Source organism: Schistocerca cancellata, chromosome 8 (assembly GCF_023864275.1).
Source record: "Schistocerca cancellata isolate TAMUIC-IGC-003103 chromosome 8, iqSchCanc2.1, whole genome shotgun sequence".
NCBI classification, from domain to species: Eukaryota; Metazoa; Arthropoda; class Insecta; order Orthoptera; family Acrididae; genus Schistocerca; species Schistocerca cancellata.
Window position 1 is genome coordinate 68775406 of NC_064633.1, and position 111896 is coordinate 68887301.

Consider the following 111896-nt stretch of genomic DNA (forward strand, 5'->3'; position numbering starts at 1 on the left):
AAATACGTTGTGGAACGCACTGATAAAAACTACCGGTTGTAATGTGACAAGGTACCGTCTAGTGAATGGCAGGCATAGTCAAGGCGCAACAGTAGAGAAAGTGGACCTTTATGCCATCTTTGAGCCATAATCGAAGGCAAAGCAGAAGTGCTTCCGCCTGGTGGCAGCTAAATTAAAGAACGCTATGTGAGAGACAGTGTTTCGCTTGTGCTGCTCTCTGACAGCGAAATAACGAAAGAATTATACTAAATAATATTGTTATGTGTAGTAAAAATATAAATGTAATATTACTTTAATATATGAAAATGACTGTAATTGAAAATTGTAATGCTATAGTATGTTTAATTGTAAATAGAGAACTTGGCTTAATGTAAAATAATGTTTAGGTGTGGGGGGAATCCCCGAGAATGAGCACAGTGTATAGGTTGGCGCGTAATATTGGCGGTAGAAGTAAGTTGGCGTAGCTCTGAGGCAGAACAAGTGTCAAGTGGCGTAAAAGTGACTCCGGTGTGTGCTACGGTAACGTTGCTAACAGACCATTTAGAAGTGAGCTGAAAACAGATATGGACTTCGTTTATCGTATGGCTACAAGCTAATTGGACACTAAGGCTTGTAAGACGCGGTATTTCGACGGAAATGGGCTGTGAGCGCGGTTTAAGGCGCTGCAGTCATGGACTGCGCGGCTGGTCCCGGCGGAGGTTCGAGTCCTCCCTCGGGCATGGGTGTGTGTGTTTGTTCTTAGGATAATTTAGATTAAGTAGTGTGTAAGCTTAGGGACTGATGACCTTAGCAGTTAAGTCCCATAAGATTTCACACATATTTGAACATTTTTTGGCTGTGAGCGGCAAAATAGTAAGGTTTCCCGCTCTGAGGTACATGGCACTGCATGGTGCAATGCCGTGTTAATTGCGACGAGTTGCTTGTGCCAACGGCGAAGTGTGAAAGGACCAGTAGCCGCATCCAACGGCGTATTGTGATCTCAATAACTGATGAGGTCCATTGGTAAGCTCACTTCGGTAGCAACGAACTAGAAGTTATCTTATAAATTATTATGAACAGTGGTTGTTATACCGACGCCATTACCAGTACATTTATATTTTGTGAATCAGTTTGTGTAATAGTCAAACCAAGTTCTCTGCAGTGTGTTAAGTTTGGAGGCAATAATAATTTTGTGGTTTAAATTGCATTCCCCGAGGGTAATCAATTATTTAAAGGAAATTATTACCCCATATCCAGTGATTTCTATGTGCTGCAACATCAGTGAAGAGTTAGGGTGCGTGAGTATCAGCGTAGCTATATTACAAGAGAAAATAGTCGGAATTAACGCCGAAATTGCCAGCAGACGCCGCTTCATGCAACGGATGGAAGTTACTGTGCCACCTTAATTACTATCCAGCTCGATGTGGTGGCTTTTCAATACATTGCCATAGTCAAAAATTACTCGGTTCCGTCCGAGAAATGTGATTCTCAATTAGTGTTTTCAGTAACTATATTGACAAGCAGATCTATATTGCTCTTTAATTAAGCGTTCAAGGAAATTGCTGCTACCACAGTACACATTGTGCCTTCAGCACAACGCAAGCTCAATAACATTTAATTCAGTAATTACAATTTGTGTGGTTTACATTAACCTAAAAGAAGTTCAAGTATTTATCATGTGTGTTTATGTATTGTGAAACGTTTTCAGGCTGTGGTATTTTTTTAAATGAATAATGTCCTCCTGCTAGGCAATATCAAACATACAGAATTAAGTGCTCCCTGTTCAGTCACTTCAAAGAGATTATCGGTCCTCCTAATAATCAAATATAGACGTAAAAATAAGTTTGTTACACACCATTATCATTATTTATTCCAAAAATCCCGTGTAGTAGTTGGATCACCATAGGGTGTTTATTCAAACCTATTACAAGCGAGAGCCGCTTTCCTGAAGTCCGATGCCGCATGGTCTAATAATAATACAGTAAATTCGGGTAGCCGTGCGGGAGTAGCTGAGCGGTCTGAGACGCTTCAGTCATGGACTGTGCGGCTGGTCCCAGCGGAAGTTCGAGTCCTCCCTAGGGCATGGGTGTCTGTGTGTTTTTCCTTAGGATAATTTAGGTTAAGTAGTGTGTAAGCTTAGGGACTGATGACCTTAGCAGTTAAGTCCCATAAGATTTCACACACATTTGAACATTTTTTAAATTCAGGTAGTAGCATCGTACAGTTCATCCGCTTTCCATTTGTCGAATACAACCGCCTATGTCTAAGCAACCCTTCGTCAGGGAAGATGGAGGTTAAACATACGGCATTATCTGACAACGGCGTGTTGTTACAAGTGTGTGGAGCACTGTGTGGCATTTGCACATAGATTGTAGGTACTGCTGAAGGTGAATTACGAATTTTACAGTCTTCACTTTCGGTCGCTATCGGGCTTGTGACAAGATGTGGATAACTAATACACGCATCCGACTTAGGTACAGGTAGTTGAATATTAGCAGCCTGACCTACTTCATTTCATGATTCGGCTTCCCTTTTCTTCATGGCATCTTCTACCATGTCCACAAGTTCTTTGCATTCAGATACTACTTTCTGCGCTAATATACTACTTTGATCTAAGGTACCTGCCTCCGCTCTTTTGGTTATATCTTCTAAATTTTTCCTTACCTGTGTTCTTTCTCTTTTGGCATATTCAGACTCTAGTTCCAAGCTTTCTACTCTTATTGTTAGCTCCTCTAATGCCAATGGTAAACCATCATAGTTCTTGTGTAGCTTGTTGACAGTAGTGATCACTTTTTTTTATAGTATTACACATTTGGTTTTGATTTGCTCTTATACTATTATTCGTGTCCGTGATTTTCTTTAATTCACTTTCTACAAGTTCTTGATTGCCAATAAGTGAACTTACCTTTTCGTTCAAAACATCAATACTTTCTCTAACGTCAGAAATGACCTCCTTTTCCTGTTTTTTTTCATTTATTTTAAATTTCCAAATATCTCTGTGGGTCGATTTTCTGTCAGATCATTGAATTTCCGTGCGACACTGTTTTGAATACCTTCTAACACCTGTTTTTCTTCTGTTTTGAAATTTGAAAAACCTTGTGATAAGTCGTTACAATTTGTGTTCTAATTACTAAACTGTTGTGTAACTGTGTTGAATTTCGTGTTCGTATCATGGAATTTCGCGTTCACTGATGTCAGTAATTGCTATAACACCGCATTGGTGGTACTGTTATCGTTGTTATAACCTATACGTTGCCTGTTAATATTCGGATTACCGATAATCGGTGTCCGTCCTATGTTGTCAAAATACCCTGCTGCTTCACGTTCCTCTCTTTCGGTTATCAGCGATTTATCGCTTCAGGAGATGCGTGAAACAGTCTCATGATATCGTCATCATGGTATCGTCATAGTTTGTCTGTGTATCTGTGCTGTCGTTTGTTATATCTATGATACCTATCTCTGACGTATGTCGGCTTTCTGCTAGCTGCGCGGTTGGTGCAATGCACCGCCATCTTGGTTGATTGCTCCTTCTGTATTACGACCAATTAATGGGCAACTTTTGGTCAGCCATTTTGATCATGCTAGCAATTACCAAAAAATTTAATAAAAATCAGTAGAAAAATGTTTATGCAAATAAATCTTATACCTGAAACATGCAATTTCCTATGAAATCGTGTTTCTATAAAGTCCTGTCAATTTTCGTAATAATTTACACTACACTGATGAGTCAAAGTTTGGTATCATTTTTCAGTACTTTCGATTAATAAATTTTCTACTACGGAAATGGTGAAGAAAAAGGAAAGAATGCTAAATACGACAAGAGAGGCTACTAAGCGTAATCATGCAAGCTATTGCGCAAAGTTCCTACTTCTTCGTAGTCAAGCAGCTCACTTACGTCTCCTGTTTGTAATAAATTGGTCTTTTTAATTCTCTGCTCCTCGTTTTTTATATCATGCTCATTTTCATATCATATGGATTTCGTTACGCTCGTATTCATGCAATAAGAAAATTGACAAAAATTAGTTTTTCTTGTACACATTAATGCCAATTTTTTTCTTATGTTCATTTAACATTCGCTAGAAAAAGTCTGTTCATATTTAGCTATTACTTGGTCCTGGAAAATCGGTCGCTAGTTGTGTTGCTCTTGTTGGTTGATTTTGGAATTACCGTGCTTGGAGGCAAGCTAACAGCTAGCACAAAGTGTATGAATCGGCATGAAATTTACGTAATGAGAAATAATTAATATTTGCAGTACTGGAAATCAAACATGAATTCTTGCTGAAACTAAATTTGGTGCCATGAACAGTCTTCCTCGCAATGTAATAAAAATACAATATAACGTACCTTGGTCACGCAAACGGTATTTTGCAGCAACTTGGTGCTTAGCAAAAAGTAAATTATTCTGGTTATTACACACACATATATATATTTAATAGAAGTCACTAGTAAGTTACGTTGATGTTATCTGTAATGTTCTGTGGTTCCCCATCATCCTGATGATTAGCATACGTTTGGGCAGTTGGGAGAAATTACTGCCTCTTCTTAGAATTGCTGGTTAAATTGGTAAGTAAAAATAAAAACACAGGAGGGAAAATTACACGTCCTTCTTGTGTGCCATCTAAAACATAAGTTCTCTCAAGCTAGACTGAAACAAAAGTTGTTAAAAAAATTGAATGTTCTCTTGACATTTCTTTTTTGTTACAAAGATTATTTTAAATTCCCATCTTTGCCGTCTTCTGTGGCGATATACCAATTTCTTATTACTAATGAGGAAAAGAAAACATTCATATAAATTGACATTGCGAGAAAAATAAAAAGGCATTACACAAACCGAATCCATACCTATTTTATAGGAATAATTTTTAAATATATATTCTAAGTTATGGACGATTTGTTTGTGCAGGTTATATTAGCTTATTTTAAACGCTTACCAAAGTTGAGAGCCCTTACATTACTTTTGTTGAAAACAGTAGCAAATACCACTCAAACAATTTTATGGACTAACGGAACCAAGAGCTATAGAAACTGTTCAAAATGCATTTTGATACAAGACATACATTGGAATAATGTTATATACACATTGTAAAATTGACAGGAATGTTATGAGAATTCTATTTAAACATGGATTTTACGTGATGTCCTTGTCAGACTATAACTGGTTTACTTTAAAAGATTACAAAAGCTTGAGCCACGTCCTTAGACTGGTAGAAGCAAGTGCTAGTGATGGTGACAGAGCAACCATCATGACAATTATTTTGATGTAATAGAAACCAAAATGCAAACAGATTGCTTGACACATTTTGTAGCACATGCGTTAGAAAGAAATAATTGGACATACACTTTCAAAAATTGTTAGGTACATTATGCGAATGCTATTTCAAAGCATGAACTGATGTATAATCATTTTTCTGTCTCATTTACTGCTGTAAATTAATATTTATTAGGATAAATTTGATTAATTATAAATAGTAGCATCTTAATCTTCAGTAGATTTACACACAGAACAAGAACAAAACTCATCTGCTGCTTCAATTATCTCATCTAATTCCATCAGCGTCATCTAATTTTTACTACAGTCCATTATCCTCATTCTGCTTTTGTTGATGTTCATCTTATGTCTTCCTTTCGAGATATTGTCCAGTCCATTCAACTGCTCTTCCAAATCCTTTGCTTTCTCTGACAGAATTACAATGTCACCGGAAAACCTCAGAGGTTTTATTTCTTCTGCCTGGACTTTAATTCCAACTCATTTTTCTTTTGGTGCCTTTATTGCTCGGTCAATAAACAGATTGAATAACATCGAGGATAGGCTACTGTAAGGTTGCAACGGTCATGCCCATTACGTGAGTCGCCGGCCGGAGGGCCGCGTGGTTCTAAGGCGCTGCAGTCTGGAGCCGAGCGACCGCTACGGTCGCAGGTTCGAATCCTGCCTCGGGCATGGATGTGTGTGATGTCCTTAGGTTTGTTAGGTTTAATTAGTTCTAAGTTCTAGGCAACTGATGACTTCCGAAGTTAAGTCGCATAGTGCTCAGAGCCATTTGAACCATTCTGAACCATTACGTGAGTCTATTTACCGTGACTATAATCACTTTTCGAGGTCTTTAGGTCAATAAAAACGACTGACAGAGGCGCAATCGCTTCGTAGATAATTAGTTGTTGTTTGTTGGAGTAATACTCTCGATTATGGTGTATGAAATGTCTGTGGACACGCATCGGCACGCTGGCTATGTAATACAGCGAGAATTGCGAGATTTTGTTAGTATCAGATTTTGCGTCAATGCATTACATGCGAGGCACCGGGGACAGTGCTCGGCCAGCAGCTTGACAACGTGTCTCCAGGTGTGCAACCTGAAGTGTTTACAAAACAGAGCAGTGGCTTGCTGGGCGTGGTCTCGCCCACGTTCCACTAATTTTACGCCCTCGAGTAATTGAAGTGGGACAGTCCAGTGGTTTTCTGGGCATGCTCTCGTCTACATTCCACTAATTTTACGCCTTCGAGTAATTGAAGTCGGGCAGGCCAGGAGTCACTTAGGAAGGAAAAATTGTTGTTGCCCACAGCTGTGGATCTTTTCAGGTGGCTTGCGCGGAGTTTACTCGTGAAATTTGGTAGAAAGGGAAGAATTGTGGAAAATAGTTCGATTCCTAGGGCGTACATTGCTCGGCACTGTGAGACTGGCTATTTTGAGCGTTTCTAGGGATGTGATTTGCTCAGTAAAATTTTGGTGGGGAAAACAGAGGCGAAGACTGATCTCGCTCGAATCTCTGTCGAGGCCTTCCGCCTTGGGCTTTCGTTCTGAGAGGACGAGAGCCGTGTCAGCTCTTTGCTGATAGGAAGATTGTCGCAATTTGAGAAGTTTACGGGCAGCAGTGTGTTGTCCAAGTACTGTAGGAGTGTTATTTCCGAGGCGACGCAACGCGGACTCCACGGCCGCGCGGTCGCCCGCCGGAGAACGCAGCCACAGCAGCGGCAGTACGGTGAGGTCCCTCCCGCTTCGGCCTGCGCTAGGGGTAGCGTTAAATTGCTGGATGACGTGGAACCGTTGTTTTCACTGAGGTTTCACTATATTTTGGGGTGTAGTGATTCTTCTTATTTTTCGTTTTGTGTCGATGTCAGTCGGTCAGCCAATTCATAAGGGATAGAGTTTTGTACCGATTTTGGCACAGTTCACTGCCAATCCCAGCCAGAAGGGTAATTTGAAAATGGTTCATTTGTGATTTTATCCAGCATTGGTCTAAAGTAAATAATAAATTTATTTATTTAGTAGAGCTTTTACTTTCAGTAATTTGATTCTCAATTCACCCTCTGCTTTATTTTATTTCTGTGTAATTGTCTGATATCATTGAGCCCTCTAAGTGTTCATATGGTTAATGTTTGGAATTAAAAATAGGTGTGACTTATCCTCAACACTACCACCGCAGATTAACTAGCGGTGACAGGGCGACATTTAAATCTAGAGTTATCCATTCTTCCATACATTTCCACTCTCAATTTCTCTGTAAGTTGTTTGACAGGGGTGAACACGCGCAAAATCCAGACAAGCAACAGGTGGGGTCTTACACTACAACCCCATCTCACTCCCATCTCAACCACTGCTTCTCTTTGGTGCCCCTCAACTCTTATAACTGCCATCTGGTTTCTGTACAAATTGTAAACAGCCTTTCGCTCCCTATTTTACTCCTGCTATCTTTAGAATTTGAAAGAGTATTCCTGTCGACATTGTCAAAAGCTTTCTCTAAGTCTACAAATGTTACAAACGTAGGTTTGCCTTTCCTTAACCTATCTTCTATGAGAAATCGTAGGATCAGTGTTACCTCGCGTGTTCCTACATTTCTCCGGAACCCAAACTAATATTTTCCGAGGTCTGCTTCTACCAGTTTTTCCATTCTTTTGTAATGGATTCGTGTTAGTATTTTGCAGCCACGACTTATTAAATTGATAGTTCGGTAATTTTCACACCTGTCAGCACCTGCTTTCTTTGAGATTGGAATTATTATATTGTTCTCGAAGTTTGAGGGTATTTCATCTGTCTCACACATCTTGCTCACACAGATCGAAGAGTTCTGTCATAGCTGGCTATCCCAAGGCTATCAGTAGCTCCAACGGAATGTTGTCTACTCCTGGGATCTTATTTTGACTTAAGCCTTTCAGTGCTTTCTCAAATTCTTCACGCAGTATCATATATCCTCATCTTCCTCTACGTCCTATTTGCCTTCCATAATATTGTCCTCAAGTGCATCTCCCTTGTGTAGACCCTCTTCATACCCCTTCCACCTCCTTACATCAAGTGTTAGCGATGATTAAATTATGCTCTGTGCAAAATTCTACCAGGCAGCTTCCTCTTTCATTCTTTTCTCCACAGTCCATATTCACCTACCATTTTTTCCTCTCTTCTTTTTCCTACTATTGAATTACAGTTCCTCACGACTATTAAATTTTCGTCTCCCTTAAGTATCTGAATAATATCTTTTATCTCATCATACATTTTTCCAATCTCCTCCTCATCTGCGGAGCTAGGTGGCATATAAAATTGTACTACTGTGTGTGGTCTATCTTGGCTACAATAATGCGTTCACCATGCTGTTCATTGTAGCTCATCGACGGTCCTATTTTTTACTCATTATTAAACCTACTCCTGCATTACCCCTATTTGATTCACCTGTTCCTTCTGCCACCGAACATCACTAATTCCCACTATATCTAACTTTAACCTATCCATTTCCCTTTTTAAAGTTTCTATCCTAATTCCCACTATATCTAACTTTAACCTATCCATTTCCCTTTTTAAAGTTTTTATCCTATCTGCAGGATTAAGGGATTTGACATTCCACACTCCGATTACCAGTTAGGTTGAAAATTTCTATTAATCTAAGGTCATGCCACTGTGATTTAAAACAAACCAGTCATTGTAGTTTGTAATGGACTGATGAGTAGGTGACAAGTGTATAACAGTAACTGCGAATTTGTTCCACAGAATGTCTGTGAATACAATGACGCAAGCATTTGACATTTGCTGAGAAAGTACTGAAATTCTTTGTGTGTTGTTTTGGAAAGCTGTATACATATATTAGCCTAAGAGATGATTCAGATGCTGGGATGTCTGTCAACTACACATTCCTGTGCTCTCGGACCTGTGAGTAGAAAGATATATGTACATTGCAGTGGAAAAGAAAATTTTGGATGCTACATTTTGCTGTGGCATTGCAGACGTATTGTTTCTTACGGATGTCTTTGAATTGTTTTCCGATTATGTACAACTTGGTGAGTAAGGGGAGGAGAGCATCATCAAGATTTTTATTCTGGTTTTTGTTTAAGACTGTCATAAGAGACATGCAATGGTGACTGACCAGATATGACACACGGCATCGCCGAATGATGCAGACTGGCTGGAAGGAACGCCATTGCTGGTATCTGAACTATTCGGTACTTATCTATAAGGTTCTAAGACTTCTGAGCAAGGCGTTGGGACGATTTGATGAGTGAAAGACACAATAAATGGTTTCAATGTAAGTGTAGTGAGGATCAGATCAGAGTAGAGTGCAAAAGGATCACTCAATAGCAGCAGGACAAGGAGACAAACCATGGTGAATCATGGAACACAAAAGTGTTATTTTAACAATCCAGTATTGGCTTTTGGAACAGTAAAACTTTATTTAATGATTCCCATTTTCTAAAACTGGACTGAGGGCAGGCGGTAAAAATGTGAACCAAAATTCGTATCAAAGTTTATTACTGTTCTCTTAGCTTGGTGATCCTTTGAGCTACTGATTTACTTTTTTCTTCATCTGATAACTAACAAGGAATCTCTTGAGTGCGAGGTCGCAAAAGGCCAATGATGTTTACGGCATTCGACGCCCCACATATTCTATACGATGCAATCACAATATTGGCTACTAATGGTGACAAGGGGCGGGACTGAAGGTATCCAATGATAAGCACAGTATGAGGCTACGGAGCGTAGTTGGACTGGTTAGTCGACAAGTAACTGACAATAGTGTCACACTCCTACTGGTGTTGGCACAAAGCAGAGCAATGGCGACGATAAACAAAACAAACATTGCGTTATATCTACAAAAATAGTTGCCGAAGTAGACGTTTCATAGGAAAGGAACCCTAGGATTTTCACAGAGTGAAAAAGAAGTGCAGATGAAATATTAGCGTTTCCGCAGAATAAGTCAGTGGTACGTGCGGTGTCGTATACGCTCGACTGTGTGGACAATGTACATGAGGAGTACAATGATTACGATAAGTGCTTAACAAGTGAAAGTGATACTGAAACAGGTTTCGAGCCATGTAATTCATCTTCCTTGTCGTACAGGGATCCATAAATCCCGTCTCCAGAGAAATGTTAGGAGTTACTTGCTAACGTAATCTAATTCTAAACAGAACAGTGTCCTAACAATCTGTACCAATGTCAAGAGGTTAGATGGTAAGCTAGCAAAAATCAAATAAGGGAAGGATAAAAGATGGAAGGAAGATGTAAAATGTCTAAACAATGAAAAGGAACTTGAAGACAGTATTACAGAAAGCAGACGTTGACGAAGCGAGATATGACACTGCAAGAGTGCGGAACCGCGCTGCTGCTACAGCCGCAGGTTCGAGTCCTGCCTCGGGCATGGATGTGTGATGTCCTTAGGTTAGTTAGGTTTAACTAGTTCTAAGTTTAGGGGACTGATGACCTCAGATGTTAAGTCCCATAGTGCTTGGAGCCATTTGAATTTTGATACTGCAAGAAGAATCTGACAGACCACAGGAAGTCCTAAGTCGAATGAAACCTCTGGATGGTGCGCATGATATATGAGAGAGACGGAATATCCCCATAGTTCAGGAAGAATGTAATAATTCATAACTGTCTTCTTAGTAATTGGAATATTACCAAGCCATCAGTTAATAAGTCATGGTTGCAAATTACTGATACGAATTGTTTGTGTATGAATGATAAGACTAGTAGAAATCGACCTTGAGTAGGTGAGTTTGCCGTTGTAAGAGTGGAAGGATATGAAAGGGAAGCAGCAGTTGAAAAAGGAGTGAGTTGAGGTGGTTACGTGTCCACAACGTTGTTTAATCGGTGCATTGAAGAACAGCCTGTGAAGGACACCAAGGAGAAATTTGGAAAGGGAACGAATTCAGCTCTGAAATTTTGGAAATTTGTGGTAAGGTCTTATGGGACCAAACTGCTGAGGTCATCCGTCCCCAAGCCTACACACTACTTAAGCTAACTTACGCTACGGACAACATACAGACTCATGCCCGAGGGAGGACTGGAACCTCCGTCGTGGGGAGCGGCACTGACCGCGAAAGGCGCCCCAGACCTAGCGGCTATCCCGCGCGGCTCTGAGATTTGCCGATGACACTGCAGTTCTGCGAAAGACATGGAACAACATCGAAAGGAACGGATATGGTCTTGAAAAGAAATTATACGATGAACATTACGAAAGTAAAACAAAGACAATGGGGTGAACTCGGATTAAATCAGGCAATGATGAGTGGAATTACATTAACAAGTAGGACAGAAGACTAGCAAGTGAGTTTTCTAAGGGGTACACGATGTGCAAAGTAAGTAGGATATAATATGTAGACCTCGAATAGCAAGAAAAGTGTTTCGGAAAAAGAGAAAACTGTTAACATCGAATATAAATTTAAGTGTTATGAAGTCTTTTCCGAAGAGTGAAAAAGAAATAGAAGCTTTTTAAATGAGATTTTACTGGAGAATGCTGAAGAGTTGATGGGTGGATCGGATAACTGAAAAGGACCCATTGAAGATTTAACATTTTAATGTTCGGATAATAAGTTTCCGTCTCTTTAATCTAAGAATAGATGATCAATGCAGCTAGCCGCTATCTCTGTGTAATGTCTTGTCTGTATAGACGTGTATCTGCTGTCTTTAAGATCCCTTCGCCTTCACACATAAGTCTATACAGTAAAGTAAGGCCCTCCCAGTTCTTGGCTGATCCGTGATAAGACAGGCGAAAAATTAGACTAATGGAGGATTATTAGTATTATCTCTATTTTCATTCGCTCTCTCTCTTTCTCTCCTTTATCTATGTATAGTTTTTAATATAAGATTTCATTACGTGATATAGTGATAAAAGGAATCAGCCAAATAGAATCTTTGGTGGAGTCCTTCGTCTTGGTAATCAGCGGCTGGCTTGCTGTAAGAGATCTTTACATTTATTATTACTGTTAAACATTGCAGTCAGTCGGGAGAATCAATCGTTTGGACAATTTGTTCCTTTTGGACGATTTAACACAGATTCAGTGACTGCAGGCTCTCTTCGACACAGCTGAAACTTCCCCACTAATTACAGGGCCAACGTGATCAACAAATGAAAACTCATTCGTTAATTCACTCCAGAACAAAAAAGTCACAAACATGATTTATGGAGGAAATCGTGTATTAAATCCATCTCCATTACATGTCAAGATCTTCGGTGATTCCACGCCTTAATTATTTTCCTTTTACAATCTCTTTCTCTTCAAAACAAACCGCTAGCGGCACAAAATGTTAATTGGCTCGCTTTAACGAGAAGAAAAGCAGAATATGTATCTCTCAGAAACACATCAATCCTTCAACCGATACTCCAGAAGCTGTCCTAGTTACCACTCTAACAACCATGGAGAATGCATATATGCATCTCTGTTATTTCAAAGAATAAATGCACTAGAAAATACTTTGGCGTCGACGAGCTGTCGCCGCATATACTACGAGAAAATCAGATCAGATAACTTTTCCAAAGTGAATGAATGTGGATGGTTTGATTGAAAATGATTAATTGGTGCGTGGTAGAGGGTATTTGCTGTGGGGACATTACAAAGAGAACTGGAAAGAAATGGAGATGCATGGGACAACTCGACTAAAAGAAGGCATCGTCTGATAGGACACATATTTATACCTCAAGGAAAAGTGAGTTTGCTAATGGAGGGCAGTGCTGAGGTGTGAGGGGGGAGGGGTGGAGTGGGGGAGAACAATTATTTACTACAGTAAGCAGGTTAAAGTGGACGTAGGTCACAGTAGTTGTGCAGAGATGAAGAGGGTGATTTGACGCAGCCCTTCATGACAGGATATTCTGTGTCGTTCTTCAGAGTGAAGACTACAACATCAGGACACTTGTTTAAAGAACCCTTGCAGAATTCAGTGTGGAAGTGCTGATATTGCTTGTCGGTACGGTTAATTGATGTATATGTTTATAGACTTATTAGGGAATTGGGAGATTTTCGAAACAGTAAATTAAGTGCAAGGAACGTAAATTAGAATGCGAATGTTTGCTGATGACGTGAATAGTATCTTTTTGTGAATGCTAGAGTGTCAGAGATGAAGAAATTCTGTATGTAATGAAATTAAATTACATAATAAATAACTGTTTGGACATCAATTGGAAGAGACGAAGGAAAATTTCGGAGACATGTATCAAATATTGACGGAACTTTTACGAAAAGGATGTTAGAGTTTTTCTCGATCACAGCCCTGTGTGGACACAAAACGCGTGAAGTACGGAGATGTAGGAACTGGAAACGAAATGAACGTGGCGGTTGGATGTTGAAAATTAAATTGAGAGATAAGGCTGGCTAAGTGTTTAAATTGTACTTACTTAATACGTAAGAAATTTGAAAGTCCTCATAACTCCAGTCAACAGTAGTAATGCCACTCTGGACTAGAGAACATATACGTTCAGGTGCGTACGTTGTTATGGTCAGTTGTGGAACAGAAAAATGTATATCACTCTCATTCATCAGTTATGAAGGAATATATGAACACCGTTCTGAGGAGTACTGTGGCAACTGAGTTGTGTGTACCATTTTCTTGACGCAGTATGACAGCTCTAAGACCTTCTTACGCTGCATTAATTATATACATTGTGGAGTCAGTTATTTCAATATACATATCTGCGTGACAGTGTAACAATGACTGAAGTGTCTTTAATAACAAGGATAGAAATAAAGCATTTATGTTTCTTCTAATTAGTTTATTTATGCTGCTTTTATGTAAAAAAATTACCTCAGTCTTTCAACAGAATCTAGAATCAAATTTCGCTTACAACTTATTTCACTCTTTCACCAATCCATGAGCACTTTCTACCAAATGTACTGTTCTGGAAGCTGCCCGCTTCCGTAGACTTCTGCTATAAAGGCGGCCGAATCCTTGGGGGTTCTCGTTCTGTTTGGACTGCTGAAATCCACCTCGTACACTCCGAGCTTTACCCTGTGTAAAAATATTACAGTATTATGCGGCATGCGCTTTTAATACGTGATACACACACACACACAGAGAAATAAACCATATGTACAGTAAGACTGTCAACACACATGTCTATTATTAGCCTTATTTTATCTTCATAAACTCTTCAGCCGCCCGGGGTAGCCGTGCGGTCTTGGGCACCTTGCACGGTCCGCGCGGCTCCCCCCGTTGGAGAGCCGAGTCCTCCCTCGGGCATGGGTGTGTGTGTGTGTTGTCCTTATCGTAAGTTAGATTAAGTGTGTGTAAGCCTAGGGACCGATGAACTCGGCAGTTTGGTCCCATAGAACTTACCACAAATTTCCTATTTTGTACAAACTCCAAAACTATGACAATAGCTGAAAAGCTTGTGGGACAAATGTTGCATGGTACAACTGGGGCCATAATATGACGTTGGTTTTTTGTTACTAGGTGGGGTCGCGTCAGAGGTATAAAGGTCAACCTTGTTTTTTTAAGTGGAATGCTATAGTTGGGTACTAATTTTCTGACAGCGGCTGTCGAGACGAATCCAGTGATGTGTAACAGTGAGGTCTTTGAGGGACAACGAACGTCAAAAAGGTGACATGAACGTCCAATTGCAGAAGGTGTTCAGAATGATGACCTTTGGTATCAGTGCAGTGCTGCAATCTTCTTATCATGGATTGAGTGGTATTCCTTTTCAATTAGGCACTTATCGAACTACATGCTCTGACAATTCTCTGTCGTATATCGTGCAAATAGGAAATATTCGCCGAATACGGCGTATCCATCTAACGTGTCATTGGCATGTAAGCACCATTCGACGGTTTCGCAATACAACACTGATAGGAACGGTGAGACTAGTATCGTAGAATCAAGTGAATGTGAATGATGTATTCCATCAAAGAACAAGCCGATATACTTCTCATTTACGGAGAATGCCAACGAAATTTAATGAGAGCTAGAGAGATATCCTGAAAGATGTCCTCAACGTACTCACCCTACATCTCGTACATTTAAATATGTGTATGATGAATTGAGAACAACTGGAACTTTAACGCAGCGGAAACATATCCGGCAAAGGAAGTTACTGACAGGAAACGGAAATTTGTACTCTTGCCACTGTGGTTTGAGATCCTTGTGTTACTTCAAGTCAAATCGCAAGGGAATGTGGCATGAGCCAGAGTAGTGTTGTTCAAATTCTGCATCGCCATAAATATCATCCTTCCCTTATCAGTCTCCACCAAGAATTAACTTGTACGGATTGTATGCGTCGCATTGAATTCTGTCGATGGGCTCAACTTCAGATTCAGAGGGATGACACATTTATTAATTCGATTTTATTTACTGACGAGGCTACATTCACGAACCATGGAAATGTTAATTTGCATAACATGCATTATTGGGCAACTGAAAATCCATGTTGGCTGCGGCAAGTTGCACACCAAAAACCGTGGTCGGTGAATGTATGGTGTGGGATTCTGGAGGACAGAATTATAGGCCCCTATTTCATCGAAGGAAATCTTACTGGTAGGCAGTACACTACATTCCTGCAAGAAACGTAAGGTCTGTTATTGGAAGAAATACCTTTAGGAACAAGGAACAGAATGTGGTATCAACACGATGGGTGCCGGCCGGAGTGGCCGAGCGGTTCTAGGCGTTGCAGTTTGGAATCGCGCGACCGCTAAGGTCGCAGGTTCGAATCCTGCATCGGGCATGGATGTGTGTGATGTCCTTATGTTACTTAGGTTTAAGTAATTCTAAGTTCTAGGGGACTGATGACCTCAGAAGTTAAGTCGCATAGTGCACAAAGCCATTTGAACCATTTTTGAACACGATGGGTGTCTGGCACGCTTTTCGCTGATGGCTAGAATTGAGTTACCGAGACAATTCCCAAATCGTTGGATTGGATGCGGAGGAGATTTGTCGTGGTCGGCTCGTTCACCAGACTTGGCGCCTCTGGATTTTTTACTGTGGAAATTCGTATTAGACATTGTTTACAAAGACGTTCCAACTACACCTGAAGATAAGCGAGAGGGAATTGACAGAGCATGTGCTTCGATAAGTGTTGATTTGATAAGAAATACCACTCAATCCATGATAAGAAGATTGCAGCACTGCACTGAAACCAGCTTCAAACACCTGTAAATTGACGTTCATGCAACCTTTGTGACCTTCGTTCAACTTCAAAGACCTTACTGTTACAGATCATTGGATTCGTCTCGATAGTCGCTATCAGAAAATAAGTACCAAACTATAGCAACCCATTTAAAAAAAAACAAAGTTGACCTTCATATCTCTGAAGCAACCCCACCTAGCAACAAGAAACCAACGTCATATTATGGTCCCCGTTGTACAATGCAACTTTTGTCCCACAAACTTTTCAGCTCCTATCATACTTTCGGAGTTATTCTTGGTGGCAATAGTCAGTGACTAACCCTTTATGTATATATACGAGTGAGATTTTTTTGCCACCTGTCTCCATTTCTGTTTGACTCACCTACGCAAACGTTTATGTACCATTCCTATTGCCATTCTTTATACACGCTCTGATACATGTACCCGATATGAATCCCGCTCTCCTGAGCAGTATGCAGGGTTATTCACGAGTGCCTCCGGGGTTTCAGAAGACGACTGTGCGAAAACTGCAAGACGTACAGAAAATAAACACATATCAGCGCACCCCTCCCAGTTTTGAACTCACATTACAGTTGCTCGATATGAGCACCGGTTGCGCCGTGGAGAAAGTCAATACGTGACTGCAGGTCATTGAAGTTGCTGACACGGATAGCCCAAGAAGGCACAACAGCAGTCTGAATTTGAAATCTGTCGCTGCGACAGTACGCGACGTAAACTCCGTCCACAGGACGCAATGGGCCGATCTGTACCGAGCGCTCGCTGTCTGAACCTCCCTCGGCCAATGGCGTCGCTGGATGTGGTGCGGAGGCCCGTGGGCTCAGCACATCGGTTTCCGGACGTTGTCAGTTTCCGTAACCTGGAGCCGCCGCTAGTCGACCAAGCAGCTCCTCGAATGGCTTCACAAGGCGATTTATTCCGTTCCAGCCTTCCCCACGAAGGAAACATCCATGCCAGTAGCACGAGTCAAACCCGAGTCCTCCACATGGCGGTAGGCTGCACTTAAACGAAGTTAAATAAAATTGGGATAACATTTTATTTCAATTTTTGCTTTCAAATTTTCGTTTTGTATTTGCTTACTTTTACTTTGTGCTAAGAGTTCGTTTTGATTGTATTCTGGATGCTTAAATTTATGTCTTGCATTTTATCATCCTCTGAGTTTTATTACGAGAGTCCTCTAAACCTGAATGAGATTTTCACTCTGCGGTGGAGTGTGCGCTAATATGAAACTTCCTGGCAGATTAAAACTGTGTGCCCGACCGAGACTCGAACTCGGGAGCTTTGCCTTTCGCGGGCAAGTGCTCTACCAACTGAGCTACCGAAGCACGACTCACGCCCGGTACTCACAGCTTTATTTGTGCCAGTACCTCGTCTCCTACCTTCCAAACTTTACAGAAGCTCTCCTCTAAACCTGTTTGGTTGGGTCCTTAGTTTGCTACCATCAGCGTCAGTAGGCGGAGGCGGAGGCGGGGGTGGCTGCTGCCTTAGCCGGGGACTGGCCGCGGGCGCAGGCTGGCCGCCGCCTCCCCTCAGCTGGGCATCGCGGGGGCGGGATGACTTTTCTGAGGGCCGTCTCCAGGCATATCCGTAGGGCTCGCTACATCTTTCCTGTAACGTCTGGAAAACGTGGCCTTTCTACGCTCCTCCCATAGGTACGAGAGGTATTCTGTTTTACCTGTGTGTGACAGCTCCATTACCGACTGTGCAGTTTGCCGCAGAAAAGGTTTTCTATCTCACTGTTTATGTTCTCTGGGGCGGTTCTGTTGTGGATTGGCAAGACAGCCAACCCACTATAAGGAAGCTGAAAGGCACGCGTTTAAACTCACGCGGGCTGGCGTGAGGTCTGGAACAGGACAAGGAATTGAGACTAGCAAAAAACGTACGTAGCTTCTGGAATACTTAACTTTAATCCATAATTGGTGAACATCGCTCTTGACGGTACATGTTTTACAGCATCAATAGTAACTGGTAATGGCGCCTTGCTAGGTCGTAGCAAATGACGTAGCTGAAGGCTATGCTAACTATCGTCTCGGCAAATGAGAGCGTAATTTGTCAGTGAACCATCGCTAGCAAAGTCGGCTTTACAACTGGGGCGAGTGCTAGGAAGTCTCTCTAGACCTGCCGTGTGGCGGCGCTCGGTCTGCGATCACTGATAGTGGCGACACGCGGGTCCGACGTATACTAGCGGACCGCGGCCGATTTAAAGGCTACCACCTAGCAAGTGTGGTGTCTGGCGGCGACACCACAGGTTCTGTTTGCCACTGCTACTATTTCTCAGCATTTTTTCCACGTCGTCGCCGCGTCTCCGCCCTGGAATCGGTGCTCTGTTGTGTCGGCTGTGTCGCGGGTGTGACATTTTTCCGAACGGCCTCTGTTTTTCGGATGAAGTTTGGCATTTGGTCGGCACTATGTTGTTGATGACGTTGTACCATTTCGATTCCACCTGTTTAGTGAGGGCGCATTCCTTCAGGTTGCTTCCATTCTCCATCTGGTTTCTTCGCTTCTATTACAACGTGACCCGCTTCTCTTCTTAATTCTGTGTAGAGCATCTTCGTCCCCCTTGTACGTCGGTTGGTGGCCGTCTCTAAGACGTAGCCTTTTTTAAGGAAATAGTCCGTTAGATTCCTCAATTTGTACAAGATATTCGCTACGTTTACAGGCGCTACTTGAGATTCTGGTGCGTACACGTTTAGGTTGCCGTCTATTGTGATGATACTGGGATTCCCCTCCGCCGTGGCACTCAGACGGCGAATCAACAGCGCAGCACACTTCCGCTATTCTCTCGAAGAGTCTCACTCCTCCTTCGTGTAAGCCTAGGGCGCACGTCGGGTGTTGCCCATTGAAGATTTTCGTGCCGGCATTGAAGGTACCGGACCGCCTCTTCTATGGCTCTCAGAATATCTTTTGGCGAGCTACATATTTGTACTAGAAACTATACTTTTGACAGCAACCGTTCATTTATTAGCTTTGCCTTCTGGAACAAATCCAATTCTCTGTTCGCTTCTTCTGTTTAGGTCTGCCTTTTCTCGTATAAAGAAGCCCATGTCGTCTGCAGTTTTGCCCAGCAGCTTGATTCCGTTGCTGTTGCAGTGGATGTGATGCAGAATTGAGTCCAGTGCTATGGTGTACAGTGACATAGAAAGCGAGCAGTCTTGTGTCACTGATCTCCGGATCGGTATCGTCTTTGTACTTTCACCATTTATCGTCGCCTTGGACGTGGCGCTTGGTGGGATAGTCGTTATAGCTCGCAGGAAACGTTCCCTGAGTCCGAAGTTTTTTCGAGAACTTTGTACACGAATTTGTGGCTTACACGGTCGCCCCGCTTCTGGAAGTCAATCGACACGGTTGCCGGTTTACTCTTGTTTTTGCCGGCCGTAGTGGCCGTGCGGTTCTAGGCGCTACAGTCTGGAACCGAGCGACCGCTACGGTCGCAGGTTCGAATCCTGCCTCGGGCATGGATGTGTGCGATGTCCTTAGGTTAGTTAGGTTTAATTAGTTGTAAGTTCTAGGCGAAGTCGAATAGTGCTCAGAGTCGTTTTTTTACTCTTGTTTACTGCTGTAAGACAGGTCACTTCTCTGTACTCGGCTGTGGCCTCGAAGATGATCCTGGTGGGTGGGGCTCAGATTTGGTGTGGACTTATCGGTTTAATTTTGCCGGCAACGCATAGCGCTGCTATTTTGTAATCAATGATTAATAGCGTGATCGGTTTCTATTGTTCTACTTGTCGCAGCGTGGCTTTCTTCCTTGGGATGAGAATTATATCCCTCTGTGGGTGCCCTATAGCGCCGATCACATCATTGACGACATCCTTGACGGTGTCGCCGATGACATCGTAATATGTGCAGTGAAATTCGGAGGGGAGACCATCTGTTCTGGCAAGTTTCCAGCTGCGCCTGATTTGACGATATTGCAGGCATCATCATTCTCCGTTTTCAGCTACGGAGTCTACTTCAAACCACTTCCAACTGTTGAGCCTCGATCATTTTGGCAAAATGGTGGATCGTGTTTTACTTTTCGTGAAGTCCAGAACTTAATGTCAAGCGTTAGCCACTACTTTTTGCACCTCGGTGTAATAATATCCAACTACATCTAACAAAATATGTAATTTTTTGTTAGCACTTTCTCATAGGCAACATCATCATCTACAAAATATCAGAGCTTGCATTTTAATTTTTTTACTAAGACAAAGTTAAACGTATCCTGTCACATACGAAAAACTACTCCTGTGTCTTTGGATAAGCGCACAGTAAACTTACTATGTTCTGTGTGTCCATTAGTAGCAAATCTTCCTAGAGATCAGGGACAGTTTGAGGCACAGGCATCGGCTTGGGGCGCCCAGCTGAGGGGGACGCCAGCCTGACAGGGGAGGTCATAGTCAGTAGCGAAACCTCGGATTATAGGATAACAGAAGTAAAAACTTTCCCCAAACATTTCTTGGGAATAACTGATATAAATTGTTGAACGTATCATGTTTTAAACATTCGTGGCAAAATACAGAAGTCCTAACTGAATATGAACTGTGGAAAATAGCCTTCCCAACAGCGAAGTTCCAAAGCTTTTTGCTCCATTTTTAAAATTTTCTTAGCTTACAGAATATCTCGTACGTCATTAACGAGAACGTAGAAATGTCGTCATATGTGCCGCCTTTTCCGTTACTGCTAGCAAGCAGCTATTTTACGGGTAGGGGCTTGTGTTCCTTTAGATATAATAATAATAGATAATAATAATAGTTGATAATAATAATAATAGTTGAACATGGAGAAATAAATGTAACTGTTATTTCCCAAATAAGCGAACGACACACTTGACAAAAATTTATATCTATTTTTACAAGAGATTTTCTTTGGATTCAGACAATACGCCAAGGGGAGATTATTGAATCAGCTGGAACAGACAGTGCCCAATGGTCAAAGTTATTCGGTGCATTTAAGTATAAGGATTACGTACGTGAATCCTAAATTCCATTCCAGGTTGTCCATGAGAGACCACGTCGTGTACCCGATCACTGGAACTCCGTCCGTGTTCACAGCTTCCAGGAGGGCTCCCAAGAAACCCTGTAAAGAGAAAAAAGCAACTAATATGAGTTTGCGGATGGTAAAATCTAACAATAAGTTGGTCTACGGCTCAGGGCAGTGAGTGTTACGTACGATATAGTAATCGATCCTGTCAGTGTCATTGCGTCCTCCTTCATCCTTCCATCCATTCTCAGTTATAATTATCGGGTATCCAGGGTATTCGTTAGCAATCCAGTTCAATAAACTTCGGAATGCCGAGGGCGATGCCTGAAAGAAAATGATGTTTCATGTATCAGTTCTCAATATACAAGTCACATTATCTGCTAATTTTGTCCTATGGATCAGAGAGCTAGACAAACAAAGATCTACGCAGAGTACAAGCAACACAGATGCGCTTTCTACGACTGATCCTGGGTAAGACGAGAACGGACAGAATAAGGAATGAAACAATACGAAACATCCTGCAGATCAAGCCCCTGAGAGAAACTATGGAGAGAATCGGCATATTGAAGGGGGGGGGGGAGGTAGGGGGGTAGGGCGTCAAACGGGCTGACTTGGAGCAGGAGAAGCATCACAGAACATTTCCACTATCTATACTTTTACAAATAAATTCACAAAACTTTGTCAGCATGACCAGGAAGGATTCAGGATTCACACTCATAGCAGTGCAAGTTCAAAAACATAACAAAATAAATTTTTTAATCTGAAATTTCATCATTTTTTCACTTAGCGATTCTTCGATGAATTTTGTACCGCGTACAAACCATAATTACAGGCGTACGAAATTCTAGAACTTATTTAATTTATGAAAACATGAATGAGCTTTTACATTTTAAACTTCATGTTTAGAAAAAACTCAAATTTTATAGTTAATTACCTCAATTTTTATCGTAGTTTTTAATAGATTTGGAAAATTCTAGAGTTTCATATGTCGGTTGATCCACAGGTCAGAGCATTATCATTGAAAACAATTACGTGTCCCCCATCATACTGTCAGTTGCGGAAAGCCTCGGTTCGATATCTGGAAACTTTCTGGAAATATACACAGGGTGATTCTTATTAACGTTAAAAAACCTCGAAGCGACGTAGATGACGCTGAGACAAGTAATTTAATATAAGACGCAAGGGGCCGCAAATGTCGGGACATACCACAAAAGTGGGTCACAGATGTCGAACATCTGACCTCACCATTTGACGTACTTCGCTGCATGTGCGGGTAGAGGCGCCTTGATAATGACTGCGCGGCCCCACCCGCCGGAGGTTCGGGTCCTCCCTCGGGGATGGGTGTGTGTGTTCTGTTCGTAACATGAGTTGGTTTAAGTAGTGTGTAAGTCTAGGGACCGATGACCTCAGCAGTTTGGTTCCATAGTAATTCACACACATTTGGACACGCAATACGGTTGGTTTTTGTTGTACTGTACTTTGAAATAATACATCGGAGACCGTGAGACTGGTAAATAAAAGATTACCTCAGAGTAAACACGTAATTGTCTATGCAATGCAAAAAAAAAAAAAAATGCTGCCTGCCAGACGCAAAAGTCGAATGCTGAGCCCCACGCGATGAAGTCCCACACGTTGGCCCAGAGCCACAGCGATGTGATCACTTGAGTTGCGTTGGGAGGACCAGGTGGAAGAGATCATTAGGTTCAACCGCTGCACTTGCGCCGAAGTGCGTCATCCGGTGACGTCACATGTTCAGCATCCACGTCTGAGGCATTTCCCGACACCTGTGGCCCAATTTGTCTTGTATTAAATTACTTGCCTCGGCGACATCCAGGTCGCTTCAGGGGTTTTTAAACTTTAATAAGGATCATCGTATGCGAGCTCTTGACTATCAGTCCATTCTGCGAAAATCGCACATCAACAGCACATCCGCAAATATTGCGGAAATTGAAAGCACTATTGATGTGTTATTTTCACATAATGGACTGACAGTCAGCAGCTCGTATTATTAACCAATAAACAGATTGTAAAAATACTTAGAAAGTGTATTATTTGTGCAAACATACACTTTTAAACGGAACTATGTCTGTTGACATTAACAGAATAAAACAAGGGTAAATTAGAATGTCAGAGGTGTGTGATGCAGGATTCTAGTGCGAGTAGTTTACGAAATATCGTATTTTGAAAAGTTTCCACTCCGACACTTGTTTCTGCCTCTGAACCTGCGTGGCTGCTAGGTACGATGTTGTTATGTTTGTCTACGGTGTGCTTGTGTGTAACTCGAGTACAGTGCGACTTGCTACTTAGTTAGCGTGTGACAGTCCAGGCAGTAGGTCGCGTGTGGACGATTAGACTTACCAATGCAGAAAAAGCCGTCAAGCTTATCGTGTATGGAGAGTATAGAAAGCCGGCCGAATTGGCCGTGCGGTTCTAGGCGCTGCAGTGTGGAACCGCGAGACTGCTACGGTCGCAGGTTCGAATCCTGCCTCGGGCATGGATGTGTGTGATGTCCTTAGGTTAGTTAGGTTTAAGTAGTTCTAAGTTCTAGGGGACTAATGACCTCAGAAGTTGAGTCCCATAGTTCTCAGAGCCATTTGAACCATTTGAAGAGTGTAGAAAGAATCAAGTTGGTTCTTGTACGATGTATGCGGATAGGTATTCCAATAGGCGTCAACCATCTCGGCAATTATTTATCAACCTCTTTAACCAGTTGCGTGAAAGTGGTAGTGTAACGTCCTATCCATGGTAATAGAAGAGAACAATTGACGATGGAACAGGAGGAAATAAATGTTCTTGCTACTGTTGCAGCTGATCCGCACCTTAGCTCCCGCGCAATCGCACGTGGAAGTGGCATGAGTCAGGCAAGAATCCTACGCATTCTCCATCGACGTAGGTTATATTCCTATCATATCTCTCTCCAACAGCAGCTGCGAGGAAACGATTAGAAGAATCCTCTTAACTTCTGTACATGGCCATTAAGAGAGGATTCTCTAGATGTATCATGTATCTTGTTTAGCGATGAAGTCACATTTACCAGTCACAGCCAGGTAAACAGCCGTAACGTGCAGTATTGGTCTGTTGACAATCCCCGTTGGCTCTGTCAGGTGTAACGTCAGCGTCCATGGAGTGCAAACGTGTGATGTGGCATAGTGAACCATCAGGTGATCGGCCCATGTTTCGTAAACAGGACACTGAACATGCACAAGTATCGCACGGATGGTACAAAACGTTCCTCTTCAGACTAGGAGAAGCCTGTGGTATCAACATGATGGCTGTCCAGCCCGTAGGGCACGAAGTACTGCAGCATGTCTTCACGAATTGTATGCAAATCGTTAATTTGATGCAGAGGACATGTACCTTGATCGCCCAGTTCCCCGGATTTGGGGAGTAGAGTTATTTCTGTGGGTAAAGCTGAAAGACGCTGTCTACATCTACATCCGATGATATGCAACGACGTACTACTGCAGCCTGCTCGGACATGTCCGCTGAAAAGCGTGTACTACCGCTGCCGGTGGTCATTTTGAACACAACCTGTGAAGGTCAACTGTCTCGTTACCGGTCAGAATCCACATAACTAATGTATGCACTTGTGTTGTTCTTTATGTGTGCTACAACAGGCCTTGTACAAGCGTCGGTGTAGGAACTTTTCAAAATACGACATCTTGTAAACGACTCGCACTAGAATCCTGAAAAAAAACACCACTGACATTCTAATACACCCTACTTTTAGTTTCTTAATGTCAATAGGCAATGTTCCATTTAAAAAAGTGTATGTTTTCACAAAAAATATGCTTTCAAAGTATTATTGCAATTCGTTGATTGGCTAGCAGTACAGGCCACTGACTACCAACCCATTCTGTGAAAACCGCATATCAATATCACCTTCTATTTCCGCAATATCTGCAGTGCAAGTTTTAGGTGATTCACTCTCTATATGTAAAATGTTTGGTGTATGAGACACTGCTAGGCATTCCAGAAGAGCTGACTGCGAATTTGGCCGAAGCTACAGCCATTATTCGCGAAACACACGATTATTTTGAGCGTGTTAGAGAAATAATTAGCACACAGATGCCAGTTATGCAATAATGTAAACAGGCGACAGTTTCAGCAACATCTATAAAACAAAAGTTAAAGTCTTCTGTGGTGCCGGCCGCGGTGGTCTCGCAGTTCTAGGCGCGCAGTCCGGAACCGCGCGACTGCTACGGTCGCAGGTTCGAATCCTGCCTCGGGCATGGATGTGTGTGATGTCCTTAGGTTAGTTAGGTTTAAGTAGTTCTAAGTTCTAGGGGACTGATGACCACAGCTGTTAAGTCCCATAGTGCTCAGAGCCATTTGAACCATTTTTCTTCTCGGTGTTAAGCCGCGTCATATTTCCTCTAAAATAATCGACGTTTCGACCGCTCTGCTGGGATTTTCTTCAGGATGTTCCGGTGTCGACTATTGCTAGAACACCGTCAGAGACCAGTGGCGCGTTCTCTTATAAAGAGGAGTTTTCCCGCGTTTGTGCTGGAGACGTAGCAGTACTGGTTAAAATTCTTGTGGCTACCATATTCTCGCACTGATGCAGAAGGGCCGTTATTGGCTAAACGTGTGGGTACTATTGGTGGCCCATCGTCGTTGGATAGAATGGAACAATTCCACACTTACGCTGGACAAGGGTTATTGGTTGAAATTCCTCCTACTGCTTTTGTTTGGCCGTCATCATTGGCTAGATTCGAAACGGATAGAGCAAGAGAGGCGGAATGTTTACCCAAAACATCATTGTCCGCTGAGGTGACTTGCAGCGCGTTGTTTGTATACCTCGCACACCGCGGCCGCATATTCACTTCCTTGATGGCGAGGAGCCACGATGTCGGAAGCCTATAACCGTCCTCTCTATTGAAATTACTTGCAATCTTGGAAATTTCAACCACTTCTCGGACCTTTCTTCTATAAATGTTGGTTTCCTTAGCCAGCACATGTAGCTTATTAAAATCGATGACAGAGCCACAGTTCTCATGATGTTCCGCTGCTCTCGATTGTACACTTTCTTTTAACCGCATGTGCCGTTCGTGTTCCTTAATGCGTTCTTTAACAGTGCTTTCCATTTCGCCTATATACAATTTGCCGCAGCCACAGGTCATTTGATAGACGCCTGCATTATGGAGGCAATCAGGTGCATCCGTTTCTCCTCGCAAAAAAATCTTTTATCTATAAGTCTTTTATCTATAACGTCAGTTAGAACTCTGTCTCTGAACGACTCAAGCTTCAGCTGCTTCCTGGAACCATATCGCGGAAATTGTGGTCCTGTGACATTATTGTCAGGTAAAAAAGGTTTTTTTTATCTTCTCCAAGTACTTTCAAATATTTTATACGTTTTCTGAACGGCGTATGCACGCAGTACTCCGTTTATCTCGACTACCCCAAATATCTTTTTAACCAGTGTCAAGCAAATGTTGGTTAGCTAGAAGGGACATTAAGCAGCACTGTAGCCGGCCGCGGTGGCCGTGCGGTTCTAGGCACTGCAGTCCGGAACCGCGGGACTGCTACGGTCGCAGTTCCGAATCCTCTCTCGGGCATGGATGTGTGTGATGTCCCTAGGTTAGTTAGGTTTAAGTAGTTCTAAGTTCTAGGGGCCTGATGACCTCAGATGTTAAGTCCCATAGTGCTCAGAGTCATTTTGAGCCGCTCGGCCACAGCTGCCGGTCAGAATAAGGGAAGTAACCTGTCGACGGACCCGAGATCCATAGGGACTTTAGAAAATCTTCCACTACGGAAGTAAATGTACATTAACTTATTTCTAATGATACAGATGAGGCCATTATAGGGAATTATGTAGCGGCATTACAGAAGAAAAACGCTCGAATAGAAAACATGTGCGTCGAATTACAGGATCTATTAAAGATGCACTTGTGTCTCCTGAGATTAATCGAATACTGGGCAAAATATTTTCACCCAATCAAATCAGAAGTTTGTTACGGGAGTCAATACGGGTTCTGTGGATCACAAACGATATTATTTTGGAAGTCAGATTTCTTTGCGCAGTACTACACAGAAAAATTACCTCTTCACGGGGAAAAATTCGGATATCCTCTACCTGCAGTATCAGCCTTGCGTTCTTGGATAAAAGGCAGTTTCTACTGCCACCAAATTTTCTGAGGGATGTTCTCAAGCCAGATTACCTTATTCAGATACTTTCTACAAATAACGCACTTGTATAATTTCTTCAGTGAAAACAATGTCTACCTGTTAGTCAGAGGTCCTTTAAACTTGCGATACATACAAAATGAAAATGAGCGTTACGTAGATGTTAAAACTGTTCTCATAGCCAACTGAGAAAACTGGAAGCTCGTTTCGAACATTTATTTTGTCAGAAAACTCCAAACGACAGACCGCACTTTGCGCTGCTTTTGATTCGATAGATACATGAACTTTTTTAAAATCAGCAGTGTCTGTTTAAATCTGGTTATGTTACTGGATGTAGAGGTGATATTCTATCAATGTCAGAATTGCAGTCTACATTTCATTAGTTCGGTAGAAACTAAAATGTTGCACAAATACATCGCATAAGTACGTGGCGCACGTGTCATAGCGCTGTTCAGACGCTGTTCCTTAGACACGTGACAGCGTCAGCCAATAGCAACAAAGAACGCCTGCTGCCCAATCTTATTTTTCTAAGGACCTTGGTTCCGTGGCAGCCTTCTGCTTACGGACGCAGCATCGCTTCGGAGCGCACACAGACTTCACCTCCAGCGAGCATCGCTGTGAGTCTATTCCGGCAAAATCGAAGGGACTTTGAAATTATACCTGTTTGTGGGGATCTTAAGTTTCATTCTGTTCAGACTTACGCCTCCCAGAGGCAGCGCGGACTTTGAGATTTCCGACCGTTCAGTCAAGTGGGAGGAAGGACAGTATCATATCATAAAGAATATTTTTTGGGTGTTCCAGTTACAGAAGGATTATATTATCACGCATTAAGTGGGTTTTCCATTTAGCCTAAAAAAAATTCAGGTTATTGACATTTTTGCAATTTTTGTGTTGAACTGCTATGTCATTTTCGCCACAGTTTCCTCCTCAAAAAGGAAAAGTCCATAAACTATGCGAACGGAAATGGCACAAAACACGTCCGGTTTCAAGGAGTCTCTTTTATGTTCAGCGACGACGCCAGGATCTTGAGACACCCAAATTCTTACATTATGTCGGTTTACTTTACACGATAGATGAAGCGTGGATTCGTCCGAAAAGACGAGTCGGTCCGGAAAAAGTGTCTTCTGCCGTATCCCGGAGGACTGAAATGAGAAATTTGTACCATTTTCTCTGGTCACGGGGACGCAGTTGGTGCAGTAACTGCAACTTTTAAGGCTTCATACGCAAATCTCGTTTCAGAACACACCACGCCGTTGTCTGAGACCGTTGGCCTGCCCGTCTTGTAGACTTCCGAGACATCTCGGATACGCTCGACATTATCACCAGGCGTGCGTGGCCTGCGAGCGCTCTTTCCTGTGCGTATGAACCAACTTCCAAGAATTTTACGTGCCATTCATACAGGGTGACAGTTATTGAACTATATGAAAGGAAACGCAAGCTAGTTACAAACTACGGCGCGCACACACTTCATTCAACATGTAAACGTCACTACAGATATTCAGATTTAGGTTGTGACATGTTGAATATGCCTGCCATCATTGACGATGATATGGCGCAGACGAATAGCGGAATTATGCACGACCCGCTGAAGCGTCGGAACATCGATGTTGTCGATGACCTCCCGAATGACTGTTTTCAACTCAGTAATTCTTTTGGGGTTATTGCTGTACACCTTATGTTTAATGTAACCCCACAAAAACGAGTCGCATGGACTTAGGTCCGGAGGATATGGCTCCCAATCGAGGCCCATGCCCGTGGCGGATACTCCCCAAAGCACTCCTCCAGGACATCAGACACTCTCCTGCTTCGATGGGGTCGAGTTTCGTCTTGCGTGAACAACTGCTTGTCGAAATCAGGGTCACTTTGGGTAACAGGGATAGAATCGTCTTCCAAAGATTGCACGTACCATTCGGAAGTCACCGTGCCATCAAGAAATATCGCACCGATTATTCCGTGACTGGACATTGCACACCACACAGTCGACCGTGAAGTGCGAATTCGCATTTCCCAAATGCGCCAATATTGCTCATTGACGGACCCATTTCAGGTGCAAATTGCCGACAGCAAAATGGTTCAAATGGCTCTGAGCACTATGAGATGAACATCGGAGGTCATCAGTCCCCTAGAATTTAGAACTACTTAAACCTAACTAACCTAAGGACATCACACACATCCATGCCCGAGGCAGGTTTCGAACCTGCCACATTAGCAGTCGCGCGGTTCCAGACTCAAGCGCCTAGAACCGCTCTTCCACAGCGGCCGGCTGCCGACAGCAACAAGGCTCGTGCGCATGCGCATACTAATTCCTATTATGCCTCGCGGCCAACAGTGCAATTCGAACGTCATAGCGGAAAACTTTCCGAAGTTATGACGATTTTATTTTATATAGTTCAATAGTTGTCACCGTGTAAATCTGCTTGTGCAGAGGCGGCTTTCTGCAGAATCTACGGCAGAATGCACGTTACACGTAAACAATGAACTGACTTCGCCCAAATTTTAACACACGAAATGATTTCTCTTGTGTTGTAGTTATCTTGTTGCTACAAACAAAACAACAGCGGAGCTGTGTCAAAACATTGAACCTTCCTCTATTCAGTGTTTCTATCTTTTATAGTTTGTCTCTAATGGAGAACAGTAATTTGTTGTTTCTTTTTGAATCACCCTATTTATATGTTCTTTCCTAATGTAATTTATCTGTAACAAACGAAAGAAAATAACTAACGTACTTTTCTTTTTGCAAACTTTTATCTTCAGACCTGTTATTAACTATGTCATTTAACGATTTAAGTATTTTTCCTTGTGATACTGTACTGTGCAATTGAGTGTGGTGTCACAACACAAGTTTACAGGTGCTAAATTTCGCTGCATCTCTGTTAAATTCTGTCACACAAAACAAACGCTAACGACTGTTTTAAATTCAGAATGATGTTCCAATGATAGTAGAATTAATCTTTAGATTATTTCTTCTGCTTAAGTGCACTTCTCCAAAACAGTTCTATAAATCTGTTGAAGGAAGACTGCTTGACGCTTACGTCGCAGTCGACATGGAAGACTTCAGGCAGCATCAGCTTGTGTAGGCAAGTGTGGCGAAAGAGCGGTCCTTGGCGTTGCTGAAGGCGGCACCCCCACACTTTAGGAGCCAAATGATGCTCGACTGATTCTGAACAATACTTATTTTTTCTGGTTGTGTGTCACATTTGATGAACTGTCTTGGTTTCGAGCTGTCAAGTAACTCGACTGCCGGCGACTGCAGCAGCTTACCTCGTTACGCGAGGTGACGACGCCGGTGTCGCGGCTTTTAGACGGCGATATGCCTTTCTCACCCGACGTCACGAAGTCTGTGCTGTAGTGGTTCAGTCCGATAAAGTCTGCCGAGCCTGCAACACAGTCGTTCGCCGCAGCTCCTTCACATACATACAAACTACTTTATAATACAGCACAAAGAGTTTACAGTACAGTGTACAACTACTTCAGGTTACCTAACTAATGATCTTCCCTACAAAATATGCTATCGCCGAAAAGATATTTTTGACAAATATTCGTACAGTAACTTTTTACTGAACAGAATAATAAAATTATCCTGTGCCAACTACTATAATTTATTTGCGGAACTGGACGTGATTGTTGGTTTCGTCACTACTTTCTTGCACATGAATCCAATACGTAACAGGGAAAGCTATCCAAATGAAAATATAAACATGATAAGGATTGAATACCGCAAAAAAGAATGAGATTTCCTGTGAACAGACTTGCATAAGAGGAAAGTGGTACGAAATTGAAGGTAACTAAAACAGAGGTATTAATAAAGGAAAAAAAAATGTGACTGCCAGTTTTTTAATAACAATGCTGAGCGACAATACCGGAAATACAAAGAACAAAGAAAATGCTGGATATTTGTTGTTTCTGTCGTGTTACATAGATCAAAACTAGATCACTAGAATGTTGGTGATTGATACAGACAAATACATTTACATCTCTGATTTGAAATAGTGCTGACATCTGTAATCCGAGTTCCTGCAAACTCATAAACTGTCTGTTGGCTGCTGTCTCGGGTTCGTCGGCCGATGTTTGTTTGATGATTTTTCTGAAGTTTCGCCAGCCCGAGTGGCTGGCATTGTCAAAGCTTCACACTCCATTGCTGGTGGTGTACTAGAGTCGAGCTCACGACCGCAGATACACACTCCAAAAGAAGTTTTGCATCATCCCAGTTCCCAGAACTCCTGAAGACAAGACGTTGACAGTGTGACTATGGATATTGTATCACAGACACAGTCCCTTTGACTGTTCATACATGTCACCAAACCCGCCCAAAGATGTAAACAACCATGCATGAGCAGCGCCTATTACACGGAGGTGGTCCGACAGCCGATCAGCTCCAGTCATTCCACCAGGAACGAAGTACACGGCTCGTTTTATCTGTAGTTCAACCATGCCTAGACGGTCAATACCGCGGTTCGATCGAGTCCACATTGCTACTTTGTGCCAGGAAGGGCTCTTATCAAGGGAAGTGTCCAGGCATTTCGGAGTGAACCAAAGCGATGTTGTTCGGACATGGAGGAGATACATAGAGACAGGAACTAAGGGCTACTACTGCAGTGGACGACCGCTACCTACGGATTATGGCTCGGAGGAAACCTGACAGCAACGCCACCATGTTGAATAATGCTTTTCGTGCAACCACAAGACGTCGTGTTTCGACTCTGTGCGCAATATGCTGCGTGATGCGCTAGTTCACTCATGACGTCCATGGCGTGGTCCATCTTTGCAACCACGGCACCATGCAGCGCAGTACACATGGGCGCAACAACACGCACAATGGACCGCTCAGGATTGGCATCACGTTGTCTTCACCGATGAGTGTCGTATTTGTCTTCAACCAGACAATCGTCAGAGACGTGTTTTCAGGCTACCCGGTCAGGCTGAACGCCTCAGACACACCGTTCAGCGAGTGCAGCAAGGTGGAGGTTCCCTGTTGGGGTCGCATTGTGTAGAGTCGACGTACTACGCTGGTAGTCATGGAAGGCGCCATAACGGCTGTACGATACGTGAATGCCATCCTCCAACCGTTAGTGCAACCAAATCGGCAGCATATTGGCGAGGCATTTGTCTTCATGGACGACAATTCGCGCCCCCATCGTGTACATCTTCTGAATGACTTCCTTCAGGGCAGCGACATCGCTCGACTAGAGTGGCCAGCATGTTCTCCAGAACCGTATCGAACATGCCTCCTTCGATAGATTGAAAAGAGCTGTTTGTGGACGATGTGACCACCTACCACTCTGAGGGATCTACGCCGAATCGCCATTGAGGAGTGGGACAATCTGGACCAACAGTGCCTTGATGAACTTGTGGATAGTATACCACGACGAATACAGGCATGGACCAATGCAAGAGGACGTGTTACTGGGTATTGGAGGTACCGATGCGTACAGCAATCTGGACCACCACCTCTGGTCCCGCTGTATGGTGGTACAACACGCAATGTGTGGTTTTCATGAGCAATAAAAAGGGCGGAAATGATGTTTATGTTGATCTCTATTCCAATTTCCTGTACAGATTCCGGAACTCTCGAAACCGGGGTGATGCAAAACTGTTTTGGATGTGTGTAGTATATACCTGGCGCTCCAGCGCCCAAGTGCTTTCCCGAAGTCATTTCTGTTGCGGTTCTCCCCTTGCTACCCGCAACGGTCGTTCGCAGCAACACGGGAATTGATGATCCGTCCATCTTGAACCTTTCTTCTTTCTTGTTGAAGCTACTGTCATTTTCGTGCATTTCTATACCTTCTCTGAACAAACGGGTGTGATAGTTCTTCTTTACAGCAAGAACTGAGGTGTCGGCGAATTCTGCTATGTGATCGGTCTCACACAGCGCGTGCTACGCTACGGCCGATTTCTCCACTTGCGCCAACCTGCAATGCTGCTTATGTTCATTGAGCCTGGTGTTGACTGGTCGTCCTATCATTCCATCATATACTTTTTTGCATGTATGTGGTATGCAGTATATTCCTGACATTGCAAGTGGGTCCCGTTTCTCCTTTGCCGATCTGAGACACTCCTTGATTTTCTTTGTGGTTTTATAAATAGTCTTTAGGCCGTGTTTGCGCAATATACGGCCAGTTCTGTGCGTTGCTCTGGAAATGTATTGCCGAAAGCTCGTGCCCGACGTGTCGCTTTGCCAAGTGTTTTGCTCTGTAACACTTCTCTTATGTAACTGAATAGTGCAGTCTTGCCATGCACGATATACTGTAATCGCGGCGGTGCACTAACAGTTTACAGACGTAGCCGTATAGGAAATGCTTCCGCCCTTGACCCGAAAGCCAATGATCATACCTTTCGAACGTCAAATATATCTCTGTCTATCCACATAACGGCAACCACTGCAGTGTTTTCCTCGACCTCCCCGACCCGCTTTGTGTTGTCCACCAGCCCTCTGTGAGTGGATGTTGCACGTTGCCGCCGAAAGCATTCGACGGTAACGTTAATGTGACTGGACCTTGTCAGTTCATACAGACCACAGATCTGCTTCCTCTGAGGATCTGAGACAATATGGTGGGAGTCAGAACAATGGATTTAGAAACACAGATTGGTATACTATCGGTGACAATTTTTCAATAACGTTCATCAAAAATTAAAAGCTTGTTGGGCATGTATTTGTAGGAATCTGTAAATGGATCAGTTACCTGCAGTTTGCAGACATGTGCCATATTCTTAATATCTTGTGGAATTCTGGGCTGCGACGTGCAGCAGTGGTCATTTCATACGCATTGATGGAAGTCGTAGATTTAGTCCACACTCCTATAATTTCGAAATTGACAAGGCTGCACCGTTGCGAGGAGCTGGTATGAAATTCGAACGTGCAAAAACTATGTTGCCGGTTAGAGGGATGCAGTTTCAAATCTTCAATAATGAAGAATGGCTTCCGCTGTCTAGCACATTGGGAGTATGTTTATTTAGTCCTGTTGGTCCTACGACGCGCGGGTGAGCTGTTTGTAAGAAAGTGAAGCTTGGCATAGTTTCGTCTATTTCACTAACGGAAGTAACTTTCTTCTGCGCTCCGGAGATCTTACATGTAATTTCGATGCATATCGAATTTTAAACGGTTTTTTGTATTTAGCACAAAACGTCCAGCCCACATTCCCGCAATATTATATATTATGTCCTCCATTTGGGCATTTCGGGTTCGTTGGCGCTAACCATCTCTGTTTAATACTGTTGAGTCAGACAGCTATATGGAGCGTCAGACGCTGAAATAATATTGGAAGTGGATGAGTTGTGTTTAACGAACTTTAAATACCCTAACTCTGAGTAGCGCTAAGCCCTTCCGCAGCAGCCGTTATGAGCCAAAACATTATGGCCAGTGCCCACCACGAGGTTGAATGCCTACTGCTGCTGTTGCGGGCACGTGACGCAGTAAACAAAGAATGTAGGCGGAAGGCGAATCGGCAGTCATTATAGCGAAGATATGCGGAAGTGCACAGATATAACCGGCTTTCACTAAAGGTACGTTGTCCAAGACGCGACGCACACTAGCGACTGCGACGGGTCGCTACGTGACGTCAGAAGTTGCCTGTTGGCGCATGCGCAGTTCGAGTTTGGGATGCGACGCGCGACTGTTGCGGCAGCTGCCGCAGCACTGCACCAGTGAGCAGTGTTGCGACGGAAGTCGGACGACACAAAGACGTACGGCTGCCAGAAAGATGTCGAGCCAGTCAAGGAAAACTGAAATGCATAACAATGTTTGCTGAAATAATTTCATTCATACCAATTCAATCGGTTTTGTGGTGCACCATAAAAATTAGCTTAGGTCATATGAACGAAGGTAAAGATTGTGATGCTCCTTGTAGATTCATCTGTCTCATGTATGATATAGATGACATGTGCGATAAGTAAAAGAGTATTGTTTTCCATATTCCCTGGAATACGGTTTATGACCGAATCTGATGAATTTACCTAAATGTAAATATTATAGGACACATTCTCGTGCATTTCCTTACAACTTTTGTTGATACATTTAACGAGCTATTAGAAGAGAGACTTTGTTGTAGATATGTCTGCAATATTTTGCCCTCTCAGTTGAATGAAGTGATAGAAATACGGTTTCCATCACTGGGACTGATTTCAAAGACAATACGAAAGTTGAATCCATAGAAATAAATCTGATAAAAGCCTGATGAAAGAAATACAAGCTGCATCAAAAGTTTCAGATGAACAAACAATTGTTCTCATCCCAGCGCCGCAAATGTACATAAGATAATAAAACTACACGTACCTTAGCGCCACTGCGAGTTTTTCAGCTGCACTGATAGGTTTCTTGACCCGGTTGCACGATTTTCTCTGTATGTCACTTTCTATAAGTTCCAAAACATGAGCAAACTGGCTGACACTTAATCTGAAATAATGTCTGAATTTCGTATCGTCATTTAAAAGGTGCCTGTTAATCAAAATGTTGTAACAGCCTTCATCGCCACGTGTCGCAAAAAGACAATGAACCTTCTTCTTTTTCCTTTTGTTGTGGAGCCACAACAACGTAACTGTGTCATCGTCTTCTTCTTGCTGTAAAATATCTCTAAGTACTTTAAAGTGAAATCGAATGTGGCTCTACTTCTCTCCATCATGTCAATGACAGACCGCAGCTTGGGAAACACGCGCCGCTACTGACAAGTGAAGGTCAAATACAGCTGAGCGACACATGGCATTCCCATCCGTACTTCTCGCATGATGTACTGTGAAGCGACAATGCGATACTCACGGGAAGTAATACTCAAACCCAGTGTCGCTATGATTTACCTACCACATCATATAAAAAATATAATTGATGGCAAGGCGATATTAAACTAATTTGGAAGTTTTTTCGCTCTGTTGAAAAACGTAAATTTTTGACATTTGTTGGTTTTGTTAGGACGTCTACTTCTACTTGAGTATCCTCGTCCAGGTTCAGTAGAAAATACTAGATGTGAGTAATTTATCCTCTTCCCAAGAATGAGAAGAAAATATATTGAAGGCAGCATATCTTTACTTTTAAGAAACCTACATTTCGTGGCATTTTAAATGAAATTGTCAAGAGCATATGGAGAAATATTAGTAACTCATACCGGGGAAATATATGACATAAAATGGTTTCATTAGGTCCAAATGTGTCAGCGAAACAAAACAAATGCATTCTCTATCGTGTGATGACCACACGATTCACGTTGCGCGTCAACAGAACTGGCGACTAGTCGCGACGCTCCCGAAGATACATGAGCCCAAATCTCGGAAACGGAGATCGATATCATTCTGATCTCAACTTTAAAAATAATTTCGATATGTTAGCTTCTTTTCATCGGCAACGATGTATGACCTAACGTGAACCATACATAAAGTAGCCAGCGACCACATTTTTCACTGTACACAATTCAAATTTTATGCAGTAGGTTACTTGTAAATTAAGTATCGGAATAACTGTGACGAATATCGGAAAAATAGACACCTTATTATCAAGCTGTGATGTGAAACTGTAAGATACGCAAAAATCAATTTTTTGTGCCTTTTACTTTCTTCACAATTGATAGAGAAGTAATATACAGCGAAAAAAACACGCAAAACCGGAAGAGATACTTATCAATTTTTTAAAGTAAAAGGAGAATCTGTATCGAAAAACTAACTCTGGGAGCCGATGTAACTTTGTTGCATTAACATAGAGTATTTTTTACAGCAAGAAAATCGGAATTCTTATTTTTCTTATGTATTTGAATCCGCCGCCGCCGACCGGAGCTTGGGAAACAGCGACGACTCCTGTCGCGTTGCGGCCGTGTCGCCGTCTGCCAGGGTGGTGAAAGAGGAGGGGGCAGCGTCGCAGTCGCAGCCAACTGTCGCGTCTTGCACAACGTAACTTAAGGACACGTCGTGGCGCTGCGGCAGGAAACGAGAATATGGTCGCCTGTTGGCCATCTGCTGTCGTGAGGGGCTGTGGAAAGGGACTGAAGGACGGTGATGGGCGACCACGTCTCATCACAAAACGTAGAAGTCGAAGGATCCCCCAGCGTGCAATCCGGGACAGGCAGCGGTCTGTGGCAGGTCTGAGGAAAGAGCACATTGCTGGTGCAGACACGAGTGTTTCGCAGCAAACCGTTCAGAGGCCATTGTTGAACATGGAGATCCACATCACAGGACCGCTACGTGTTCCTGTTTTGGCCCAACGTAATCGTCAGTTATGATTGCAGTTGGCACAGCATCACTGAGTTTTCACCGTGATTCAATATAATCGTGCCGCCTGTCGAATGAATAGCATTTATCGTTACACCGGAACGACAGTTGGGTCGTCACACGCCGTAATTCACGCGAATGGATGCCAGAAACATACACTGCGCCATAGATGCAGGCCAGTGAGGGCAGAATTACGCTGTGGGGTGCATTGAGTTCGGCTTCCATGGGATCTGTCGTGGTAATCAAAGGCATCATGACATCAGAGAAGTACGTGAGCGTTACTGCGGACCAACTGCATCGCTTCGCTTTTGAAGTGTCCTCCTACGCCGATGACATCTTCCAGCAGGATAACTGCCCGTTTTTCAAGGTCAGAATCGTGCTACAGTGGTTTGAGGGGCGTTACACTGAACTCACATCGATGTCTTGGCCAGCAAATGTGTCTGATATGTACCCACTGGACCACATATCCAGGCTCTAGCTGCATGTCCGTGAACTACCATCTCCTAATTTGTGGAAGCTGCTCGGCCTGGTGTCACATACTTCTGGAATCCTGTCGAGGACTTGTAGGAACCTCACCAAGCAGAGTCGATGCTGCATTGTTCGCATAGTGGACCAACACGCTATTAAACGGGGGGTCGTACTGTTTTGGCTCATCGGTGTATATCTGCCAGCCATTACATGCTGGTGATGTGCTTAGACGCTCACCCCTGATGTACTCGACCTCTTCCTGTGTGAAGGACGGCAGCCTGGACCGCGGTCTCCCCTCTGCTGCGCTGTTGGCGTCCACCCTCTGCCTCACCACAGACGGGTAGTCCCCTTCTGCACTGAAGATAGGGTGAGCGAAGATGCCCATCTGAAATACAGGACAGACCAATGTCGTCCTCTGTCAAACACTACGACCTATTAAACTTGTAAGAAATGGTTTTCCTACAGTTCTACCATGTTGCCCGTACTACAGTTTGGTAGTATTGTACTTGTCTACACCAACAGGGATACATTTCTTTGTGCCGTTGGACGCGATTACAACTTCAGCAGCATAACTAGTGCATGTCAGAGCCTATTGTACTCACCTGGAACTGGCGGGCTCTGTCGCTAGCTTCTGCATCCTCTGTTGAATTAGTAGCCGGCTCGAGACCATTAATATTAAGTGTGATTCCCACGCTACCTGAAACAGATTCGCGAACAAAAGTCTTACTTCCTATTTCATTAAAATTACATATATTTACTGAAACGTAAAGCATCTAACAAAATGAGGCAAGAGGTGCTGACTCAACAGTAATGTCATTCTAAATCCACTCGAGAGACGTATTACAAATAAAAGTGTAGATTTCAATTATACTGACACGCTGGCGTTATGTATCCTCTACTGTGATAAAATAGACTGACTGTTACATATAATTCCTGACCACGTTTGAGACGAGAGTTCAGAGGAATAAGTTTGCAATTCGGATATCATCTGCGGACAGTTGTTTTATTTGCTTTTGACTTTGACTGATAATTGGCTCTGCTATGGATTCATGATTCGCGCTGTTTGAGGGTGAATACGGCGGAATTTACGAAGATTAGTCAGAAATTACATCAAGGAATCATTACGTTACTATTATAGGGAATAGTGGGGATGAAAAATCGTAGGGGGAGACCAAGAGATGAGCACAGCAAGGAAGTTCAAGTGGATTTAGTCGCAGTAATTATTCAGAGATGAAGAGACTTGAGTGGGCAGCCCGGCCAGTGAATGGTTAACACGTGGTCAGGCCACGTGAGAAGGTAAAATTTAAAAAGAGGGACGAGAGGCAGGTGCATTGAGTCAGTAAGTCTGTTGTGGTCAGACGTGGGCAGTCCACGTTAATGCCGTGCACGTTACTTTGTGTTAGTCGGCGCAGGGCAGTTTTTAGTGTGGAGTGCCTGTTAGTGAGTTTGTGCCGGCATGCAGCGCTTAGCCGGAAGAGGACATTCGAAAGTTCCCGGGTTCGATTCCCGGCGGGGTCAGGGATTTTCTCTGCCTCGTGATGGCTGGGTGTTGTGTGCTGTCCTTAGGTTAGTTAGGTTTAAGTAGTTCTAAGTTCTAGGGGACTGATGACCTCAGATGTTAAGTCCCATAGTGCTCAGAGCCATTTGAACCATTTGACATTCGAAAGTTGTTTGTCCCAGACAAGCCATTTTAAGGCAACTTTTTGTAGTACTAGTGTGGAGAACCTCAGACGTTCCATTGGTCAGCGTCAGTAGCACTTCTCGAACCTGACTGCCAGTTACATAGCATTTCTCGTTACAGGAGTTTGGAGCCATGCGTTTAACGTACAGTGCGGCAGGGTGCAGTTCCCGAAAAGCTGAGTACATGACCAGGTGAAGTTTCGTAGCATGTAACTGGGAGAAATTTACGGACTTGCATAGAAACTCGAGAGGAAACTGGGCCGTTCCAAACAGAGACCTAACTGACCCAAAGTCTCCAGAAAGAATCATTCACACAGTAGAATATAAACGAAGATTCAGCAGTTAGCTCCAGTGAAATCGCACAGTGCCGTAGTAAGGTGTGCAAGGAATGGAGCCAATAGATTATGCTGTGTGCTTGATTTGGTGCTGGGAGTCCTCATTTTGGCCGGCCGCGGTGGTCTAGCGGTTCTGGCGCTGCAGTCCGGAACCGCGGGACTGCTACGGTCGCAGGTTCGAATCCTGCCTCGGGCATGGGTGTGTGTGATGTCCTTAGGTTAGTTAGGTTTAAGTAGTTCTAAGTTCTAGGGGACTTATGACCTAAGATGTTGAGTCCCATAGTGCTCAGAGCCATTTGAACCATTTATAGTCCTCATTTTGAACGATTCTTACGTGTTTGGTGCCGGAACGTGTTATTAATTTACGTCGATAAATAAATAATATTCATTTCGTAACATTAGCTCCTTATCTTAAACTACTGTCATCTGTCGTCTGGCAGATGTGTAATTTTGCCCCTAAAGAATTAGAACACTGTGATAGACTTGAGAAGATTAAGACTATAGTGCGATTTAAATTAGTAGGCGTCCGTGACGTTCAAAGTCCAAAGTTACAACGTTGTTTCGACAACTAATATCTGCCAGCAGCCACCGCAGCTCTCTGTGGAGGCAGAGAATTAAAAAGGTTGCCTATCTTCTACAGGATCACGTAAAAAGTGCACAGATAGTCGAGGGATCAGGATTTGGGAGGGGCGTTCACGTTGTTGTTAAATGAGAACAGGAAATTAGGTCAAGTGAAGAGCATGTATTTCAATATACGGAATATATGGGGTGCTCCTAGGCGAAACTTACCAGGTGTATGCCAGTCTAGGAGATCGAACAAACTAAAGAAGTTCATGTTAAATTCCACTGGAGGCCGGTCATGGAAAGTAGAACTAGAGACTCTGTCCCCCAGGAAACACATCTGCTCTAGTTGAGGCCTGGACCACAAGAACGTGAAGCGACCGTGTCCTGCTCTCCAGAACGCTCCAGTGTCCACACACGCGACCCGCCCCCATCGCTATTGGCTAAAGCAGTGGTGTGAATTCGCCAGCAACTTCACTGGAGGGCTGGAGGCGTCTCTTGTCAGCAGCTTTAATCCGACAGAACTCCGTCATTTCTGAAAGGCAGGCAGCCTCGATCACTTAGCGCGGCCGAAGTCCCCCTCAGAGAAAAATTGTAAAGACTTGACTAGAGCCTTTGAAATAAATTTTCTTAAATCAATTCCGTGAAATATTTCTAGTACGAAGATCTGAAATTCACGTGCAGTGTAGATCTATACACTGATAAGCCAGAACATTATGACCACCTATCTGATAGCGGCACGTCCACCTTTGGCACAGATAACAACGGCGACGCGTCATGGCATGGAGGGAAGGAGGCCTTGTTAGGTCTCTGGAGAGAGTTGGAACCACATCTGCGTACACAAGTCATCTAATTCCTCTAAATTCCGGGGAGCGGGGCGCTGAACTCTGACGCCACGTTCTATCACATCCCAGATGTATTTGATTGGCTTCAGATCTGGCGAGTTGAGGGTCAGAACGTTAATTAAAACTCGCCACTGTGTTCCTCGAATCACTCCCTCACACTCCTGGCTTTGCGACATGGCGCATTATCTTGTTGAAACATGCCACTGCCACCGGCCGAAGTGGCCGTGCGGTTAAAGGCGCTGGAGTCTGGAGCCGCAAGACCGCTACGGTCGCAGGTTCGAATCCTGCCTCGGGCATGGATGTTTGTGATGTCCTTAGGTTAGTCAGGTTTAACTAGTTCTAAGTTCTAGGGGACTAATGACCTCAGCAGTTGAGTCCCATAGTGCTCAGGGCCATGCCACTGCCACCCGAAAACACGATCGTCATGAAAGTGTGTACGTGGTCTGCAACCATTGTAAGAGACTCCTTTGCCGTCATGGTGCCTTGCACGAGCCCCACCGGACCAATGGATGTTCCCCAGAGCATAAAGGAGACGCCACCAGCTTGTCTCCGAACTGCGCTACAAGTGGCAAGCAGCTGTTCCCCTGGAAGACGGGAGATTTACGCCCTCCCTTCGGTATGACAAAGAAGGTATTGGGGTTCATCAGACAGTGCAGCGCTCTGCCACTGCGCCAACGTCCAATGCCGATGGTCACGAGCCCTTTGTCGTTGTAGTTGCCGATGTCACGACGTTAACCTTGACACATGCATAGGTCGTCGGCTGCGGAGGCCCATCATTAGGAGTATTCGGGGTACTGTGTGTTCAGACACAGCTTTAAAATCTGATGTTACACTCCTGGAAATGGAAAAAAGAACACATTGACACCGGTGTGTCAGACCCACCATACTTGCTCCGGACACTGCGAGAGGGCTGTACAAGCAATGATCACACGCACGGCACAGCGGACACACCAGGAACCGCGGTGTTGGCCGTCGAATGGCGCCAGCTGCGCAGCATTTGTGCACCGCCGCCGTCAGTGTCAGCCAGTTTGCCGTGGCATACGGAGCTCCATCGCAGCCTTTAACACTGGTAGCATGCCGCGACAGCGTGGACGTGAACCGTATGTGCAGTTGACGGACTTTGAGCGAGGGCGTATAGTGGGCATGCGGGAGGCCGGGTGGACGTACCGCCGAATTGCTCAACACGTGGGGCGTGAGGTCTCCACAGTACATCGATGTTGTCGCCAGTGGTCGGCGGAAGGTGCACGTGCCCGTCGACCTGGGACCGGACCGCAGCGACGCACGGATGCACGCCAAGACCGTAGGATCCTACGCAGTGCCGTAGGGGACCGCACCGCCACTTCCCAGCAAATTAGGGACACTGTTGCTCCTGGGGTATCGGCGAGGACCATTCGCAACCGTCTCCATGAAGCTGGGCTACGGTCCCGCACACCGTTAGGCCGTCTTCCGCTCACGCCCCAACATCGTGCAGCCCGCCTCCAGTGGTGTCGCGACAGGCGTGAATGGAGGGACGAATGGAGATGTGTCGTCTTCAGCGATGAGAGTCGCTTCTGCCTTGGTGCCAATGATGGTCGTATGCGTGTTTGGCGCCGTGCAGGTGAGCGCCACAATCAGGACTGCATACGACCGAGGCACACAGGGCCAACACCCGGCATCATGGTGTGGGGAGCGATCTCCTACACTGGCCGTACACCACTGGTGATCGTCGAGGGGACACTGAATGGTGCACGGTACATCCAAACCGTCATCGAACCCATCGTTCTACCATTCCTAGACCGGCAAGGGAACTTGCTGTTCCAACAGGACAATGCACGTCCGCATGTATCGCGTGCCACCCAACGTGCTCTAGAAGGTGTAAGTCAACTACCCTGGCCAGCAAGATCTCCGGATCTGTCCCCCATTGAGCATGTTTGGGACTGGATGAAGCGTCGTCTCACGCGGTCTGCACGTCCAGCACGAACGCTGGTCCAACTGAGGCGCCAGGTGGAAATGGCATGGCAAGCCGTTCCACAGGACTACATCCAGCATCTCTACGATCGTCTCCATGGGAGAATAGCAGCCTGCATTGCTGCGAAAGGTGGATATACACTGTACTAGTGCCGACATTGTGCATGCTCTGTTGCCTGTGTCTATGTGCCTGTGGTTCTGTCAGTGTGATCATGTGATGTATCTGACCCCAGGAATGTGTCAATAAAGTTTCCCCTTCCTGGGACAATGAATTCACGGTGTTCTTATTTCAATTTCCAGGAGTGTATGTAATGAGGGGTAACCGTCCAACCCCACGACGTCTGGACACGGTTTCACCTTGTTTTCGTCGATTGTACACCACTCCTTGAACACCCGACGAGTCGTGCAGTTTCCAAAAAGCTGGTGCTCACAGTCTGGCCTCGGCCAAACTCAGGTAGACAGCGCGCCTTCCCCATTCTACACACAGACAGCATGTTCACTGCTACTACGTGCACTATCCGTATGTCTGACTGGCTGTCATTCCACGCCAGGTGACGCTGTTATCGCCTCACCGGGTTAATATCGATAGTTGGTTGGTGGTCATAATGTTCTGGCTGATCAGTATATACTGCCTCCAAGCACGTCAAAAATATATTCTGGATTTCAATTAGGGCCAGACTTTTTTTTTTAATGAGTAAAATTTTGACGTCCGGGAAACAGCTTCAGGCTTGTCACGTGATATCTCGGAAACTTTATAACTCACTGAAATACTTGTTTGTTATTTGATTTCCAAAATACCTCGTTCGGTAACTGATCTTTGCAAAGTTTTGTAACGCTTTGTGTTTTATACGCATAAATTTTCGAAAATGGCTTTTTTTGCAATTTTGTCAACATTTAATTCATACCAATTATGAACTTTAAAGCAAACAAAAGAAAAATTCGGAGTAGGTATTAAATTCCATGGAGAAGAAATAAAAACTTATGAGTTTCGCCGATGACATTATAATTCTGTCGGAGACAGCAAAGGACTTGCAAGAGCAGTTGAACGGAATGGACAGTGTCTTGAAAGGAGGATATAAGATGAACATCAACAAAAGCAAAACGAGGATAATGGAATGTAGTCGAATTCAGTCGAGTGATGCTGAGGGAATTAGATTAGGAAATGAGACACTTAAAGTAGTAAAGGAGTTTTGCTATTTGGGTAGCAAAATAACTGATGATGGTCGAAGTAGAGAGTATATAAAATGTAGACTGGCAATGGCAAGGAAAGCGTTTCTGAAAGAGAGAAATTTGTTAACATTGAGTATAGATTTAAGTGTCAGGAAGTCGTTTCTGAAAGTATTTGTATGGAGTGTAGCCATGTATGAAAGTGAAACATGGACGATAAATAGTATTGACAAGAAGAGAATAGAAGCTTTCGAAATGTGGTGCTACAGAAGAATGCTGAAGATTATTTAGGTAGATCACATAACTAATGAGGAGGTATTGAATAGAACTGGGGAGAAGAGGAGTTTGTGGCACATCTTGACAAGAAGAAGGGACAGGTTGGTAGGACATGTTGTGAGGCATCAAGGGATCACCAATTTAGCATTGGAGGGCAGCGTGGTGGGTAAAAGTCGTAGAGGTAGACCAAGAGATGAATACACTAAGCTGATTCAAAAAGATGTAGGTTGCAGTAGGTACTGGGAGATGAAGAAGCTTGCACAGGATAGAGTAGCATGGAGAGCTGCATCAAACCAGGCTCAGGACTAAAGACAACAACAACAACAACAACAACAAAGATTCCTTAGCCATGTCACTGAAAGAACGTCTTCGACACTTCACACACGTGAAAACATATTGTATGGAGGGGACAGAATACCGAGACATGGAATTCGTAAACGTTGTTATAATGATGGCGTAGCGTGGCCACACTTGCAACTCGAGGTCACATGTGTTACTCTACTGCGTATGTGGCTGCAAAGCGTTTGTCGTATCCTGGTCGTTTGTCACGGGTCACGGACTACTGATTCAGTTGGTGTTAACGGTGCAGTGAAAAGTGTTGTATCACTAATTTCAGATATATCTGTGAAAGTAATGTCTCTTCCTCAAGCCACAGGAAAAGAGGTAGTGGTCCCACCTTAAAAAGTGAATCTCGTGAGATCGTGTATAATGTGCGCGGGTGTATTGAAAAGCAATGCAACCAATTTTTTGTGAAAACTCTAAGAAATGTTATTAACATTCTACATCTTTATTCTTCATGTCGACATATCTGTAGCCCTCTGCCGCTAGAGGGCTCCAAATTGTAGCATATAACACAGCGGTGTGTAACGTAATTACATTCCTGGAAATTGAAATAAGAACACCGTGAAATCATTGTCCCAGGAAGGGGAAACTTTATTGACACATTCCTGGGGTCAGATACATCACATGATCACACTGACAGAACCACAGGCACATAGACACAGGCAACAGAGCATGCACAATGTCGGCACTAGTACAGTGTATATCCACCTTTCGCAGCAATGCAGGCTGCTATTCTCCCATGGAGACGATCGTAGAGATGCTGGATGTAGTCCTGTGGAATGGCTTGCCATGCCATTTCCACCTGGCGCCTCAGTTGGACCAGCGTTCGTGCTGGACGTGCAGACCGCGTGAGACGACGCTTCATCCAGTCCCAAACATGCTCAATGGGGGACAGATCCGGAGATCTTGCTGGCCAGGGTAGTTGACTTACACCTTCTAGAGCACGTTGGGTGGCACGGGATACATGCGGACGTGCATTGTCCTGTTGGAACAGCAAGTTCCCTTGCCGTTCTAGGAATGCTAGAACGATGGGTTCGATGACGGTTTGGATGTACCGTGCACTATTCAGTGTCCCCTCGACGATCACCAGTGGTGTACGGCCAGTGTAGGAGATCGCTCCCCTCACCATGATGCCGGGTGTTGGCCCTGTGTGCCTCGGTCGTATGCAGTCCTGATTGTGGCGCTCACCTGCACGGCGCCAGACACGCATACGACCATCATTGGCATCAAGGCAGAAGCGACTCTCATCGCTGAAGACGACACGTCTCCATTCGTCCCTCCATTCACGCCTGTCGCGACACCACTGGAGGCGGGCTGCACGATGTTGGGGCGTGAGCGGAAGACGGCCTAACGGTGTGCGGGACCGTAGCCCAGCTTCATGGAGACGGTTGCGAATGGTCCTCGCCGATACCCCAGGAGCAACAGTGTCCCTAATTTGCTGGGAAGTGGCGGTGCGGTCCCCTACGGCACTGCGTAGGATCCTACGGTCTTGGCGTGCATCCGTGCGTCGCTGCGGTCCGGTCCCAGGTCGACGGGCACGTGCACCTTCCGCCGACCACTGGCGACAACATCGATGTACTGTGGAGACCTCACGCCCCACGTGTTGAGCAATTCGGCGGTACGTCCACCCGGCCTCCCGCATGCCCACTATACGCCCTCGCTCAAAGTCCGTCAACTGCACATACGGTTCACGTCCACGCTGTCGCGGCATGCTACCAGTGTTAAAGACTGCGATGGAGCTCCGTATGCCACGGCAAACTGGCTGACACTGACGGCGGCGGTGCACAAATGCTGCGCAGCTGGCGCCATTCGACGGCCAACACCGCGGTTCCTGGTGTGTCCGCTGTGCCGTGCGTGTGATCATTGCTTGTACAGCCCTCTCGCAGTGTCCGGAGCAAGTATGGTGGGTCTGACACACCGGTGTCAATGTGTTTCTTTTTTCCATTTCCAGGAGTGTATGTACTTGCATGAGGAACAGCGTGCTGTTATCGAATGTCGAAGAGTTTGTCCGCACACGAAGCGCGCCCCCCTTCAACGAGAAAACGCCAGACCACACACGAGCCCCGCGACATCTGCAACAATCAGACGCCCTGGAGTCACTGTCACCGGTCATCCTCCGTACAGTCCCGACTTGGCACCGTTCCGATTTTCAACTGTATCCGAAACTTAAAAACACTTTCGAGGACTTCACTTTGATAGTGTTGATGTGGCGTAAGCAGAGGTGAGGCTCTGGCTCCGTCAACAAAGTCAAAGATTCTACAGTGACGGTATCAACAAACTGGTCTCTCGTTGGGAGAATTGTGTTCGTCGCCAGGGTGACTCTGTTGAGAAATAAACACGTAGACACGAAGAATAAAGATGCTGAACGTTAATAAAATTCGTTTTATATATAAATGTTCAAGAATTTTGGCATAAAAAATTTGGGGCATTACTTTCTAGCATGCCCTCGTACTTTGAGGAGGGAAGGGGTAACGGCGTCTCACTCATACCTCTGTCGAATGTCGACGAACGAGTAGCTGCAGCTCTGAAAACTGGTACGACCTCTGTGAAGAGAATAGCGAGGTAGAAGTGTGCTGGACGTCTACAGGAACAAGCTGCTGCTCTTTCGACTCCAGGAAAAACCAAACTGCGTGCTGTAACGACGGATCTCAATTATTTCCAATTGGATGCAATTGAGCGACATATATATGACTATTACGCACGGAAAGAATATCCCACCTTGAGCAAGCTGCTTCTCTCATTCCGAGGTAGTGAGTTGTTTTCGGAGGGAAACAACCCTTCAGTAATAGGATAGAAGATGTGATTGCGATGGAGTCGTGCCTAGAAATGTGGTTTTCTGAGGAAATACGTAAGTGCAAAGCTCACGAAATCGTTTGGTTGGACAAAACTTATTTGAATACTGGTTATTCCAGACTGACTGCCTGCAATGATCCCACTGCACGAGGAACAATGAATCTCTAGTAGGGGAAGACAGTCGGCCCACGCTTTTAGGTGCCGAAACAGTCTGGGAGGGGTTGTTCCAAATGCTTTGTTGTTGTTTACAGCGAGGAAATCTGGTGACAGCAACGAAATCTAAAGAGCTGTTCCTACGCCCCTTGCTTCCAAACACAGAAAAGAACTCTACTAAAACAATCGATAACGCACCATCTCACTGCGTTCAGTGAAGCAAAACTGTCATAGTGCAAGCCCTACAGAAAAATGACGTAGATTCGTTTGACAGGGAAATGAAAAAGTCAGAACTGAAGAAAACTCTAAAATAGCAAAAATCATGAAATACCATTCACGACGTAGGCCAAATTGCAGGAGAAGACTGTCAGTGTGTTGTGCCTTCCATACAATTCAATGTCATTTCCATACAATACGACTACTACGGAATCGAGAGAAATAATATGTTGCTGACAGAAATAAAATTTTTAAGTTAAAACACATCCACTTTGGAGTGCATGACACACTGTGCAATATCGCTCCCACAAAATGGAACAATATTGCCCAACAAATGTGGCACATCTTGGTACAGACATAGCGTCGAGAAGCTGCACTGGAAGTGTGGAAGAGTCAATAATTAGATTAGAGGATGAGAGCAGCAGCAGTGGACATAGTGACAAGTGAAATAGGAGATGTTGATGTAGATGATGATGACATTATCTTCGAAGACAATGAAGTCTACGCTCATCCATAAGATGCAGGTAAGAGACGCATCTATGAATTAAAATACCTGTTAAAGTACTGAAATATCTTAATCTCTGGGCTGTCGTCGCCACCTTCGTCGACTACAGCCGGCGCACCGCTACGTGGGAGAAACACGGCACCTTTGTATCTCTTGCCGGCGCGAAGCGCGCTCCCATCCTTCCCTTTCTCCATGCAGACACGCCTCTAGAGGATGCAAATCCACTTGACTTATGAACAGTAGTATGGAAGACTGCAGTGAGGAACATTACATCGAAGTAGCAAGATGCTATTAAGTACCATTAATATTCAGGGACTTATATACACACTTAAACATTTAAGACTATTTGTTACGATCAAGAACATTACTATAATTTGTATATAACACAGCTTCACAGAAGTGCCTACGGCGTACTGATCTATGTGTAACTCAAGTACTTAAGCGCGCGTAGTGTAAATAATCGCGTTGATCTGTAACCCTCTGGCCGACCGCGGTGGTCTAGCGGTTCTAGGCGCTCAGTCCAGAACCGCGCGACTGCTACGGTCACAAGTTCGAATCCTGCCTCGGGCATGGATGTGTGTGATGTCCTTAGGTTAGTTAGGTTTAAGTAGTTCTAAGTTCTAGGGGACTGATGCCCACAGATGTTTAGTCCCATAGTGCTCAGAGCCATTTTTTTGTAACGCTCTGGGATGTCTACTTGTATTTACTGGCCAATCTGGTCAATACAACAATCTTTCCTTTACCTCGACATGTATTTCCAAACGTTTTCTTCTTAATTACGAAGAGAGTGTGATTCGATCCCGCGAGTTTATTAGCACTTTCTCACACTTCCGTGGTGCTGCAAGGCAACGGCTCTTCAGTTTTCTGGTGAGATATTCGTTGCCGGGCGACTGACATCGCGTAACAACAAAGAGCCATGTAATGATATTGGCAACATAGCCATCAACTGTCACAGGCTTTCTTTTAGCTCCATGACTATAATGTACAAAAATAACGTAAAATTTCTTAAATTCGTGAACGGTATTTATCTATATCGTGTGTCGCTAATGCCATTACTTCGACAACTGCCATCGCTCATGGTAAAGCAGGCGAAACTAAAGGCTACATCCGTCCTCTACTGCCTCGGCTCACTGAGAAGACACAGGTACGACGCTTTGCACAGTGGAAGAGGCTACGCAGGGGGACCCACCAGTGCCCGCACGACTCCCACTGGTGTACAGGTGGAGGGAGCAGACCAGCTCGCTAGCTGACGAATGACAGCTTGTGCGAATCGGACTATGCATACAGCGAACCACTTAGGATCGATTGACCCTAGGCTGTACCTTGAACGAACCCTTCCACAGAAAACTTGCTGACAATGAATCCACAGAAATTATTTTTTGAGCAACATTTGAATTAGCAGCAGATAGCATTTAACGTTTATTATTTAATAATGTAAAATACTACTATAAATATTCCGATTTAATGAATTGATTCTCCTTTTTATCGATATTAACTTGTATTTTGTTGTGATTCATAATACTTTACCATACCTTTAAATACATATAAAAAAACTCTTATTACTGTAACAGTTATACTTTGCTTCTACGTTGTCGCACTTCACCTACAACAACCACCACAGCAGTTCTCTATACAATATTGCGGTATGATAGCATGTACAAACGACGCGTTGGAGTTGTTTTCCATTGGTAGCGGCATAGTTAATATGACAAAGAAAACTATTTTTAGAAAAATACATATTTACGTTCTTAAATACATCTGTTAATTTAACTTTTGAATTTCTGGTATGACTTCACGAGTCATTAAGCTTTGGGTCGGATGATACGGGTCTTAAGACCTTGTAGTGTCAATTGCCCAACTACCCTAACAGTACATATTTAATATTTTCTTACCCAGTTCCTACTAAGAAAATACAAATCGATCTTTTATCTGTGTTAATCCAGAGTGTCTTCTCTACGTTAATGAAACTTTTGCATCTTTCAACTTTTCTTTTCTCATCAGCGGCTGTTTGTTTTTAACTTCAGCTAGACAATAGTCTATAATACATCTCTCTCTCTCTGTCTTGGTAGCGTTGCTTCAAGTTATATTTATGGTCGAAATGATTTGCTCTCATTGTTGTAATATTTACATTAATAGAGTAAAGCAGCTATTTGTCACCGTTGTTACTGCACAATCGATACGATGTGAAATTATTGTTATTGTATATAAGTCAATTTATGTTTGGATAAAATTAGGTAAACTGCCGACTTCCTGTTTTCATTTGGAATCATAGAACCGTCATTGATCACACTACTAATGTCTTTCAATAAAATAAATTCTGGCATCCCATGCAAATGGGGAGCACTTGCAGCGAGTAAGTCTGATATGGTCCACCAACACTAAGAAAATATACAACAGTCATACAATTAAATCCTAACTGATATATTTAAAAATTTATATCTTTCCCATTTATTTTGAATAAAAAATACTTTTAATTACGAAATATTAGAGTGGCAACCAATGTTCATGACATTGTTGCAGTTACAAATGAATTAGGCACAAACAGCGATATAAAAATATTTTTCTACAAGTATCGTATTTTTATTTCAAGTAGAGGTAGAAACGAGTGTTATACAAATACTAGCTTTCAATGGAAACGGCAAGCCAAGAGTAATGTTAAAATTAAGACATGCTGGATGTGAGCAGAAATGACGTTTCTCGCAGGACACTAAAACAAGTCGGAGATTTTGTCTTTTCCCTCAGTACGTTGGTTTCTGCACGGAGCTGATTAGTTTCAGTTAATTCCTTTCCAAATTTATCCACATTCAGTAACTAGTTGCATTTATGAGGCAAAATTTCAATTAAGCAGCAATGATTTTATTAAAGCATCTAATGGCGGACGAAATGCGTATCAAGCTCTTCAAAGCAGAGTGCTGTTAAACAGTTTTTATTCATGCAAGCAGCCATCAGAGTTAAAGCCAAAATGGCTTAGTGTTCTTGAAATTAACTGTTTAACCTATTCCAGTATTTTAATTATTTTTGTGTGAATTTTTGACGTAGTAACTGAACGTAACTGACACTCACCAGTCAGAATTTACTGCTGTTGATCATGTCAAAGAAATATTTTCCAAATTAGAGACTTTAATTTTTGCTATGTCGATGGTATCGAACTGCATAAATCAGATTTCGAATGTGCGATAACGATTAACAACTTCTCAAGCCTATACTGATGCTGAGCTTGCAACTAAAATGGAAAATATTGCCAGAGACGAGGAAACAACAACTCAACACCATCAAAAACTAGAAGACGAGATGGCATAGTAGTCTGAACAAATTATCAACATCGTGAAGGGGAAATTTACGTAGTCCATGGAGGAGACTGACAAATGTCTTGGTAAAATAATTGACAGAAGATAAACCAACATTGAAAAGGACCTGGATGCCAAAATGGGCAACCAGAATGAGAAGATAGTTGAAGTAAAAAATTCCGTCACGTCAGAAACCAAAGAGGGGTGGGATTTAACAGACTGAGAGATTACAATGGTAACGTAACACATTACCAAAATTATGCAGGAAACCGAAACAGGGAGCTCATATGCAAGCTGCAAATTAAATAATATGTACTACAACCAGGATCTAGCTCACAGTCAAGCCACAGCCTTGTGTGGTGTGGCCGCTGTTCCTGTGCTGGCCAACACATTTATGGAGGAAAACTTTATCGTACATAGACAATTTGGTCTATTTATATTTGATAAGAAAACTGCCCACCCTCTCACGTTTATCTGCTCCTACACTGGAATACTGCTTCACTCTTGGAGCAACGTGCAAAAAAATTAGATTTGTCAGCGGATTTATGCAAGGTGTCCCATAAAGGCAGCTGAACTATGTGCAACATATGAGGAATTTGAAGTCTTTCCTCACAAATATTGGTTGCAGAATTCCTCCGCAAAGAGGTATTTGAGGGAAGACGCTACAATGCAGACATGTCCGAAGAACAGATTTCGTACGTATAAAAAATATATGCGCCTCTACAGCAAACAATGATACCTTTAGTGTTTGACCTCTTGCGAGATTCAGGTGAGGCAGCGAGCAATGAGGATAATGGACAGGGCACACTATGTATGTAGTGTATGACATACGGGAATTAGGATTGGATAGGAAGTGTTCTGTGGTTTTCTAAGTGGTTAATGCAACCGCTCACGATAACCGGGGAATCCAGGTTCCAGTCCCGGTCCGGCACAAATTTCCACCAATGGATTCCGATTGCAGCTGATGGAATTCCTCGTTCGTCGAGTGGCAGGGCAGTCTAAGAAAATACTTCGAAAAATACGTGAACAAAACCAAGTATTGGGTTGAATCAGTAACAAACTGAGACATAATTCACTCATTGAAAGCTAAATTGCTTATGTATGTGCCAAATAAACTGATAAACAGGTTAAATTGTGCCTTGAACTAGTACCGCCTATCACAATTTATGTCAAATCAGATATTATTCAGCATAGCATTCTCTCACATGCTTAAAAAACATGCCCTATGGCACTGGTCCAAGAGGTGCCAAAGATACTTTGATAAAATTAAGCAAGGGTACTTTGATGCAAAGCTTTTATATTAGCCTGACGTGAGTGAGGATTTTTATTATTCAGTAGATGGGTCAAGCACTGACTTAGGAGTACGTCTGTTTCAAATCCAGAAGATAGATGAAAGACTGTTTGTACTATTGGCTTCGCAAGCAGGTTTTTCACTAACTCTGAGCGATCTTTGCTGCAGAGCTTGAAGCCCTGACTGTTGTGCATATATTCATACACTTTCCTTGTTACTTGTTTGAAAACCACATGAATGTTTACCAGACATCTAGCTCTTGGTGAACTGCAGCAATTTGTTACATGCCAGGGTAGCGAGATGGTAGTTAGTATTGCAAAACTATGGCTTCAAAATAATGTTGTGGCCAATGCCTTGTCACACCTACAAGAAGACTTAGATTTGATTTTTATGTATCATTACCAATAAGGTGACACCAATGTAGGTTTCATGAAAAACGACTTAAATCGCATATACTTTTTGAGCTTATGTAGGAACATAGGTACAATGCAAAACACTGATGTATGGTGACAAAAAATCAAAGAAGAGCTAGTGCAGAATCCCACCAAACAGTTATTGGAGACGCCCAGAATTAGATTCAGACGAAGTCGGATACACGTTAATTTGGTGCTCACATCATACATTGGTGGGGGAGGATGCACCAAAAATCTTGGCAAGTAGGTTCTGTAATTTCACAAACATGTACAAGAAACTACAAAAACTACCAGAGATCTGGGACCTCCATCATGTCAGGTTAGAGGAGGACGTTGAAGAAATTCCGAGGCGGACCGCTAGATTTGTTACCGGTAGACTCAATCAACAAGAAAGTATTACGGAGGTTTCGGTAATTCAAATGGGAAACTCTGGAAGGAAGGTGACGTTGTTTTCGAGGAACACTATTGAGAGCATCTAGGGAACTGGCATTTGAAGCTAACTGCAGAACGCTTTTACTGCCGCCAATGTACATTTCGCGTATCACAATCTCAACATAAGAGAAGTTGGGGTTAGTAGGAAGGCATAGAGAACTCGTTTTTCACTCGCTCTGTAAGGGAGTGGAATAGGAAAGGAAATGACCAGTGGTGATGTAGGGTACCGTCCGCCAGGCACAAGACGGTGACGTACTAAGTACGTACATGCAGATGCAGATGCAGATGTAGATTTGGAACAAGGGTACTAAGCCGATAAAAATGAATAAAGCGTCCAAAGATGTAAAAAAAATTATGTGCAAAGAAAACACAACTAACCAAAATCCTAATAGTGAGGATACATACCAATACAATCAATGAAGAACCTGAGCACATAATATTTCAAACGTTTTGTTGATTCCGAGAGCAATGTAACGGTAGCAATGCACGAACTAGTTAGATATCTGTATGTATAAGTATACATGTTTACACTATAAGTACGTGAAGTGTCTTTCCGAAGAATCACCAGCCCGACTGCACATATTTGAAATTTTGTTTTTACAGTGTGTACGTGGAGTCAGCGGAAACTATTACCGCTGGAACGAATTTCACGTGACGCCGAATGTCAACAGAGACGCCGGTTTGCTTCCCATTACAAACAAAAGTTTTTAAATCGGAATTTTGCGTGCCCATTCTATAGAGTGCTCCCAAATTAGTTTTGTCTGATATTTGTTTTATCGATATGCGTTAACAGGGACAGTAAAACGAGAAGAATAACAAGTGCCCCAGCAGCTACTCAAGTAGCGCTGCATGACTGACGGTAGCTGTCAGCGCGGCCAGGTCAGAACTCGTTTGTTCTTCGTGTGACCTGTCGTACAGCCCCTGTTAACGCATATCGGTTAAACGAGTATGGCAGTAGACTAATCTCGGACCGCTGTATCGACTGGGCACGTAAAATTTCGCTACAAAAAGTTTTGTTTGTAACGGCAAACAAACCGACGTTTTCCGCCGACTTTGGGCATCGCATAAAGACGTGATGAGCACAATTTGTTTGAGCTGACTCCAGACTGACAACGCAAAAGCGAAATTGCGTATATCGGGTGAAACGGTAGAGAAAATTCGCTTGACAGCCTCTTAGGAGAGAACTTTTAACTTTGCAGCGCGTCAGGAGAGACGCTCTTTACCTGTCTAACCTGACATTCAGTAAGGTTCACCGTAATTATAGCACATACCACAGTGAGCACTGGTTGTGTAAACTCGTAACCTTGCTTGTAGGAAATCTGGTGTGAAATTACACGAATTTAATGTGGGTGCCAGTGACCTCTTATCCTTGACTTTATTTCGTTTTTTGTAAAGTGATGTTCAATGAATGCGACGTATTACCTGATTGCTAGCTAGTGTGATTAAGCGAATGCTGTTTGAACACAGTTCTTTACTTTTACGCCGGAACTATTTGTTGGATATGTGAATTCAAGACTGGAAGATTGAATTTTTATTATAGTTAGATTATGAGTGTATGAACAACATGAGAAAATTATCCATCAGATGATTTCTATCGTTACTGGGGGAGCAATGTAGTGTCAAGCGCCTAACTGCCCAGACAGTTGAGTTTAAACAATTTTTATGTAATGTATGCTAAAAACACGAATCGATTCTTAATCTCTGATAATGCAGAATATCCTCTCTACATTAATGAACCTTTTACGTCGCTAACCTGTTATTTCATCATCAGTGTTAGTTTGGTATCTTAGACTAGACTGACTCTACATCTCTCTCTCTCTCTCTTCTTGTTACTGTTGCTTGAAGTTAGGTGTAGTGATGGGGAGCTCGTGAATGAGTCGTTCAAATGAACGCTTCACTCCAGTGAAGTGTGAACTAACCACTCAATTTCAATGAACTGGTACTTCAAACTCTTGGAGATAGCACACTCCACACTTTTTGCTAGTTCACTCACTCTCTTCCCCTCTCCCTCTCCCACTACATCGGCGCTACGTCACACATTCTCCCTTCTCTTCAGTCCTCCCTCTACTGCCTGTCGACGAATCGCGCGATGTTTGTGGAGAACGATAGGTTTAGGAGGGGTTTTGGCGTTGAGGGGCGAGGGGAAGGCAGCGTCAGCTGCTTCTTGCAGTGCTGGCATCATTACCCGTGACCATTTGTGCAGCTATACTTCGCGTTTACGGGTAGCCTACCGTTGGCAGCACTTGCAGACAAATGAATATTAAATAAAGATACAAACGAAGAGGCTCGCTGTATGAGCACACACAGCTAACATGAAAATAAAACGTTTGCTAATAACACTCAAAGAGGGATTTTACTTGAAATCGTACCAATGACTACATGTGACAGTTTACGTTTTTAACGTGGAGGGTTATTATTCTCAACAAAAATAAAATCTACAGGAAAACTTATGAATAATTACTTAACGTAGGTGTATAGACTTTGTGACAGTGGTAAACATACTCATTCTATTTTGGATTAAATTTTAAAAGGAACATAAAATTGGACTGCATTTCGTTGGTAGCCCTAGTTTTCAGTCCATGAATACAACAAATAATGTTTCACTTGGCAGATAAAGACTTTTTCGGACGCTTCATGAAAAAATGTCAAGCAAGACACGCTTCTCTGTTTATCTTTCCTTTGTCCGCTTGTGGTTGAGGCACAGTTTCTCGCGCCGCGCGTCGCGCGTGCCTCGCTAGCACCGTGGGAAATTTGAGGCGGGGAGCGAAAAATAGCCGGGCCATATGCTCACACCGGAACGGCGGATACGAGCATTGGTAGTATTGCCCACGATACGGTCGCAGGTTCGAATCCTGCCTCGGGCATGGATCTGTGTGATGTCCTTAGGTTAGTTAGGTTTAAGTAGTTCTAAGTTCTAGGGAACTGATGACCTGAGATGTTAAGTACCATAGTACTCAGAGCCATTTTTTGAAGTATTGCCCATACGATAAATTTTGCTTCACTGTGTACTAAATTTAATTGCCTTTGGGTAGTTTTCGTTTTTCGACATTTAAACCCTCCGGCTTTCTTCGTTAGTACGTTATACATTTCTGTATAGTTATGTTTTGGTTTTCTTCTGTCAAGAAAAATGCATACTTCAGTAACTGATGAGCCATTGGCCGCTGGAATTGTATCATATGTCTCCGCGATGTTTTCAGATCGCAAGAAGGGACAGAGCGTAGTGAATAATGAAGCTAGGAATATTATAAAATCATGTGTTTAAGAATCAAGGCAGGAAAGTAAAACAAGGTTATCTTCTCACTGCCTAGTATGCTGACGTATCTGTACAATCCGTTACAAAAATTTAGAAAGGGATAATCTCCACAGGTGTGATCCCTTTGTGCTCCTGGTAAAAAAGTCCAAGATCTGAAGTATAGAAGTCTCACTGTGACTACTCTGATATGTATGTAATCATGTAATACGACACACTGTACTACATGCATGTGAACATCACATTTCCACTGCAAGCCAGAAACAGTGGAAAAGCAGTCACAAATAACAATGTTTTAATTGGTTCCCCGTGATGAGAAAAAGCATTTCAATTGTTTCATGCACATTATCAGCATTAATAAACCAATTATACAACAGGCTACACAAATGAAGAAAATGGTCGGTATTATTACGAAAGCAGGAATGTAATGATTAGATATATTTAATTTGTTGAAATGTACTGCTGACAAAGGCAGACCTACTTTCATGACAATGTTTTTCGAACTCCAACTTACAAGGCACACATGGCTAGTTTGTGCATTCCTGTCGCGCGCATTATCCTCCGCTGCTGACAAACCACTGACCATTGTGTTGTGCGACAGATCAATTGTGTATTTTTCTCAATAACAACTATTTTATTCGCGATCAGACATTGTCAGTTTGGCAAGCCGCAGGTGAGTAACCAGTATCTGGCATGTGCCTATCATTCCGCCTGAAGGAACGCTCTTCATTATTTTAATACTGCTCAGATCAAGAGAAGGAATAAAATCCTTTGGTAAGTTTCCATTCCAGTCGCTCAGTGTTAAAAATGCGATGGGTTACGGGGATTCCACCAAAATTCCAACAGAATTGGCAATCTACTTTTGTGAGAGTTGTTGACCTTTTCTCATTCGAAGAAGCATCACCGTTTGTGAGTAACGGCCACATTTCTCTTGGTGACTGGTTTAATTGTACTTCCTTTGTCACAGTGTAATTTGTCAAACTCATCTCACAGCAGCTATTGAGATAGAATTCCGAAACGGGTACCTCATTAAACAAGTAATTGGCAATCACAGAGCTCAAAGCTTACGTGCAACCTCATAGTGTCGGTTTGCAGTAACATAAAAGAAGAAATTTCATGTTTATTTTCTTACTAGGAAGCTCTTGTTTCGCTAGTTCTCGATAACTCTTAAAAAATTAGTCACTGGAGTGAAATAAATAGAAAGGGAAGTATAAGTACTCATATATCGCCATAGATAAGAAAGTTCCGTGTCTTTAAGAGTTGGCAAAACACTCTCCTCCTTCACCAAACTTTCGTTTCGGTGTCTCGAGCGGTTTAGGAGATATGAGAGATGCGATTATTTCATTCTCGCGGCCGTGAGATCGGAAGTGAGCGCGCTACATCGAATCCATTTTCTCGAGATCGGAGGTAGATAGAGACCTCCTCCCAAGTCTAAACAAAAATTCAGAATGTTAGCTAAATTTCATACGCAGCAACATATGGTGTAATAAGCATCAAACGCAAAATCATAGCAACCCCTAATTTCCGTTGCAAACTTTTTGAGTTTTACGTAGTGTCTTTCTAAAATGTGTACATCACAATAAGAATGGTCATTAGCGAGGTGATGGGCACTTCGCCAGGAAGATGACATACAACGCTACAAGTAAGGCAAAAATCATATATTTTCGGCCAATAGTTTCTGTAAAATCGTTTGTGAAAGATAACAGTTTGCTCGCGCTTCGGTTCTGTCAGCGCGGAGCGTCGCCAGTCGGCGCGTGCGAAGTGTGGTGTACGCGTCGCAATTTATGCGCTGCACCCGCGCGACCCGTGCGGCACGTGCGTGTCGCGCTGTAGTGTCGTGTCACGTCACACGTGCTATACGCGTCTTAATTTGCGCCTAGCCTAAGAGTGTAAAACGTTGCGTGCACGTTACTGCATAGTTCGGCCATCTGTTGGTAAAACTATGAAGTATTACGAAGCTTTATTGTACGAGCGAGGCGAAGCGAGCGTAGCCGCGGCTGAGCGGCGAACTAGGCAACTTCGCCAGACTTCCTTACTTCATGAATGAACTCCTTCATTTGAACGCTTGACGGCAAAGAGTGAAACGAATGAAGTAGTTCATGGGAATGAACGGGTTCGACCCATCTCTAGTTAGGTGTATGATTGAACTGATTTGCTCCCATTGTTATAATACTTATTGTTGTGTATTGAGCAAGAGGCAGACGACAAACACAGCGAGGGGCCTCCACCAACCACTAGCAAGTTGCCACTCAGTCTCCAGATGGCTCTCACAAACAAGGCCTCTTCCTGCTTCTGCGACTCTTCCTCTGGCGCGTCGTATACCTCCGCCGATATAGTGTGGACAGGAACCATATAGAGCGCTGTCTAATGAAGGCTACATTGTTTCGACCTCGTACTGCTGGACATGGAAATCCTTCCACTAACAGTCACATACACTCAGTTATGAACCAACATTTAGACAGTTCAGTTCAGTGTGTTCAGTTTGCCCTCTACAGTACCCTGAAGATCATCTGTTTACGGAGCTATTTATGGAGAAGAAGGACTATTAACAGAGCCAACACAATCTGACTATCTCATAGACTGCCAAGAAACAGCAAAGTTACTTAGATATCATTGTATTATGTATAGGACATAAAGCGCTACGCGTTACACTGTACCAGTTAACAATCACGTTATAACATGCTTTTAATAAAAGGCATTGTTTATTTCTTACTGCGTTGCTACTTCTCTGTTAAGAGTGCCATCCTGTCACACAAGTGTTTAATTAGCAAGCAACAGTCGCCCACCTTTAAGGTACTATAGTAAGGAAACACTTTTCTGCAATCATGGATGTTTGGGCTGATAATTCAGCAGCATTCAGTTACTACATTCACAGCAACAGGCGAAAGCAGCACCACTATCATCCGACTTGTGGAACCGATATGATGTGAAAATATCATTATTGCACTCAAGTTATTTCACATATAAACAAAATAAGGTAAATTACTGATTTCCTGTTCTCATTTTTAGTCATTGAACCAGCTATTGATGACACTACATGGATGTTAATAAAATATATTCTAGTATGCCATACAAACGGAGGGAGCTTGCAGGGAGCAATAAGCCTGATACGATCCACCAACAGTAAGCAAAAAGCACAAAAGTCATAGCATTACATCAACTAACTCAAATACGTGAGTTGGAACTTTAATAGTGGCAACTATTTAATTACAGCTCGTACAAAACAAATACGTGTTTCAAAGTTTTACTGACCTTCAAAGTACTCACCAGCATTGTGTATAACCTGAGAACGAAGTCTTTCGCGACAGCACTTATATGTAAAACATTCTCGGTTTTCTTGTCGCGTCAATTCGGGATAAAATCTCGAGCTTTCGACGATAGCTTCCATCGTCATCGTCAGGAGCAAAATCTCGAAAGGTCAAGATTTTATCCTGAACTGACGCGCCAAGAAAACCGAAAATGTTTTACATATTGTATACAGGATGTTACAAAAAGGTACGGCCAAACTTTCAGGAAACATTCCTCACACACAAAGAAAGAAAATATGTTACGTGGACATGTGTCCGGAAATGCTTACTTTCCATGTCAGAGCTCATTTTATTACTTCTCTTCTAATCACATTAATCATGGAATGGAAACTCACAGCAGCAGAACGTACCAGCATGACTTCAAACACTTTGTTACAGGAAATGTTCAAAATGTCCTCCGCTAGCGAGGATACATGCATCCACCCTCCGTCGCATGGAATCCCTGATGCGCTGATGTAGCCCTGGAGAATGGCGTATTGTTTGGTTCGTGGGGCGCTCAACTGCGTGGTTATCAGCGTGGCGTATTGTATCACAGCCGTCCACAATACGAGCACGAAGAGTCTCTACATTTGGTACCGGGGCTGCGTGGACAAGAGCTTTCAAATGCCCCCATAAATGAAAGTCAAGAGGGTTGAGGTCAGGAGAGCGTGGAGGCCATGGAATTGGTCCGCTTCTACCAATCCATCGGTCACCGAATCTGTTGTTGAGAAGCGTACGAACACTTCGACTGAAATGTGAAGGAGCTCCATCGTGCATGAACCACATGTTGTGTCGTACTTGTAAAGGCACATGTTCTAGCAGCACAGGTAGAGTATCCCGTATGAAATCATGGCGGCGAATCGAGGAAGTACAGTACATACTGACGAAACTAAAATGGGCTCTAACATGGAAATTAAGCGTTTCCGGACACATGTCCACATAACATCTTTTCTTTATTTGTGAGTGAGGAATGTTTCCTGAAAGTTTGGCCGTACCTTTTTGTAACACCCTGTATATATAACCCGTTGCCAACGATGTGGAGGTCGTAGGATACTCTTAGCAGTGCCAGTTGTGTTGACAGTTCGAGAGGTGCGGTCTATTGCCCGACGAATTTGTAGCTATGAAGTGTTTCCTTCACTTTAGAAATCGAGTTGAACTCACGAGGGCTTAAGTCAGGGGAGTGCAGTAGGTGGTATAGCACTTAGCATCCCCATCAGTCAAACAAATCAGTAACAGCTTGCACTGTACGTGCTTGAGCATTGTCCTGCAAAATGATGGTCAGATCCTGCAGAAAGGGTCATCACTTGCCTCTAAGCTGGTCGTAGTGTTCCAAAAATGAACAGCACAGAGACAGAAATAAATAGTTGTCACTATTAAAGTTCCAACCCTCGTATTTAAAAATAAATTCATCTAGTCATTCATTTTTACAAAAGGTGCTATTATAGACTATTAGAAGATCTTATACGTTTCTCGCAGAATCTCAGCTACTGAAGTTATCAGAAAATGGTAATCCACAGCTTCAAGATCTCAAGAATTCGTCTCTGACAAAAGAAAATAAAGAATTTTATGAGTCCTGATTTGGATGAAGAGAACTATAGAATAAATTTGTTGGCACGGAAATGTAACTTAGCTCCAACTAACGAAATCCTGTTAACTGCATTTTTAGGACTATTAGTGATTTTGCAAACCTGGGTGTGACGTGTTTGTTCGGGTGCCACTGGGAGTTCGACATACGGGTTTCAGAGTTGACTTGAAATGAGTGGTCCACTAAAAAATTCCAGAATGTTCCCTCAGAGAATAAATACGTCTATGTCTTTTACGATTGTAAGAGATCTGGCGTTACAGTGTTAAAAGTAAGACTCTTTTTAATTTAAATATTTGTTGTGCGGACCGCTCTGTGGTGGACCCTAAACAGCCCGCAGTGTGGAGACGGCCCTGTACTGTAAATCAAAATAGAGGATGCGTAGAGGAATGCGGTAGAGTGCCGACTGGAAAGGCAGGCAGATGGGCGGAGCTTCGACGGCGCGCTGGCCACCCACCGTTCTGTGTCGCTCTGTACTGCTCGTGGTACAGGTGCCAGACGCGCGCGTGCGCCTTGACCACCGTGTGGGTGGACAGGTAGTCGCCGATGCCGGAGGCGTTCTGCGACGGCGCGAAGCCCACACTCGCGTACCCATTCGCAAAGACGGCCGGTTCGTTGAACGTGATCCACCACTTCACCTGCACAGACAGACGCTGCGAATAAAGTCTGAAAATTACCGTCTCACCGAGGATGCTGAGTGGAACCGAGACTTACCCTATCCCCGAAGTTTTCAAACAGAACCCTGGCGTACTCCACAAAGTAGTCGGCCATCAGCTCGTTGGGCCAGCCTCCGAGGTACTGCAGCGCTTGAGGCAGGTCCCAGTGGTACATCGTCACCTGCACAAAGCGACACACCACACAATCAGATCTCTCTGTATCCTGTTAACAACTGTGCTGTATATACATACAGGATGTAATAAGAGTAAAATGGTAGAAGTTTTGTCTGAAACTGCTTTATTTCCGAGTTACGACGCATACTGTCATTTGTGGTAGGCATTAAATCGTGGGACAATACAGGCTTTTGGCGTGTCGTGTTCACCTGCATCTCGACTGATGTGTTGCTTTGAGGACGGAGCTCTTGCACATTTCAGTCCAGACTGTAGCGCCTAGAACCGCTCGGCCAGTGCGGCCTGCTTCTTTCGGACTCTCTCAGAGAGCTCGTGTGTGGTGTAGCAATTGACAATGTAGCACAACTATAGCAGCCAACTGAAAATAGCTGTGCAACCGTGCAGACTGAGCTTAACGGAGCCTCCAACATACCAAGAGCGGAAATAAGTCGAGCACTTCACTGTCTTCGTCTACACGGACATCATTTTCAACATGTACTCGGGTTAATGTACGGTACATAGTTGTGTTGAATTTCAGGCTCCTTCATCTCCTTGCTTCCTGAATTAATTTTCTTTTGCTCTTGTGATCCCTATTCTATTGCGTAACTCTGAAATGAAGAAATTTCAGACAAAATTTTATTAAACGCTTCACTCTTATTTTGACGCATGGGTGTAATACATGCATCAAAATTCAAATATATATATATATATATATATATATATATATATATATATATATATATATATATATATATATATATATATATTTGAATTTTGGCATATATATATATATATATATATATATATATTTGAATTTTGATGCATGTATTACATATATATATATATATACAACAGGAAAAACCCGGACGAAATTGATGACTTCTGGACGACAATGGAAGAAACTATCAGAAAAATTCCTGCACAGAGTCAAAATAATACTGGGAGACTTCAACGCTAAACTCGGAAAAGAAAAGATATACAGACATATCACAGGAAAACATACTCCACACAAGGACACCAACAAAAACGGAAAACATCTGATTGACTTTTGCAAAAGCCGACCTTGCCATTATGTCAACAAAATTCAAGAAACCAACACGAAAACTTACCACATGGAAATTCCCCAGCGGAAAGCAAGAACTACAAATCGACCACGTAATAGTCCAGAAAGACTCACAAAAATAAATTTTGAACATAGACACCCGTAAAGGCTGCTTCGACTCAGACCACCACCTACTACAGATCAGGATTCATCTTTTGCCCAAGAAAAAGCTCCAGAAGAACAAAATTGTTAGACCAGATCTAGAATACGTTACTTTAAACCAGACACAAATATTACACAAAATTAAAATGGAGAAAACGACAGACTGGACACAACTTTCACGAAGAATCCGAGAGGCCATGAAACTAGCACAAGCACCACACACACGGAAACACCGTTGGTGGAACCACACATGTGACCAAGCTATTGACCAACGAATCAGTGCATGGGAAAAATTTAGTAGCCATAAATCCCAAGAGAATTGGGTGAACTTCTTGAAAACACAGAAGCAATCGAGCAAAATCATTCGCAGGGGAAAACGACAGTATGACAAATGGCGACTGACAGAGATCGAATCGGACTTCATGAAGAACAATACAAGAAACTTCTACAGAACGTTCAGAGAAAATATGACTGGATATCAACCACCCAACTTGTGCTTCAAAAGACCGGATGGAACCCTAGAAACCAATACCAAAAACAATTGTGACATTCTGGCAAAGTACTTTGAAAAACTGCTCAACACGGACCCCCCTATGGAAGAAATGTTGACAGAAACGAGCACATACAATCCAGATAGTGAACCTCCAACTCTAGAAGAAGTTAAAGAAATAATCAAGTCACTCAAGAATCGTAGAGCACCAGGAGAAGATGGCATCATCGCGGAAATCTGGAAGTTACAAGACCCAGAACTCACCAAAGACATCCACAGGATCTTGGAAGACATCTGGAAGACCATGAAAATTCCTGACGACTGGAAAACTGCCCTGATACACCCACTACACAAAAAAGGTGACAAGACTGACCCGAACAACTACAGAGGAATATCCCTACTACCGGTCACATACAAGATCCTCTCTAAAGCTTTACTGAACAGACTAGAATGCCAGACCGACCACTTGATTGGGGAATACCAAGCAGGCTTCCGTAAAGGGTGGTCTTGTGCGGAACAAATTTAGAACCTGAAAATGATTTTACAACACAAACAGAACCTGATCATTACCTTTGTTGACTTCAAAAAGGCGTACGACTCTATCGACCGGAAAACTCTCTTCAAAATTCTAGCAAAATACAAAGTAGAAACAGAACACAGGCTATCATAGAACAAACTTTAACCAACACGACCTCCAAAGTAAAGTTCTGTGGGGAACTATCAGAGCCCTTTGAAATTCGCACAGGTGTCCGACAAGGCGATGGCCTCTCACCTCTCCTTTTCAATCTGGTGTTAGATAAGGTCATAAATGAATGGGAAACATCACAACAGGGGATAACCTTAGGAAACCTACAGATTAAATGCCTGGCTTTTGCAGGCGATTTGGCGATTGTCAAAAAGACGCTATTGAAAAACTGCACGTAATCGCTTCCAAAACTGGACTACAGATCTCTTACGAAAAGACACAGTTTATGAGCACAAAGAAACTCTCATCTCTGAACACAAAGTGTGGCACGATTTACAAAACGGCAAACTTCAAATACCTCGGTGAAACACTACAAATGAGTGGACATAACAGAGACTCAAACGAAGAAAGAAAGACTAAACTGGACAAGGCATACAAAGTAGTGTGGAATCATTACAACAAGAAGTCTATCTCACAAAAAGCCAAATTACGCCATTACGACACGGTGGTGCTCCCCGAGGCACTATATGCAGCAGAGACCACACTAATCCTAGGGCATACACGTATCACACAATTAGAAAAAGTAGAACGGAAAATACTTAGGAAAATATTTGGCGCAACTAACAACAATGGAATATGGATCAAGAAACCTACAGAGGAACTGTAGAAACATACGGAGACAATCACAGAAAAGATTAGAAAACGCAGACTACAATTCTATGGAAACCTATACAGAATGCCATCACACAGGCTGACCAAACAGATCTTTGACTGGGTAACCACTAGAAACAACAAATGGGTGGCAGAGGTAGAAAACGACCTGAACCAACTCAACATAGCAGCAGACACAATAAACGACAGAATAAAATTCAGAAACATCATTAAGAAAAGTAAAGTACATGAGATACAATGTGACAAACGAACAGGCATAAAATGGACCGAAGAACGCAAGCAAGATCACAGCCAGAAGATGAAAGAAATATGGGCAGCCAAAAAGGCAGTCAAGATGAAGCCGAAGACACAAAGTCGACAAAAAGCATGGACAGAGGACCGGAAACAGAAACACAGCGAGCGAATGAGGGAAGTTTGGGCAGCAAGGAAGGCAGCAAAAGGAACTGGCCATGTAGTTTAGTCCAAATGCGCTCTTTAAGGGCAAAACACCAATAATAATAATAATTATATATATTTGGAGAGGGAGTTGTTGACATTATATTGCAGGCATCAATTAAGAAGGAATTTTTCCAAATTCCATCTCTAAGAAGGTGAAATAGGGGATGAAAGGTTTTCCAAAAATAATGTCGCTATTAAGGAAATTTTGAAGCTAGAACTACGAAGATTAGTATTTGGTTTCTCGGTTAGAAATAAAATAATACGTGTTTCAGCATCTTTAGAAATTCAGCTACTAAGGAAATGAAATAGTGTGTGAATTTTTTTTAAAAAAAGATCATTCATTATTGAACTACTAAAATATTTTCAAATCTACGTCTATGAAAATTGGTATTTAACTTCTTAGTCGTAAAGAAAAAAAAAACATGTTTGAGTGTTTCTGGAAATTCAACCCCTAAGGGCTAAAGTAGGGCATAAAAATGGATGAAAATATGTCGTTATGAAACACAATCGGGTTTTGATCAGAAGTATATTCGAAGAAGACCATGCTTATACAGCTTTAATCAGCGTGAAAAGTTTAGAAGGTGTCAACTAAATCAAAGAAAGCTATTTAACAGTCTTCATGTAAAATCAGTTTTTTTCAGAACTGCATAAAAAAGAAACCGGTCTCTAACAGACTAATTTTGCAGTTGTCATAATATATGTTAATAAAATTATCTTTGCTGTAATTACTACCCAAACTAATCATCACTGACGAGAAAATACATAGCACGTTAAAACTCCATTGCGTGTACATGAATATCCGTTTGAGATGAGAAAATTCAGCACCGGCTGTAAGACTGGTGCTAATGATTATAGAACCACTTGTCCGATTTGGCTCTTTCTTTTTTTAATTCGCTACAGGAACTTAAATTTAACCTGTTGGAACACTTTAATTATGAAAGCCATATAGAAGGTGTAATGTTGATGCATTAATTTGCTCTGAAAGCGGTGCTGATATTAAAGACAATAAAAGCGGGTTAAAAGCTGTGAGCTATCTGGGGAAGTTAACCTTGCATTACTGACCAACTGTTTCAGCAGGTATCCAGTCTAGCTTACCAAATTCCCAACCAGACTACCATTAATTATAATATTTTAGTAGTCATGTTACGATAACCGGTGATATACATACATATATATATATATATATATATATATATATATATATATATATATATATATATATATAAAGACAATTGAAATAAAAAGAAATAAATGTCTTTGGCGCCTTATTTAGGATGGTGAAAATGTGAGTTTGTAATCTTACGGAACACATCAAATATGAAGCCAAGATTGGGAGACTGCATACAACACTGCATTCATAAAATAACACACGAAGAACGTTGAAACATATGCAAGAGGAAATTAACCACAACCAACCGATTCAATTTTCACCCAAGTTACGTTCGTAGCGCAATCCTGTCCGTCATAAAATTACCACACATTGGTATACTAAATTCGTACTAACTCTCGGACTATCTGCCCCAGGTGGTAATTTCTGGAGCGCCAAATTCATATTCTTGAAGGAAAAACAGCCTTGTTTCACAAAGCGCCTAGCATCCAGTGCATGTTGGTCATCAATTGTTCATATGATTTTGAAACGCATCCTTGTTCGTTTTTGAAGATTTTAACACATTCTAAGTTGATTTCTGAACAGATCGTAAGTTAATTTTTGAATTTGTTCGTAGTGTACGTGACATGTCTGCTAGGAAAATCCTCGTCGCATCTAGAAATAAAAGTCTTCCCCGCAGACAAAAGTGGACGTGGCTATACGAGCTGCGCCGAGTAAATTCTACGGGTGAATGCCAATCGCTGTTTCTGTGGTTGATTCGGTGTGTCAATGATAAGCGTTCTTGTAATTCTTAGCGAAATCCATAGATTCAGACTACCAGAGTGGAAATAAACGACTAACAGGAATGACAGGTAAGAAAGATTGCATATTATCTGCTCAGTGTATCGTAGAAAACGAAATTTTGACAGAAAATGTTTCCCGGAACGCTATACTACTAATGATCAGTTCTACAGTCCCCGGTTAGCATCCGTTTAAGTTCTATACTCGGAATAGGGCGGAAAACGCGATGTACGGACACGTAATAACGCCTAAACGGAGAATAAACGAGGAATAACTGAACCGGTGATTCTGGCAGGTTTAAGATTGTTTGCTAGACCGCGGAAGGAGAATAAACAGACAAATCACACAAATTATATGGAAGAATATGACGATTCCAAATGTATATAAAATTTCGTACTACTACTACTACATTCTACATTTCGATTTCATGCTTGAGAAACTAGAGCATATGAATGAAATGTGAAACTACTTCTTAATAAAACTTTTTGTTGTAGTAGACCTGATAGGCATTTGATATTGGTACTTCGTGAATTATATTTTGTCGTGTTGTGTATGTAAATGAAGTAGATGAAAATGATCATTTGTGCCCAAACAGTCTCCCTTATTTGGCGTGAGTTACAATTGCTGCAATATTGGAAAGGCCTGTTCCCTGTCATCTAGCAGACAGTGACAAAACAGACGTAATCAAATCGATAAAACCATACCAGTCTTGGGTACTATTCGTATTAACACCTTTTTTTATATTAGAAAACGACATTTTGTTTTTGCATGTAACAAAACGTTTGACGATCTTTGGTGAGGTAATAGATTCTTTCGCACAAAGGGGAGCACGTCTTATAAAACTCTAGCAAGACTTGAGAGAAAATAATTCTGGGACCTAAGGATTGAAGAAATGTGTACTGCCTCTGGTCTTTATTGCTTTTATGTCACACAAAAGAGAAAGTTATTAGCTAATAGGCAGTATAGAGTGCAATTTTCTGAAGAGCTCGTATTCTTCCTGTCACAAGTAATCCGACCCAGTATTAACTGTGAGTTGGTTTTTTTTCCGTGGAGTAGGTTTCATGGCCTTGCAAAACTGAATTGGACAGAACGAAATGTAGTGACGTGCGATAGAAAAGTTCTGTGTGAAGAGGCGTGACACTGCAATTTGAAACACTTAAGACCAAATAACATCCACATCTACATCTACATGGATACGCTGCAAATCACAATTAATAGCCTGGCAGAGGGTTCATCGAACCACCTTGACAATTCTCTATTATTCCAATCTCGTATAGCACGCGGGAAGAATGAACACCTATATCTTTCCGAACGAGCTCTGATTTCCCTTATTTTATCTTGGTGATCGTTCCTCTCTATGTAAGTCGGTGTCAACAAAATATTTTCGCATTCGGAGGAGAACGTTGGTAGATGGAATTTCGTGAGAAGATTCCATCGCAACGAAAAACGCCTTTCTTTTAATGATGTCCAGCCCAAATCCTATATAATTTCTGTAACACTCTCTCCCATATTTCGCGATAATACAAAACGTGATGCCTTTCGTTGAACTTTCTCGATATACTCCCAAATCGTTTACATAGATAAGGAAAAGCACGACCTTGGGGAACGCCAGGAATCACTTCTGTTTTAATTGATGACTTTCCGTCAATTACTACGAACTCTGACCTCTCTGACAGGAAATAACAAATCCAGTCACATAACTGAGACGATATTCCATAAGCACGCAATTTCACTACGAGCCGCTTGTGTGGTACAGTATCAAAAGCCTTCCGGAAATCCAGAAACACGGAATCGATTGAAATCCCTTGTCAATAGCACTCAACACTTCATGTGAATAAAGAGCTAGTTGTGTTTCACAGGAACGATGTTTCCTAAACCTAAATTGACTGTGTGTCAATAAGTTTTCTTCGAGGTAATTCATAATATTCGAACACAATATATGTTCCAAAATCCTGCTGCATATCGACATTAATGATACGGACCTGTAATTTAGTGGTTTACTCCTACTTCCTTTCTTGAATATTGGTGTGACCTGTGCAACTCTCCAGTCTTTGGGAATGGATCTTTCGTCGAGGGAACGGTTGTATATGACTGATAAGTATGGAGCTAATGCATCAGCATACTCCGAAAGGAACATAATTGGTATACAGTCTGTATTAGAAGACTTGCTTTTATCAAGTGATTTAAGTTGCTTCACTGCTCCGAGAATATTTACTTCTACGTTTCTCATGTTGGCAGCTGTTCTCGGTTCGAATACTGGAATATTTACTTCGTCTTCTTTTGTGAAGGCATTTCGAAAGGCTGTGTGCTGCTTTGGCAGCATTGTCTTCGATAATATCTCCATTGCTATCACGCAGCGAAGGCATTGATTTTTTCTTGCTACTAACATACTTCACATACGACCAGAATCTCTTTGGATTTTCTGCCAGGTTACGAGACAAAGTTTCGCTGTGGAAACTGTTATAAACATTTCGCATTGAAGTCTGCTCTAAATTTCGAGCTTCTGTAAAAGATCACCAATCTTGGGGATTTTGCGGTTGTTTAAATTTGACATGTTTGTTTCGTTGTTTTTGCAACAGTGTTCTAACCCATTTTGTGTACCAAGGAGGATCATCTCCGTCGTTTGTTAATTTATTTGGTAGAAATCTCTCAGTTGCTGCCGATACTATTTCTTTGAATTCAAGCCACATCTAGTCTACACTTACATTATTTGAGCATTAGACCCCTGTAACTGCTACTCGTTTCGTACACGTCATAGTAATCAATCTTAGAAGGAATTGATTGCAGAACTCAAGCACATAATTAGGAGATGTAAATTTAAATGCCCTTGTGCAGCCTTATTTCAAGACGAAATGCCTTCTGATTCGATAATCCAAAACCTTGCTGATCACAGAAAACGGCTGCGATTCTAAACCATCCCAACCCTGGTCTCAGAGACGTGTTTAAAATAATCGAGCTCAGGAAGTACAACACTTCGCAGAACTTGACTTTAATGTGCGTATTGTTACAAGGCTGACGGCGGATCGCTCGAAGCGGTCCCCCTTTCGGGGAGCTCTCACAAATCACAGGAAACCACATAAACACTGTGCAGGACATTTCGATGTCTTTAGTGACGTGCTATGTCATGCAGGATCGCAAAAACTGCTTTCTCCGTCGCGCAGAATGCCAGCACTGCCATAAATCGGGACACACACAGCAAGTGTGCGTGGAAAGGAAACGAAAGGTAAATTCTGTTACACAGATATCTCGTCATGAGAAAATGGAAATAAGTAGGATCCCTGAATCTGAATCTGTGTCCACTTCTCCTGGCAGTCCATCCAGGAAGCGTGGACGAAAGCGACGTAATGGCACAGCTAAACGCTCAGTAAAATCTTGCCTCATTCTAATCAGCTCTCCACTAATAGATGCACAGCTAAACGCTTCATCAATCACAATTCAGACAAAGATAATCTTCCGCTAGTCAGAGTGGATAGTTACTTCAAAGGACTAATCACAAGCTTTTCATCTCTCTGCAGATTTGCAATCAGTTTCTAGCATATCAGTTAGCTGTTGGTGCTTCAGACAAGCTGACTAATCAACATATTTATGAGCAATTGGGACGCCCTCAACTCCAAACCCGCTCCTCACGACCTACAACGGCAAAAAGTGTCTCTGTTCTTGGAACGTGCAACTCACGAGCAAAGTACTGAAATACACTATGAGAAAGAGGGAGGAAAAAAAAACAAAGCGACAAAGCACGAAGGAATTATCCTAATAGGACGAAAACCCGTAGATGTGATGTACAGACAAGGAAGGATCACAATTTCAGAAAAATTGGCTAATTTATTCAAGAGAAAGCGCTCCACAAACTAAGCATGTCAATAATGCATTGGTCCACCTCTGGTCATTGTGCAAACAGCTATTCGGTTTAGCATTGATGGATAGCATTGATTGTTCTCTTGTCGGATATCGTGCCAAATTCTATCCAATTGACGCATCAGATCGTAAAAATTTCTAGCTGGTTTGGGGGGGGGGTCCTGCCCATAATGCCATAACCATTTTCAATTGAGGAGAGATCCGGCCCCATTGCTGGCCATGGTATGATTTGGAAAGCAGCAACACTGGCAGTAGAAACTCTAGCACGTGCGGACGGGCATTATCTTGCTGAAATGTAAACCCAGGAGACGTGCCGTGAAGGGCAGCAAAACAGGCCCTGGGATAATGTCGACGTGCCTGTGGGCTGTAAAGGTGCCGCAGATGACAACCGAAGGAGTCCTGCTATGAAAAAAACGGCACCCCAGACCACCAGTCCCGGTTGTCGGGCCGTACGGCGGGCTGCAGTCAGGTTGGTACCCCACCGCTGTCTGGGCCATCTCCAGACACGTCTTCGGCCTGGAATCTCATTGACTATAGTAGAATTGTTTTCAGTGATGAGTCTCGCTTCGACTGAGTCCCGGTCACCAGTCAATACATTCGTGGAGACGCCCAAGATAGCGGTGGGATACCAGCTTGACAGTTGCTCGTCGTACTGCCCTACAACCAGGAGTGGTTATCTGGGGTGCTATTTATTTCCATAGAACAACTCCTTTGGTTGTCATGCGTGGCACCCTTACAGCACAGCGATACGTCGACTATATTCTACGCCTCGTTTTGTTGCACTTCACGGCAAACCGCCCTGGGCTTACATATCAGGAAGATAATGCCTGCCTGCACACGACAAAAGTTTCTGCTGCTTATCTATGTGATTGCCAAACCCTACCTTGGCCAGCAAGATCACCGGATCTCTCCCTAGTGGAGAACGTATGCAGCATTATGGGCAGGACCTCCAACAAGCTCAGGATTTTGACAAGTTAATGCGCCAATTGGACAGAATTTGGCGGGACACCCCTCAGAAAGACATCTCAATCGGTGAAAAACCGAATAACTGCTTGCGTAAGGGTCAGAGGTGTAGCAACACGGTGTTGACTTGATAAGTTTCTGAAGCCCTTTTTCTTGAATAAATTATCAAATTTTTCTGAAGCTGTAATCATTTGTTTGTACATTAACATTACATCTATCGATTTCCGGACCGTTCGGATAATTCCTCGTGGGTACGCTAGATTCCAACCTAATCTAACTTCCTTGATTCCGCCCAAAGCCGACGAAGGACGTGGGAAGCGCTGCGGCCTCGCTGTCGGTCGATGTAACGGGGCGACATCTGGCGACGACATCTGCCGACCGATGTCGGTGCCCACTCTACATCTACATCTGCATCAATACTCCGCAAGCCACCTGACGGTGTGTGGCGGAGGGTACCTTTAGTACCTCTATCTGTTCTCCCTTGTATTCCAGTCGCGTATTGTTCGTGGAAAGAAGGATTGTCGGTATGCTTCTGTGTGGGCTCTGATCTCTCTGATTTTATCCTCATGGTCTCTTCGCGAGATATACGTAGGAGGGAGCAATATACTGCTTGACTCTTCGGTGAAGGTATGTTCTCGAAACTTCAACAAAAGCCCTTACCGAGCTACTGAGCGTCTCTCCTGCGGAGTCTTCCACTGGAGTTTATCTATCGTCTCCGTAACGCTTTCGCCATTACTAAATTATCCTGTAATGAAGCGCGCTGCTCTCCGTTGGATCTTCTCTATCTCTTCCATCAACCCTATCCGGTACGGATCCCACACTGCTGAGCAGTATTCAAGCAGTGGGCGAACAAGCGTACTGTAACCTACTTCCTTTGTTTTCGGATTGCATTTCCTTAGGATTCTTCCAATGAATCTCAGTCTGGCATCTGCTTTACCGAAGATCAACTTTATATGATCAGTCCATTTTAAATCACTCCTAATGCGTACTCAGAGATAATTTATGGAATTAACTGCTTCCAGTTGCTGACCTGCTATATTGTAGCTGAATGATAAGGGATCTATCTTTCTATGTATTCGCAGCACATTACACTTGTCTACATTGAGATTCAATTGCCATTCCCTGCACCATGCGTCAATTCGCTGCAGATCCTCCTGTATTTCAGTGCAGTTTTCCATTGTTACAACCTTTCGATATACCACAGCATCATCCGCAAAAAGCCTCAGTGAACTTCCGATGTCATCCACCAGGTCATTTATGTATATTGTGAACAGCCCACTGTGTGAACGCAGCCTCTGCCGCTTCCGCTAGCGCGCTATTCAACGGCCGGCGCTCTCCCACGATTTCTCAACAAGCTCACAGAACGGTGAGTCTTGATTTCTCAAAAACATTCGAGGAGCGCAGCATACGGAAGCGCCGTTTGTTACCTCTAAGTACTCATACGTACTGTACCTGTGCTAAAGACGAGCGAAAGCGAGGACCCGTTGGGGGGGGGGGGGGGGGAGGGGGTATTATTCCCTTATGAGAAGACAAAAGAGCGTTAAAACTGATGCAAATTAATATTTATTTCTGCGGTGTAAGGCTGTAGAGGATGTCTACTGCAGCATTAATGCTGAAATGAAGACAAAGACACGTAGAAGAAGAAGAAGTAAATTTCCCGCAAAAATTCATATCCAAAATAGCAGGAGAACCTAAACGGAAGTGATGTGTGATGCACGAACCATTTTCAAACCATTTGCCTTCAAGATTATCCTGTTTGAAATAAAAAGAAAGAAAACTGTTTACTGCAACTCACCAGAGGCTGGATTCCGTTGGCGAGCAGCTCGTTGATGAGGTTGTTGTAGTAGTCGATACCCGGCTGGTTGATGACGTCAAGGTCCCCAGTTGGCAGGATGCGTGGCCAGGAAATCGAGAAGCGGTACACGTTCGCCTGTTTGTTGCAAAACGATGTGTAAATAACGAGTGCGAGTAACATCATAAAAAAATTTACTTATTTTTTATTTAGCTTATATTTTCAAAATTTTATCAGTGATAGATACAATTTCCTGTTCATTATTGTAAAGCCAAGAAAAAGAGCCTCGTCACCTAATCAGTATAGTGATCGGTAGGTAGAAAAAGATTGCAACTTCTTCTGAAGACATATTCACTTGATACTGATTCCAGAATCATTGTTATTATTATTACTATTATTATTATTATTAGTATCGTATGCCATTAAAGAGTATACACATGTAAATACACAAAATATTTACACGTTCGTGTTCAACTCTGGCAACCATTGTGTCACTTCATCAGCTTCTTTCATACTTCCTTCAATAATATGGACACTCCTCCTCCGTCTTTCCCTCCACACCAGATTCACATGCAACACTTCCACAATAACACCGCTTTTTCAAGATACGGCCGCCTGTCTCTTATCACATTCGAATGCTGTCGAATCCGGATCATTTCCCACGGGGAAGGCGAAGTACTCCTGTGCAGTGTGGGATTCTTACCAGATTGACGGAGTACGTCGAGAAAGTTCAGAGAACAACAGCACATTCTGTATTATCGAAAAATAGGGGAGAGAGTGTCACTGACATGATACAGTATTTAGGGTGGACATCATTGAAACAAAGGCGTTTTCCGTTGCGGCAAAATCTTCTGACGAATTTCAGTCAGCAACTTTCTCCTCCAAATGCGAAAACATTTTGTTGACGCCGACCTACATAGAGAGAAACGATCATCTTAGTAAAATGAGGGAAATCACAGGTAGCACGGAAAGATATGGGTGTTCGTTTTTTTCGCGCGATTTTCGAGAGGGGAATAGCAGAGAATTAGTGTGAAGGTAGTTCGACGATCCCTCTGCCAGGCACTTAAGTTTGTTTTGCAGAGCAGCCATGTAGATGTAGGTGAAGGTGGCTTGCGTGACTTCAAGCGTGTAGCTGGTGTGTTCTGAAAGGCACTTTTGATCACACTCTGTCTGCTTAAAAATTGTTTGTTATCATCTGAGACAAAGAGGAGCGTTATTAGACAGAACAGGCAACCATCTGACAATTAGATTAAAACTGTGTGCCCGACCGAGACTCGAACTCGGGACCTTTGCCTTTCGCGGGCAAGTGCTCTACCAACTGAGCTACCGAAGCACGACTCACGCCCGGTACTCACAGCTTTACTTCTGCCAGTACCTCGTCTCCTACCTTCCAAACTTTACAGAAGCTCTCCTGCGAACCTTGCAGAACTAGCACTCCTGAAAGAAAGGATATTGCGGAGACATGGCTTAGCCACAGCCTGGGGGATGTTTCCAGAATGTTCTGGAAACATCCCCCAGGCTGTGGCTAAGCCATGTCTCCGCAATATCCTTTCTTTCAGGAGTGCTAGTTCTGCAAGGTTCGCAGGAGAGCTTCTGTAAAGTTTGGAAGGTAGGAGACGAGGTACTGGCAGAAGTAAAGCTGTGAGTACAGGGCGTGAGTCGTGCTTCGGTAGCTCAGTTGGTTAGCTGCCCTCTGTAATAAAAAAACTGAGTGAATGGATCAATAACGAACTTCAATGGGCGTCAGGTGACGTCCGCCACGAACAAATGAAACGAACAATACCGAACAAAATGAGATTAACAAAAAAAAAAAAAAAAAAAAAAGTTGGTAGAGCACTTGCCCGCGAAAGGCAAAGGTCCCGAGTTCGAGTCTCGGTCGGGCACACAGTTTTAATCTGCCAGGAAGTTTCATATCAGCGCACACTCCGCTGCAGAGTGAAAATCTCATTCTGGATCTGACAATTAGATGCGGCAGGTGGCAAAAACATTTGTTCTCCTGAGTGCTCACCAATATCTTGCAATGAAAGGTTTGCACCGCTATCACAGTCATCAGGCCTACAACAAAGTCCAGTAATCATCCAGTACGATACGAAATTTCTATTTGCTATTACAGTCCCGTAACCTCGACGGAAATTTCAACGCGCCGACTGGGACCAGTTTAAGAAAAAATGTTCAAATGTGTGTGAAATCATATGGGACTTAACTGCTAAGGTCATCAGTCCCTAAGCTTAGATACTACTTAACCTAAATTATCCTAAGGACAAACAGACACGCCCATGCTCGAGGGAGGAGTCGAACCTCCGCCGGGACCAGCCGCACAGACCATGACTGCAGCGCCTGAGACCGCTCGGCTAATCCCGCGCGGCCCAGTTTAAGAAGATAGTTGAAGACACTGTACATTGCGCTTTCAGAAACCCCAGCCATTGATGATAGATTTATGGGTACTATAAAACCTAATCCCAGAAAATTCATACCATATGGATTTCGATTTCTGTATGAACCTGCAGGACGCGAGAATGCGACGAATTGCACACGCACTATCAGCAACGACACAGTGACATAGTAGCTGAAGATCTATTGAAGGCTCTCGTTAGAAGACAGAAATAGCAAAAGACAATAGATGGATTGAATTTCACGCATTTCAGCGGTAAAGGCATGAAAGCCTTAAAAGAAAACTTGATATACACTTACGGAAAAAGAATCTTAACACCAAGAAGGAGTTGGTAGTTTCTACATGTGAAAGATTATATCCGTTCATATTTCGCGCCAGTCGAGTAAGAGTAGCGTTAGTATCGTCGCTATAAGGATGCAAATCAGATTTGCTTTAAATACGCGCTGTAATGAGCATGAGTGCTATTTACCTTTGAGTTGATGTTGGTCAAGAATACCTTTAAGACCACGAAGACGCCATTATCAAAACCTCACTAAGTTTGAACCAGGTCGTGTAGTAAGGATACAAGGATGTTCCTTCTGCGATATTGCAGGAAGACATGGCTGGAGTATAGCCACTCTATATGTCTACTGGCAGCGGCGGTCACGAGAAAGTATGGTCGCAAGAACATCTACATTTATACTCCGCAAGCCACCCAGCGGTGCGTGGCGGAAGGAACTTTACGTACCACTGTCAGTACCTCCTTTTCCTGTTCAAGTCGCGTATGGTTCGCTGGAAGAACGACTGCCGGAAAGCATCCGTGCGCGCTCGAATCTCTCTAATTTTACACTTGTGATCTCCTCGGGAGGTTTAAGTAGGGGGAAGCAATATATTCGATACCTCATCCAGAAACGCACCGTCTCTAAACCTGGACAGCAAGCTACATCGCGATGCAGAGCGCCTCTCCTGCAGAGTCTGCCAGTTGAGTTTGCTAAACATCTCCGTAACGCTGTCACGCTTACCAAATAACCCTGTGACGAAACGCGCCGCTCTTCTTTGGATCTTCTCTATCTCCTCTGTCAACCTGACCTGGTAAGGATCCCACACTGATGAGCAATACTCAAGTATAGGTCGGACGTGGCTTCCGGCCACGTGGCACTACCTAGAGGAAAGACCACCGTGTTCGGCTTATGGCTCTGGCATCATAACTGCATCTGTAGCAGTAATTTGATGAGCATTTGGCACCACAGTGACACAACGAACTGTCACAAACCGGTCACTTGAAGGGGAGCTCCGGGTCATACGCACTGTAGCGTGCGTTCCTCTGACTCCGAACCGCAGCCACCTGCGACTTCAGTGGTGTCAAGCGAGAGCTCGTTGGAGGGCAGAGTGGAGGTCTGTTGTGTTTTATGATGAAAGCTGCTTCTGCCTCTGTGCTGTTGATGGTCGTGTGTTGGTTAGAAGGATGCTAGCTGAGAGGCAGCGACTACCCTGCTTGAGTGCTAGACACACAGGAGCCACACCTGGAGCTGTGGTCCGGGTTGCAGGGACACTCTCGTGGTCATCCCGCGCACCCTGACTGCAAATCCGTGTGTCAGTCTTGTGATCCGACTTGTTGTGCTGGCAGTCGTGAACAACATTCCAGGGGGTGTTTTCCAATTGGGTTAAGGGGCTCCGGAACGCCCTATACTTGCAATGTTAAATTAACGCTTCTAAATTACATCTTTCCTCACAAAGTATTTGAGGTAGGAAGTTGAACTTTTTACAGATTATTTATTGGAATATGGGCTACAACGTAACACAGGGATTTTACAAAATTTTAGTTCAGTTATTAAAGATGATTTTTTTTCAATTGTAATGAAAATTCACAACATTTTTTTGCAATTTTTTATTTATATATTCAAAAATATACCGTTTTTTGGAAAAAGGCTGTGTTAAATTATGCAGAAGGTACTGTGTAACATTTACTGAAAGTTTGAAACAAATATGTTTGGAAGATCCTTTGAAAACATGTAATTAATATGAGAAAATAAAAGTTTTGGGAATCGAGCGACAAAGATTGGATTAACTTTTTAGTGCATTCCAGGTCCATAGGATGGATTATCTTCATCCTCTGCAAACTCCTCGTCCAACTTCCTCTTGTTCCTCCTCCCGTTTACTCTTGCTTGTATTTCTAGACTCTTTACAGCCCTGTCTGCAGCCCGAAGGCGTTCCTTGTCTAAAGCAAGCATCGCTCGTACCATGTTAGAACCTATCTTCATTCCTATATTTCTAAATACCTTGCACCTTACAATGTTGCCGTCATTGAAAGTCGCAACAGCATCATACACACCAAAGTGAAGTGTTTCTATTCCAACAAATACAGTCTTGGGGATTCTCGACCATATAACACTATTTACACTTTCATTGGGGTTTTGAGTTTTTCCGTGAATACACTTTTTCAACAGTTCAGGTGCTGCTAAGTCTCTGAAAATAGGTTTCATCACCTCCATTATTGCATGAGGCAGACTATGCTTATGAGTGTACACTTCACCAGTTAGCAATCCTTTGTTATATTTACACCAACTGTCTTCTTCTTTGGGACACAAGCTATGTTGGGGATTTTCATCGGTTGAAGAAGTATGAAAAAAAAAGATTCCAACATTTCTCCTTTTCTTAAAAGCCTTCAGAGGATTTCTAATAACTTTACTTTTACTCATTATTATACTTCAACAAAACAGAGACTCAAGAAACAGAATTAATTACGAATATTTTCGAGATAACGACAGAGTAAATAATAAAAAAATAAATAAACATGAAACAATCGACAATCATACCAGCGATATATATTGAACCATCACAGGTTAGCCACAACACATACTTTATTTCACATCACTAAAATGTACCTGATGAACACGGACGTTAATAATAACACCATTTGACAGCAGTTTAACAGCGCCACAGTGGGTCACGCCCATGTAGAACACATTTCAAAAAAAATTTAAAAATAGTTGTAGTCTTCGGAATTGAATAAATTATATATCTATTAAAAGGTAATAGTCTGCAGATTCAGAAAACTCAAAAAAGTAAAAATTGAACTTTTCATGATTTTGAGCCTTTCCGGAGCCCCTTAACGTCTACCACATACCGCTGTGGTAACCCATCATGCTTTACAGAATACTGAAATGTTGCCTTCGCCTGCTCGATCACTAGATCCGTCTCCAGTCGAGCACTTATGGAACATCATCGGACCACAACTCCAGCGACTGCTTTAACCGTTCTTATACTGACCGACCAAGTACAACAACCATCGAATTTGTAAGGGGTCCGTAGGCCCTTACTATAACTTTGCACTCGGCGCAGATCGATAGGGCGAACAATCGATTGTGACGTGTTGCAAGAGCGAGTGTCGAGATGCGCCAGAGTGGTTGGTGGGAATGGTGTGTGTGTGGAGGCCATTATTGGAATACAGGGTTTTTAACCGAGAAGGGTGTCACCATCGCCGTGGTTAGACCCCTAAACAATAAATAAATACCCGGAAAGTGATGAAGTATTTTTATAAAAGTGATCAGTGACGTTACTAGTGCCGATATTTAGTTTCGCGTCTACCACGCCGGCCTAACCTTGGATTGCAGTGTTGGATGCACTGATGGATTAGCGTGTGACGACAATGGCAAATGAAGAAAGCCTGTGCTGAGATTAGCCGTAATTAGATATGTATGACGAAGGCAATGGCTGCCTCCTTTTTGTGTTCTGAGAAGAATATAAGTTCGTAATTAGTAAAACTGTGCTGGTGTTCCTTATTACCATACATTCACTATTATAGTATTGAACAAGACGAACTGGAAAGTAACAACTTCCGTAGCAGTCAATTCCAATTACCAGCCCCATTAGGTTCACAGTCATGTTAATAATAACTATTGGGCTGCTATTCCATCAGATCAGGTCGGGATAAAAAGCGGAGGTGTTACACCCCACAAGCCGACATCCGTGTAAAACATAATGCATACCCATCTACATGCTTGCACCCAACATTCTGGAGGTTAAATAGCTCATTAATGTACCAGCATTTCACATTTGCAATGGCATGCTCGCACTTACATTAACCTGCGATCTTGCAATGTTAACCACTTTGATATTTTACCTAGACAGATGCATTCCCGAAATTTCGTTACTCGACATTAATTTTTTGTTGTTGTTGCAATTTTCTCCATCCGTGTAGATTCACATAGAAGCCAAACTGGATAAGGCACGTTAAGAAACTGTTTCCCAAAACAAAACGAGCTATTGAATTCTGTAGGTACGTCACCAATAGTTGCTGAAGCTATCGTACGTTATAATATTTTTTAGATTGTCTCAGTACGTATTTTGTAATACCGTGTAAACTGACATTCCATCTCTGTAGTGGGAATATCCTTCAGAATAGATGTTGCTATACTTCGTTGTGGTTGTCCACATTTCTTTTATTTTATAAAGGTTGAGGAGGAGACCAGAAAGACAACATCCATGCCTCTACTCCGAGAAGTCCTCTCTTAGTCTTCCATTCTTATTGTTTCTTCATGTTTCCCATATATTGTGTATGACCTGCCTACCTCTAAATGTATATCTATTACTCTGAGAATGTCAAACATATATCCCTCCCAGCTTGTTTCTTCGCATATATTCCAAACTCCTGGTCGACTACGACTCTAAAACTTGATACCGTCTGCCCTCCAAATCGACACTCATTTCTTCTGCTATCACATCAGCTGACAGATTTTTTTCCCTTCCAAAAGGCTCCCAACGTTCTCTTGCAGCCTGCTATCTCTCTCCTCTGCGTTTAACAACGGAATTCCGCTTGCACTCTTCTTGGCGCATTTGTTTTTCCTTTTGCTGAAAGTTCTTTTGACTGTAGTATGCCATGAATCACTCTTTCCGACGATCATTTCTCATTACACTTGTTCCCATTTTTCCCGCAGCCGCTTCGCTTTATCGTCTGCTTGTGACGTCGACATGTATATCTCTAATATCTTTTTTTAGGAAGTGTATCTCCAGTTGTATTTAGCTGGAAGAGATTGATACGTAAAGGAATTTTAGTTTGCGAGTCGTTATTCATTGTACTTCTGTTTCCAAAATCGTTAAAGACTTTTCCAGAATAATACTGAAGAATTATGAAGAATATACTCACTCTTGTTTTAATATCAGACATTTCGCCTAAGAAACAAATTTTTGATTTCTGTTATTCATATATACATACAGGGTGTTACAAAAAGGTACGGCCAAACTTTCAGGAAACATTCCTCACACACAAAGAAAGAATATGTTATGTGGACATGTGTCCGGAAACGCTTACTTTCCATGTCAGAGCTCATTTTATTACTTCTCTTCAAATCATATTAATCATGGAATGGAAACACACAGCAACAGAGCGTGCTAGCGTGACTTCAAACACTTTGTTACAGGAAATGTTCAAAATGTCCTCCGTTAGCGAGGATACATGCATCCACCCTCCGTCGCATGGAATCCCTGATGCGCTGATTCAGCCCTGGAGAATGGCGTATTGTATCACAGCCGTCCACAATACGAACGAGCACGAAGAGCCTCTACATTTGGTACCGGGGTTGCGTAGACAAGAGCTTTCAAATGCCCCCATAAATGAAAGTCAAGAGGGTTGAGGTCAGGAGAGCGTGGAGGCCATGGAATTGGTCCGCCTCTACCAATCCATCGGACACCGAATCTCCTGTTGAGAAGCGTACGAACACTTCGACTGAAATGTGCAGGAGCTCCATCGTGCATGAACCAGATGTTGTGTCGTACTTGTAAAGGCACATGTTCTAGCAGCACCGTATGAAATCATGATAATGTACTCCAGTGAGCGTAGGTGGAAGAACATGGGGCCCAATCAAGACATCACCAACAATGCCTGCCCAAACGTTCACAGAAAATCTGTGTTGATGACGTGATTGCACAATTGCGTGCGGATTCTCGTCAGCCCACACATGTTATTGTGAAAATTTACAATAAAATCACGTTGGAATGAAGCCTCATCCGTAAAGAGAACATTTGCACTGAAATGAGGACTGACACATTGTTGGATGAACCATTCGTAGAAGTGTACCCGTGGAGGCCAATCAGCTGCTGATAGTGCCTGCACGCGCTGTACATGGTACGGAAACAACTGGTTCTCCCGTAGCACTCTCCATACATTGACGTGGTCAACGTTACCTTGTACAGCAGCAACTTCTCTGACGCTGACATTAGGGTTATCGTCAACTGCACGAAGAATTGCCTCGTCCATTGCAGGTCTCCTCGTCGTTCTAGGTCTTCCCCAGTCGCGAGTCATAGGCTGGAATGTTCCGTGCTCCCTAAGACGCCGATCAATTGCTTCGAACGTCTTCCTGTCGGGACACCTTCGTTCTGGAAATCTATGTCGATACAAATGTACCGCGCCACGGCTATTGCCCCGTGCTAATCCATACATCAAATGGGCATCTGCCAACTCCGCATTTGTAAACATTGCACTGAGTGCAAAACCACGTTCGTGATGAACACTAACCTGTTGATGCTACGTACTGATGTGCTCGATGCTAGTACTGTAGAGCAATGTGTCGCATGTCAACACAAGCACCGAAGTCAACATTACCTTCCATCAATTGGGCCAACCGGCGGTGAATCGAGGAAGTACAGTACATACTGACGAAACTAAAATGAGTTCTAACATGGAAATTAAGCGTTTCCGGACACATGTCCACATAACATCTTTTCTTTATTTGTGTGTGAGGAATGTTTCCTGAAAGTTTGGCCGTACCTTTTTGTAACACCCTGTATATGTAAAAGATTGCAAGGAAAAACATATTTATAGAGCACTTTAATATCAGAAAAAACAATAGGAGCTGACAAACGCCATGAGGCTTCTACTGGTGGCACAGAACTTTCAAAATGGTAGTAACGGCTAATAGGAATACATAAAAGAGATACCATTCCAAGAAATGAGATATTCACAAATGAAGATGGAATGAGCTGAGCTCTAAAGGCTCACAGGCTGCGGTAACTTGAGTAATGAATAACGTTGAAGAGAAAACAATAAAGAAGGACATTTTTTAAGGCAGCAGAATAAATTACAACCTCAATACAGATCAAGAGTATGCAGTTAGGAGCAAATGAAAAAATTCTCCACCAAATGAAAATTTAAGAGTGTGTTAGTCGCGGCTATAAACCTACAGTACAAATTATTGCAGTATATTTGTTCTAGAAACCTACGCTCTTGTAACTTTAACAATACACCATATCGTGATGCAAAACATCTCTCTTGCAGCGTCTGCCCCTGGAATTGGTCGATCATCTCTGTGACACTGTCGTGCTTACTAAATAAACCCGTAACGAGACGCGGTTATGCCGTGATTCTTCCTCCTTCTAATTGTGGCAGCAGTGATGTGTATCGATATTTGCGCCGTGTACCAGCTTTGGTCTTGTTTCCGGCTAGGGGGTGTGCGGGCAGTCAGTCGGTCGGTTGGTGCGGACCAGGGAGGATATCTCCGTGTGGCGCAGTCGGCTGGGTCCGCTGGCGGCCTCTGCGCTGTGTCAGAGAGCGTGTGGAGCTGTCCGATCGCTCCGAGCTTCGTGGTTCACCGACCCAGGACATCAAAGTTGAGTGGTGTCTTAAGTACCCAAGCGACGTCCGTTCATGTTGTGTCGTTCGTTTCGGTGGTTCGCTGTTGGAGAGGTTTTCCTTTGAGCAACACTGAGTGTTTGTAGTGGTGAAATCGAGCTACCGTCTGGTGGAATTAACTATACTGGTTGACTACAATTCAAGTGCACCAGCCGAATTTTCTGCCTTGTGGCCGTTAGTGTTCCGGTTACTTGCCCTGGCCACTAACCTAATTTCAGGCAGTTCCCTTTCCTCACCTGTTGTCGCTGTCCAACACTGTGTGTAGTTTTGACAGCTTAATACTTATTTCATTGTGGATAATCACGTCCGTAACAGTTTGGTCTTTGAGTTTTCATGCTGGCTAGCAAGTCGTTTGGTCGGTCGGTCCGTGACTGTCTCTTGGTTGGGTTACTGACAGATCAAGTGTAGTTGGGCCCACCACCTGTCTCACCTGAGTGAACGTTAATGTTTCAAGGGCAGCCCCCCCCCCCCCCCCCTCCCTGGAGGCGTCCGAGTGCCGTTGTCTATACTGTCCTTTTCATGGGTGTTTAATGGTCTGTTGCTAACCTATTACAGCCAGTGCTTTAAGGGAAGAAAATTTTTTATTGTGTTTTATGTAAATCAAGGGCCTTCAGCCCGTATAAGTAAGTCTGAATTCGAGCAAGTGGATATTTGCTGAAAGTTACTGTTGTTGTGCTACCTTTTCATTTAGTGCGCTGTCAGCCACTTAAAACTTAAAGGTTTAAGCTATTTTTTGAATTTTTGCAAAATCAACTGTGCGTCTTCTGCCGCTTAAAGCCTTATTCTTAAAATGTCTCCTTAAGCGAAAGCATTACGGCCTTCTCCCTTAAAAGATTATGGTAATATATTTCAAACTTTTGAAATTTAATTGTGGCCTTCAGCCATTGATATTGCACCTTGCTTATGTTTGTTCTATCCACTTGTACCTTGAGGCTTTCAGCCTAGCTGTGATATATACATATATATTTTAATTATTTTATTTGCAATTTTAACTGCTTGTCTTCAGTCACTTGAAATTTATCTTGTTTGTTTTTAAGATTTCTTGTGTGGAGGCCTTCAGCCATGAAATAATTGGATTTTGAAACTCGTAGTTGTAAAGGTTCGGCTATGTGCCGTTTTGCTTTAAATGTGTTATTAAATTATAATGAATCGTAATTTTGAAGTGAAACTGACCGCCACCTTATTTGGCCCTTTCCACAATCCTAATCACCTGTCCTACCCTGCGGGTTTAGTGGGCGTATCAGTAGTAAGCATTAGATGATAAACCCTGTATATGCATTTTCTACGCTGGTGAACACATTACTGAAAGAGTTGGCTGCTACAGGAACTTGAAGATGAGAGATTAGTGCAGGATAATTGAAGTGTCGGCAGACATGCCGACACTGTTTTTAGAGAAGGAGGCCGAAATGCACGCGTCAAATCACGCCGGCTTGCTTAGGTCTGAAACAGGATACGTAATGAATGCTATAAAGAAAAGTACGTAGCTGCTGGAATACTTAACTTTAATCCATCATTTGTATACAGCATTCTTGATGATACAAGTGAGACTCTCTCTCTAGAAATGGTTAATGGCGCCTTGCTAGGTCGTAGCCATGGACTTAGCTGAAGGCTATTCTAACTGTCTCTCGGCAAATGAGAGAAAGGCTTCTTCAGTGTAGTCGCTAGCAAGGTCGTCGTACAACTGGGTCGAGTGCTAGTCCGTCTCTCTAGACCTGCCGTGTGGTGGCGCTCGGTCTGCAATTACTGACAGTGGCGACACGCGGGTCCGACATGTACCGCGGCCGATTTAAAGCTACCACCTAGCAAGTGTGGTGTCTGGCGGTGACACCACAATAATAACAAAAGGAATACCGCATTAAATTAATTTAATGCCAATAGAGGAGGAAATACACCAATTTGTGTCTATTACCGGTTTTTACACGCTATTCATTTAGCAATTTAACTGGGAAAAACCAAGAATTTACCTGACGGTATTTGATCATGAGAAGGTCTCTGTATTCCTCCTGCTTATCCTAGTTGATGTGATGTCTTGTTGCAGAACCTACGTTATGTGCCTCCCGCAACTGTCGGTTGATCTTTTTCTCGAGAATTTTCTTGTTAGTTTGTGGTGTGCCACATATTCCTCTGGTGTGTCCAGAGCTGTCCAATATGAAATCCAATGTATGCTCGTGGAATCCTTTTTCTTTTGTGAAGACTGCTAATTGCTACATCATATTCCGCAAATTACACTACTGGCAATTGAAATTGCTACACCAAGTGCATAGATCCTGAGAAATCAGTACCCAGAACAACCACCTCTGGCCGTAATAACGGCCTTGATACGCCTGGGCATTGAGTCAAACAGAGCTTAGATGGCGTGTACAGGTACAGCTGCCCATGCAGCTTCAACACGATAGCACAGTTCACCAAGAGTAGTGACTGGCGTATTGTGACGAGCCAGTTGCTCGGCCACCATCAATTGGTGAGAGATCTGGAGAATGTGCTAGCCAGGGCAGCAGTCGAACATTTTCTGTACCCAGAAAGGCCCGTGCAGGACCTGCAACATGCGGTCGTGCATTATCACAGGGATCGAATGAAGGGTAGAGCCACGGATCGTAACACATCTTAAATGTATCTGTTATTCTTGCTGCTTTACAAACATAGTGGAAAATATTTGACAATTCTCTCATCGTTGACTTTGTTAATGGGGCGATGCTCAAATATCCTAGTAAATTCGTTTGATATTTTTTTTGTCATACCCGCGACTCATTCTGAATTATTCTAAGTGTCACACCGAGTTAGTGAATGTCAGTTTCTGAATCCAGAAAGAGCATTCCATGCAAAATCTACAACTAATCTAAACCGCAATCGCGATAGGCTACAATCCGACCTTTATCAAAGTCGGAAACGTGATGGTACGCATTTCTCCTCCTTACACGAGGCATCACAACAACGGTCAACTGCTGTTTGTGTATGAGAAATCGGCTGGAAACTTTCCTCATGTCAGCACGTTGTAGGTGTCACCACCGGCGCCAACCTTGTGTGAATGCTCTGAAAAGCTAATCATTTGCATATCACAGCATCTTCTTCCTGTCGGTTAAATTCTGCGTCTGTAGCACGTCATCTTCGTGGTGTAGCAATTTTAACGGGCAGCAGTGTATTAATCAACCGTGTTATGAGATCGTTTTTCGTAATGGACCCGCAACATAAGGAAATTCACAAGATTGAAATTAGACGTCCACGTAATTGATCTTAAAGGTATGCGTGATCATTACTTGCAGTAGTATAAAAACGCACTCGCATGTTATTGGGAAGTAAGGAAATGTTTTAGAAGTAAACTGGACGACACGGCTGGGTTGGCCAGGTGCCCCGTTGTGCTTCTTCTGAGGAGGGAGCAGGAGGCGTGGCGGTCACGCAGTGGCCCAGGGCTGGCGGAGCTTCCTCCGACGCACTGTGGAGGCGCGGTGTCAGTTCCGCAGCAGGGACAGCTTCCTCTAGCGTCCACTTGCGAGCGAGTTTTATAAGATGGAGGAAGCTTAGCAGAAAACGCGCTACTGCCTGCCAAATGTAGTCGTGATTTTTGGGATGGACAGTGCAGATCCATATCGGGCATGTGAAGAAAATGCCCTAAGTCATTGAAAACCGTAGAACGCCGCTAAATGTGAGGCTCTTACACAAAAAACTTCGTTTAGGAACGGAAGAAAGACGGATGTTGGTTCATACGGAGCTTCTCCCAGAGTGACAGAGCACAGCGGTGCTGAAAGAAAGTCCCTTCTTGGCTGAAGAGACACGAAGAAAGGCGTTGTACCTACGAAGCATGTTGTGGTACCCACACTCCATCCCACCTGGTGTCTCTTCGGTTTCCAGTGCAGCGGCCAGAACTCGTGCCAGCAGATCTTCCTCTGTTAGGAAGAATTTCGCTGGTTAATCAAGTTAAACATAGCTCAGGGAAGGAGATCTACTCTCTCAGAGGCCAAACTCAGCGGTCGGAGCTCGCAAAAAGCAGATTCCGATCAATCAGGTCTAACTTGTAATGAAGAACACAGTAAAGTGAGGCTTCCTTACGGACACCACCACACAGTAAATGTGCAAATCATCTTACTCTTCTCTCCTCTGGTCTCCTCTCATGCTTCCCCGCAGGACTTAGTTCTCCATTACAGATCTATAACCTATGAAGGCAACTTAGAAGGTATAAAGCTACTACTTCCGAAGATTTACGTCGCAGTATTTCTTTACACAACAGCTACAGTATGATGACCCCTAACCGCTTCTGGTGAGTTATAGAGAAAGTCGAATCAGTACACAAGTTTCAAAATGTTAGAGCTTCGCTCTAACGATTTATCTTGCAAGTCATGAAATGTTTCGTTGCGAAACACTCCTGTCTGATCACCTGCATCGATTCATGTCCGTTGTGCACTCCGACAGACTTGGGGAATTCCAGCAGGACAATGCGACACCGCACACGTCCAGAATTGCTATAGAGTGGCTCCAGGAACACTCTTCTAAGTTGAAACAGTTCCGCTGGCCACCAGACTCACCAGACACGAACATTACGGAGCATATCTTTGATGCCTTGCAACGTGCTGTTCAGAACAGATCTCCACCCCCTCGTACTCTTATGGATTTATGGACAGGCCTGCAGGATTCATGGCGTCAGTTCCCTCCAGCACCACTTCAGACATTATTCGTGTGCCACGTCGTGTTGCAGCACTTCTGTGTGCTCGCGGGGCCCTACACGATATTAGGCAGGAGTACCAGTTTCCTTGGCTCTTCATTGTAACTGTGAACTGTCTATTCTGAAAATTTGTGGTAAGATACTATGGGACAAAACTGCTGAGATCATTGTCTCCTAAGCTTACACACTACTTAATCTAACTTAAACTAACTTATGATAAGGGCAACACACACACCCATGCCCGAGAGGACTCGAACCTCCGACGGGGGAGCCGCTCGAACCGTGACAAGGCGCCTCAGACCACGCGCCTACCCCGCGCTGCTGAACTGTTTAGATGATAAATAAAGCTAATGAGTAATATATCCAGTTTTATTCAGTTGCACATTCCCAATAAGTAAACCATCTACAGCTTCCCCAACACACTAGTAAACTCAAACATAACACGATGGCAAGTCAGATCTGTGGATCCCTTTGATAAAAGTATTTATTTATTGCTTTTTTATTGTCTATCTTCGGTTAACGTCATGTTCAAAACCACTAATATTCACCAGCCGGAATGTTGAACGTAAATAATTAGTTTGTAACGAACTTATTGTCACGCGATAAAAAATAACTGTATGCTGAAGATGGATGTCACTTCACAATTTCGAGTGTTAGGAAAAGTCGCAAACTGCACGTCACGTTTCGGGAAATATACTCACGTTTATGTTCTTCAGCATCTGCACGTCCTCCTTGTACTTGTGGTACGAGTCACAGGCGACATCCCCCGTCATCCCCAGTGTGTATTCCGGGTAGTTGTGGAACAAGTAGTCCTGGATGCTTTCACCCTTACCTAGAGAGACATACAAGTCACACTTCTGAAACCTGCAGAAGGCAGCCAGGTCGTTATCACAAATAATGGACTCAACAGTGATGGTGGTGTAAACATTGTGTCTAAGGTGACCTATTAGAGTACAGGGATTGCTCGTGTTGGTTTGACACTTCGCACTCACCATCTTCGTCCCAGCCTCCTTCTATCTGATAGGCAGCCGTGGCAGCGCCCAACAAGAACCCGTCAGGGAATCTGTTAGTGGCGCTCTGTGCTGATCCAGCGGCCAACACCGCCGAGACTGCGATTACCAGAGCCAACATATTCCTTGCCAGTGACCGTACGCGACTTGCTAACAAGTATATATTCCTTGTTTGTAATTTATTTTTGTGGGCATTTTACACAAAAACACTCCACAAACTGTTATCTGTTGTTGTCGAGTATTCGCCAGAGTAGAGAGATGATCAGACGGTTTACAAGGGCCTATGGATAGCCGCACTTACGAGAGAGAAGATGCTATCAATACAGACGGTGTTTATCTGCTGGAAGTTGTTCATGTGGAGTAACCATTTCCTGCTTATTTTCTCTAAGTCATTTTGATAAGCTGACCAACAATATTCATCTAAAGTTATCTTCCTTCTTATAAGTGCTTCAATACGACACTACATCACAGATAGCAAGAACTGTTTGTGATTTAATTTATTTCGCACATGTAAATGTTCATGCTCGATATGAGGTGTTCTTGTATCACGATAACTTAGTATCTCCGCCAGCCATCTTAAAAAAGATGACCACCTGTCGATTTTCTCTTGATCTGAAGGACCTGTAGAAGATGGACAAAATAACAGAAACTCTATCGTAGGAATAACTCGTTTCTGTTGCTAAGCACTTATGTCACCACTAAAACTCTCTCGGCACCCTGCAGAACCAAATTTTGGAACCACTTAACCAGCCTGTGATCTTCAAATGTGTAACTATGCCTTCATGTCCAAATAACGAGCACAACTTGTCGGCCCTTGTTTGATGCCTTCACGACGGAAATATGCCCTGTCACACGACGAAAGAGGAATTGAAAGATACGTACTGTATGTATCCTTCCATCTGTGGAGCACAGAAAGGTTTGAGCAGGCGCATCGTGGTTCTAATTGAATCCTGATGTCACATTGGAAGGTCAGATGTTTGGTAAGGTCTCTGCAACCATTTTAGGTGACCGTTTTCTGAGTACATTTTTATTTACTTGTGGCCTTCAGAGATGAGCCGCTGATCCAGCTTCGATACATCACATACTACAAATTGTACAGGGTTATTACAAATGATTGAAGCGATTTCACAGCTCTACAATAACTTTATTATTTGAGATATTTTGACAATGCTTTGCACACACATACAAAAACTCAAAAAGTTTTTTAGGCATTCACAAATGTTCCATATGTGCCCCTTTAGTGATTCGGCAGACATCAAGCTGATAATCAAGTTCCTCCCACACTCGGCGCAGCATGTCCCCATCAATGAGTTCGAAAGCATCGTTGATGCGAGCTCGCAGTTCTGGCACGTTTCTTGGTAGAGGAGGTTTAAACACTGAATCTTTCACATAACCCCACAGAAAGAAATCGCATGGGGTTAAGTCGGGAGATCGTGGAGGCCATGACATGAATTGCTAATCATGATCTCCACCACGACCGATCCATCGGTTTTCCAAACTCCTGTTTAAGAAATGCCGAACATCATGATGGAAGTGCGGTGGAGCACCATCCTGTTGAAAGATGAAGTCGGCGCTGTCGGTCTCCAGTTGTGGCATGAGCCAATTTCCCGCGGGCTACGCGTGAAACTTGCCCGCACGCGTTCAACCGTTTCTTCGCTCACTGCAGGCCGACCCGTTGATTTCCCCTTACAGGGGCATTCAGAAGCTTTAAACTGCGCATACCATCGCCGAATGGAGTTAGCAGTTGGTGGATCTTTGTTGAACTTCGTCCTGAAGTGTCGTTGCACTGTTATGACTGACTGATGTGAGTGCATTTCAAGCACGACGTACGCTTTCTCGGCTCCTGTCGCCATTTTGTCTCACTGCGCTCTCGAGCGCTCTGACGGTAGAAACCTGAAGTGCGGCTTCAGCCGAACAAAACTTTATGAGTTTTTCTACGTATCTGTAGTGTGTCGTGACAATATGTCAATAAATGGAGCTACAGTGAATTTATGAAATCGCTTCAATCATTTGTAATAGCCCTGTAGTGAGTAACACTTATTTTAACAAATAAAAGACGTATTCAGTCTCTCTCTCTCTCTCTCTCTCTCTCTCTCACACACACACACACACACACACACACACACACACACACACACACACACACATAACTCGCGCATATGAGAGAATATTTACATTGCTTGTAAACTTATTAATTAAATTATAAGGTGTCTAGCCGCTACATATAGTGACACATCATTCGTTGTAAGTAGTGATTTATTCTGGAGGGAAGTCGTTGTCCACGAAGCACTAAGCACGGTAGTAAAATTGTTGTCGCGTGGTTGCAGAGAGAGAGCTGCCGAAACTGATGTGGTCGATGTCCCCATTAGGTAGGGGTGAGTCAGTCGGTTGTAGCCGGTAGGGGTGCAGTCGGAACCTTTCGTAGTTGAGACCCACAGAAGAGACCGAGTAGAGACACAGCAGGGACTGTAATTGTCACCGCATACTGTGACGTGTCAGTGGTTGAGGTGGCCAAGAAAGACAGACAGGCATCTACAAAAAGGTAACACATTAATAAGTTTATTTACAACACGAATATTTAAAGACTGAAATATACATAACTTTGAGTGGTCTTCTGCGGTGCTGTGTCAAATACAATTGAGGACAATGTTCTTGTACAAACAGCCTGTCTTGAATGCTGATACAGTCAGGCAAGTCACTGACAAGTACGTGCTACATTGACGTATTTCCCCGCTGCAGTCTTCCATACTGAGGTTAATGCAAGTCTGAAGATCCACCGAGTCTTATTTCGCTTTTACTTATTTGTAATATATTTTGTGTACAGCCTTCTGAAGAAGAGCATAAGGTGCCTGAAGCCGGTTAAACGAATAATTTTTTGTGCAATTGGTCGCTGATTATTTAAACAAATTAAAATACATTTGCTGATGATGGGCAAAATACCAAGCTTCGAAGATGACGAAGAAAACGTTGAAGTTGACTCATGCCCAGGACGACCTTCAACGTCAAAAACGTGTGAAATTATTGTGAAAGTAGATAATCTGATTCAGTCTGGCCGTCGGTTGAGTATTCGATAAATTGGTGTATCTGTAGGAGTTGACAAAGAATGTGCAAAGCAAATTTTACGTTGCCAATTTAACATGAGAATAGTGTATTCAAAACTGGTGCCGAAAATTCTTACGATGGAACAAAAAGAAGCTCGTGAAAATGTTTGTACTGACACTTTGAATATCATTAAAAATGATCGTAATGTCTTGGAGAGAGTGATAAAGTATGACTGATCTTGGTCTTTCACTTACGATCCAGAAACTAAGCCCCAGACCATGTATGAAAAGGTCCCAGATTCACCGAGAGCGAAAAAAATCTCGGAGTAGCAAATCAAGATTCAAAGCAAAGACGATTGCTTTTTTCTAAGATATTCATGGAACTGTGTGTCTTCACTGGGTCCCTGAAGGTAAAACTATTAATCAACATTACGACTGTGATTTTCTTGCTCAACTCCGTGAGAAAATAAAAAAAAGACGACCCGAATTGTGGAAGGGCAAGTCATGGGTTCTGCATCAACACAACGCAGCGGCTGATAATGCAGTGTCTGTTAGGTTTACAGCCAAGTACAACGTCCCATTGTTAGTCCACCCGCCTTACTCGCCTGACCTAGCACCATGTGACTTTTATCTATCCCCAAGGTCAAATCTGCATTAAAAGGAATAAGATTTCAGTCCGCTGAAGCAGTGTAGGAAAAAGCATCGTGCTTCATCAAGGAGCTCAGGGAGGAAGACTTACAGCACTGTTTCCGTCAGGGGAAATTTCGCACGGAGCACTGTAGGGATAGAGGAGAGGAGGGTATTGAGGGTGACAATAATTGACTTGTTTGTTGCAGCCCGCCACGAATTTCTCTCCTACGTTTTTCAAATAAAATGTTTAAAGCGTTCCACAGCAGTAGCCCCGTTATTTTACAGCCACCCGTCGTATACATCGCGCCACCTGCCGGAGACAGCGGCGATGAGGGGTGATCTCATTGGCTGTGCGCTGGAAAGAGGTTAAATGTGCCTGCCAGCTGTGTCCTCCGCAGCTGTGAGCGGTACGACTCGCGCCGGGTGCGGCCGACGAAGGCGCCGTCGGTGCTGCGATGCTACTCGCCAAAACTGCGCAATGTCGTCGCGTAGCGTGGGTGTGAGAGACGACGAGGTGTAGGTCTGCGTCGTGGTGCTGCTGACGGGGTTGATTCTGGCGCGGTGGCAGATGACGGCAACTACCCCGCATTCCGACTTTCGTTTTGCGGATCAACGACAACACCTGCCGCAAAACTTGAGGTACGATGTCTATCCAAACACGTAGCTGGGAGCAGGAATGGTGCTGCTGAGGACACAGGCAACTGCACGATTGATACAGGCTCGATGTCCAGGACTGCCGTCGCTGCGAATGGCGACGGGTGCAGCGTCTGTGGCTGTGGCTACGGAGGCAGCAACAGCTGCATAGGCGAACTGGGATATATCTCCGTGGCAGAGTTGGTGGAATATCCACACGCCCAGAAGTTAGGCACTGGCAAGGGACGTTCGGGGCCAGCAGGCTGGGTTGCACGCAGTGGGGCTGGAAATCTGTGGCAGGATCACTGTGATCGAGGAAACGAAGTTGAGTTTGGTGCCATCGATGTGTACCCAATGTGTCGTTATTGGTATAATGAGCAGAGTTGTAAAACTACCATAGGCTTCTGTATACTAACATAAGTAAGCGTAGACCATGGTAGTTCTCCTAGCACCTCTGGTCAGTAGAGGTCGTACCCGCATTACGTATACATTGGGTGTGTTGCATACCTATTGGGTATTACCTCATAACTATCGCTTTCTCTACATTAGTGGTTCAGCTAGGTGGTTTCTGTTGCAGTTTGCCGCCAGATTTATGCAAAATGGTGGATCGAAGATGGCGGCCACAGATGTGAGTATATTGCACTGTCATCAAGGTGGGAAATTAAAATTTTGGCGGGAAATAGGACAACTGGCGTACCTCCACAAACCGAACTCCCCTCACCGCTCCACTCCTATGATGTCACACAATCCCCCAATATCACCGGGCCGATGAAGATGGCGGGAAATTCTCTGTCTATGCTGAGTCACAGGAGAGGAAGGACGTAAAATATGTATTTATTTTGGCGGGAAATGTGTTCTTGATGGTGTTATCCTGCTGGTAGATTGTCCTCCACACTCCACTGCCCCCACTCTCACTATCCACCACTCTCCGCCATCCAATTTTTCCGATCGCGGGTGTGTATGTTCGCCCCGTTGTTTGAAGAGGGACTGCTCTAGTCCACAATACCGCCGCCAGAGGTTGCTCGAAACTGTCCTACGACCACTACCACTTTCTGCAACTCCCCCCCCCCCCCCCCACACACACACTTTTCAAACTGTCCGTCACTTCCTACAGTCGTACAAATAACGAGAATTTCAGAGAAAAACTATTTTTGTACAGATTAGAAAAACATGCAGCAGTTATATTGCTCTGATAAACATCGAAAAAAGTGGTGTACAGGTCTTGAGATACAAAAACTATTGACAAGGACACTCAGTCAATTACACTGCTCTTGAAATCCGTCTCCAATCAGGATATATCACCACAAACGATTGTACTACCATGCCATACCGCTATGCCGCTGTGCTATACACAATACACATCCTGCACCATAAAAATCATCACTTTCACATCCTGCATATAGCTATTAACTTCCAGGCACTCCTACATATACATCAAAGACACACCGATCCCAAAAACAGAAGTACATGCGCTGTATATAGCCACAGTGATAGATATCCCCCGCAAGGTCGGTCGGTCGGTCGGTGACCCCCATGGTCAACGGTCACGAGGCAACCGTTCCCCACAGCGCTGGCCTGATGCGTGACTGAGGCGCGTTTCGTGGACAGCGGCCACTCTCCGAACTGGTGTACAAAGGTTGGGCTGGTTCCTCTGCCATAAATGCGTGCGCTAACTGCATTGTTTTCGGCTTGGACTGTCTGCTGCCATGGTTTCTGCAACGAGTGGCGTGCACATGGTTTTTTTTTTAGGCTAGGCAATAGTGCGAGGTGTCCTGATGAACACTCACCAGTCGACGTGCAGGCAGGGAAATCAGGACGCGCTCAGTGTAAAGACACTTCAGCTATCAAGATATTGGCAGTAAATTTTCAGAGCGTTCGGCATAAAGTTCCTGAATTTACTGCCCTCCAGGAAGCGTGTGGCGCGCAAATTATTCTCGGGATTGAGACCTGGCTGAACCCTGAGATAGGAAGTTCTGAAATATTTAGTGAGAGTTGGAACGTGTATCGGAAAGACAGGTTAGACGCCGTAGGAGGAGGTGTCTTCATTGCAGTTGACAAAAATTTTGTGTTTACTGAGGTCGAAGTAGAGTGTGATTGTGAAGTTATCTGAACACGTTTAACAGGGCTAGGGGAAATAAAGTTAATTGTTGGGTGTTATTACTGGCCACCAGGTTCCACCGTGACAGTTCTAGAATCATTCATGGGCAGTCTACACTCTGTATCGCAGAAGTACCTGGATCATGCTATATTAGTCGGAGGCGACTTCAACCTACCTAGTATAGACTGGGATGTCTATGGATTCATTACAGGTAGTACAGACAAGCCGTCGTGTGAATTACTTTTGAACACATTATCCGAAAACTGTCTTGAGCAGCTAAATCGACAGCCAACGCGTAATGGAAATATTTTAGATCTGGTAGCCACGAACAGACCAGACCTCATCGACGGTGTCAGTGTTGAGACAGGGATTAGTGGTCAAGATGTTGTCATTACGACTATGGTTACGAAAGTTAAAAAGTCGGTCAAGAAGGCTAGGAGAGTATTCTTACTAGAAAGAGCACATAAGCAGTTGTTAGCATCCCACTTAGTAAATGAATCGACTTCATTTACTTCCGGTACGATGGACGTGGAAGAATTATGGGCAAATTTTAAACACATTGTAAATCACGCATTGGACAAGTATGTCCCGAAAAAGTGAGTTACAGACGGAAAAGACCCACCGTGGTTTAACAGCACAATTCGGAGAATGCTCAGGAAGCAAAGGCAGTTGCACTCGCGGTACAAGAAAGATAGGCAGAATGAGGACAGGCAAAAGTAAGTAGAGATTCGTGCTGCTGTAAAAAGAGCGATGCGCGAAGCATTCAACCACTACCAGCGTCATACCTTAGCAAAAGATCTTGCTGAAAACCCAAGGAAATTCTGGTCTTACGTAAAATCGGTAAGTGGGTCGAAGGCTTCCATCCAGTCACTCACTGATCAGTCTGGCCTGACAACGGAAGACAGCAAAACGAAAGCTGAAATTTTAAATTTAGCATTTGAGAAATCTTTCACGCAGGAGGATCGTACAAACATACCGCCGTTTGAGTCTCGTACAGATTCCCATATGGAGGACATAGTGATAGACATCCCTGGGGTTGTGAAGAAGCTGAATGGGTTGAAAATAAATAAATCGCCAGGTCCTGATGGGATTCCAATTCTGTTTTACAGAGAGTACTCTACTGCATTGGCTCCTTACTTAGCCTTGCATTTATCGCGAATCTCTTGCCCAACGTAAAGTCCCGAGCGACTGGAAAAAAAGTGCAGATGATGCCTGAATATAAGAAGGGTAGAAGGACGGATACTCAAAAGTACAGACTAATATCCTTAACATCGGTTTGTTGCAGGATTCTCGAACATATTCTCCTTCCGAATATAATGAATTTCCTTGAGACAGAGAAGTTGCTGTCCATGCATCAGCACGGCTTTAGAAAGCATCGCTCCTGCGAAACGCAACTCGCCCTTTTTTCACATGATATCTTGCGAACCATGGATGAAGGGTATCAGACGGATGCCAATTTCCTTGACTTCCGGAAAGCGTTTGACTCGGTGCCCCTCTGCAGACTCCTAACTAAGGTACGAGCATATGGGATCGGTTCCCAAGTATGTGAGTGGCTCGAAGACTTCTTAAGTAATAGTACGTTGTCCTCGATGGTGAATGTTCATAGGAGGCGAGGGTATATTCTGGAGTGCCCCAGGGAAGTGTGGTAAGTCCGCTTTTGCTTTCTAACTACATAAATGATCTTTCGGATAGGGTGGATAGCAATGTGCGGCTGTTTGCTGATGATGCTGTGGTGTACGGGAAGGTGTCGTTGTTGAGTGATTGTAGGAGGATACATGATGGACAGGATTTGTGATTGGTGTAAAGAATGGCAGCTAACTCTAAATATAGATAAATGTAAATTAATGCAGATGAATAGGAGAAAGAATCCTGTAATGTTTGAATTCTCCATTAGCAGTGTAGCGCTTGACACAGTCATGTCGATTAAATATTTGTGCGTAACATTGCAGAACGATATGAAGTGGGACAAGCATGTAATGGCAGCTGTGGGGAAGGCGAATAGTCGTCTTCGGTTCATCTGTAAAGGAGACCGCTTATAAAACACTAATACGACCTATTCTTGAGTACTGGTCGAACGTTTGGGATTCCTATCAGGTCAGATTGAGGGAGGACATAGAAGCAATTCAGAGGCGGGCTGCTAGATTTGTTACTGGTAGGTTTGATCATCACGCGAGTGTTACGGGTATGCTTCAGGATCTCGGGTGGGAATCTCTAGAGGAAAGGAGGCGTCGTTTTCGTGAATCGCTACTGAGGAAATTTAGAGAACCTGCATTTGAGGCTGACTGCAGTACAGTTTTACTGCCGTCAACTTACATTTCGCGGAAAGACCACAAAGATAAGATAAGAGAGATTAGGGCTCGTACAGAAGCATATAGGCAGTCATTTTTCCCTCGTTCTGTTTGGGAGTCGAATAGGGAGAGAAAATGCTAGATGTGATACGAGGTACCCTCCGCCACGCACCGTATGGTGAGTTGTGGAGTATGTATGTAGATGTAGATGAGTTGCGACCATCTCCAGACTCTGTGATTACATGATTATATACTTTCTGAGTTCTGTCAGTGAAAAATGTTTCTTGAGTTGCGAATTAATTTACTGATCCCTAAACACATATCAGCTGCAATTTCTGATAATAAAAGCCAAACAGTGACTATATTCGTGACATGTTTTTTACTGAAATCATCGTGTTGCATATAAACATACTTCCTGACTCGCTATGAACGGCTGTGTGTGGTGGAGATTGCCAATACTCAGAGCGAAAATCGTGGCAGAATTCAGTATACAGTTGATGTTGTGTGTGTGTGTGTGTGTGTGTGTGTATTTACGCCATACATTTCGTGTACATGAACACTATACTTTTTTTTTAGACTTGGTAACTGTATCCCCTTTTCCATCTAGAATGCTAAAGCTTTGGCGGCATTCCCAACTCTTTACACTGCTGGATGCTACGAAATAACACAGGTTTTCCAACCACATTTTCATTTAGAATAGTGCGCTGTTATAAGCAAAGGAGGAACGTGTCGTTATGTTCGGAAAAGAATGTCTTTTCATCATATATTGATAACTGTGTTAATTACCGATGTATATTTCAGAACGCTTGGAGGGGTGTAAGAATTGAGGAGGAGTGTTTCACTGAACATCACAACTAACTTCCAGTATTGTTAAAAATCTCGCACCATGCAAACATAGTTTTGTTCTTCTACCTACACAGGGAGGGATAGGCAGCGTAATTAAATCACCTGTTTACCAAATTGATAAAGTAATAGATAGTATTAAATTGATATTTATAGCTCCTCTGGGCAGCTATTTAAATACCTTAAGATATTTCATATGTGACTGTCATGAGCAAAAAACGAGTTTAATATTGTAGTCCTGTGATGCAAGCTAAAGAAACACATTCCTTTTTTTTCACAGGATGAGAGAATACTTAGATGAAATATTCTGAAGCGCCAAAGAAACTGGTATAGGCATGCGTATTCAAATACAGAAGACGCCACTGCGGTCGGCAACGCCTATATAACATAACAAGTGTCTGGTGCAGTTGTTAGAACAGTTACTGCTGCTACAATGGCAAGTTATCAAAATTTAAGTGAGTTTGAACGTGGTGTTAAAGTGGACGCACGAGCGGTGGGACACAGCATCTCCGAGGTAGCGATGAAATGGGGATTTTCCCGTACGTCCATTTCACGAGTGTACCGTGAATATCAGAAATACGGCAAAACCTGACATCTTCTATATCGTTACGGCCGGAAAAAGATCCTCCAAGAATGGGACAAACGACGACAGAAGTGCGACTCTTTCGCAAACATATCATCGATATGGGCTTTCGGACCCGAAAGACCATTCGTGTACCCTTGATGACTGTACGACACAAAGCTTTACATCTTTCCTGGACCTGTCAACATCGACATTGGACTGTTGATGACTGTAAACATATTGCCTGGTCGGACGAGATGGGCATGTACGGGTATAGAGAAAACCTCATGAATCCATGGGCCCTGCATGTCAGCAGGGGACTGTTCAAGCTGATGCAGGCTTTGTAATGATGTGGGGCGTGTGCAGTTGGAGTGATTTGGGACCCCTGAATAGATACGACTCTGACAGATGACACGTACGTAAGCATTCTGCCTGATCACCTGCATCCATTCATGTCCGTTGTTCTCCCCGACCATCTTGGACAATTCCAGCAGGACAATGCGACACCCCACACCCCCAGAAATGATACAGAACACTCTTCGGAGTTTAAACACTTCCGCTGGCCACCAAACTCCCCTGACATGAACATTATTGAGCATATCTGGGATGCCTTGTAAGGTGCTGTTCAGAAGAGATCTCCACCTTTCGTACTCTTACGAGTTTATGGACAGCCCTGCAGAAGTCATGGTGTCAGTACCCTCCAGCACCACTTCCGACATTAGTCGAGTCCGTGCCACGTCGTGTTGCGGCGCTTCCGCGTGTTCGCGGGGGCACTACGCGGTATTATGCAGGTGTACCAGTTTCTTTCGCTCTTCAGTGTGTACTGTCGTACGTGATTTTCACGATCTTTTCGTGATGTTAAAAAGTGTGTTTGCTCAGTCGCTTCGAACATGAGGTGAGGATATACATTTCAGAACGGGTGGTCAGTAGACAGGTATTTTGCTATTGTTCACATGACAGACATGTTTCGGTTTGCAGAAAGCGTTTCCCTTCAGTGCCCAGGAATGTCTCTGAAGTCTGAATGCTTAAAGCTTCGCAGGATGTTATAGGGAGGAATTTTGTTTACGAACAACTGTTTGGTTCCACTGGCCGCACACCACACACACACAGCTAGAAATACGCTATTGTTATATAGCAGTGCCAGCTTCTGTTTGCTTTCACCCATCTATATACGTGAGATTAAGAGCTTATTTCTGTTCATACCCTGCAGAATGGGCCGTGTCACCGGAGAAAAGAGCACAGTGGTTAGGGGAGTTGAGGGGGAGAGCAGGATGAGAGGTTCCTTCTCTAGCACCCTCTACCGGTAGAATTGTGAACTTACTTAGTTGGTCTTCTGACGCCTAGGTAAACACTTGCAGCTGCCTCCACTGTTTTGGCTGAAGGCTTTTTTTATTACAGTGATTTTTCGTGATTTTTTTTTAAGTTATGGTCGATTTCAGGTATTAGCAGTGTATATAATGATCTGGATAGTTTCTAACGACAATTTAGAGTGATCGTTGTTTTAGAAGATCTTTATGTTGTATTTTCCGTCAGTTGTGGCACAGTGATCTGTGTGTTTCGAGCAGCGAGGTTGTTTGCCTGCTCAGTTATAAAATCGGTAAATTTAGAGCTTCTGGAAGGCTATTTTGTAAAGTAACTCTCCGCGAGTCCTCTAGGACAGCGGAATAGGACGAAGTCGTCAGAGAGGTTACAGAACCAGGACTGCAGAGTGTTCGGTGGAACAGGTGAGCGGTGTTTTCGACGTTTTTCATCGCGAGCATTGCGGTACAGAGGTGAGGTTTCTAACTGTGAGCTCACGCGCCGCACGTGTCTGTGCAGTTAGCCAGCTGTGGCCGCCACTCACCCACCGGTTGAGGTCACACTCGTCAGCCAACGCCGGACTCGATCCTGGCAGCTCCGTACGCGTTCGCTACGCAACCTTTGCGCACGATCTGAAAGCACTTTTACGAAGGATTTTTGAGTGCACTCCGTCGTCAAATTCATGTGTATTAGGTTATTCAGCGATGCAGTGTTCCTGTCAATGTTTTTGAAAGTGACATTGTGAACATGTCTCACATGATACTAAGTCGACTGAGCGACGTACCACAAAGGTTTCCGGTGGGTATAGATTTGAAGGTATCTGCTTTGAGAAGCGTCAAAAAGAAGCCTTGAGCAGACTAACACAGTGGCTGAAGGACTGTGTAGGATGGGATAGCCTGTGAGAATCATCAAAGAGACGCTTCAGCCAGTCTAACACACTAGCTTAAGGTATGTGGAAAATTCTTCTGGAAAACCTTAACACAAAGTAACACTTTTTTAACGTGTAATACAAAATCTGACGAACGGGAATACACACAGGAGACTATATTTCAGTGCTAAAAGTTTCCCGCAAGTATGAGTATGAGGAAGGACTATAGATATCAGCAGTGAGAGGCCCCAAAGATTACTTTTGACTAGCCTACACGAGCCTGATTTAACTTAGCTGAGGACCACTTTCAGGCAGTGCCGGCACATCCAGAATGTTTGAAAGCATATCACTGTTACTGTTCAGTTCTTCATATGTTATCAATAGTCAGATATTTCGCTTTTCTTCCGGTGGGGGGAGGGGGTTCCGGGGGGGGGGGGGGGTCATTCTTCCCAACAAATACGTTTAACGGCTTGCAGGAAGTGTCAAGATCTTGAGTCTTTTGTCCATTTGTGACCGATTGCTGCAGACTATAAAAGAATCCTCTTGTTCGACTGCGAGGTGGCATGATCCGTGACGTCACCCTTCTCTGACAAGTCATCACAAGTGCCTCCGTCTTTGTGTGTCATTGATCCAGCAAGTCTGAAGTTCCAGAAGCCCTTTGTTCGACTATGACGTATACTTGTATTCTACACACTCTATTTGCCTGAAAGACCGTGGACTGCGATGTGCTGTTAGCATCGAGATGGTGAAACACAGATGGGAGAGGCGTTTGCTGGTCCTGTAGACATGAGGAACACATATTATTACGAGTATTAAAACCTTAGTTGACTTTGTAAAGTATGATCTGGAATCTGTTATATCGTTGACATCGGTATACGAGTGAAACTACCAGGTTCCTCTATTGTCGAGTTTCCAAATAAAAGTCTTTGCAGACAAGTTACTCAGTGGTTTGTAGCACATCCCATACAATGACTTCGTTAAATTTTGGCTCTCTAAAGAAACAATTTCCGGCAAGGGTGATACAAAAACAATTTTTTAAGAAAAACAATAAAACCATATGTATTTAATCTATTGTAATTATTTCACACATGAATTTAACATCGCTCTCCTTCTCACCAGGAAAGTACTTGGGCTCGAACAAACACAAATACACCAAAATCGTGTGAGAAATAATGTAAAGGTCTGTTATTGCACTAGTGATACTCCCGCATCTGCAAACCTCTGCAGTCGTCCGTTAGAGGCCTCTGCGTATGCCGTGCCGCATTGCACACTGACCTGCCGGTACGCCAGTCGGGACCAGCAGGGACGGTGCAGTGTGCCTCTGAAGTTGCGTTTTCTGACATTATTTGTGTATTGAAGCGTCAGATGGCTCGGCGATTGGTAATCAATCCTGCTAATGTATTGCGATTGGTTGAGATGAAGTTACGAAGAACCCTTCTTCGTGAAGATGGTATTGGTGTAGAAGACGAATCATTCGCATGTTTTCTGGTATCTATTATAGTGCAGAAATATGAGCATAAGTTAGAAACAGATACTGTTGTAACAGTAACACATAAGGATGATGATAGGGATGATAATGACGAACAACTCATTGCAAACGGTAGTGCTACGAAAAGTGCGGGAAGAGGCGGTGGAAGCAGTGACAGTGTATACCAACCGTCTCCCAAGAAGAAGTTTAAGTTGCAAGTATCATCACGGCGTTTGATGACAACACACTGGAGAACACGTACGATGATTATTACGTAAGAGGTTTCGACACATACGACAAGCTTCTGAAAAGTTACCCTAAACTGAAGTCTAAAAGCAGTATTAAAAACATATTGGATTACGTGGCAAAGAAAAGAGAAGGAAATACAGTTTTCAAAGGAAATCGTACACTGCTGTTTAAGACCATCAAGGAGCGTGTAATGGCGAAATTCGATGAAGCGCGAGAATGCGGTTCCGCCGTTCATTATTGGCATTTACAACATTGGGCATTGGACGTAGCCAGAAATCTCGGGTGTACAAACTTTACAGCTTCACTAGGATTTATTACTAATTTGAAAAAGGAGTGTAGGATAACATCACGCCGTATCACTATGCTCCAAGCACGAAAAGATAAGGATGACGAAGAAGAGCTGATTGAAACAGCTCAAACGTTTGTTGCTGACGTCAATGAGCATATCACGAGAGAAAACATCGATATTTGTTCTGTATGGAACTGTGATCAGAGTCAGTTCAACTATGAACTTTCCTGTGACAGAACACTATCCATGAAACGGGAGAGAAACACTGTCGCGATGTTGCAATCAGTTAACTGTGCAACACATAGTTACACGATCGATGTTGCTACACTCCTGGAAATTGAAATAAGAACACCGTGAATTCATTGTCCCAGGAAGGGGAAACTTTATTGACACATTCCTGGGGTCAGATACATCACATGATCACACTGACAGAACCACAGGCACATAGACACAGGAAACAGAGCATGCACAATGTCGGCACTAGTACAGTGTATATCCACCTTTCGCAGCAATGCAGGCTGCTATTCTCCCATGGAGACGATCGTAGAGATGCTGGATGTAGTCCTGTGGAACGGCTTGCCATGCCATTTCCACCTGGCGCCTCAGTTGGACCAGCGTTCGTGCTGGACGTGCAGACCGCGTGAGACGACGCTTCATCCAGTCCCAAACATGCTCAATGGGGGACAGATCCGGAGATCTTGCTGGCCAGGGTAGTTGACTTACACCTTCTAGAGCACGTTGGGTGGCACGGGATACATGCGGACGTGCATTGTCCTGTTGGAACAGCAAGTTCCCTTGCCGGTCTAGGAATGGTAGAACGATGGGTTCGATGACGGTTTGGATGTACCGTGCACTATTCAGTGTCCCCTCGACGATCTCCAGTGGTGTACGGCCAGTGTAGGAGATCGCTCCCCACACCATGATGCCGGGTGTTGGCCCTGTGTGCCTCGGTCGTATGCAGTCCTGATTGTGGCGCTCACCTGCACGGCGCCAAACACGCATACGACCATCATTGGCACCAAGGCAGAAGCGACTCTCATCGCTGAAGACGACACGTCTCCATTAGTCCCTCCATTCACGCTGTCGCGACACCACTGGAGGCGGGCTGCACGATGTTGGGGCGTGAGCGGAAGACGGCCTAACGGTGTGCGGGACCGTAGCCCAGCTTCATGGAGACGGTTGCGAATGGTCCTCGCCGATACCCCAGGAGCAACAGTGTCCCTGATTTGCTGGGAAGTGGCGGTGCGGTCCCCTTCGGCACTGCGTAGGATCCTACGGTCTTGGCGTGCATCCGTGCGTCGCTGCGGTCCGGTCCCAGGTCGACGGGCACGTACACCTTCCGCCGACCACTGGCGACAACATCGATGTACTGTGGAGACCTCACGCCCCACGTGTTGAGCAATTCGGCGGTACGTCCACCCGGCCTCCCGCATGCCCACTATACGCCCTCGCTCAAAGTCCGTCAACTGCACATACGGTTCACGTCCACGCTGTCGCGGCATGCTACCAGTGTTAAAGACTGCGATGGAGCTCCGTATGCCACGGCAAACTGGCTGACACTGACGGCGGCGGTGCACAAATGCTGTGCAGCTAGCGCCATTCGACGACCAACACCGCGGTTCCTGGTGTGTCCGCTGTGGCGTGCGGGTGATCATTGCTTGTACAGCCCTCTCGCAGTGTCCGGAGCAAGTATGGTGGGTCTGACACACCGGTGTCAATGTGTTCTTTTTTCCATTTCCAGGAGTGTATATCAATGGGCGGACGAATGGCAGACATACTCTACATTTGCTTCCAAGAATCCAGTGGAAAGTTTGGACCCCGCGTGTCAAGGGAAATAGAAACGCGGCGCCCTCCAAATGTCGTCGTTGATGCAAGTGTGAGTGGGAATATGACGAAACAACATCTGAAGACGTTTTTTCTGTCAGTTTTGAATCCACATTTGTCAAGAAAGTCATTATTACTTTGTGACTCCTGGTCTGGACATAAGGATGAACGAGTACTACTGGAAGCATCTGGCGGAAAACATGTAGATTTAAAAATCATTCCGCCTAAAACTACAAAATCTGCACAACCTCTGGATGTTTATTTCTTCAGGCAATATAAAATATATGCCAAGAGAATAACAGACCTCATTAAACTAAGTTCCAGTAATATGCAGCCGAAATTGCACGACAGATTCTTTATCTTGAATATGCATTCTGTCATTTACAGTTATCTGCGGGAGTACACAGACCAATGCTTCGTTACGCGTGGCAGAACGCTGGCTACGATATTGGTGAACCAGTGAACAACTTCAAAAGTATCATTCACGTCGCGTTCAACACTGATAATATAGAATGTGCAAATACGCCATGCGATCAACTTGCATTTCCTCACTGTGCGTTTTGCAGTCATTCTTATTGCTCGGAGCATTTTATTGACATTCCGCATTTACATTTATAGTTAAGATTGCTGCATTGCGTATGGTGTCTATAATTACATCTGCAGTGATATCTAGAACATTACTGCAGAGTTATGCAGAAAAACGACACCTACCAGCACATTCAGAGGTACATAATGGTCCTGTAACCAAACGTTCATACAGATCTGTTTGTTCGAGCCCAAGTACTTTCCTGGTCAGTGAGCGCTAAATACAACCTTGGTAACACGTCCGACTATTGTGTTTGCACGGGCGATTCTGGGCCGTGAACTACTGGATCTGCAAAATAACAATATGAGATTAGATGTATGGATCTCACACACACACACACACACACACACACACACACACACACACACACACACACACACACGCACGCACAACATCAGCTGCATATTCCGCTACGAATTTTGCTCTGAGTATTAGAAAACCGCACCACAGATAGCCGTTCATAGCAAGACAGGCAGTATCACATTTACATCAATCTCGTGTGCAGTGGTCAGTTGTTTGTAACTGGCCAATACTGCATGTACGGTATAAAACAGAGCACACAGAATCAGGAGAGATCGCTTGAGTGAAACACAGCACAGATGTTAACGAGTAAAGCAACTTGATATGCCTCTAATAACTGTAACACAGTGGGTAAGGTTATCAATATTTATAAAATATTCATCAAATAGATCAACAGCGATATAATTTTTTTTCGTTGATGTTGTTATTCTCAACTGTTTGCCTCCAGTAACAAGTGAACTAACATAACCACTAGATACGTTTAGGAATCAAGCACTGTCGACATAAATGTAAACGGTACTATTGTATAACTTAATTGAAATTTCTTGACTGAAAGCTGTGTAGTCAATCGATACAGGAACTATCATATAGGAAAAAGAATGATCGTATCAAGGTAACTATACAAGCATAATTAACAGATCGAGTCAAAGCTTAATAGCCCGTTAGATAGCTCTTCCTGTTACCCGTAATACGTGAAATCTGTAGTTCCATCTTCGAAATTTCTTTGGACTTTCCATCACTGTCAGCTGTAAATCAGCTCAGTAGAGAGATGACAACAGCGGAGCTAACTAGAAACATTTTGCGGTGTCTATGGTGATAACGCCATAGGACATAGCAAGGTAAGAAAGTGGCTTTCTCGTTTTTGCATTACTGACTCGCCAGTATTTGATTAAGATCGTTTAACGCAGGGTACTCGAGAGCTAAGACGTGTAATAAACTATGATAACTGTACTACCGTGCAACATTTGAATGCGATGGGGGATTCAAAAATCGGGTTTATAGTTATACTGCTCTAAGTCAAAATTACTAATTGAGCAGCCAGTTATATATGCATTACTGATATACTGATTATGAATATTTTAACCTTAGCTGTCTTTGTAAAGTATGATCTGGAATCAAATACAGCATTGACATTGTTATTCATTAAAAAATACGAGTAGAACTACCAGTTTTCTCTATTTTCGAGTTTTCACATAAAAATCTTCACAGACGAGATAAGTCTCATTATTTTGCGGCACGTCCCACGTAATAATCTCCTTAAACCTCCTCATCTTCAGAATTTTGCTGTGAAGGTGACTGTTGGCATACTGCTATGCACTTGATATCGAGAACAGTTGCGTAAATGGTATGATATTCCGGCAAACCATGTGACAATACATGAAATTTTGAAAATGTTCATATGCTATATGATGATTTCAGCAAAAAAGTGTCACGAATATAGTCTGTTTGACGTCTATAGTCGGAATTGCAGCTGGTATCTGTTGAGGGGTCAGGAAATTAATTCGCAATTGATAAAACATTTCTCACTGATATAGCTCAGAAAGTAAATATTCATGTAATCACAGAGTACGGAGATGGTCGCAACTCGTTGCAGAAACACGGCAGCAAACAGTCCAAGCCGAAAACAATGCCGTTAACGAACGCATTTGTGCCGGAGGAACCAGCCCAATCTTTGTACACCAGTTGGGAGAGTGGATCGCTGTCCAAAGAAGGCAGCCCGATCACATGGAACCTCTCCTGGGAGTCCAGTAGCGTCTATCTGAAGGACCAGTGCCCATTTCCTGTCACCCTCGCACCCTCACATGGACGATTCGACACAGAAATAGCGTCGCGATTGAACTCTACGGTTTCTATGCAAACTTCTCTCGAGGGAATAATGCAGCTACGGTCACCGCACGGATCATCTCGTGTTATTCCAGTAGCACAGCTACGGTCACTGCATGGAACCTTTCCTGTGTGTCCAGTAGCTTGTATTCGATGCACCACTGACCATTTACTGTAACCCTCTCACCCTCATATTGACTGTGAGAGACAGAAATTGCTTTGCGATTGAATACTAAGGGCTCCATGGCGACCTCTCTCCAAGATGCATCACTGCCCGTTTGCTGTAACCCTCGCGCCCTCACATTGACGATGTAACACACAAATTGTGCCACGATTGAATACAACAGGCTTCATACCGACATCTCTCCAAGAGACTAACACGGCTACGGTCACCGCATGGAACCTCTCGTGAGAGTCCAGTAGCTTATACCCGGTGCACCAGTGCTCATTTACTGTAACGCTTGCACCGTCACATTCACGATGTGACACAGAAATTGCATTGCGATTTATTACTACAGGCTCCATGAAGACTTCTCTCCAAGTGTCTGACGTGGCTACAGTCACTGCATGGAACCTTTCCTGTGTATCCAGTAGCTTGTATCTCATGCACCACTACCCATTTACTGTAACCCTCGCACCCTCTCATTGACCATGCTACACAGAAATTGCGTCGCGATTGAATACTACATGCTCCATGCCAACTTCTCTCCAAGTGACTGATATGGCTACGGTCACCACATGGAACCTCTCCTGTGAGTCCAATAGCTTGTATCTGATGCACCACTGTCCGTTTACTGCAACCCTCGCACTGTCACATGTCCTGGTTGGTGCCACCCAAAGTTCTCCCCATATCAAGGAGAATGGAGTCTCACAGACTCTGTATTAAGCGTATTTCTATTTTTAGTGGCCATTAACGCCAGATCGCTCTACGCTGCTACAGCTCTAAAGAGCCCTTCCTCAATCCCACCTCGATTATGGCAGTCTGGTTTGTGGTTCGGCGGCACCCTCGGCGTTGCGTTTACTCATCCCGGTGCACCACTGTGTCGTTCGACTAGCAACCGGAGCTTTTAAAACGAGTCCGGTAACCAGCGTCCTGGTGGAGGCCGGAGTTCCTCCTTTGCAGATCTGACGTACACAACTGCTTGCGAGTTATGTTATAACATTCGTATTTCTCCTGAGCATCCGAATTACCGTCTGCTTTGCCCACTCACGGCAGTTAATCTCCCGCATGGGCCGCCCAGGTCAGGGCTAACGATTGCGGTTCGCATCTGATCCCTTCGGTCTGAACTGGAGTCCTTCCCTTTTCTACCTCTACCTGAGGTCCGTTCACGTACACCTCCATGGTGTAAACCTAGGCCGAAGCTTCGTCTGGACCTTTTGCATGGCCCTAGGGACTCCGTTAACCCCGCCGCTCTCCGCTGTCACTTCCTCTCGATTCTTGACCTGTCCCGGGGCTCTGAAGTAGTTTATACCGATGGCTCGATGGCTGATGGTAATGTTGGCTTCACCTATGTCTATTGAACAGCATTCATTGACCTATGGTTGCAGTGTATTCACTGCAGAGCTTGTGGCCATATCTCGTTCACTGCAGTACATCCATTCATGTTTTGGTGAGTCGTTTCTTCTCTGTACTGACTCCCTGAGTGGCTTACAAGCTATCGACCAGTGCTACCTTCCCTATCCTTTGGTAGCGACCATCCAGGAGTCCATCTATGCACTGGAACGGTCCAATCGTTTGTCTCGACCCCTGGTCACGTCGGAATCCAAGGAAATGAACTTGCCAACAAACCGGCCAAACAGCTACACGGAAACCGCTTCTGGAGTTCGGCGTCCCCGTAACTGACCTGTGTTCATCATTATGCCGCAAGGTTTTTCAGCTTTGGGAGGCGGAATTGCAAAGTCTCAGTACGCACAACAGCCTGCCAGCCATTACGAACGTGTGGAAGTCCTCGATGAGGGCTTCTCGCAGGGACTCCGTGGTTCTCTGCCAGTTCCGCATTGGCCATTCATGGGCGACCCACGGCTACGTCCTGCGCCGTGAAGACCCACTTCACTGTCGGTGCGGTGCCCGGTTGACAGTGGCCCATATTCATCTGCTCTGTCCATCTTTGGCTGCCCTGCGACTTCATCTTCGGTTGCCGGACTCGTTATCATTGATTTTAGCAGACAACGCCTCATCGACTGATTTGGTTTTACGTTTTATCCGTGAGGGTG

At 43.6% G+C, this 111896-nt stretch overlaps 1 protein-coding gene across 1 annotated transcript; it reads right to left on the minus strand.

The window, feature by feature from the left end:
- Window positions 1–14014: 14014 nt before the first annotated feature.
- On the minus strand, window positions 14015–91001 carry LOC126095355 (myrosinase 1-like). The gene is made up of 11 exons (XM_049910163.1): window positions 90863–91001; window positions 90572–90702; window positions 75222–75356; window positions 63119–63241; window positions 62862–63042; window positions 38645–38739; window positions 38280–38427; window positions 30651–30766; window positions 21453–21587; window positions 21253–21359; window positions 14015–14177 (listed from the first exon to the last, which is right to left on the minus strand). Exons 1-11 carry the CDS (start codon window positions 90999–91001, stop codon window positions 14051–14053), a joined length of 1437 nt encoding a protein of 478 aa, XP_049766120.1. The 3' UTR covers window positions 14015–14050.
- Window positions 91002–111896: the final 20895 nt, after the last annotated feature.

Excerpts from the sequence above, each read along its gene's own strand:
- LOC126095355 (XM_049910163.1), bottom strand. The coding sequence starts at position 91,001 with ATGTTGGCTCTGGTAATCGCAGTCTCGGCGGTGTTGGCCGCTGGATCA. Across the intron at positions 30,767-38,279 it reads AGAGGTCGAGTACATCAGGG|GCTCGGCAGACTTTATCGGA; the intron begins GTGAGCGTCTAA and ends ACTGTGTTGCAG. Across the intron at positions 14,178-21,252 it reads GAATGGAATTTAGGATTCAC|GGTAAAGCTCGGAGTGTACG; the intron begins GTACGTAATCCT and ends ATTTTTACACAG.